Source organism: Solanum verrucosum, unplaced genomic scaffold (assembly GCF_900185275.1).
Source record: "Solanum verrucosum unplaced genomic scaffold, falcon-dt-bn FXZP01000034.1, whole genome shotgun sequence".
Lineage (NCBI taxonomy): Eukaryota > Viridiplantae > Streptophyta > Magnoliopsida > Solanales > Solanaceae > Solanum > Solanum verrucosum.
The window spans coordinates 628,144-772,322 of NW_026019959.1; the positions used below are offsets into that span (position 1 = coordinate 628,144).

Here is a 144,179-nt window from a genome sequence, read left to right on the forward strand (position 1 = left end):
AAATAGCGAAGCTAAACTTTTAAGCTTTATTTATCAAAATCGCAACCTTAACTGTATAACAATAAATCGTTATCTCAAACTTAAGTAAACAAATATGAGAGAGAATCAATTAAAAGACGTGAAGAATTGTAGTATCCATTTCTCAAAAGTACACTTTAGATAAACAATGATAACAAATCCTCAAGATACATTAGCAACCAAAATCAAAATTTTAATTTTAAAACGGCCATTTTAAGTATTAATAATTAAATTCTACGCTTAATATTTACACATATTTAATATTTCTTTTTAATACAAACACATTATATATATATATATAAATTATTAAATTCGACTGAACCATGCCTAAATTTTTAACTATACATGTAATGGCTAAAGAAGACAAATTACCTTTATATTGTAAGCCATAAAGTTGGTTGCGTTGTAGTGTTTCGTGACTCACCATGCTACCTTTTTCCTTATTATTTTCACATCGATATTGTTATATACCATAGCCTTTTTTTTTTATCGTTATTTTTTCATTTCCTACGCATGCTTCACCTATGAAAAGAGAAAAAAAGAAAAGAAAAGTAATGTAACAAAAAACTGTTTGGCGTTTCTTTTTCTTTTAGAATTCCAAGTTATACATTTGTCACAAAATAGCGGCTAGCTATTTTAAGAGCAAGTTATTATTTTGTTTCAATTTGTTTATTTTACTCCTTTTTAATTCATTGAAAAAATATTTCTATTTTTTTTGACAACTCCTTAATTTTAACTTTACGAGTTGCATATCTAAAATTATAAAATTAAAGATATTTTGATACATGCCACATAACTTTAATTTAAGACCACGTGATTCAAAAATCTTAGTATTTACTTTGTCAAACTCAATATCAAGTCAAAATCAGATAAATAAATTAAACGGAAGGGAGTGTTAGATATTTGTAGCTTAATTATATAAAGGAAATGATTTTCTTGGTGCTCTACAAGTTTGGAAAAGAATAAAAATGTGATTTGACAAACGAAAAGAGGGAGAAAATTAAACTAGAGAAATTTCTTCATAAAGACAATCATCTTTCTTTTATTTTATTTCTTTGTTATTCCCTTCTTTTATATTTGTAGCTTATTTCGAATTATAAGATTAAAAAAAAAAAGGAGAAAAAGTGGAACTATTTTCTTCTACCTACATTTTTTAGCTCCTTCTTTAATTAGTAGAGTAGTTATTAATTCAAATAGAAAGACTTCACAATTAGAATTACTCAATATTGTATATTTTAAAAAGACATTTTTTATCTTTATCATTATTAGAAAGGAGATAAGATAGAGAATGCCCACATCCAATAATAGACTTGACACAAACTTGGCTTCTGTTAGGCAGCAAGTCATGGTAGAGCTTGTTTTATTTTATTTGTCCTGTTTGGTTAATAATTAAAAAATCAACTGCTCCTCGGTTTTTGGGCTTGAGTTTTTTTTTACTAGAGTTGATTTCTCAGATGATTAAATACTTTTATAACGAAGACTTTTACATTTTCTGTGTAATATATTTTTTGTAATACAAGAAATACCCTTCCTAAAAACAAAACATGAGAAAGTAATAGGAAAAAAAAGAGAAGAAGATGACTTTTAGGGGCCTAATAAGGTATTATTGCAAGAAGAGGAACAACTTATTTTAAGCTAAGGATCAAGATTGATATTTGGAATATGAATTTTGTTGGAATAATCAAAAGCAAAAGGACATCCAAATAAAATAGTACTATCATATTAGTTGATCACTTTTTATTTTGTATGATGCTTAAGAAATCATAAATAAGAAGATAATTTATTAATTTACCCCTAAAAAACTTTTACGAATTTTACAAATAAATATGAACACTTTAAAAAAAATTACTAGTAATAATATAGAAATAATTAAATTAATGTTTTCTGGATTTAGTAAAATGAACCATTAATATAAAACATCTATTTTCAATATGATGATCAACAAATATGAAACGAATGAAGTAAGAGCCAAATAATCTCTAATATTTTGTTGTCATTTCAGATGTAAAAAGAGTAGTAAAATTTTTGGGGCTTTTGGGTTTTTTCAATTATTGATTATTCCAACAAATGAGAGTAGTGACAACTTGAAATAAGTATACGTTATCACCTTAGTCAAATTTGCTGGCAAAAAGGATACCATAAAATAAATAGCATTTATAGTACCCTGATTTTGACAAACGATAGACGTGTACTAAACTATTGGTTTCGAAAAGTAAGTCAATTATTTGATTTTGTTAACCATAGAATTTGATGATTTAAACAAAAAATGGAGCAATTTTACATGATTAGTGGTCTTGCCTGAATCAAATGTTTACATCTAACTACACAACTAACCTTAAGAATCAACTGTATATTCAAGACGTCATATACATTAATTGATTTTGTATAAAAATCTGCTATCATATCAATTGTATACGGAAAAATGAAGTATTAATAAAATCTAGAGTATATGATCATCAGAAGTCAAAATTCATTTCCAATTTTGGTTTTGAAAGAAGAAACTTCTGTTACCTTTTGAGAGGCCTACGCCCCATAAGAACTGTCTACTTGAGATTGTCCCTTATTCGTAAGTCTTACCACAAAAATAGAAGTAGCAATAGGAAATAATGAGACCATCAAATGAAGAAAGGGTTCCTTGACAGGTGATATTCCCCAATCAAGAGAAGAAAAATCTTTATGAGACAAGTTAAATAAAAGGTACTTTAAATCATTCCCAAAATCAGATTCTCCAGAACAATTTCTAACCTACATTAAATCAAAGTGTCTTTTCAACATCGTAGAAAAAATTGGTTAATGTAATATTCCTTGGTTTAGAGCGGACTTTCATGTCCAAAAGAAATGCCTACTTTAAGAGAACCTTCCATAGTGCATGGAAACACACTGAATAATAATACAGGAATGCAACAAACGAACATTTAAGTTATTATATGATCTAGTAACAATAACTATGAAGCTTATTTAAGATAAAATACAATAAGGTAAAATTGTTGCAACGTATTTAATCAAGATGGATAACTTTTGGAAATTCATATTTCAATAGTTTCCAAATAGATATGAAAGGTGAATACAATATCAGGAAAACCAAAAGCATTAATTGTAGCAATGATCCAACCTTACAAGGTGTAGTTGTTTCATGTAGAAAACATACATTAGTAACATATATTTCTTGAGCGCAAATTGACTCGCGGAAATTTCTAAGTCCCAAACTTTAGGTCTATAATTATGCTGCTTTTGTTTCTGCTGCTCCTTCCTTTGGTCCTACCTTCACCTCACCAGAGCAACACCCACCACCGTGGTGGTGGTGGTGGTGATGCTGGTGGTGCTTCTTGCCCTTCAATTCCTTCCTCATATCATAAGCATCTTCCCCATCTGCATAGTATTTGGCTTCCATATCATGAATCTTATATCCTAATGTCTCTGTATAGAGCTTAAATGCAGCCCTGTTGCTCTTCCTAACATGCAGAGACACATACTCTGCTCCAAACACCTTTTACCAAAAGCAAAAATTGGATCTTATTGTTAGAATCATTCCAACTGAGGAACATCATTGCGTCAGGACAAACAATATGCATGCTAAATAAGATTATACTGTTTTGTTTTAACTTTAAGCACATTATTGAATCAACAAGGAATAACAGTGACAGAATGAACATAGGAGCAGAGTAAAAGTTCCAAAAACTCATCAAAAATATTGACGAACGCATGTAGGATACTCCAAAAATAGTGTATTTTTGAGGAATCCGACATGGGTGCGACATCATTTTTGGAGAGTCCAAGCAACGTAGCCAATAACTGTAACTCACCGAGTCAAAAATCCAGTAATATGTACCTAATTAGGTTGATACTATAGTCACATACTATCAGAAACTTGTGCTTTCCAAAAGATCTACATTAGTGGTAAACCAAAGCATGACCTTCCACTACTACATTTTCAAAAATTCTATTTTCTTTTTGTTTGCACCAGAGGGTGGGTCGACAAGGCTCCTTGATAAAGAGAAGCTAATTGGTGACATAATGTGGTAACAGTTACCAAAAGGGGTACGTAAATTGAGGGATCCAAAATATTGATTTTATAGACTACTATTCCCACGGCTGGTACAGATCCAGCATTAAAGACCTAAAAGCTCAAAGACTCAATATGAAGGGAACACAAATTTTCTTGAATAATCCACAAATTTTCAGTGAATGTGCCTCGTTACTATGTTTTTCCTTTAACATATTATACTAAATTGAAACTTCCACATTTGTACGGGCTTCTCACCTCCAATGTGTTATTATTAGTCTAAAATTAATCAAAGATCATAGGACATATTTTTTTATCTACTGGCATAAAAAAGTAAGTGGTACACCAAACTTCAAGACGAATGACCTAATTCATAATTTGTGATTGTAATTATCAAGACTAATAATCTCAAACCAATGAAAAGTATGCACCGAAACCCTTGTTTCACCACATCACAATCCTCATTATCCGAGGTTGGGGTAAATGCATGGGGCTCAAATATTGACCAACCAAAGCCTGTACATTAATGAGACAAGCTTGACCTCAATTACGGTTTGAATATTAGATAAGCAAAACAAGTTCGCTTACTTTTGGTTTTCTTATCCAATCGTTTACGCTATCATGATATTGGCGCAACTGCACAATCATTTCCTTGAGCTACAGGTATTACTTAGATCTCTTCCACTATCCCTTTTATCTCTCAATCTCCCTCAGCTTTTTGTTTCCCTCAGAAGAGGGAGCTCACCTGCTCAACAGCTAAGGTTGCTTCATCGTAGAATCTTCACAATTTAATTCTAAAAAAAAGTATATTTTCACAAAGTTTATACTTTTAGTTTGATAACCGTGGTGTCGGGGCCAACTACCTCGACTAATTCACTAGATAAATTGAAACTTTTGTCTCACCCGTTAACAGGGTTCTATTATATCGATTGCTTCTTCTCTCTCATTCTCAACACTCTCCTCCAGTTTCTTCCTCTGTTATTGTTTGGTTTTAGTGCTCCCATTTTTCATTCAAAGTAAGCTTCTCGTTTCTTTCTATCAGTGTTACATTGGCGATTATGTTTTGAGACTTGTGCTATTTTCATTTTGGTATACTACTTTGGTTACCTTTTGATTTTTAGATTCTTCTATATACCTTGCTAAATTAAAGCATCTGATTTTGTTTGGGTATAATGTTGGTTTCGATTTTGGGAACATTTGTTTTCAGTTATTTTGCACCGTTTTGTCTTTATTTTTAGTTTGTCTTTCAACAAGTATGTGCAAAAATGTCTTCATCTAATCAATGTGAGAAGATAGCTGATGATGACGCGGGTTTTGAGACCCTGTTTCTCCTGCTAAACATCCCCAACAGAAAAGCACGCAAAGGATCCGCTCGTAGACAAAGCAAGTTGTTGAGGCTACCATGAGTAACGAGAAGTTGATAATTGTTGTGGCCGACAGGGACAAAGTGAGTTCTGGTATCAAATCAAAAAAGAGAAAGGTCGATGACAATAGTTGAAACAGTTCGGGTGTTTAGCATAAAAAGAAGAGGATTCCTGCTCAAAGCATAGTAGAGTAAAGCCGAATAGAAGGTATTCCTTGTGGTTTCCTATATTGGAGTCCTTGTATAAATTATGTATATATATGCTTTACAATCTTTTCAACTCTCTAGTTTCATTAGCTTTCATACTGAGGTTGGTGACATCTATCTAGAACCACACTAGGATTGGTTGCCATGCCAATGAGAAAATTGTCAGGCTTGATTGATACACAACTACAGATGTTGTGGGATACAGTGCTAGCGATCCTTTCACCGAAGAACTCTTCAAAGAGGACACTGGCTTTCTATCTTTGAAGGGTTTACCCACAGAACAGAGGGTTAGGGCCCTCTTGGCCACCCACGACCTTGGCTTTTTAGAGAATCCCGCTCCTGTGTCGTAGGACTTGTAGCTCGGCAGTCCACCGGGTGGGTTTGTTTATCCTTCCAGAGAGTGTCCAGAAATAGCTCATTCCAAGGAAGTGAAACCACTGGGCTACAATAACTTGTTGTGTTAAGGGTGTCCAAAATATGTTATTTAATCATTTTACTTGTATATACGGTATTTTTTTCCGACGAAGGGTGTCCAATTGAACACCCTGACCACCATGTGGCTATGCCACTGGCGGGGTAGTTATTTTGATTACTTCTTTCACTTGCATCCATTCATGATCCAGAATCATCCTTTCAAGGAAATTTTTCTCTTCTGCCTAGATGAAATTTTCTCATCATAATTTCTATTCAAGCCAAACTCTTTAGAGTAAACTAGTCAAGTCCATGCTTGAGCTGAAAACTGTTGTATTTCAATCCAGAGTTTGAACAGCACATAAGGCAATGAGTTGGAATATCTACAACTCAACCATGACACTGATGGTGCGCAACCCAGACACCCAAACAATAAAAAAGTTAACTTGTCACCAAAAACTTCATTCACCATCAAATATAATCAGCCAATTCTGACTAACAAGTTAACAACATATATCCATTTTTACAGAACTGTCTAATTTCCAAAACTAAATTACTTATCAAAACTCCCTCCTACCAATCTAATATCCAGAATCAAATCAACTTATCATTCTTTCAACAAATGAATCTAATTTCCAGATTTAATCACTGGTTGAAACATATTTCTTTTAGGAAACGAAATATCCAGAGCTAAAGCACTTGATCAATTATTTTCAATAATCCATACCTGTTCCATGGCATTCTGAGCAGCGGTCATGAGCTTAGTAGCCAAACCAAGTTTCCGGTGAGTCCTGACTACGGCAAGGGAAGTGATGTGTCCATGGCACTCAGTGGTTTCCTCTTCCATTTTAGCTAACACATATCCCACAATCTTACCATTGTAATCTTCAGCAACGTACAGAAGCTGAGGCCACGAAAGTATGTGGTAAAAGTAATACTTCATCTGGTAATTCTCAGGAAGGCATAGCAAATTGCATGCTTGCATCGCAAGCAAATCATCTATTGTCGCCTTTCGTATGCACACCATTTTTCAATCTCAATCTCACGCGATAATTAGGGTTTGCACTGATTTTCAAGAGGGGAGCTGTGTTCGTCAGAAATTGATAGGCAATCATTAATTTGGGCTTTTTATTTGGGCCTCATAGAATGGCCCAATCCAGTCAAATGGGGGAAGAATTTGACAAATAGCCATTTGGACCGCGTTTCAACGCTATATTCAACATTTAAATTTGAACTGATAAAAATTTGAACCTCTTGTGTATTTTCAGGGACTTTCGCAAATAGTCATTATAATAAATTTAAGGGAAAAGGGACTGATATACCTCTTAACTTTGTCATTTGGAGCTGATATGCCCCTCGTTATGAAAGTGGCTCATATATACCCTTACCGTTATACAAACGACTCACAGATGCCTCTACCGTTACATAATGAGCTCACATATACCCTTCATTTAACGGAAGTAAAAAAAATAGTTTTAAATTTATATTTCTTACTTTTAATTTTCTCAAAAATTATTTAGGGGTATATATGATTCTTCTAGCAAAGTTCAAGGTATATTTTAATCTTTTTCATACATAAATTATTTTTTGACTTCTTTGATTATAATTATTTGAGTTTCTTATTCATATTTTATTTTTTTTCTTTCATTCCTTAGTGTAAAGAAAAAAATTTAAAACTATTTTTTTGTGGCTATATTATAATTTAAAACTATTTTTTTTGTCTATATTATAATTTAATTTTTGTATTTGAAGAAACAAATTTGGTCATCTATAATAAGTTTTACAAGAATATTAGTGAAACATAAATAAATTTGACCATCACAATAATAAATCTAAATTAGTCATTGAAACAAAAAAAAGTAAAATAAAAATATGTTTGAGTAGGATTAAATATACTCATATGGGATTATATTTTTTTTAAAAAAATAATAAAAAATTCAACGAAAATTAATTTTTTTCATTTCCATTAGAGGAAAAAGGTATATGTGAGCCATTTGTATATAAGTAGTGGTATATATGTGCCACTTTCATAACGAGGGGTATATCAGCTCTAAATGACAATGTTGAGGTGTATATCAGACCCTTTTCCCTAAATTTAATTATGCAGCTATAATTTGCATATTTACAGGTTGTAGCTACAGTTTAATTAAGCTGCCTCGTTTGTAAAATTCGCAATTTTGTATAATTTACAGGTTTGTATAATTTGCGAGTATATTTGTATAATTCAGTTATTTTTGTATAAACTCAAAATAACTAATTTATACAATTACAAACATCTAAAGTGTAAACAGTTATACGAATTATATTATACAAAAATTACATTATAGAAAAGTTATACAAATTCTGAATTATACAAATGTGCGAATTATACAAAACTAAAAAGCTGAGCCGTGTAATTATAGCTAAAAATAGATCGCGAATTGTAATAAAGGTAAACTATAGCTATATTAAGTAATTAACTAGTATATGTTTGTTCATACACTTAATTTTCCCTTATAAAGGCTAATTGTGTTGGAATTTCACATGTCAAAGTTTGAATATTGCAACAAACACTAAAGTTATCCCCGTATTTAGGGAAGATATTTTTATTTTCACATTAAAATTATTTTTAATTATATTTGAAACGGTAGCTAAATATTATGAGTAATTTTCCCATTACTTCGATTACGGGAGTCACAACTTCAGCTCCATTTAATTCGACAACTCCTGGATTGAGTTGCCATGCTAATGACTCATCATTTATGCTCAAATTTCTAGAATATTAAAGGAACTATTTGAAGTAATCATATACTCATGTCAAATCTATTTGAAACAGGTACATCTAAATAAAAAGAAAAGTCCATGTAAAGCACATACACACAGGAAAAGAGAAAGAGGTGTCAGATGCCAAAAACAGCACGATAATGTTAATGTGGCTTCAAACAACACCTATTTAAAGTGCTACAGACCTAACAACAAATACTCAGGTCGTGTATGAGAATCCTTTTCACTTCCTAAACTTCCAAACTCTGATATACTTATCATTATGAGTAGTGACAACTTTCTCCATCCCAACAGCTAAACATGTGATTTGTGGCTTGGAAGTTCTTGGCATAAGATCAATTCGATCATCTTCAGACAGCCTTTTCACTTTCCGTCTCTCAATTTGCACAGTTCCAAATCTCTCTGTTGAACGATGTAACGCAGTGGTACTATCATCCATTATGCATCTTGAAATTACTTCACCAGTTACCTGGTCCACAGTTCTTAACACACCGTCGATTCCACCAACTACCAATGTTGAAGTGTCGTTCATAAGGTGATGCATAGAATAAATAACATTTGGAGAAACTCTTGTTTCCCATAGAGTTCTCGTCGTGTTCCTGTATCAAGCATTTTCAGGATTGAAATAACCAGAAACTAGAAAAATATTAAACTACAGAGGAAAACAATTTCACGACTCGGAGCATATAGCAGCAAGCTGTAGCTAAGCAAATCCTATTCATCATCTAAACGTACGATGAAAAGAGTCCACATTCACATTTGAAGATTAGAAAGACGAAATAAATCTCACATTAATCCCTCACAAGCTTTTCTTTTTGAAGTTTATGCATCTAAATTCTTCACCTAAGAAACAGCCATCAGAATGAAGGATTTTTGGTTCATCGCTGCAATATCAGTCAAGAATGAAACTACTCTACCCACTGGATCAGATTATTTGACACAGATAATTGGTTCGCATTTTTTTAGTTACCTTCACAAGGTCCAAAGTTATCTCTCCTTCAGCCTTGACGTTAGAGACTAATTAAAATTTCCCCTCTCTGTACTTTCAAGGGAGGCCAATTTTTTAGTCAATATCGATACCCTTGAAACAATTCTGTATCCCAGTCATCCCTCCTTTCCTAAAAGTACTTTATATTTCAAAGAAACATATACTAGGCCCTACTTACCATACATACTTCAGAACAAAAAATCAAAGCAGCATGCAACCTTGGCTTCAAGCCAATTTGTTTTATCTTTCACTATGCTGATTGCTCGAGTTCGCTGCAGTCTTTTGGAATGCTAACATTATGAATTTATGACTGATGGAACCTTTCAAGTTTCAACAACTTAGCCCTCCATTATCAATAGTAATATTTCAAGAGATCATTATCAACTTTAAACTTGATCTCAAGAACCACATGTAAATCCAAGTCCAGTATTCATTTTATTCGATTCCATTTTCAGACCACAATCAGCCAGAGAGAAATAGTAAAGCTCCTTTTTTCTTCTTTCCCTTTCTTTCTTTCCATTCTTCTCTCTCCACTTTTTTTCTTCTTTTCCCCTTTTCTTTAACTAATTAGCAATTGCCCCCAATATTGTAACATCTCGCACCTAGAAACGACTATAAAGAGTTTAAAAATATGAAAATATTGATTTTTGGAAAGAATAAGGAAATCTGGAAATTGTCTAAGTTAAGAAAGTGAGTTTTGGCCATTTTCAAACGGCCATAACTCCTAGCTCAGGAGGAGTTAGGAGCAGCTCTTAATATGGTTGGAAATCCCTTGGAGAGATCTTTCCAACGCCGCTGAGATTGCATGATTTCGACATCGTATGGGTGAGATATGCCTTTCGGAAGTTGGGCTGTTGGATTGAGGAAAGTCCCAATCCGAATTTAGGGAAGGGCAAAGTAGTCTTTTCTCTAATTAATTTCCTAATTTGATTTTAGGGATTTATTGGGGTGAAAACAGAACCTAAATCAGTTTTGGTAAATTAAAGAACGCTTAGGGCTTGGAGAAGAGAGAAATGAAGAAAGAACGAGAGAAAAAGGCAAGAATTCATCAAGATCATCCAAGCTTGCGAGTGGAATTCTTCGGGGGTGATCCCTATTAAGGTATGTGAGGTCTTTTCGTGTTGGGTTAGTTCACCCACACACCAACTTGTTTCAATCCAATTGTTTTGAGTTGTTTACATGTTGAAGAAGTAAGGTTCTTGAAGAACAAATTGTAAAATTCTTGATGGTTGAGTTGTTGATGCTTGGGGTGAGTTGATTCATGTTTCCGAGTTAGATTGGTGGTATATTGAGGGTAAAATTGATCCTAAGTGTTTGGGGAAGGAACTGTAATGACCCTCTTGGTCATTTCTGTGTCTTGCCTTTTGTGTGTCGTTTAGAGCGTTCCTATAGCGACCCCAAGTCACTTATGACTTGCTGGGACTGACAATTCGATTACCTGGTCATTCGTTTGGTTATAGTGTTTGGAGCTTATGAACCTTTGAATCACTAAATTTGGACTTGAAATGAGAGAGTTATGAGGATTTTATGTTTGGGAAATATTGCTGATATATAGCAGATTTTCTGCAATTTTTTTCCCAAAATTAAAACCTCCGACGGGGTGCTCCGAACAACGTGCGCGCAAACGAGATATGCAACCATACCAAATTCGATATTTCGGACTCAATGACACAGTCAAAATTTCCATACAAGGTCATCTCGATAAAAAGAGGGTCCCACACGCAAATGTCATTTTAAGTCAAAAACCACAAAAGAGCTCAGAAAAATATCGAAACACAAAAGAAAGGTCCATCTAGACCAAACTTGACATTCCGGAGCTAACCGCACTGACGAAATTCTCATCCGAGCGCGTTTACTCAAAATGTTGACCAAAGTCAAACTTAGGCCAAATTTCAAAGGCAAAAACGCCTAATGGCACCGACTCACACTGAAAACCTCAGGAGTCATGCCGACCAAGCTACTAGCCTAAAGTGACCCTTCCGGAGCTGATGGAATCGTCAGAATTGGATTCCGAAGTCATCTTCTTGAACTTTTGATCGAAAATGATCGTTCAAGGTTCATAAGCTCCAAAACACTAAAACTCACACTATAACCAAACGAACGACCAAGTGACCAAACTATCAGTCGCTACAGGAACGTTCTAAACGACACACAGAAGGCAAGACACAGAAATGACCAGGAGGGTCATTACAATATCCACTACTAAAAAGGACCTTCGTCCGCGAAAGAAAGGATCAAGAAAATGACATCGGAATCCAATTCTGACGATTCCATCAGCTCCGGAAGGGTCATTTTAGGCTAGTAGCTTAGTCGGCATGACTCCCGAGGTTTTCAGTGTGAGTCGATGCCATTAGGCGTTTTAACCTTTGAAATTTGGCCTAAGTTTGACTTTGGTCAACATTCTGAGTAAACGCGCTCGGATGAGAATTTCGTCAGTGCGGTTAGCTCCGGAATGTCAAGTTTGGTCTTGATGGACCTTTCTTTTGTGTCTTGAGGTTTTCGATATTTTTCTAACCTCTTTAGTGGTTTTTGACTTAAAATGACATTTGCGTGTGGGACCTACTTTTTATCGAGATGACCTCGTATGGAAATTTTGACTGTGCCATTGAGTCCGGAATATCGAATTTGGTATGGTTGCATATCTCGTTTGCGCGCACGGGGTTCCGAACGAGTTCGGAGCACCACGTCGGAGGTTTTAATTTTGGGAAAAACATTGCAGAAAATTTGCTATATAATGCAGATATATCAGCAATATTTCCCAAACATAAAACCCTCATAACTCTCTCATTTCAAGTTCAAATTCAGTGATTCAAAGGTTCATTTTGTGGGGTTTTTCGCAAGGAGCGTGTTGGTGAGCTCGGAAACTGATTTGGGGTCCCCGTTTGAGGTAAATTTCGTAAAATACCTGCTGCCACGACCCCCTTTTGTGAGCTCGATTTTGGAATTTTTTGAAACTTGTTTTCTCAACCATTTTAGGTCCGATTTCAGTGATTCTTGAGGCTATCTTCAGTGGTTTTTCGAGAACATCGTGGTATTGTCGGAATTCACTGTAGACCTCCCGTTTCTGGTAAATTTACTAATTCAGCTGCTGTCCCAATTCTAGTTCTTGAGAAAATTTGGGTTTTGGTTGCATGTTGATATTGTGTTCTTCCCGAGCCCGGAATTGTGTCCCATTTTGGGACATGAGCTCGGGGAACTAATTAGGACCTACTTTTGTGGTTAATTCCAGAATATCTAGCGCGGGTCCCACTTTCCCCGTTTTGACCCCGAAATTGGTCCATCTCCGTTTCTTGCGATTTTAGTGTCTAAACGACCGTAATAACGTTGTGACTCTATTTTTGATAGCGGGGCAGCGTTTCGAGGTCGTTCGGATAGGGAAAGCTCCGGAGAAGCGATTTTGGAGCGCGTGTGATCGGCCTAGAGGTAGGCTACGGTTTCCCTCTCTTAGATTGAGCTTGAAAGTGTGAATATATGTTGATTAGTTGGAATTTGGGTTGGGTAGTTATTGAATCACGTATAGGTGTTTAAAAATCATGTTTTCGGCCTATTTCGAGAATTATCGGGTAATTGTGAGCATGTTTTGTGTTATTAATTGACCCTCCTCGCTATGTGAAGTGCTTGCATGCTTAATTACTGTTTATTTGAAGCATGTTGAGCCTTAATTTAGGTTTGACTAGGGCTTGCCTTAGAAATACATGATTCCGATCCGATAGGCCTTAGTTTTACCCCGACGTCGCTCAGGTGGCTTAGATCCTTGTAGACTGGTGTAGCAGACTTCAGTCTGATAGTTTGGGCCTTAGCTAGGCGATACACTTGCTCCGACAATAGTTATCCTTATTTCCCCAATGTTACGGCTTCACAAGTAACGTCGGCGACACTAGTTCTGCTTTGCGATTTGAATTTGATTTTCAATTCGTTTCCAAGGTCTTACATTGATTGGCTAAGTGTGGACGGCGTTCCACGGACAATTATGAGCATGGATCGATTAGAACTCTTTCAGCAGCTACATTGGCCTTATATGGAGCATCCGGTTTAAGGTCCGGCGTCTATTACCCAGATACTTATATGGAGCATCCGGTTTAAGGTCCGGCCTCTATTGCCCAGATACTTATATAGAGCATCCGGTTAGAGTTCCGGCCTCAGATACTTGATACTTATGATTGGTTACTTGGGTACTTCTGGCGAGTATCCGGTTCGAGGTCCGGCCTCCGTACTGTCAGATTCTACTAATTGGGGTTGAAGTTCTGGTTCGATGTTCTCCGTTCTTGGATTCTTATATGCAATTCTCTTTAGTTATAGTTATTCTGTGTACTCGTCGGGCTTATGGGGGTCCGTTCGGGTTTTTATTTAACTTGCGCACGAGTGTACCTTCTGAGCTTATGGGGTCCAGTTAGGTGTAGTTAGCTTATAGATTACTTTAGTTAGTTCTTTCTACTCTCGTGTGCATTCCATTGTTAGTTAGATTTCCGTTCTTGACCTCGGTTTGTGTTATTCCTTCTTTTCATATTGCCTTTACTTTTCAAGTTCAATCGGCCTATGATTCCTACTGGGTACCTATTGTTTTGGTACTCATGCTACGCTCTACATTTGTTTCGTGATGCAGGTCCAAGCACTAGTGGCCAGCGTTGATCCAGTTTGGAGTAGTCTGATCCGGAGACGGGGGTGAGCACACGGCGTTTTGTACTATTTCAGTCTCCATCTGTGTATAAAGACTTGTCTTTTACCTTTCGAGACAGTCCAATTTCTGTGGTCCACTTTTGGGACTTGTACTCGTTTTGTTAGTAGCTCTGTACTAGTGACTTCCAGGTTCTGGGAGGAATCTTTATTTGTATATATGTTTTTTTTTTTTAGAATGGTAAAGTTCTATTCATCAGCAATGAGGGTATGCTGGCAACCAAACAAAAATAAAAAATTAAATTCAAAGGCCAAGTAGTCATGATTACAAAGAGCCTAGGAAATCTACTACCTGATCTACTTCATATATACCCTCTTCTTTACACCAAAAATATAGAGTATTAATGCAGTTTTCTTTAACTTTCTGCATTGGGTTAGTAATATTCTTAAAGCACCTATTGTTTCTTTCCTTCCAAATTGACCACCATATGCAAGATGGAACTAGATTCCACCATTTTTTCTGTGTTTTACTCCCCCCTCTTCTCATCCAACAGTTTAGTAGGTCAGCAGTATGCTCAGGCACCACCCAAGGATCTTGAATAATGCTTTGAAACATATACCATATCTGGGAAGTCACTCTACAGTGAAGGAACAAATGATTGTTTGTTTCCTCCTTCTCATGGCAAAAGAAGCACCTAGAAACAATCTGAAATCCTCTTTTTTTCAGTCTCTCCTGACTCAGACATGCTCTTCTGCACACTAACCATGTGAAACACTTTATCTTGGTTGGGGTGTTGGATTTCCAAATTTGTTTCCAAGGTCCAAAAATGCCCCCCGGGTGTGTTGCCAGGTCTCTTTTGTACATTCTTCCAACAGAAAATTCCCCATCCCTATCATGTTTCCATCTGATTGCACAGGATTAGTGTTGAGTCCCGGAAAATCTTCCAACCTTTGCAGTAAATTGGCTACTCTATCCACCTCCCAGTCATTTAAGAGCCTCCTAAGGGTTATATTCCACCCTTGCTGAGACCACATCTCAACAATAGATTCTCCAGGGTTGTCGCAAAAAGAGTACAAATCTGCAAAGTCCTCCATGAGGGAGTTCTGTCCTATCCACTTGTCTTTCCAAAAAAGGATCCTAGTCCCCTCACCCACCTTGTAGCATATGTTCCTTGCTAGTTCTGGCCACAAATTTCTGATAGACCTCCAAACTGAGACCCCATAGGTGCTGGTCACAGTGTTGGATGTCCATGAATCAGTTTGTCCATACTTGCTAACAATAACATCCTTCCACAGAGCCTGCCCCTCTTTACCAAACCTCCATAGCCATTTTGACAGTAAGCACCTATTTTGCAGACCTAGATTCTTAATGCCAAGACCTCCTGATTTCTTGCTTAGTTGGGCAGTTTGCCATTTGACCAAGTGAATGCCCTTTCCTTCCTTGTTGCCCAACCAAAGAAAATCTCTCCTTAGTTTATCTAATCTATCTTCCACCTTTGCAGGTAAGGGGAAGAGAGACATAACATAAGTAGGGAGAGCATCTAAGACAGAATTGATCATTGTTATTCTTCCTCCCAGAGATAGGTATTGTGTCTTCCAGGTGGCTAATTTTTTCTCAGTCTTCTCCACAATTCCATCCCATATTTCTAATTCTTTGTGGTTGTTACCCAACGGCATCCCTAGATATGTAGTTGGGAGATTTTCTATCTTACAACTCAAAATATTTGCTAAACACTGGACGTTAGCTACTTCCTTGACTTGAAACATGCTGCTTTTTCTCCAGTTCACAGAAAGCCCTGACACTGCCTCAAAGATTACTAATATTATTCTGATGAAACACACCTGCTCAGCCTTGGCGTCACAGAAGATCACAGTATCATCTGCATACAGTAATTGACAAATTTGTAGATCTTCCCCAGCTTGGTTGCCCACTTTGAATTTATTTGTATATATGTTTTGGTTTGCTTCCACATGTTTATGTTGTTATCTTAAATTTTGCCTACTCTTGTTTAGTTTATGCCCTCAGACCCATTACTTGTTCCGGGTTACGGGTTGGCCTACCTATTGGTGGGTTATAGTAGGTGTCATCATGATTCGAGTAATCGGGTTGTGACAGGAACTATGGAAGTTAGGGAGGTTTAGAGAGGAAGAACGAAAGAGAAAAGTTGGAAGTCGCTGGGCAAAAGTGCTGGGGCGCCGCGCCTGCCAGAGCGCCACAAAAACTTCTCTGATGTTTGGCCTCTGGCGTGTCGCGCCAACCAGACTTCTCTGAAGTTTGAGGGCTGGCACCCCGCGCCTCTCAGAGCGCCAGGGACGTTAGTTCTCCCTATTCGTTCCCCACCTTTTCGTACTTGTTCGTAAGCGATGTACCTATGTTTTCTAGTTGTTTCCAACACTATAAGGTACATCTAAACATCATGAAATCATCTGTAAACATAAGATCATGAACTCCAATTTCAAGGAAGTTAAGATCAAAGTCAAGATCCCTAGAATTTCTTTCTCTGATAGGGCAAAAGCAGATGCAAGAGAATGCAAGAGAACCCTCTACTATAGGAGCTGTCCCTTCTTTCTTCTTAGACCTACTTCCTCCATCTTTTCTTTCCTCCAAGATGGAAAACAGCATTGCTTTTCGAATGGGGCATAAGGCGTATGATATCACATCCTCATTGGCGACAGGAGAATGGTACGAATGGGTGGAGACCACTAGACTCTCAGTGAGGAATATGGTCCTTAGCAAGGATGCCCTTTTATGGCTTTGCAAGAGATTCTCTGAAGCCTCTATTAACAGGGGAAAGAGTTTTAAATCGTGGAGATGTCGGGATGTCTCAACCTACATTCAATAAATATGGAAGATTTATGTCAGTCATATCTGTCAATGGTCATAGCAGAACTATCATAATCATTCCAGAAAACACTTTTAATGAGGGATGGGGGAAAATTGCAGGAAAAATTGAAAGCTTCATTAATTTAATTTCCCGTACAAAGGCAGTGAACACCGCAGCTGGGGGCTTTATAAGCAAACCTTTCACTGGAATGGAAATTACAAAGGAGCTGTTACAAACAACAAATGGATCCAACAAATCCAAGCTAAAGCTCCGATGAAGAATTGCCTTCAGGAGGAGAATACTTTGCTCCGCAGATGCTTGGTAGGAAGGTTTTCTGGTGGAGATGAAGCCCCTACTCGAAACGACTTGAGGAGATAGGCAAACCAAACCTGGAAGGGAGTCCTCAACCTTCAGGTGTACGATTTGAATGGGTTCCTATTTCTGTTTGAGTTCCAGACAAGAAGAGACGCCGAACAAATCCTCATGGGGGAATGGAGGAGACAAGGGCAGTGCCTAAACCTTGAGTGGTGGTCGCCGACCACATGTGCGCTGCCGGAAACCTTCAGGTTTGAATGGTTTTGGATCAGAGTGCTGGGTCTTCCATTGCATTTATGGAACTCAAAGATGATGAAAAAGATCGGGGATGCATGTGGTGGATGGCTTGAGAATGAAGAAGAAACCGAGCTGAAAAACCACCTAAGATGGGCAAGGATTAGAGTTAGGGGACCAAAAGAAAAGATCCCGACATCTATTGAAGTGGCTGACGGTGACCTCATCTACACCCTTCTGATATGGTGCGAGCTACCAGCACTATACCGAAAAAAGCAAGAGGTTTCACCGCCTAGAGAGGTGGAGATTGAACCAGGATTCAAATCGTCAAACATCTTGGCCCAACGGTCAGAAGCTTTACACAAAAATGGGAGACTGGCAGATGGAGCAGGAACATCGAAACTCGATGTATATGAGAAAGGGGGAAATTCAGCTGACAGAAATCACGTGGCTGGACACGTGAAATTTTTGAATTCACAGGACCACTGGGTGTGCCCTAGAAATTACATACATAGAGAGAATATAAGTGGGGCCCATGATTTAATTTCTGATGGCCTCTCAAATGGGCTCACTAAAGGAAAGCCCAAGGATATTCCTTTGAAGCCCAAAGACATCCCTTCTGCAGCCATTAAATCAGGCCCTGAAATTCTCAACTTTACAGAGCCTTTTATTGAAGCGATTATGGAAAAGAATCTCCCAGAGAATCGAAACTTTGTGAATTTCGATGGAGCTAGAGAAATTGAGTTCAGCATTGGAGGGATCCCTTTAGCGAGGCGAGGGAGGGGAAAGAAGAATGGCAAGAAACAGAAACAAAAATTTAAAGAGGAAGATAATTTGGCTATACAGAAGACTGATGAAAGCAAAAAACAGAGAACAAAGGAGGAGATAGATTTCTCTGATGCAATGGTCGTCATGTATGCAGATTCAGAACCGGTACCAATCCAAATTGATAGCAGCAATCAAGAAAGGGATGCTGCAGCTACAACCAATGAATGGGTCCAAGCTAACATGATCAGTTTGAGCCAGCACTTTGGAATTGACCTCAAAGGATGCCAAAAAGAAGCATACGCCTTGTTGATGAAACTTGACCAGAGAACAGGGAAGGAAAAGATGTCAGGAGAGGGTCAAAAGAGCAACAATACAATCAACTCAATCCCAAAAGAAATTAGAAATTTAATTTTTGATGTGAATTTCAAAGATGGAGAACCGAGATCTAATGGGAGGACTCTATCTCTGAAACAAAAATGAGAGTAAAAATCCTCTCTTGGAATGTAAGGGGTTTAAACGGGGAGAATAAAAGGGAGCTTGTGAGAAAGCTACTGAAGCAATGGGGGGCTGATATAATAGTTTTGGTTGAGACTAAATTGAATGGACAAATTGACAACATTCTACAAAGCATCTGGAATAATAGATGGGCAGGGGTACTAATGAAAGAGGCCCAGGGTAGTAGTGGTGGAATCATGATTTTATGGGACAAGAGAGTTTGGAGGGGGGAATTGCTTTTGGTTGGGAGTCAATGCTTAACGGGGAAATTCTCTGGAATACATGATGACTTCAATTGGTGTATTACTGCAGTCTATGCAGACTGTGATACAGTGATCAGAAGAGTGCTCTGGCAAGAACTTCTACAGATGAAAACTAGCATTAATGGACCATGGGTTGTCTGTGGCGACTTCAATGTCACCAGGTTTGCTTCAGAGAGAACAAACTGCAACAGGCAAAATGGTGCCATGACAGAATTCTCATCTTGCATTGAAGATCTAGAGATGGTAGATCCTCCTTTATTTGGAGGATCTTTCACTTGGAGAAGGGGGGAGGATCATAATTGCGCCTCCAATTTTCTCCACTGTGCAGAATGGGGAGAAAATTTCACTCAGATAAATCAATGTAGTCTTCCAAAGATTGCTTCTGACCACAACCCAATCATGCTGTCTTGTGGTGATGAAGGGTGGAGAAAATCATATTTTAAATTTGAAACATGGTGGCTAAAAGTTGAAGGTTTCAAAGAAAAAGTTAAGAGAGTGGTGGGAATCCTTCAATGTGAATGGAAGACCAGGATATATTCTGGCCAAAAAATTAAAGATGTTGAAAGCAAAGCTTAAAGAATGGAGCAAAACCAATAAGGGAAATTGGAAGCAAAGGAAGGAAGATATCCTGAGCCAAATCTCAAGCTGGGAAGCAATTCAGGAACAAAGGCCACTCACTGACGACGAGTTGATACAGAAGACTCACTTGGGTATGGAATTTGAAGAAGTGGCAAAGCAGGAAGAGATAGCTTAGAAACAGAGATCTAGAATCCAATGGCTAAAAAAAGGGGACAAAAATACTAAATTTTTTCACAGGATTGCAACCTCTCATAAAAGGTTCAACTCAATGGAACAGCTGGAGGTGGAGGGTGAAATCACTAAGGATCAAATCAGGATTAAAGAAGCAGCGCAGGAATTCTATAAAAACCTCTACAAAGAGACTGAAGGGTGGAGACCTGATCAAAGAATATTAGATGTTTCAAGAATTACTGAAGAGGAGCAGGTGTGGCTGTGCAAAGATCCTTTGAGGAGGAGTAAATTTTGGGAAGCTTAAACATGTGTGCAAAAGAGAAAGCACCTGGCCCTGACGGATTCCCAATGATGTTTTTCCAAACTTTTTGGACCCTATTGAAGGAAGATATCATCAAAACTATTCAGTTTTTTCACTCCAATCAAGTTTTTGAAAAGAGTTTTAATGCAACTTTTATTGCTTTAATTCCAAAGAAAGCGGGAGCCTCCAATTTGAAGGATTTTAGACCAATCAGCTTAGTAGGGGGTGTCTACAAACTCATTGCTAGGATGTTGGCTGAAAGATTGAAACAAGTGTTGGATAAATTGATCAACAAACATCAGATGGCTTTTGTGAAGGGGAGACAAATCATGGATGCTGCACTCATAGTTAGTGAATGCATTGACTCCAGAATAAAGGAAGGAAGCCTGGTTTAATGTGCAAACTGGATATCTAAAAGGCTTTTGACCATGTAAATTGGTCTTTTCTCTTATCCTTAGCCAGATGGGCATTGGGGACAAATGGCTGAAGTGGATTGAGACATGCATCAAAACTGTCAAGTTCTCTGTGCTTGTGAATGGAGAATCTGTGGGTTATTTTGAATCAGAAAGGGGACTGAGACAGGGTGATCCTCTCTCCCCTTTCCTGTTCATCCTAGCAATGGAGGGATTTAATGCTATGATGAGGATCGCTACACAAAATAGATGGATCAAAGGCTTCAAAGTGGGAGGCAGAGGGGGGAAGAAAGAGAAATTGGTCATATGCTCTACGCAGATGATACCATCATCCTTTGTGATCCTGTAGAAGAACAGATAAGCTACATTAGAGTGATATTGGTACTTTTTGAAGCAGTCTCTGGATTGCAAGTGAATTGGGGAAAAAGTAGTCTCTTCCCTGTGAATGAGGTACCTCAGATAAAAGAGATGGCAGGCATACTAGGGTGTAGTGTTGGGAAGCTGCCTACAACCTATCTAGGCATGCCATTGGGTAACAATCACAAAGCCTTGGAAATATGGGATAGTATTTTGGAGAAAACTGAAAAGAAGCTTTTTGGATGGAAGGCTCAATATCTTTCACTTGGAGGACGATTGATCCTAATAAACTCTGTTCTTGATTCTCTGCCCACTTATGTGATGTCTCTATTCCCAATCCCAGGAAAAGTAGTGGAAAATCTGGATAAGCTAAGGAGAAAATTCTTATGGCAAGGCAACAAGGATGGAAAAGGCTATAGCTTAGTAAACTGGGAAACTGATCTACTTAGCAAAGACAGAGGGGGGCTGTGAATTAAGAACTTGAAACTACAGAATGAGAGCCTATTGAAGAAGTGGTTGTGGAGGTACACTGAAGAGAGAAATGCCCTCTGGAAAAAGGTGATCATAGCTAATTATGGTGAGTTAAACACTTGGTGTACAGAGATCACAACAGAACCTTATGGTGTGGGTGCATGGAGATCAATTAGAAACTTATGGTCACAAATGGAGACAAATTTATATATCAGGTGGGAAGTGGCACTAAAACAAAATTTTGGAAGGATGTTTGGATAGACCAATCCCCTCTTAGAGATCTTTTTCCAGATCTCTTTCAAATTTGTGGAAATCCTGATGCCAATGTTGGTGATTGCTGGACTGAACAGGGCTGGGATCTAGTTTTTAGAAGACTTCTCAATGATTGGGAGGTGGAAAGGGTGGCTGAGATATTAGGGATGCTAGGCGGAGTGACCATCAACGCAAATGCCACAGACGGGATGTTGTGGAAGCACAGCAAAGATGACCTTTTCTCAGTCAACAGTGCTTACAGAAGAGGTCTCCAGGTGATGGCAGGGAGACCAAAACACCTCTAGAACTATTTTTGGAAGGGGGATATTCCTACAAAAGTGAAATACTTCACTTGGCTAGTGATAAAGAGAGCTTGTTTAACACAAGAAGTACTTCAGAAGAAGGGTAGACAGCTGGTCCCTAGGTGTTTTTTTATGCAATTTGACAAGTGAAACTAACAGCCACCTCTTCTTGCACTGTAATTACACTGCTCAAATCTGGAATTTGTTCCTTAGCATCTCAAATCTGAATTGGACAATGCCAGAACGTACATCAAACGTGTTGAAGAGCTGGGTAAGGAGAGGAGGTACCAAGAGCCAGAAGAGATGGTGGAGGTTAATACCATCATGTATATGGTGGTCAGTTTGGAAGGAAAGGAACAGTAGATGTTTCGACAATAGATCCAATTCCATACACAAGGTCAAATGGAATTGTATAGTATCTCTACTTTTTTGGTGTACACAGTTGTGTATAGTAGATATAGATCAAATTGTAGATTTGATAGGAAGTTTGTAATTGACACTTTTTGGTGGTGGCCAGCATGTCCTTAATGCTTTAGAATACAACCTTACCAGTTTCAAAAAAAAAGAAGATCAAAGTCAAAGAAGTTAAGAGTCAAGTCTAGAAGTTAAGAAGCAAGTCAAAGCAAAGTTTCTTAAAGTTTTCAAGAGTTTTTATTAAACGTTTAAACTTCGTTTTAAGGCTCAAGTTTCAAGTAAAGTAAAGAGTAAATTGTTGAGTTCATAAGTTATTAGGGGACTAAGTATTCCCAAAGAGTTTATAAATGTTTTCACATTTGAGCAAGAAAGGGAACATCGATTCCAAGAAAGCTTTTAAGCTAAGTTTTGAGTAATTACCTCAATTCAAAGAAAGAGTTTTGTTTTTACAAACATATGAGCTAAGTATATTTTGGGAGTAGTATTAAACACCGATATGGGGATGCGAGTTCATATTAACTCAAGTCTCCATAAACCATGTAGCCATCATGGGTATCATACTTTTTAGATGACTCCTTAAGATGCTTTTAGCATAGACTAGTGGATCCACTAAGTTAAGCGTTCTATATGACGGCAAAGTATAGGACAGTTCTGGCAGCGTGGGCAAGACGTTGTATCACCACTTAGGCTCATAGTGGTGATTGTCGGTTAGAGAATCTCCCACAAAAGTTATATTACTTTTATATTTAAGTAAAATTGAGTTTGTTATTGATTTATCTTTAACAAACTAAGTTGTTTACACTGTTTTACAAGCTTTATACATATTGCATGTGTCTTATTGCTTTATATTGACTTCAGTTGTTCACGAGTTACACAGAGCCAAGGTAAGTGTTCTTTTGTACTCCTTTCAAGCTTAAGTTGTTGTTTAGCTTTCCAACTCGCATACTCGTACATTCAATGGACTGATGCCAGTTGGCCTGCATCTTATTATGATGCAGACACAGGTAACCAGGATCAGCATCCAGCACGCCGTTTATCCAGTTGAGTACTCCAGAGTCAGTGGTGAGCCTCCTTGCATTTCGGAGGACTCTGTTATTTCGCTTTCCTAGTTTTGTTTTATTAGGATGTTGTGGGGTCTATCCCAACATTCATCTCAGTATTATAGAGGCTTCATAGACAGTCAGACAGTTAGTATTGAGTCTCTCATCTATGTATTTGCAGATACTTTGTTTTGAGACATAAGTTGTCATTTTGGCTAAGATGTTATCATTTAAACTATTGCATTGAGTTTATTCTGTTGAGTTAAGTCTTCCGCTGAGTTAAGTAAGCCAGGCCAAGGGTCCGCTTGGGGCCAAGGATGGTCTCCGAGTGGCGGCCACGTCCAGGATGTAGGCTCGGGGCGTGACAAATATCCTATATTTGAAATCTCTGAAGTTCTTGTACTAGTTGCTAAAGTGGCATTTACAATAAGTCAAATCTCACAGAAACTATATTTAAAATTTTAAATAGTGAAGGATGAACTCTGGGGGAATCTTATACGAAGAGATTGAGCAACTTTTTGCTAGTGGGATATGAAATTAGTCGAGGTGCGCGAAAGCTGACCCGAACACCACAGTCATCAAAAAAAGAAGATAGAGCAACTTGTCATACTCATAAGCAGACTAGAAAGATTTACGAATATGAGACATCCCTAATTTACAATTAACTGCAACAACATATAAAGGGATTGATAAAGCTACAGTCTAAGGATTAAAAACACCAGTTATTGCACAGAAGCATGGAACAAGATCAGAAAGGGCGGGTTCCGTAGAAAAACACATGTAAGAATGTTGGTTCACGTTTTAGTTAGTTCTGCAAACCTGAGGTCCCAACAAGACACATTTCCAGCAGTTGATCCAGCAAATACCATATAGGAGTTAGGGTTGAAACACAAAGTCTTGACCCCTGTCAGAAGAGATTCAAAAACAGAAAAAGAAAACAAACAAGAAATCAGATAACAAAGAGAAAATCAACATTCTAAAAGAAAGATGAAAAATAATTTAATTTAGCTAGAGGTGGAACATAAAGTCTTGATCCCTGTGGCAGGAGATTTGAGAAGCATAGAAAGAAAAATAAATCAGTATTCCGATTACAAAGAGAATCAAGATTCTAAAAGAAATACATCCAAGATAATCTACTTAGTAAAGCATGTAAAGGCATTTGTGCACTTCCTAGCACAGATTGACGCTACGAAGCCTTCACTAGATACTGATTCGACATCAGTTTGAATAACCTAAACCAGAAAATAATTTCTACAACTAAAAAAAATAAAGAAGACTTTCTACAAAGTATAAAATATAGATTCTAGGGTTCTCATGCTGTGTCATTAACATAATACTGTCAGATTTTCCCCCAAAAAAAACATTTAGAAAAAACTAAAAGTGCCAAATGCAGCATAAAGTAACCATATGTTCCCTAGACAGCCTCCTAGTTTATGTTACATTTCTCTTCTCTCTTCCAGCAAAGCTAAAAAGGAGACTAGATAAATGCGAAGGATACCCTTTGAACTAGAAGTAAAGAAAACACTTCTTATGAGAAGAAATCTGTATAGCAGGCTCAGTATGAAAATCTACGGCTACACATCTCAACTAATTATACGGCATATCTGCCACCTCCCTCAAACAACAAATACCATGTAACTCTATTCACAAAAGTTAGGATAGATGGGAAGAAATCACCTAGTGTTTTTGGTTGTGTTAAACATCATGGTTTTCAACCCACCTCATTGACCACTAGGCCACACCCTTGGGTGTTGTTATTTAAATTATGGGGATCTGTCCAAGGTAAAATGCCATAGCTTGTTCTTGTTGTTGTTGTTATTATTATTATCCATGGTGTCCGGGCTAGCTTGCGTGCACCTCGACTAATTTCACGGGGTACCTGTTATGTCTCACCACTCACCAGCACAGGTACTGTACACTAAGGCTTAGACAAATGGAAAGAAATTACCAAATGTGTTTGTCTTTGCTGGGAAGTGACTTGTGACCTCATGGTTCTTAATCCTTCATTGACCACTAGGCCACAACCTTGGGTGCAGAAGCTTGTTATTCAAATTATGGGGATCTGCCCAAGGATAATGACTTGAGGAAGCCAATTATGTGTTCATGGGTATTCCAGAAAGAAAAATCAGTGGCAAGGGATGTAGAGGCATTGTTCTATAAGTTATGAGTGTATTGTGGATCTGACAAAATATATTTAACAAACCTGCAGAGTAGGTTGATCCCAGTAGAACAACTCGCTGATCAGAAGAAAGATCTGATAGTGAAAGGGTGCCGAGGGAGGAACCACTAACAAGCAATTGGTCATCAGAAAAAGCTAAGCAAGAAACAGGCCCCTGATGCATCCTGCAAGAAATAGAGCTAAACAAGTTAGTTATATATTAGTCTTGAATATTATTTTAGGATCAAAAGCTTGAAGAAAGGAAAAAACCACTGCAAAAGATATGGTTGGACAGGAGGAAGGAGAAGGCACCAACTCTGCATGTCTGTTAGGGAGAGAGGAAGAAATCACAATTTGTTGGCACTGGCCATTAATACCCTTAGAGTGGTTCGGAGAGTGGAAAAAGAGGATTCGTTTTTTTGTGTGGTTTGGGGGAGGGAGGTGTGTGTGTGTGTGCTGGCAGAGGGATTAGCAGAGAGAAGCATAAATTCTGTGTTAGCTATTAAAGCGATTATGATTTAGATTATCGTCACAAAACAGCTTATTGTCTATGTGCACGTGAGCAAAAGAGCAATGATTAAAAACTTCTTATTGTCTATGTGCACGATTGTGAAAGAGAGGCAATGATCCAGGAGAAAATCATTTGAACCTTTTCTCAACTAGTGCACAAAGCATGCAAAGTAAGTCGTGAAACAGAATCATACTTTATTATTTGGGTACACTTTCTGCTGTATAGGTCAAATACACGAACCTTTCCATCCTCACATCCAATCACAGCTTCAGGATCTACATAACTGGAAAGAAGCAAGGAAATTACTATCAGCAAACTACAAAAGAAGCATCCTAAGCTCTAAGATAGACCACATAAGCAGCACAGATTTTCAAACATGGAGCTATGACAGTTAACAAAACAGAGAGCATCAAGTAATTCAAAACTTTACACATGCTTACTGGTCTTCTCACAAGCCTAATCTCAATATCAAGGGGTCTGAGGTGGTGTCCCTTTAGCACCATTTAATCAAATGAAGTCCCAAAAAAAGTTTAAACTACTTTCTTCATTTAACAAATGTTTGATTCTTCTTCATATGGACAACATAGAGATCTTCGCCAAAACTAGAACAGTTAAGATACTGTAAGCCAATTAACTTATCAAAAAGATACTGTAAGTCAATTCTTAAAGGATGTGATTACGACATTGAAATTGCCTCTTCCCTCATTGCTGATGGAACTTTTACGAAAGAAAAAAAGATGAATAACAAAGAGGTTACACACCGCATACAGAGGGCCTTAGTAAATAAGTTCTCACGTGAGGAAAATACATTTCTTGCCTCTGTACGATTCCAGATGCATATACGGGTGCCAACTAAACCAACAACCTGTACAAAAACATTTCCAATATCATATACAGAAAGTGTATGTTAGACCTGATTAATGAGGCCAAAAAAGATACTTCATCCTGTCATTGGTGTAAAATGAGCAAATGCAGCAATGAGTTTTTTTTTGGTTTGAAACTGGTAACTTTAGTCTATATATCCACAGGTATACTACAACAAAAGTGTAGCTCCCGTTCAAAAGTGTTACAACTTATAGAGAAAGACTGTCTTAATCTAAACTGCTGCCTATAATGTCCTAGTTAAAATGTAGCAATGAGTTTAATGCCCACTTGTTTATGTACTTTATTGTGCAAAAGAGGAAACTTCAACCAGGACAAACCTGTACCACCCCTGAAGATAAATGAGCTCTTTCTTATAAAACTTAATGGCTTTGGGGCCAATAAAGGTAAAACTTCATGAAAATGTGCAGTGTGTCCAGTTGTTGCACAGTAATTTTGATTGAGAAAACTGCTAGAGGATACCAAACCAAATGCATACAATTTTAGTTTGAAAACAATAGTTCCTCCCTTCCTCGGCATTGCAGTGGTAAAATGATTGTTTCCAGTGATAGTGTCAATTGACCTCACAGTATTAGCTCGCACTTCTTAGTCTTACATCTCATGTTGTTGTCTAATGAGGACATACTGTTCGACTCCTTCACACTCTTCATCCTCTTATTGTGAGTATCTTTAAGAGCGAAAAGCTTAGAGAAAAAAAAAAGCGACGAGATCCATAGGGTTTGAAACGAAAAGCATGCAGTGAAGCTAACAGTTCTTTAAAGTGAAGAAGTGCACAACTTTACAATAAATTAAATAAGGTATATAAAATTAGTAATTCATGATCAAAGTTTAATTAATATAGCTAATCTTACCATACAAGATACAATAAAATGTAAAGTATATTGAACTCACCTTGCCCTCGTCAAAATCAAAATCAATTAAGGGGGCTTTATCGACAAGGAAATATTCATCCAAACATTTGCAGCTTTCTGCCGACCAGAGACGCATGACCTGGATCAAAGAAGTGTAAAATGTAACTTTAAAACCGTGTCCTTTTTGCTGTAAGCAAGGCATGCAGAGACATGTGGCCAATGGCAAAAGACTAGTCATGCTCATGAATATCAATATTTTCCCGGAGAAAATATACAAGTAATGAATAACAAGATACACGATAGCGATTGATGTGGTAGTACTTCAGAGAAACAATGACACTTGTCAAAGATATCCAATTCACAATAAACTCGAGAAAGAGAAATACCTACAACATATTTCAGAGAATTAAAAAGGAAAGATGATCAAGGATGTATAACTGTTACACTTTATCCAAATTTATTCTACAAAACCAACAGACAACAGCCATCTTCACTTATTAGGCACAAGAATGTCTCTCCACCTAGCACCCGCGGAGCTCCCAGGCTGTTCAGCCACACATTGTGCACTGGATTTATCATAAAGCTTTCTTGCCATGATGATTGATAGACAACAAAAGCCCAAAGAAAATCTATGGGACTATGCCACCCAAACATAACAAATATGGGGAATCTAACAAATGCAGATGAAACAAGCATTATGCATGATACAGATTAATTTCAACTGCAGAATTTAAGTATCTTAGAAGGAAAAGGAGAAATCATGGAAGATATATTAGGAGGAGGATTTGATGAAATGAAGAGAGGCAGTTCTAATGAAATCATACTTTCGCATGTATTATTACAGTAAATCTCATGTATAAGTATGAGTGCAGAACTTATCATAATTAAGCATTTTGGTCAATCAAACCAGAAGCATGGCATCATCATTATGCTTCCCACGTCAACAAGTTCTGATCATTGAAAAAGGTTCAAAAGTTATCTCATACAACTTACTGGGAGAAAATGGATAACATACATGATTTTCCTAGTAGGTAATGTAATAAAATTTTGCACTTTCCAGCTAAAGGAAAGAAACCAGTAAAGTATTTTTAACTCTTATAATTCTTAATAGTAAAAAGCGACCCTACCTTGTCACCCACACCGGTAAGGACTTTTCCCATCTTCATTCTGCACTGATTTACCCTAGTAGCAATTGAAGTTAGAGAAAAGATCATATAAAATGCACAATATGTAGGTTTAATGCCAAATTAGGAACACTTATTATTATGGTGAAATTTTCAAAATCTTTGCTAACCTTATGTGGATCAGAAGGAAATTGAAGTTCATTTGGTATTTCTGGGAAGTGTGACAGAATGATTAGACCAAAAAAAAAAGGAGAGAGAAAAGGAACTAGCTGAATAGACTCTTATTAGTTCTCCCTCATCTTTCCATATCCTTCAATAATTTTATCTTGTATATTAGGGGAAAATTCATCCCATATATTTGAGATACGAATATCACTTTAATATTGAAAGAAAATAGGTAAGTGCACTAGAAGTGTTGAACTGCTTATATTAAAATATTTCTATTAGGGTGATTACAAGGAAACATTTTCTTCTATCTGAAGATTCGGCTTATATCTAGGAAGTCAATCTAATATGGCAATGGGAGTCAGGACAGTGAACTCAGTCAAAACGGAGAGGATGTAATGTGTGTGATGAGATTTACAGTGACTGAGATTGACTTCTAAGTCGCTAACAAATATTAGCAGCCAAATGCTATGCCATATGATACTGAATCTAAAGAATGATAAACTGATTGATTCCATGATAACAAAAGCAAAACTGTGGAAGTAGATTTTTAATGCAAGATTTTCACGTTAAAGAATTTTTATGATTTATATGTAAAGCTAAAGAAGCTGCTTATAAAGACTAGGGGGAAGAGTAACACATTATCCTCAAGCTGAAGTTTCATTAGATGTTCTTCATTTTAGCTCTCAACTTAAAGCTTACAGGTCAAAACTTCTAGCTATGTCTTTGTACCAAGTGAGGACCATTGCAGTCTGAATATTTTTTTAAAAAGGTATGTGATGGTTCGAGTAAATTTTTTTTAATAAGGTGCGTAACTGTTCCAGTCTGATATTTAACACCAAAATATCCCTAATAAGCACTAAATCCATGAGATATTCAAATAGTTGATCATAGTATAAATCATGAATCACCATTATTTAAGTTTGCAATGGAAAAGAAGAAAAACTATTCGAAATGGATATCTTAATGCTTACCCTACTGAATGACCTTTCCACTGAATAACATTAGCAGGGGCCCTTTGTAATGCCAATCTGTGTTGTTCCATAGCCAGCTGCTCCGCTTGTTCACTCAATGATCTCTGAGAGAAAGATGCGTCAATGAGGCCATTAGGATCACTATGCTGCTGCTTGAAGTATTCTGTTTGATGCAACTTCAATTTGTTGACAGCTTTACTCCTTCACAGGACAAAACAAGGGCAAAATAAGCAAGTCAGTCAGTAATTAGCTTAAGCAAATAGCAGAACAAATTAAATGCAACTGTTATCATCAGATAACAAAATTTGACGTCGTACCAAGAAGTAGAAACGGCGGAGCAGCGAATGAGCTGGACTAAGTCGAGAAAGGAGAAGATGATGCAGAGAACGTCGTGGCTGAGAGCTTCTGCTGTTGTCTTCTTCTTTTTGTTCTTCACGGTTACCGTGCCCGCCGTGGACGGCTGCCGGAGTTTGGGCGCCGCCGCACTGGGGTCCATGTTCCTTATAGCCGGTTGTGTGGGCAGAGACGGAAGAGGTGAGGCTTTTGTATTTTCATTTATTTTACAAGTAATTTCATTCCCTAGCCTATTTTCACAATACTATTTAAGATGTAGCCACCCTTTAAAACTTTTGTATTCCAAGTCTCCTAAATTTTAAAGGGCGTTATTAGAAATTTTTTGAAAATATTAGTAAGAATGAAGATTCGTAGTTTAAATTTTAAGAATGTTATTTATAGTTTCGAACATATATATTTGAAACTTTATAAATTCGTAGGCAAATTTTTATGACTTCAATTGCATATGCATAAAGTTGATTTTGAAGTGGTTAAGCTCATATATTTGTGAATGCCACAATTATTTCAAGATTCCAAAATTGGTTATTTGTGTACTTGTCCCCTTTTTAAGTTGAAATATAAGGGTGGTTTATATATAAATAATAAAGACTAATTCTCAAACATGTTTCTTCAAACATGTTTTTGCTTCAAAATTGGTTAAAATGAAGTCCAAGGTTGATATTCAACATTCTAATTTGAATCCTAACCATTGAGATTTGGCTCAAAAAGTAATGTTAGACTCATTTTATTATTCCATCTTCTCATTATATTAGTAGAGTGTATCTTTTGTAGTTCATCTTTCAGTTTAATAGTTTATAGTTCAACACTGACTATGCTAGTTGCCCTGATATTGCTAAACATTTGATGTTTTCTTGTGCTATATTAAGCGTGACAATATTCAGAACTTGACATTTGATTGCCATTTCTACTAATGCAAGACCTTGTACAATTAATGCTTGAATCGCCACGAATTTCAACTTGTTCAAACGTTTTATATTATTGCTTCTGTACCTGCAGTTTGCCTAACACGTTTGATTCACAAAATAACAGGTTCCAAAATAAAAAGAGACGGAGAAATATGTCAAAAGATTGATCAAGTGATCACATTATGTTGTGTTAAACTATATCTAAGAAAGCTCGTAAAATGATTCTACATTACACAAATAAAGGATGTGCTAGATTAATGATCTCCAGGGGGTAACGTTCCAGAAAGGAAGTGAGAAATAAGGGATAAGGCTCTAGCAGGCTGATAACTTGGGACTTCATGTCCCGCGCCTCTTACTGTTGCAAATGTTAGACCTCCTTTATATGTCTCAACATATCCTCCAACCTGCAACATATAATTATCCAAACAAAATTATTCATTTCATTAAGTTAAAAACATTGGTGAGCAATAGTCGTTTGACGAGCATATTTTGTTTTTTTACCTCTCCTCCATTCAACCAAGAACGCCACGGTTGGTCTACTGTAAGGTTCATTGCTTGTATAGATCTCTTTGAAGAAGTTACAGGCACCCTTCCATCTGTATCACCACCGCAAGTACAATTTTTTGTTAGTAACACATTTTGTGATAAGATGATCAGAAAGTAAAAAAAGTACTAGTGTAATAATTAAGGAACAAAATTACCTAAAAATCCACACTCGAACACCATTTTCCAAAGACTCTCTGAGGAGAGGAACTATAGTAACTGGGCTGTCTTTCCAATTGTAAAAGAGCGAATTGCTGAAATAGAAAAGAATTATAAGCATTGAAGCCTAATGAAAATTGGAAATTGAACATGTTTGTATTTTTGTATGGGATTAATGTGTTGGAGTGATAATAACCTGCAAGATTCCCACTCATATTTGATGTTAGAAACATTGGCATGGAGTGCATCTTGAACATCCCGCCTGTTCAGGTAAGCATAAATGTAATCCGCCGAGCAGGGGTCAATCTGCAATGGCTGCATAAACAATTAACTTAATATCACTGTTTCTGCATTATTTTATACATGATAGAATGAAGATATTTGTCACACTTACTGGCGGTATTTTTGGGTATTTCGTGAGATTTCCATTCTTACAAAGGGGAAAATAGATGTTGTAGATGTCAAGATGGTTGATATTGTTGTCTGAAATTGCAATTGCACTGTTGCACTTGCTCTCGTTGTAGTTTTGGACGAAACAACTATTCTGGATGTCATGATAAGTTTCATCTGAAATCAGTGCATGAGATGCAAAGTATTCATACATTCCTATTATGTCTGTATCATCATTGATCACTGCATTCCCAATCTGCAATTTATAGTTACAACAATTTAATTTTGTCAATATAATTTAACATGTTGTAACAGACGGGTTAAATTAGAGATATCACTTACAATTATTCCTTTAAGATTGATAAGAGTCTTGTTCGCTAGCTTGTTATGCTTAAGAATTTCATGTGCCAATTGAGGTACATAATGTCCAGCATAACTCTCACCAGAAATGTAAAAATCTCTGTTCTTGTACTCGGGAAATCTCTCGAGCCAATTGAGTAAAAACACAACATTATCATTAGCAGTTCTACTATCTCCAGTTGTATTGAGATCACTGCTTATATTTGTATATGAAAATCCTACTCCAGCAGGTGACTCCAAGAACAACACATTGGCAGCTAATTCAATAGGAGAACTAATTAATACAATAATTTCACAAATAATTACCAATTATTAACTTAAATTTCATACAAAAAGGGAATGATTTTGTTTAATTACCATGGTTCCACGCATAACTATTCCTGTGTAATGTTTTTCCATCACTGTTAACTCTAAATGGTCCAAGTTCCTCCATTGCCCCATATGCCATAGAAGAACAACCAGGACCTGCAGAAAGAAAAATATGTTATATCAAAACTATATAGTATGACATAATTAAATATAGAGAAATGTTGTATGTATATACCTCCATTAAGCCAAAGAAGCAACGGCAATGCCTCGGAATTCTCAGCTTCAGTGAAGTAATAATATAAAGCACGACCAGCAGATTGATTGACAGTAACATAACCACCATATTGTTGAAACTTCACTGGTGGTTGTCCAGGCAATTTATTGATCCAATCTTTTGCTTTTGATCCCTCTTGTGGAAGAATAACTTTGTCTAATTCTACATTTTCAACGTCTGCCGCCTTAAAATAACTCTTGTTAAAGGCTGAATTCTTTTGCTTGGCCTTGTAAAATTTGCTAAGAACATCACCTTGCTTTTTTCCAAGGCTTGAAGCAACAAAACTGGAAAAAAACAGGGTAAAAACAAGGAAGAAGAAAGTAAATTTTCCCATTGTTCTATGTTTTTTAGAATTGAAAAGCAGAGTTAGAAAATGGTATTTATCATGTAATTGTATCATTATGATCAAGATTTGATTCTCATGCTATTTTGGAAGAGAAATCGAATTGGAGCGGTTAGTGATATTATGATATAACTTTCTTTAATTATGCATCATGCCAAATATTAGTTATTGATGTCTTTTACTTAAAATAATAAAATAATTATTATTAATTTAAATATAAAAAAAATGGTAATTACTTGTATGAAATTAAGGAATGGTCTAATATGCATAATTTTATACCAAATATAGTTTCAATGTAACATGAGTTATAGTTTTTCTTTTTCATAATTATGAAAACTTCAGAGTTTGTGAAAAACTATTCAAACTTTCTCAATTCTTACTATCTTATCAAATAAGCAAATCACAATTTATAAATAAGGTATCAATAATCAAAATATCTGAAGATGCACGTAAAGTATTATATATTTTCATGTTTCTTTTACAAATAAATATTTGTGATTATATTTTAGGAAAAAGTGACAAATATACACCTGAACTATCGAAAATGATATACGTATATCCTTTGTAATACTACCTTTGTAATACTATTGAGACACCAGAGTTCTTGTCATTCAAGAAGTGAAGCACTTGTATTTTTCACACTAACAGACGGACACGTGTCATCATCCTATGCATCTACTCGATTATTCACTTAATTTGAACCCACAAAGAAAGACCATTCGGATTTAAAAAACCCGCCCAAATTCTTCTTCATTTCTCCTATATACCCAAATCTAGGGGTGGGCATTCGATACTCGGTTCGGGTTTCTCAAATTTCGGATTTGGTGATTCGGTAATTGGTAGTTAAAAGTAGATACCAAATATCAAAATTTTAAATTTCGGTTTGGTACGGTATTTGGTAATACCATATTGAAGTTATAGTCAATTGTATTGCACAATTAATACTATTTCTCAAATCATTTCTAATTTTTTTTATGTGGAGGCACGATATAATGGAAGATCAACAAGTAAGAAGACATCAAGAAAAGCAAATTGATACAACTAAAAGACATATATCTCGATTATTCATGCTTATTCTTTAACTTTCTCTTAGGACTTGTACTAATGAGTAATGGATATGTTGATATATGACCTTCATTAAGTAAATAATTTGGTATTCGAGAAATACCGAATACCAAATGGTACTAATGTCTCATACCAAACTCAAACCCGAATACCATAATTCTAAAATTTTACTCCCGAATAACATACCAAATACCAAATTATCAAATAACCAAAAATTTCGATTTGATTCGATAATTCAATTTTCGATATTTTATGCCCAGCCCTGCCCAAATCAAAACACCCACAACTTGTGAGGATATGAAATAGCTGCATAATTGAAATCTCTTTTCTTCACATAAACATTACAAGAGATAAACTTCCATATATAACCAAGCAGTACAGAAAGTAAAGAGACACTTGAGCCACAAAATTGAGGACTGAGAAACAAATATATATGTATATAAATCTTTCTTTTTTACTTCTTTTACAGAAAATATAATTTGTAATTAATTTACAATTAACAAAACTATTCTGATGTGCTCTCTAGAAGGTTATACATGCAGCTATGAACATTCAAGGGCTCCCTCTACTACCCCCACCCTCCCCCTTCAACCAAAATTCTAGATAAAAAGAAAAGATTATGTATCCCTACAACAGACAGCTCTTTTTAATGGATTAGCTTGTTGTAGGTAGATCACCAATTATCCTGCTTGCTATCTTATGGATCAATGTTTTAAATGGTGGGGTGTGAGACGAGACGTTTTATGTAATACGGAGCGATACGTAAGCATCGAGACACGGGGCATAAGTCTAATGGATCTAGGGGCATAGTTTCATGTATATTTAATTTTATAATTACTAAGAAAATAAGCAAAAGTGAAACTTTCAATTATCGAACAAATAAATTTTAATAAAATAACCTATAATATATAGAAAAAAATATTATGATTTTTATTTGAAAAAGGTATTAATAACCAATAATGAAGAAAAAAAGTATTACAATTACTATTTGAGAAAATATGATTTCAAGCCATAAAAAAAAAAAAGGTTCAAAAAAAAAATAATTAAAAAAAATAACGCCCGCCTAGGGCATATACGTCCAGGACTTGTTTTTTTTAGTTTGGAGCTTACACCTCAAATTTTAAAACTTACGCACTATGATATACGTCTTTAATTTACGCTCCGAAGCGTTTTTGGCACACATCGCTTCGTAACTCACCCGGGACTATCGCCCAAAAAACGTTTTTAAAAAACATTGTTATGAATCAATCATCAAGTCATGGCTTCTGAACAAAACAAATATATTTCCTAGAGAGGAAACTCTTTAACACCTGATTAAATTCGAATTGGGAAGATGTAGATGGCCGATCCTCTTGCTTCTCTACAAGCACACATCCAACTACAAGATAGCACCAAAAACTAGAGAATTAGAATAAGCAAAAACACCAAACCCGCAGATACTGTTCACAAACTAAAATCTGGAACTACAAGACTCCAAATCACCCTCTCTCAGTTCCCAATCAAATATTAAGTTGAAAAGAACAAGTTGTCCAAAAATAAGCTCAATCGGACAAGAAACGAAGTGGGAATCACGATTTGAAATTGGCTAGGGCTTGTGCGAAAATCTGCACTTTCTCACTTTTCTCTCTATATGGCTGCTCTCAAACTCTTGTGATTATTCTCTAAATAAGACCTAAAAGAAAGTCTTACATATGCACCATAATATTGGGCTTATGGACAAAAGTGGGCTAGTCAAATTTGGGCTAAATTTATCCACAAAGGAAAAGAAGGAAGACCCAAAACCTTGGACTTTTATTTATCCACATAGAAAGGGAAAAAGACCCAAAATCCAACAAAACGAACAAGAATTTGGGTTTTAATTTGGGTATATTATCAAGGTGTTAGTGAGCGGGTGAGTTAGATAATTGTTTGATGGGATTTTTTAATCCAGGTGGTCTTTTTTTGGATTAAAATTAAGTGAGTAATCGAATGGATGCACAAAATAATAACACGTATCCGTCCGTTAATGTGAAGAATACAAGTATTTCACATTTTGGACGGTAAGAACTCTGATGTCTCGATAGTATAATAAAGGATATACGTATACTATTTTCAATAATTCAGAGATATGTCTATCTGTTTTCTTTATATTTTGTTACAAAATACTCTATATGTATGTCTTTAGTCCATGCCTCTTTGTTTTCATGTATCTTAGACCAGTGGTTTTTATGTTAGATACCATTATCTAATTTTATCATTATTTTGTATCATGAAGCTCTTGATAGTTATTTTTTTTTATACAAAAAGGCTCAAATATTTTTATCAAATTTTGAGAAAAAAATGTTCACTTATGATTTCTGATAAAAGTTTTGTTCAGCCATGTTATTTTCGTTTGAGAAAAAGTTCATTCATGTTATTATTTGTTAACTGAAATGACATAGATGAGCCAAACTTTTAACGTATGATATAGATGAACCTTTTCACAAAGTTCGATAGGATATTTGAGCCTTTTTATTTTTAAAAAAGTGATTTAATCAATGACATGATTGAATCGTAATTGACCATGAGTAAAAAAATATTTTGCAAAACCGAAACTTTTTTCAATTAATTAACAATGGCACGAATGAGTTTTTTTTCCAAACGAAAATGACATAGATAAGTCAAACTTTAAGCAGATGACATAGATGAACTTTTTCCGAAATTCAATCATTTGAGTCTATTTCCTTTTTTTTAATTAAACTAAATTGACTCAAATTGTATTTCATGATTCAGGGATTTCAGATAACAATAAAAACAAATACAATTGAACTTGAAAATGTAAATTTTGATTTTTGTCAACTTGTTTAGTTTTGCTAATTTCGTCTTAATTACTCTGCCGAATTCTCGAGGATTCAAATGAATGAAGGAACAGGGAAGGTCGGTGGTGACAGTGATGGCGGCGAATGGTGGTGGTATTAATGGTGACAAGAGATAAACGGAAAATGAAGACAGAAAAAACATTAAAAAGAAATGTTTTTTATTTTTTCGGAAAAGGCTTATTTGTGTTTAATGAATATTTTTTAATAAAATTGAAGTGTCTAATTGAAATAAACCTTAGATAAAGTATCAAATTAAAAAAAAATGTGGCTAATTTGCTGGACCCGTTATGTGTTTAGCCTTTACATTTTTCAACATAAATGAAACAAATAGATATCGTCAATTATTTTTACCATTCTAAACAACTATAGGAGAAAAATATACTAGAGGGGATCCTTTCCTCAATTTTATAATTTAATTATGATATGTCAATCAGGTAATTATAATTCAAAATCTGTTCTAATATATTGGTAATGGAAATGAATATCTCAATGATAATGTGTGGATTTGCTAACTAGTACTCCTTACTATAGAAAGTACAAATGGTTTAAGAATTTTTTGTTAATTTATCAGATGATTATTATACTCTTTTTAGTGATAGCATATTAAGTAATTATGTTAATCAAAGTTTTTTAATAGATTGAAATAATTGAATTCTTTTAAGTCCTATCTCCATTGACAATTGAGAGAAAATCTATTTGGTATGACCTATAGAAATAGGAATAACATTTTTAATATTTATTTTTTTTACTTTCATTTGATAGTCAAAATTATTTTATATAAATAACTATTTTAAGTTTTAAAATATCATAGTATATTACCCTATCAAATATTATTATATATTCCAAATTCATACATTTTAAGGGTGTATTGTGAATGGAGCTTCTGTGAATGGTATAGTTATAACTTATATATGATTTAGATTTCCAAAGAGTCCCAAGAAATTGTAATGATGAATTTCTTTTTAGAAACAATATTAAAATTACTAAGAAATGTAAAATTTAACTAACAGAAAGAAAGAAATATAAACTACTTATTTTTTAATAAAAATATTTTAGAACTTTAATTGAAACTACTCAAATCATCAAATTAATAAATATAGTTTTTACATTAAGATCCAAGACAATGTATTGAAAACACATAATTAATGTTTTATAACTTGAAATAATTCTTATTATTATAAATAATCAATACTATATTAAAATATGAAGTTCCTCATAAATGTTAATTGAACTTTTTGCCTTTTCCTTTGCAATACTCAAATATAAAAAGTACACAACTCTTGAAGCATCACACTATTTGTGGCAAAATTATCAAATTGTTAATCTCTTGATAAATGATTTTCAGTTTTCTTTCATCATAATTTCTAGGTTAATTTCTTAATTAATTGTTACTAAACAATTGTTTTGTGCCTTGTGTTGAAAAGTTAAATGAAATGAAGGTGTTATGAATTGGTTACTTATTAAATAAACAGTGACAATTAAAATATAACGAATGAACGCCCAAATTAGTTTCTTTAAGGCCAACACTGCAGATTGATTGAACAAATTAGCCTATAACTGAATTAGTGAAGCTATGGTGTGAACGAATTGTGGTACAATCACTCCCTTCATGTTTCTTCTCTCGATTCTATTTTTCTTGTTCTTCTCTCTTCTCTACCTAATTTCTCTTTTTTCTGTTTCTTACAGATTCTGCTGATGGGACTTCATATCTTAATTTAGACTCATTTGTATTATTTTCTAATTGTTATTTTGTGCACCATTGTGACTTGTGGTTATTAATAAATATAGGAAATTATCCCAAATTAATTGTGAGCAGTTCATTACAAAAGGCAATTATCAAGAAAATGTGTGATTATGAGATTTCATTTGATTGTAATATATTTTGGAAGCCAAATCAATTTGGATATGTTAGTGGAAATACAATATTACTTTGCTTTAGTTATGCATTATGCCAAATATAGTTGTGATTTCTTGAACTTAGTAATTTTACTATTTTAACTGTAAAAAGTTGGCAGTTATAATTAAGATAAGGATTAGTTTAATAGGTATGATTTTTACCAAATATAATTTTAGTGTAACAGAATTTGAATTTGTCAGGGGCTATAATTAAAAAATTGTTATAACAAAGTAGTAATAGTAATATTGAATATCTCATATTCTCATTGATATTAGAAATTCCTCCATCCATTCCCGTCGCTTTGAGTTTTTTTCTAATCTTCTTCTAGTTAATTATGATGACATGAAATTGGCAAAATAAATCAATGAAGCTTAATAATAAGGGTGGAAGGCAATTTTAGTTATCTCTCGTCAAATAATTACAAATAAGCAGATATACCACGGAAGTCAATCCCTCACAAAGCAAGAAACAATGAATATATTGGGTGATCATTTGAATCTGAGTTTGCCAAATGATCGTATATTTGTATGTCAAGTAAATACATTGTTATGAACCAAGTTCAGCCTAATGTGGATATCAAGGTCACACAACTAGTTATTGGGCCGAAAACGAGCAATAGGGCCAGGTTAATTTGAGATCCGGGTTGAGTAGTGGACATGAAACGGTTCCATCAAAAAGAGTAGTGATATGTGATTTAGGGAGGATGCAAATTGTTGAGAAAAATGTTTAGTCCTCTCATCCCCTTTCTCTGAGTTTTGCTTCTCATCCTTTTCTTCTACTCGTGTTCTTCAATTTCCCTTTTAGTTCTTAATTCCTTTGTAATTCCAATTACGAATTAGTGAAATATATCTATAGGTTATTTTGAGTTTGAATTGTGTTGGTCTAGTTATTGGGTTTGTTACAGACATATTGTGACAGATCATCACGAGTACTTATGATGGATGGGCTTGCCATGGCTAGGAGTTTAGAACAAATTGTATCATAAATTTGGAACAAATTCCGGCCAATCAGCAGGAGTTTATGATGGGTGGACTTGCTACGAGTGTTGTCATATCTTTTCGACTTCATTACAAATCATGTAATGTAGGAACAAATTTTTCACAATTTTTGGGGAAATGGAAGGAGGAAGAGAAGAGAGGAGCACAAGTTCTAGCTGATGTCAATTAAACTTTTTCAACATGTTCAAAAAGTTCAACACACGCCTTTAAGAAAATACTTTGAAAATGTACCTAGCATTTGCAAGTAAATTACAAATAACTAATTCTCTATTAAAGCAAGTGTGAAAGAACTTTTTTGCTCTTTGCTTTCCTTCTACTTGGTTTTACTTATTCATTTGATTCTTCTGCTATTATATATTGTTGCATCTCCATATTCTATTAATATATATGTTTTGTAGTTCTACTTTCAATTTGATATGCCCTGATTTTGCTAAACATGAAATTGACACCATTGATTAACATTTCTAATTAATGCTTTATATATTGCTTTTGTCGCTGCGATTTGCCTAACACATTTGATTCACAGGTTCCAAAAGAAAAGCGAAAAATAAAGAGAGAAAGATAGATATGTCATAAGATATATAGATCATAGCATTATAAATTAAACTTTGTCTAAGAAAGCTCTCATAAAATGATTCTTCAATACATAAATAAAGGATGTGCTAGATTAACGATGTCCATAATTCTTCATTACATAAATAAATAAAGAATGTGCTAGATTAATGATTTCCAGGGAGTAGTGTGCCCGAAAGGAAGTGAGAAATAAGGGAAAGGGCTCTAGCAGGTTGGTAGCTTGGAACTTCATGTCCCGCGCCTCTTACTGTTGCAAATGTTAGACCTCCTTTATATGTCTCAACATATCCTCCAATCTGCAACATAAATATCCAAACAAAATTGTTAATTTCATTTCATTGAGAAATCAATGAAATATAGAATCAAGTTTTATGGTGAGAAGCAATAGTTGTTTAATTTGATGATCAATGTTTGTATTTTTACGATTTTACCTCTCCTCCAGATAACCAAGAGCGCCATGGTTGATCAACTATAAGGTTCATTGCTTTTATGGATTTCTTCGTAGATGTTACAGGAACTGCTCCATCAATATCACCACTGTATATACAAATATATAAGATGATCAAAATGAAAAAAAAGTACTAGTATAATGGGGAATAAAATTACCTGAAAATCCAAACTTGAACACCGTTTTCCAAAGACTCTGTGAGGAGAGGAATTATAGTTGCCGGGCTGTCTTTCCAGTTGTAAAAGAGTGGATCACTGAAATAGAAAAAGAATTATGAGCATTGAATAAAAATTTTGAGGATTTGTGTGCATTTAACTGTTTGTATTTGCTGATGGGATTAAGGTGTTGGAGTTGCTAATAACCTGCAAGATTCCCAATCATATTTGATGTTCGTAACATTGGCATGGAGTGCATCTTGAACATCCCGCCTGTTCAGATAAGCATGAACGTACTGGTCGGAGCAGGCCTCAAACACTAATGGCTGCATCAAAATAGCTCATTAACTCAAATCTATGTTTCTTTTATACGGGATAGAATGTGGATATTGGTAATAATAAAGGAAAATGCAGAGTTGTCCCACTTACTGATGGTACTTTTGGGTATTTCGTGAGATTTCCATCCTTGCAAAGAGGGGAATAAATGTTGTAAATATTGATATGATTCAAATTGTTGTTTGAAACTGCTACTGCCTCATTACAGTTGCTCTTATTGTAGTGATTGTCAAAGCAATATTTCTTGATGTCAAGGAACGTTTCATCTGAAATGAGCGCATGAGATGCATAGTATTCGTACATTCCTATGATGTCTGTGTCATCATTAATCACTGCATTCCCAATCTGGAATTTGTAGATACAACAAGTTAACATTGTTAGTGTAATTTAACATGTTGTAACAGACCGGTTAAAATTAGAGATTACTTACAATTATTCCTTTGAGATTGATAAGAGTCTTGTTTGATAGCTTGTTATGCTGAAGAATTGTATGTGCCAATTGAGGAACATAATGTCCAGCATAACTCTCACCAGAAATGTAAAAATCTCTGTTCTTGTACTCGGGAAATCTCTCGAGCCAATTGAGTAAAAACACAACATTATCACTAACAGTTCTACTATCTCCAGTTTTATTGAGGTCGCTGCTTGTATTTGTATATGAAAATCCTACTCCAGCAGGACACTCCAAAAACAACACATTGGCAACTATAATTCAATAGGAGAAAATTAGTATTCTGAGTTGAGAATTGTTCATTCAAACATTAATAGGAAATTATGTTACACAAAAAAGAGAACTTTCTTTTTACCAAGATTCCACGCATAATGATTCCTATGTAACGTTTGCCCATCACTATTAGCTCTAAATGGACCAACCTCCTCCATGGCCCCATATGCGATAGATGAACATCCAGGACCTGAAGTATTGTTTCATAATCAGAACTAATTTTTGAAGTGTTTCTGTATATTTTTCAGATCTCTTATGTGGTAAAATGAAGATCTGTCATAAAAAAACCATAAAATTTTACAAAGATTAGGGTGGACTAATTGTAGTATTCATTTTCCCCTTTTTGATCAAACACAAGAAAATAACAAAAGGTTTATATCAAAACTATATAGATCCAGAAGAAAATCCCTTTTTCTGATCTTTATGTGTTAAAAATGAAGATCTAAAAACCATAAAATTTTAGAAATAGTCAGGTGGAGTAATGTAGTGTCCTTTCCCCTTTTTTTTTGATCAAACACAAAAAAATAACTTTCAAACAGGATGCTAAATAAATATAGACAATTGCTGCTTGTATATACCTCCATTAAGCCAGAGAAGCAAAGGCAATGCGTTAGAATTCTCAGCTTCAGTGAAGTAATAATACAAAGCACGACCAGCAGATTGATTGACAGTAACATAACCACCATATTGTTGAAACTTTACTGGTGGTTGTCCAGGCAATTTGTTGATCCAATCTTTTTCTTTTAATCCCTCCTGTGGATGAATAACTTTGTCCAATTCTACATTTTCAACGGCTGCCGCCTTATAGTAATTCTTGCCAAAGGCTGAATCCTGCTTTGCCTTGTAAAATTTTCCAAGCACTTCACTTTGCTTTTTTCCAAGGCTTGAAGCAATAAAGTTGGAGAAAAAGAGGGCAAAAAGAAGGAAGTAGGAAGTGAATTTTCCCATTGTTGTGTGTGTGTTGTGTTGAAAAGTTAAGTGAGATGAATGGTATTTATCATGAAACTGTGGAATAGATTTCTTGAATTTAATAATTTTACTATTATAATTATCAGAATTTGGCACTATTTTATATTGGTATGTCAATCAAATTCAAAAGTGTTATAATAAAATAATAATATGAATGAATATTTCAATGATATTATGAGAATCTTATATTTTTTATTCCTTATAAAGAGGTTAAAGATTTTCTTGTTAAGATGAATTATTTTGCTTTTTTTTTAAGTGATACCATTGTCGATTGAAAGACAGCTATAAATAGTTCTATGCCTTTTGCCATCCATTGTCGATTGAAAGACAGCTATAGAAATACAAATAACGCATTACTTGAAAATGTCAATGGCATTTACAAATTAATTGAAAATGACTAATTCACTGAATATGGTAGTTGCACTTATGCTAAACATTTGATATAGTCTTGACAATAATCATAACTGGGCAGTTTACCTAACATGTTTGATTCACAGACGAACATGTTTCAAAAGAAAAGCAAAAAATAAAAAGAGAAAGACAGAGAGGGATGACATAAATTAATCAATCGTGTTTATATTAATCTTTGTCTAAGAAAGCTCGTAAAATGATTCTTAATTACACAAATAAAGGATGTGCTAGTTTAATGATCTCCAGGGGGTAACGTTCCAGAAAGGAAGTGAGAAATAAGGGATAAGGCTCTAGCAGGCTCATAACTTGGAACTTCATGTCCCGCGCCTCTTACTGTTGCAAATGTTAGACCTCCTTTATATGCCTCAACATATCCTCCAACCTGCAACATATATATCCAACAAACATTGAGAAATATTGAATCAAAAGTCGTTTGACGAGCATATTTTGTTTTTTTTTACCTCTCCTCCATTCAACCAAGAGCGCCAAGGTTGATCAACTGTAAGGTTCATTGCTTGTATAGATCTCTTTGAAGAAGTAACAGGGACCCTTCCGTCTGTATCACCACTGCATTTAATTTCCAAGTACAAATATATGTTAAACATTCTGTGATAAGAAAGAAAAAAATAGTATAATGAGGAAAAAATTACCTAAAAATCCACACACGAACACCATTTTCCAAAGACTCTTTGAGGAGAGGAATTATAGTGACCGGGCTATCTTTCCAATCGTAAAAGAGTGAATCGCTGAAATAGAAAAGAATTATAAGCAGTGAAGCATAATGAAAATTGTAAATCAAACAAGTAGTAAAGCATTTGTATGAATTTAAGTATTTGTATATGGGATAATAACCTGCAAGATGTCCAATCATATTTGAGGTTGCTAACATTGGCATGGAGTGCATCTTGAACATCGCGCCTGTTCATGTAAGCATAAATATACTTGTCGGAGCAGGGGTCAATCTGCAATGGCTGCATCAAAATTAACTTAAAATCAATATTTCTACATTATCTTATACGAGAAAGAATGTAGATATTTTTAAAAGTATGAGCAAAAATGAAGAGTTATCCCACTTACTGTCGGTGTTTTTGGATATTTAGTTAGATTTCCATTCTTGCAAAGGGGATAATAAATGTTGTAAATGTCAAGATTGTTCAAATTTTTGTTTGTAATCTCAGCTGCCTCATCGCACTTGCTCTGATTGTAGTTATCATCATAACAACTATTCAGGATGTCATGGTACGTTTCATCTGAAATTAATGCGTGAGATGCAAAGTATTCATACATTCCAATTGTGTCTGTGTCATCATTAATCACAGCATTACCAATCTGCAATTGGTCACATGGAACTTGTTAGTACAATTTAACTTATGTACACTGACAGTTGTAACTCGATAGATATCACTTACAATTATTCCTTTAAGATTGATAAGAGTCTTTTTCTCAAGCTTATTAAGCTGAAGAATTGCATGTGCCAATTGAGGTACGTAATGCCCCGCGTAACTCTCACCAGAAATGTAAAAATCTCTGTTCTTGTACTCGGGAAATCTCTCGAGCCAATTGAGTAAAAACACAACATTATCATTAGCAGTTCTACTATCTCCAGTTGTATTGAGATCACTGCTTGTATTTGTATATGAAAATCCTACTCCAGCAGGTGACTCCAAAAACAACACATTGGCAGCTAATTCAATAGGAGAATTAATTAGTACTCTATACCCAGAGTTGAGAATTTCTCAAATTATTTCTAAACGTTTAATGAAAATTTGTACAAAAAGAAATAAAAAGAGAATTTCAGTTACCATGGTTCCACGCATAACGATTCCTGTGTAATGTTTTTCCATCACTATTAACTCTAAATGGTCCAAGTTCCTCCATTGCACCATATGCAATTGAAGAACAACCAGGACCTGCAGAAAGAAAAATATGTTGTATCAAAACTATATAGTATGACACAATTAAATATAGACACAAATGTTGTACCTCCATTAAGCCAAAGAAGCAAAGGCAATGCGTTGGAATTCTCAGCTTCAGTGAAGTAATAATACAAAGCACGACCAGCAGATTGATTGACAGTAACATAACCACCATATTGTTGAAACTTCACTGGTGGTTGTCCAGGCAATTTGTTGATCCAATCTTTTGCTTTTAATCCCTCCTGTGGAAGAATAACTTTGTCTAATTCTACATTTTCAACGCCTGTCGCCTTATAATAACTCTTGTAAAACGCTGAATTCTTTTGCTTGGCCTTGTAAAACTTGCCAAGGACATCACCTTGCTTCTTACCAAGGGTTGAAGCAACAAAATTTGACAAAAACAGGGTGAAAAGAAGGAAGAAGAAACTAATTTTTCCCATGGTTGTGTGTCTTTTAATTTACTATTGAAAAGTAGAGTTAAGGGAAAGGGTATTTATCATGGAATTGTGTGATTATGATCCAAGATTTGATTCCCATACCATTTCAAAGCCAAATCAAATTGGAGTTGTTAGTGGGATTATGATATAACTTTCTTTAATTATGCATCAGGCCAAATATAGTTGTTGATTTCTTCAACTGAATAATTTTACTATTTTAACTATAAGGAATTGACAATTACTTGTATGAAATTAAAGAATAGTGTAATATGCATAATTTTTTACCAAATATAGTTCTAATGTAGCCTGATTGGAAAAGAATGGTTAGAAAAAATCTGATGGAGCATCAGCACTCACAAACGTATGATATTAGTATATACCCGATTTGTATTTTTTCTCATAATTATGAAAATTTCACGGTTTGTGAAAAATTATTAAAACTTTTTCAATTCTTATAATTTTGTCAATAAGTAAATCATAATTCATAAATAAGGTATCAATAATTGAAATATCTTAAGACGATCATAAAATATCATATATTTTTATGTTCCTTTTTATAAATAATTGTTTGTAATTATATTTTATTACAAAATCTTCTAGAGGTATGTCTTTAGTCCATGCCTCTTTGTTTCAATGGTAATTATGCTAGATGTCAAATAGCTAGTGAATAGAGATTATCTAATTTTATCATTGTTTTGTATCATGAAGATCTTGATAGTTATTTTTTTTATTAAATTGACTCATATAGACTTTCATAATTCGGGCATTTCTGATAACAATAGAAACGAATACAATTGAACTTGAAAATGCAAATTGTGATTCTTGTCGACGTGTTGTTTAGTTTTGCTAATTTTGTCTTAATTATTTTGCGGGAAATCTCTGGTATTCAATGAATGAAGGAAAAGAGAAGGTTTGTGGTGATAGTGATGACAGACAAATGGTGATGATATTAATGGTGGCGAGAGATAAAAGGAGAAAGAAGACAATTTTTTTTTAAAGAAATACTTCTTTTTGGCTTTTCATGCTCTTAGGGAAAGGGTGTTGCACACATTTTACCACATTAGTTATTTGTGTTTAACGAATACACTTTTAATAATGTTAAAGTGTCTAATGGGAACAAACCTTAGTTAAAATATCAAAGTAAAAAGAATTGTTGCTAATTTGTTGGACCTTTATGTGCTTGGCCTTTACATTTCAACTGAATTGAATTGAATTGTCAATTTTTTTCCCACTAAATTTGTTTTGTAGAGATCCTTTCCTTGATTTTATAGTTTAATTTTTGTATGTCAATCAGGTAATTATAATTCAAATACTTTTTTCTAATAAAGTAGTAATACAAATGAATATCTCAATGATAGTATATGGATTTGCTACCTAATACTCTTTACTATAGAAAGTACAAATGATTTAAGAATTTCTTGTTAATTTATCAAATGATTATTATACTTTTTATTTTTTTAATGATAACATACTAAGCAATTATGTTAATCAGACTTTTGAGAGAAAATGTATCTGTCGTTACCTATAGAAATAGGAAAATATCATAGTATATTACCCTATCAAATATTATTACATATTCTAAAATCTTTTTAAGGGTGTATTGTGAATGGAGCTTCCGTGAATGGTATAGTTATATATGATTTAAATTCCCAAATTTTTGAGTCCCAAGAATTTTAATGGTGAATTTTTATTTTATTTTTTCTTAGACAATATTAAGATTATTAAAAATATATAAAATTTAATTAAAAGAAAGAACTATAAACTATTTATTTTTTAATAAAAATATTTCAGGACTTTAAACTAAATTGTTCAAATAATCATATTAATAAATATGGTTTTTTATATTAAGATCCAAGATACTGTATTGAAAACACATAATTAATGTCTTATTAAGAAATAATTCTTATTATTATAAATAATTTATCTATACTATATTAAAAGCATGAAAATTCTTAATAATGTTATTTGAACTTTTTGGCCTTCCTTAAAAGATTCTGCTTTAAACAAAATTATTTTTTCACAATTACCCACCTACTTATACACGTTGGAATATTCTAATCCACAAACAGTTACAAACGGAAGAAGATGGCTCTTTTTATATCTTTATATCTTCTTTGAAATTTTTACTGATTTTTTTAGAAGAGTTCTAGTTCTTGAGTTTATCTTTCCAATTTCATAGAAAATGGTGTCAATTTTTTTTAGAAAGCTTTTGTTTTCAAATTTCTCTGAAAGGATATTGAAATGCTAATAACCGGAATGATATGTGAAAAACAGATTATTCCCAATATCAAATTGTCACAAAATATCGATTGAGTTTATATATCTGTATCTTACCCAAAAGCTAGAGAAAGTGTGATTCGAGTGGATGAACATAAGTGTGTCTTTATACGAATGAATATTTCAATGATAGTATATGGATTTACTACCGAATACTCTTTACTATAGAAATTACAAATAGTTTAAGACTTTCTTGTTAATTTATCAAATGATTATTATACTCTTTTTATTTTTTTAGTGATAACATACTAAGTAATTATGTTAATCAGACTTTTGAGAGAAAATCTATTTGGCATGACCTATAGAAATAGGAATAACACTTTCAATGTTTATTTTTTAATTTTCACTTGATAGTCAAAATTAATTTATATGACTATTTTAAGTTTTAAAATATCATAGTATATTACCCTCTCAAATATTATACATATTCCAAAATCCTACATTTTAAGGGTGTATTGTGAATAGAGCTTCCGTGAATAGTATAGTTATATGTGATTTAAATTTCCAAATCTTTGAGTCCCAAAAATTTTAATAGTGAATTTTATTTTTATTCTTTCTTAGACAATATTAAGATTATTAAAAAATACAAAATTTAATTAAAAGAAAGAAATATAAACTACTTAAATTTAACACATAATTAATGTCTTATTAACTTGAAATAATTCTTATTATTATAAATATTAAAAGCATGAAGATCCTTAATAATGTTGTTTGAACTTTTTGTCGTTCATTAAAAGACACCGCTTTAAATAAAATTATTTTTTCACCATTTTCATTCAATCATTATAACATCATTTAGTGAAATTAAACATTTACTTAAATGGAAGATTTATTCCAAAAAGGGGCCAAAAAAAAGTCCACAAAAATAGTAACCCCAGGCGACTCCTACTCATTTTTCACCATTCTTGAGGCTAAAGGTAAGCTTTTCACTCTCCAAATTAATTTTCGATCTGTAGAACGTAATAGAATGGGTGAATATTGATGGGAGAGGGTTTTGTTATAGATTCTATGGTGGAAACAACCCTAATTTGGATAATTGGGATCATGGATTTGATCTAGGGTTCATAAAATTATTAGTAATTCGTGTAATTAGTGATTGTTTATTGATTCCCGTATTATATTGATTGTTTGTAGACCAAGAACAAGCGAAAAGAATCCGAAAAGGGAAGGATCAAGTTTCTTAGGGTTTCAAGCTTGTTTCGAGGTAGGTGATGGTTGTGATTCTATGATTGTGTGATGTATGTTTGTTCTTGCTTCATTATGATACATGTATGTATATGAATGTCGCATTATTGATCATACTTGTTGTAAATGAGATAGATGAATGATGGTTACCATGAAATCATGACTTAATTGTATGATCTTGAGAATATACTTGTGATTGTGATTGTGGTGTGTTTAATGGATCGGTTGCCACGTTTCGGCATAACTAACTTGGATCGTTTTCCTCGTTCTGGCATAATTATGAGATCAGTTGCCACGTTCCGGCATAATTATTGGATCGGGTACCACGTTTCGGTATGCTAACTGTTTGGGTTTGGGTTGCATGAGAGGACCAATGACTTGTCATAATTGTGTATCATGAGAAAATGTGTGAAGTTGTTCATTGTTTTGTATATGTTGTTGATATTGTATATGTTCGATATGTCCATGAGTTTATAATATTGTATTGACTTGCTTATGTTACCCTTATTGGGATAGTCGTGTGGTCCTACCAGTACACTGTAGTTGTGTACTGATACTGCACTTGCTCTTATTTTGTTGAGTATAGGGTATCTTCAAGTGGCTACTGACAAACCTCGCTTAGTAGATCAATGATCGTCTTTCGAATTCAAGGGTGATCCAATTCTTCCGGGCTGTCATGAGTTCTCCTTTCGTCTATGTCCACATTTCGGACTTAGACAGTTCTATTAGTTATTAGTACATTAGTTGGGGTTGTATCTCTTCTTGTTTAAACTTGGTTCATTGTTAGATGTTTTGGTACATTGACTTTCAGGTTGTAGGCATTACTTCCGCATTGTTAGTTTATTACTGTTAGACTTCTGTTAGAATTTATGGGAACTCTATTTCTTTCCTTAGTATTTTCCTACTTTCGTATACTTAAAATGCCCTAGTTTTGGTTTAGTTTCTTGGTTTGACTTGTAGTAGTGGTTCTCCCATCGGAGAGTTAATGTGGGTGCCAATCACGACGGTCTGGGTCGTGACAAAATTGATATCAGAGCCTAGGTTTGTTGATCTCGATGTACCAAAACAAGTCTAGTAGAGTCTCGCGGAACGGTACAGTGACACATTTACTTTTCTCTGAGTGGCTATAGAACTTTAGGAAATCTCTATATTTTCTCTTGTCTCCTTTTGTGCTATAACTTGATTCCAATTGGTATCTACATCATTCACTCTTCTGTCCACATATGGTTAATAATAGATACAACGGCGCCAGGGTCGTAGCTCCTGTCAATGCTCTAACTGAGAAATCTGCAGCGAGAGGTCGCGATCGAGGCAGGGGTAGATGAAGAGCTAGAGGTAGAGGTCGTGACAGAGTAGCGCCTGCTGGGAATGAAGCTCCTGTTGAGAATGCTCATGTGAATGAGAACCCTCATGCGCATCATGAAGAGATTGAAGAGGAGAATGTTAAAATTGAGAATGTTAAGGATGTGGGACAAGAGGAAGAGGTGCAGGCTGAGACTACCAATGTTCCCCCCATATACCAGTGTTAGCTCAACAAATCATGTCAATCTTGAAGGGGTTGGTTGGTCCTGGAGTCCTTCCTTCTGCTCAAGCAACTCAAGCTCCTACTAATCCTTATGTTGCTAGCACTGCACCCAAGGTGGGTGGGACTGGAGGTAATGATGTTTTCTTCCGTCCTTTGTTGGGTTCTGTTATGACTGGTAACGAGCATGAAATGTTGACTAAGTTTTTCAAGCTAAAGCCTCCTGTGTTTCTTGGTTCTGAGAATGAGGATGCTTATGAGTTCATCTTAGATTGCTATGAGAGACTTCATAAGTTGGGAATTGTCCATCAGCATGGGGTTGAGTTTGTGTCCTTTCAACTTCAAGATGAGGCTAAGCAGTGGTGGAGAGTTTATATGGAATGCAAATCGTCTACTTTACCTCCACTTACTTGAACCCAATTTCATGCTCTGTTTTTAGAAAAGTATGTACCTAGGACTTTGAGGGATCGCAAGAAAGATAAGTTCATGGCTTTAGAGCAAGGTGGTATGACTGTGGCTGCTTATGAGGCCAATTGGTGACTACTGATGAAGAGAGAATCCGGTTATTTATTAGGGGACTAAATTCTGAGTTGCAAGTATTATCTGTTCATATGACTTCTGCAAGGAGGAGCTTCAATGAAGTAACAGACTATGCTAAGAAAGTGGAGGAGGTGAGGCGAGACGGTCAAACTAAGTCATGGGCAAAAAGGGCCAAGAACTCGGGTAACTTTTAAGGTTCTTATTCCAAGGGGTCCGGAAGGCCAACGCTTGCAGCCAAACCAATTCAGTCCGCTATGCCCGCCTCTACAGGTAGTTACTCAGAAACTCCATCTCATAATTTCAGGATAGCCAGGGAGTCGCGCCTTCGACAGGCGGCAGACCATCTTTTGATCGTACTTGTTACAACTGTAGAGAACCTGGGCATATGAGGAGAGATTGTCCCCAACCACATGTGTTTGAGTTTGCGTTGCAGCAGACTAGAGCAGTAGTACCCGCGGGAAATGGTAATAATAGTGGAGGGCGTCCACAAGGTTGGCGATGAGGTAATCAACGAGGTTGTGAAGGTACAAGAAATGGTAATGCAGGCAGGGGTAACGTGCAACCAGACAGTGAAGTGGTTCGTCAAGATGATATGGCTCAGTGTTATGCCTTTCCGGGAAAGAATGAGGCAGAGGCGTCTAACACGATGATCACATGTACTATTCTTGTCTGTGACCGGATGATTAATGTGTTATTTGATCCGGGTTCTACTTATTCTTATGTATCTGTGCGATTTGCCTCAATGTTTGATATGATTTGTGATATACTTGATGCCTTTATCTATGTTTCTACCCCAGTTGGAGAGTCAGTCATAGTTACCCATGTCTATCGTGTTTGTCCTATTTTATTTATGGGTTTTCAGACTTGGGCTGATTTGGTGATTTTGGATATGACTGACTTTAACATAATCTTAGGCATGACTTGGTTGTCCCCCTATTATGTTGTGCTTAATTGTAATACTAAGTCTATAACTCTAGAAATTTTGAGAAGGGAAAAATTAGAGTGGGAAGAGGTGTACAAGCTTAAGCGAACTAAGATCATATCCTTCATTCGGGCTAAGAAATTAATAAGGCAGGGTTGTTTGGCTTATTTAGCTCATATTAGGGATGTTGAGATTGAGGCTCCATCCATTGGGTCTATACCTATGGTGTTTGAATTTATAGAAGTGTTTCTTAATGATTTGCCTGGTATACCTCCGGATAGAGATATAGATTTTTGCATTGATTAGAGCCTGGTACGGGTCCCATTTCTATCCCTCCATATCGCATGGCTCCGACGAAATTAAGAGAGTTTAAGGCGCAAATCCAAGAACTTCTTGATAAAGGATTTATTCAACCTAGTGCTTCCCCATGAGGTGCTCCAGTTTTGTTTGTTAATAAAAATGATGGTAGTATGAGAATGTGTATAGATTATCGGCAATTGAATAGGGTCATTTTTCGAAATAAGCATCACATGCCTCAAATAGATGATTTTTTTGACCAATTGCAAGGTGCATCAGTTTTCTCTAAGATTGATATAAGATCCAGTTACCATCAATTGAAAATTAGGCCTTAGGATGTGCCCAAGACGGCGTTTAGAACTCGCTATGGGCACTATGAGTTTTTGGTTATGTCGTTTGGTTTGACAAATGCGGATGCAGCTTTCATGAGTTTGATGAATGGGGTGTTCAAACCGTTCCTTTATTCGTTTGTTATAGTGTTTATTGATGATATTTTGGTTTATTCGAAAAGTGAGAAAGAGCATGCCGACCATCTTCGTAGTGTTTTGGGTGTTCTTGGAAAGCAAAAGTTATATGCTAAATTTTTCAAGTGTGAATTTTGGTTGAAATCGGTTACATTTTTTTGGAATATAGTTTCAAAAGAAAGGGTAATGGTAGATCCTCAAAAGATTGATGCGGTTAAGAATTGGATTAGGCATAGCTCTGTGACGGAAGTTAGGAGTTTTGTGGGTCTCGCTAGCTGCTATCGTCGATTTGTGAAAAAATTTGCTTCCATTGCCACTCACTTGACTAACTTGATCAAAAAATAGATATCATTTGAATGGACTGAAAAATGTGAGGAGAGCTTTCAAAATCTCAAGACTCTCTTGACCATCACACCTATCCTAGCATTACCAGTAGAAGGTAAAGATTTTATTGTTTACTCTAATGCTTCACATTCTGGTTTGGGTGTTGTGTTGATGCAAGATAAGAATATTATAGATTATGCCTCGCGTCAATTGAAGGTGCATGAAAAGAATTATCCAACACATGATTTAGAGTTGGCAGCAATAGTGTTTGCTCTTAAGATATGGCGGCATTACCTCTATGGTGTTAAGTGTGAAGTGTTTACTGATCATCGTAGTTTGCAGCATGTGTTCACTCAAAATAATCTGAATTTGAGATAGCGAAGGTTGATGAAGTTACTTAAAGATTATGATGTGACCATTCAATACCATCCGGGCAAGGCTAATGAGGTGACAGACGCTTTGAGTCGAAAAGCGATGAGTATGGGTAGTTTAGCTTGCTTGAGTGTATCCAAGCGACCTTTGGCTAAGAAAACTCAGACCTTAGAGTCTAAGTTCATGCAGTTGGGCATCTCAGAAAGAGGTGGGGTGTTAGCTAGCGTTGAAGTGAGGGTCACATTCATTGAGGAGATCAAGGCCAAATAATTTGAGGATGAGAATTTGGAGGAGCTTAGAAAGAAGACTGTGAATGGTAAGGCACAAGAGACCACTCTTGATGCGGATGGTGTGCTCAATTTTAAGGGATGAAAATGTGTTTCTAAAGTAGATGACTTGATTGAGAAATTATTGGCAAAGTCTCATGGTTCGCGATATTTTATTCATCCGGGTGTGACCAAGATGTATAAAGATCTTGAGCGAATTTATTGGTGGCCGGGCATGAAGAAAGACATAGCAGAGTTTGTGACAAAGTGTCAAAATTGTCAACAAGTGAAATATGAACACCAAAAGCATGTAGGTTTTCTTCAAAGAATGTCAATTTCGGAATGAAAGTGGGAAATGATAGTCATAGATTTTGTGGTTGGTCTTCCCAAGACTTTGGGGAAGTTTGATTCTATTTGGGTAGTGGTTGATAGATTGACTAAGTCAGCCCATTTTATTCTGATAAGAATAGATTATAATGATGAGCAATTGGCTAAGGCCTATGTGAAAGAGATAGTGAGGTTGCATAGGGTGCCTCTCTCTATCATCTCAGACCGTGATACCTAATTCACATCCAAGTTTTAGAGAAAATTGCATGATGAATTGGGGACACAACTCACTTTTAGTACAACCTTCCATCCACAGACAGACGGGCAGTCAGAAAGGACTATTCAAGTATTAGAAAACATGCTGAGGGCATGCGTGCTTGATTTTGGAGGGCATTGGGATAAATTCATATATTTGTGTGAGTTCTTCTATAATAATAGTTATCAGTCTAGCATTAATATGACACCATTTGAGGCACTCTATGGAAGGGGATGTAGATCATCCATATGATGGTTTGAGGCTAGAGATGTGAAACCTTTGGGGGTAGATTTAGTAAAGGATGCTCAAGATTAGGTGAAGAGCATTCAAGCTAAGCTTTTAGCAGCCCAGAGTAGGCAAAAGAAATATGCGGATCATAAGGTAAGAGACATGGCGTTTCAAACTAGTGAGAATGTTCTTCTTAAGGTATCACCCATAAAATGGGTGATAAGATTTGGTAAGAAAGGTAAGATAAGTCTGAGGTACATTGGTCCATTTGAGACTCTTGAATGTATGGGACCGATAGCGTATAGATTGGCTTTACATCCTAATTTATCGGGAGTTCATTCAGTATTTCATGTGTCCATGTTGAAGAGATATCATGGTGACGGGGATTATATCATAAAGTGTGACTCAATTGTGTTAGACAAAGACCTCCAATACGATGAGGAACCAATTGCAATGCTTAATCGTGATGTGCGCAAGTTGAGGACCAAGGAGATTAAGTCCGTGAAAGTTCAATGGAAGCATCGTCCAGTTGAGGAAACTACTTGGGAAATCGAGAGGGACCTACGATACAAGTATCCCCAATTGTTCGTCAATTCAGGTACTACTTCATTCCTTCCTTAGCCTATTTTCCTAACTTTTGTTACTCGGGGACGAGTGATGAGTAAATTGGTATCTATTGTAACGACCTGTTTTCGTCGTTATAAAAATGCCAATGGGGGAAAATTTGGGGCAGAAAGACTTTTTCGTAGTATTTGGATTTTCCCAACCTAGTCCAGATTTGGACGAAATTGAAGTCTTTAAGGTGCAGGAAATCTGGTAATAATCAGGTGAATGATTTATGATTTTAATTACATGAATAGTTAGATAACTCGTTAAAAAACCCGTATGACTTTACGGAACTGAATTCGGGTGAGCGGAACTCTCGGAATTGATCTTAGCATTCGGGTATATTCTGAGCGTCGTTGGTTAGAGGCGTGTGGTGAAATAGGGATTTTGGGGTTCTTTAAATAGCTCATTGTTTCGTGCAAGCCACTTTGGCGCTACTTTTGGTCGCTCTGGCGGTGCCGCTGTAGCGGGGTGGTGGCCGTTGTGGCAGACTCGACGTGACTTAAGGTCGTTAATAAACCTCTAAACGACCTTATTATGCACTTTTTGACTTTTAGAGTTAAGGAACGAACCTCAGGCAACTCCTACTCGTTTTTCACCATTCTTAAGGCTAAAGGTAAGCATTTTACTCCCGAATCCATTTTTCGATCCGTAGAACGTAATAAAATGGGTGAATATTGATGGGGAAGGGTTTTTTTATAGATTCTATGGTGGAAACAACTCTTACTTGGATAATTGAGATCATGCGTTTGATCTATGGTTCATAAAATTGTTAGTAATTTGGGTAATTAGTGATTGTTTATTGATTTCCATATTATATTGATTGTTTGTAGACCAAGAACAAGCGGAACGAATCTGGAAAGGGAATGATCAAGTTTCTTAGGGTTTCAAGCTAGTTTCGAGGTAGGTGATAGTTGTGATTCTATGATTGTGTGATGTATGTTTGTTCTTGCTTCATTATGATACATTTATGTATATGAATGTCGCATTATTGATCACACTTGTTGTAAATGGGATAGATGAATGATGGTTACCATGAAATCATAACTTAATTGTATGATCTTGAGGATATACTTGTGATTGTGGTGTGTTGAACGGCCATACATTGTCACGTTCCGGCATAACTAACTTGGATCGATTGCCACGTTTCGGAATAATTATGGGATCGGTTGTCACGTTCCGGCATAATTATTAGATCGAGTACCACGTTTCGGTATGCTAACTGTTTGGGTTTGAATTCCATGAGATGACCAATGACTTGTCATAATTGTGTATCTTGAGAAAATGTGAAGTTGTTCATTGTTCGTATATGTTGATGATATTGTATATGTTCGATATGTGTATTGTTGACACCCAATTTTGACCGACCTTTAACCTTTTTTGGGAATGCTATTCGATTAAATACTAATTTTAAAATATATTTCGAGTTTAAAACTTTAGTCGATTTTGTCTAAAAATTATATATTTTAGTATGCTTGCTTTATAAAATTATCGTAAATATTAATAAAATATTTTAAAAATTATTAGTAAAACTCAAAATAATTCAAATGTTTTTAAAATTTAAGTGACTTTAATTATAATAGTTGTAGTATTTTAATTGGATAGCATTTCTTTAATTTTCCTCAAAATCATTTAAATTGTAGCCTATTTTATTCTAATTCATTCCAATTCTAGCCTATTCAATTTCAATTTTATTTCAATTATAGCCAATTTTTATTTCAATTTTGGTCATTTCAATTCAACTCTCAAGACCCTTTCATTTAGTCTCATCCGTCCGTTCATCTTGATCAAATCTCAAGATTCAATCTCAACCTTTTATTTCATCTAATCTATGGTCCAGATTAAGTCTACCGACTCTTGCTAATTTCCTTATTTGTCCGATTACAGTAAATTATTAATTTGTGAATATTACTTTGGGGGTAATTATATTATGTCCGGAATAATTATGTTTGCTTGCTTGATTGTATCAATTAGTGTTTGTCTTAATTTATTCTTTCCTTGCTTGTTACGTGGTATTATGCTTACCTTAATTAAAAGTGAAACTGATTTCTTGCTTGGTCTATATTTGGTAATTGGTTTGATTGATTTAGGTAATAAATAAATAAAATAACATAAATGTATCTACTGATTGGCTCTATTTTATTAAAGGAAAATAATATTTCAAAATTGGCTCTCGTTAATTAACACCTTTTCCTTTCCTGACTGGCCCTTATTCACTATATAAAGTGCCCTCATTCTTATTGTTCTGAGGTGATTTTTAACATTGGAACAATCAGAAAAACTCATCTAAGAAATATTCTATGTTCATAAAAAGAACTAGTCTCTTACAACATTCAAAGTGCTTTCTTCGCTGTGTTGTTGTTTCGATTGGATTGCTGCTAGTACTTCATTGTTGATAATATAATCTGCTCAACTGGTTAGTTTTCTCCGTTAGTTAATCTTTGTTTTGCATTAGAACTATTTAATTGTGCAATTCTCTATGAGGGTTTAAGGAAAGCATCCGGGTCAGTTTTGTTCTTCCCTCTCTGTGTGACATTATTGTATGTTTACTTGTCCAAATGCTTGTTTGTCTACTTATAGCTAGATGTATAAAATAAATTTGTGTATGATGAATCTGTCCATAATTGGTATTCTTTTACTTATATTATATTGCTTCATATGTTATATTTGTTTGTCTCTTACTTTAGCAGGTTCGAACTTGGGTTCAAGTTTGAAGAGTTACTGGATAAGATCTAATTTTGTTCATAATATTTGTATTATTTTATTTACTATTTTGGGTTTGTAATAAGTTTTATATTAACTCTCTCTATATATAATAATAAATATTTGGGGATCGTCTAAAGGGGGAGGGATCTACGTGCTACTTGTTTATTTTATCGTAACCTATTTGTGCTAGAAAGTATACGATTGTTGATTGTGTGATTGTTCGCCTCTTAATAGCTCTGTTTAAATCTAGCCTAAAAATAAAATCAACCTTTTGTCATTTATCACCTATTTAAGTTTTGTCTAATTATGCTTAAAATCAAACATGTTGAGATAATTTGACTGCTCATTGTAATCTGTTTATCTGATTTGCATATCCACCTTTCAATCCTAACAATGAATAATGTTTGTTTCCTTGCGTTATTTGGCTCACTATCAACCCCATTATATAATAAATAAATAAGCAAATATTTTAACAACTTGTTCGTATCAGATTAGTTTTTTTTTTTTTTTTTACCATTTGTATTTAATTAAATTTTCAGCATGTTAATGGGTTAGAAATTCATGCATATAGGCTTAAATTTCAATATTACCTACAAAGCATGTCTATAGGGTTTTTTTAAAATAATTAGTTACTTGTATATAGAAATCACGCTCTTGAGTAAAATTAGAATTTATGTTGTCCGGATATAATGTTTGTGTGATATAAATGTGTTTTGCCATTTAGATGACTGCCTTCAGGATTTTTAATAATCTAATAATTTTGAACAAATCAGTTGGTTTATTCTGTCAGCATGTTAACTTATTTAGAAGTCAAGTCTTTAGGTTTTGATTAATTTCAGCATGTTCACTTAGATATCATGTCTATAGGCATTTACTAATAATATCAATGTTAATAAGTTTAAATAAAACAGCTTGTTAAAATCATACTCTAAAAACTTTAGCATGTTAAATAACTAAAATAAATACACAACATATTCTCTTCTAAGTGTTAAATAGTTTCTGCATTTGTAATTAGGTTCTGCCACCTTAAAAATTGATTCATAAACTATTTCCAACATGTCTTAAAACTAAAATTTGTTGTACATATTTGTTGCACGGTTAAATCAACCCTTCAATTAATAAACTTTTTGTACACTATCCTGCCACTTAGAATTAATTATTTTTCGCATATTTTCCTAAAATCTGCTACATGTTGCCTGATTCTTTCTGCAATATTACTATTTCTGCTACCTAACATAAATTTAACGAATCTGCTACATTATGTTTTAATCTTAAAATCTGTCCTTGATAAAATCTGCTACTGTTTTAAATAGTAATTTTCTGCATTTGATATGTGTTTATCCTAATTAAAATCGGGTAGTAATTATTTTCTATATTTAAACACCGACTGTTAACACCCAATTTTGGACCTCCACAATATAAATTAATCATCGAGCTTCTTAAATTTCAAACGATTTGAAATAATTGATTTTATAAAATTCAAAATATCTATCAAGTTATTTTAAATAGTTTTGTTTTTTTTATATATAATTTTTAAATAATAATATGTCTTTTATATAACTTTGTATACAATTAGTATATTTTATGAATATTCAAAACTCGTCTCAAAAAGAGTTTAATTTTACTTAATTAGTTGGTTAATTGATTTAGTTAGTTAATACCTATATTTTTTAGTTATTAATCTATAATTAAGTTAATTATTTTATTTCTTTAAAATTAAGAAGCTCGTTAATTAATCAATATTAATTTATCTTGTTTGAGTGCTAGCCGAATTCACTGATTAATTTCAATTCGGCTAAGTTTTTAAACTCAATGAGCTGTAATTTTAATTCTTGGTAATTCCAATTGGTAGTCATCTCGTCACTTTGACTTCAACCCACCAGAAAAGCCCAAATTCATTTCCAAAAGAACCCAACAATACATACAATACAACAACAGCCCATTCCCTTCAATACACCAATTCCCAGTCCACAATAACATACAACAACACCAAAACAAAAGACCCAATGCTTTCAAATAACCATACCAACAACATACGCACACAACAATACCCATTGATCCCTGTACGTCAATGTCTTCTTCTCCAGCGTGAAGCGGTGCCCATAAAATTGAAACCCAAATCGAGTCCAGCAACAATTCAGCCCAGCTTGCGCGTCCCGCTTTCACTCTTTTAAATTTGATTTGGAATGTTGCTTTCTGTTTATATGAGGGCTCGGTGAATATATAGATTGTTTGATTAGGTGGCCTAATTGCAAATTTTTTTCATATTACTTGGTGCCTATGACTATTAAATAGTAGTCATTGTTCTTCATTGTTTTTTTTTCTATTCTTTGGCTTCTAGTTTAGAGTTTAACTATGGCTTTATTTGTTTACTGCTTGTACTCTTCAATTAATTATCAATTTGTTAATGAAATACTCCCTCCGTCCCTATTTAGTTGTCCACTTTAGAAATAGCACACATATTAAGGCAACAATAATTAGCATAGTGAAGTTACAATTTTGCCCTTATTAATTATGATTCCAAAATAAATTTATTCAAAATAATTAATCAATGTTGGGGGAAGTTTAAATAAGGGTATAATAGAATTTTTTTTTTCTTTTCTTGATTTGTCAAAATGGACAAGTAAATAGGGACATCTAAAAGAGAAAATATGGACAAGTAAATAGGGACGGAGGGAGTAGTAAGTTAGTAGCAGTAACTTGAATACGAAGAGTTGGGTCACTATAGCATGGTTTTAGTTTTCTTTTAGTTTTTTCTTTCCATTTATTAGTAATTGTTGAAATCATTATTAGTTGTCAGTACTTCATTTATTATTTTCATTCCATTTCTCTCAAGGCTAAGGAAGTGTACATGTACCATTTTATTCTTGAGTTGATACCCATCTTGATTTTAAATGTTACTGTCTAAGATATCTTCATTTGAGTTTCTAACTTTTGTTTTCATTTTCTTTTGCCTCATGTGAAATTTGTCTGAGTTTGCCATGAACTCCGCTCGTTTGCATTTCGAATTGGGCCATAAAGGCCCGATGTTCCTCCCTTCTCGAGTCAGCCCTCAATTATCAACAATGGAGCCGACGAATAGGTCCCCGAAAGTTGATATACAGGTGTTCAAAAGTGCAAGAAGGGTTGTATACACGATGTATACATCAATATACGTGAGATATACATCAATATACAGTGATATACATTCACTGTATACGTTGTATAAATGCAGAGAAATGGGCCCAAAAAGCCCTAAAATTTCATTTTTGTATTTTGTTATTTTTGGGTCTAAGCCCTTCTATTGTAATTATTATTATTATTTGTTAGTTATTAGGACAAGTACAAAGGGACAAGAATTGGGCCAAAGGCCCAAAGGAAAAAACAAATTTCAAAGATTAGTTTAGGATAGGTATATTGGGCCTTTGGTCCCAAAACAAAAAATTGGGCCCAAGTGTTGGTCTAGGCGGATAGAAAATCAGACTTGGACCCAAAACTCATTTTATTTATTTTATCTATTTCGTATTTGTTTCATTGTTTATTTGTTAGTTAATTTGAGGTTTTTCCTTAACTCAAATCCCCAAAAGATGAACCACTCATAATTTTAAAATCAAACAAGTATAATTTATTTAACTTTAGAATATCTAGTACATAAGTAATGTCCTTTTATCCCCTTTCCCTTTTAAAGTAATTTCAAGTCTTAAGTTGTTGTTTCTTTAAAACAAAGTATGCTTTTTATTTTAAAATTGTTTAGCCAAATAGTTAATTATCGGATAACCGCGTGTTAGCGGGCATTTCGGGTGCTTTCAAACCCTTCCCGAGATGCTAATATGAACCCCGAACCCCTTTGAATATTTTCATTAGATTTCTGTTTTAATCTTTTGAAAAAATTAGTTTTCTTAATTTTACTTAAAAATTAAGTGGCGACTCTTGAAACCAATCTAAATTATATTTTTAAATAAAACACCGACTGCCACTTAAAATAAATTTCACATAATAGTCTAATCTGCTACTACATTAACATGTTATTTTCTGCATAATCTGTCACTTTAAATTTGCTATCCTAATAAAATGTTGTCCGAATATTTAGTTTTCTGCATTATGAATAATTGTCTTGCCACTTTAATCAACTAATAAATAATTTCTCCATTCTTTATTAATAAAATAAATCAATTTACAACTAAAATATGTCTTATGTCATAACTATATGCCCTTTCATTAATTAACTGTTATATTGTTGTGTTGCTTGCTGCCTGTTTTATATGCGCGCACACTCGCATGCTACCTTTCACATTACTTGTGTTTGCCAGCATATTTAATAAAATCTAGAGGGCAATATGAGACCCTATGTGCTAAATGCTCGTCCAAATTGTTTGACTTGGTGTCTAGGTGGGCCTATTAGGAATCTTTATTTTATTCTTAGTCTAAAACCTCCTAATAGTAGTCCAATGCCTCTTGGACCTTAAGCGGGGACGCTAAACACCTTTTAGAAATGAAAAGCATGTGGTGGTGGGGTAGGGGTAGTTTAGGCCCTACGGATATGATGACATCGACTCAGGCTTAAAGCGACAAACCTTGATTTTGTCTGTCCCTACAGGGAAGCCTATCAAAAAAATAAAGAAAAGTCGAGTGATGATCTGTAAAGTCCTTTAGAGTCTCCCTTTCCTTTTGTCCCTTTATTTGTTTATAATTATAATTGTTTGGGGTAGCTTAAATAAAATATAAAAATTGCTTGTTTATCTACTTGTGTAATTTATGTCTCCTCACTCCTCTCTTTATTAATTGTTTAATGTTTATTTGTTATTATGTTATCACTTAGTCTTGCATGCTTAACTAACTAATTAAAATAACTAAAGTGCCCTTAATTGTTAAATATTATGTTATCACTTAGTCTTGCATGTTTAACTAATTAATTAAAATAACTAAAGTAATATTAATTGTTAAATATTATGTTATCACTTAGTAAGCATGTTTAAGTTAAATAACCTAAATAAATGACGTAACCATACTTGCTACTTGTAACCCCCACATAATCGCATGAGATACGGCCGGGACCCACATTTGTGGACCTCGAGGGATGCCTAACACCTTCCCCTCGTGGTAACTTTAACCCTTACCCGATCTCTGGTTTGTTGACCTTAGTTAGAATAGTTAGGTTAGATAGGTTCCCTAACGTGCCTTAATTCGTTAGGTGGCGACTCTTCAATTCAGCCCAAAAACCCAAAAGAGTTGTTAGGTCGTGCACCAAAACCTGTTTGCGCAAAAACGGGGCACGACATGCATGTGTTTATAATGTTGTATTGACTTGCTTATGTTGCACTTAGTGGGATAGCCGCGTGATCCCTACCAGTACATTGTGGTTGTGTACTAATACTGCACTTGCTCTTATTTTGTTGAGTACAGGGTATCTTCAAGCGGCTACTAACAGACATTGCTTAGGAGATCAGTGATCGTCATTCAAATTCAAGGGTGAGCCAATTCTTCCGATCTGCCATGAGTTCTCCTTTCGTCTATGTCCACATTTCGGACTTAGACCGTTCTATTAGTTATTAGTACACTAGTTGGGGTTGTATCCCTTCTTGTTTAGACTTGGTTCATTGTTAGATGTTTTGGTACATTGACTTTCAGATTCTAGGCATTACTTCCGCATTGTTAGTTTATTATTGTTAGACTTTTGTTAGAGTTCATGGAAACTCTATTTCTTTCCTTAGTATTTTCGTGCTTTCGTATACTTAAAATGCCTTAGTTTTGATTTAGTTGAAGATCCAAACACTAACTAAAGAAACCAAAAAAGTTGCCTTCTTCAATGTTCTGCTTTATCATAATCTCAATTGTTAAAAAAATGTTACTATTAAATATTATTCTCATATTTGGTGGTAAATAAAATTCCTTTAGGACCAGAGAAGTGGATAAGTACATTTATAAAAGAATTATAGCGATGGGTGGAAAATGAAATTTTCTTAAGATTTGGCAGCCTTTTTTCTTTTGAGATTTGTGGTTTTTTCGAGAATAGTTTTTAAAAATATAATTTATAGAAATTTTTCTATAAAAATAATTATTATTTTATTTCTGAATCAAATATTAATAATTAGTAATAATAATATTGTGTGAATCAAAATGTTCTAAAACAGTAAAAATACTACATCAAAACAACAAATTGGCAATCACTGAAAGTACAATAAGGATTAGTATAATATGCATGATTTCATACCAAATTTAGTTCTAATGGAACATAATTCTACAATTTAATTTTGATATTCAATCAAGTAAGTATAATTCAAAAATTGTTCTAATAAAGTAGTAATATGAATGAATTGATAAGGCACTAGTAACCATATGTTCATAGTACCCGACTATAAATAAAAGGGTTATCTTTTATTTCTAAAAATACTATATATCTTAAAAGTATGAACAACATAACTTGAATATTAAATTATTATAATACCGTCAACTGAAATAATGACCACCAAATATGTAACTTATTTTCTTTGCATTGGAATGTTTTGAGTAATGTATATTATTTTATGTGTTGTAGAATTAGGGAGTTGTGTTCCTGCAAGGAAGTGCTTAGCCAGTGTAAAAGCTCTAGCAGGCTCATAACTTGGCACTTGATGTCCTGCTCCTCTCACTGTTGCAAATGTCAAATTTCCTCTATATACTTGTGCGTATCCACCAACCTATTTAAACGATACATGAAAAAATTTAATTCTCAAAATTCGAAAAAAGTTAGTACTGACCAGGAATAATAAAGATGGTCTTCTCAATGCAAATTTAGAGTCTTGTAACATTGTGGACATTTTATTTGTTGAATTAAGTACTCTCCAAGTTTGTCAATTAAATAATATATTCAATATTACAAATTTCATATTTAAAGAAAATTTACGTGTAAATATCTTATAAATGACTTGATAGAGTTAAAAATTCTTTATAATGACGATTTATATAACCAACTAGTACACGCACCTCATAATCCTTGTGGAACCAGGGATACCATGGCGTTTCAACGCGAAGCTTCATCTTCTTAATAGATTTTTTAGTAGAAGTTACTGGTACTATTCCATCAGTGTCCCCGCTGTCAAATCGAAAAAACAAATTAAAACCATTAAATTGAATAATAAAATTACAATAAATAACAAAAACACGGTTTGAAGAGTTCAAAATCGTTCACCTGAATATCCATACTCTTATTCCATTAGCCATAACTTTTTTGATAACAGGAATTATTGATAATGGACTATCTTTCCAACTTTCTATGACTTCACTGCAATTTAATTAGCGTACACATTAGTTATACATGAACTATACACTTGTATACGACTAAATAAAAAAATTATACATCGAAAATACCTGCATGGTTGCCAATTATGCTTAATTTTGGTGACATTGGCATGAAGAGCCTTTTGAACATCAGGACGATTCATATAAGCAATTAAATAATTATCACTACATGGATCGATCTCTTGCTGCATTCCATAATTAATCTAAATACATACATTATGAATTTTTAAGTTTCAAAAATTCAATCTAATTGACCACGAGTTTTCGAAAAATCCAGAACTTACTGAATTTTTGTTGAACGTATAATAAGTTGTACTGAGGTCATCGGATTTAGGGCATAACGGGGCATATATGTTGTAAAGATCGATGGGATCGGTATCTGCTATAGCTATATCAATGGCGTTATCGCATTGGTGTGGTTGAGGAAGGGACTTGTCTGAGAAATTACAGTATCTGTCGATTTGCTCGAAAATTTCATCTGGTATCAAGCCATGACTTGCATGGTACTCATACATTCCTTTTTCGTCTGTCTCAAAATTTATCACTGCATTCCCAATCTGCCAAAAAAAAAAGAAGAACAAAAACATTTTTAGTTGAGCTGTGTGAGGGATTCATTCAGACTCCCTTGGTTAGAAAGGGGCGTAATTAGGGGGCGCAATGGGTTCATTCAGACTCCCTTGGTAAGAAAGGGGCGTAATTAGGGGCGCAATGGGTTCATTCAAACTCCCTTGGTTAGAAATATACATAATATATATATATGTTAACTTGTTTGTGTGTGTTTAGGTCAAATCGTAAAGTTTTTATTTATAATAATAACAATACCAATCCACACAAAATATTATTTTCTCGAAGTACTATTCGTTCATGTTTAATATATGGTTGACTACCATAATATTTATTTTATCAAAAAAAAATATCTGTACTACATATTTTGAGTACGGAGGAATATAATCTTTTAAGTAAGGAAGCAATAATCATTGGTCCACACAAACATTTATGTGGATTAAAAACGGGACAACTATTTAATTTTTAAAATAGCACAATTTAAAACTAGGGGTGTACATGGCCGGGTTGGATCAAGTTTTTCAAATATTAAACCAAACCATTTGTGTCAAATTTTTAAATTTATAAACCAAACAAACCAATAAAACTCAGGTTTTTCAACATCGGGTTTTTTTGGATTTTTTTAGGTTTTTCGCTTTTTCGGGTTTTTTCGATAAATTATTCATACAAACATATAATTTACTAGTACTTCAAATATTTCTTTAGTCCTATCAAAATACAACTATCTAAGATGTTTCTTAAAAATATAACACAATAAGATATGATTAATGACACTAAAATATCTACCAAAAAAAATTAATAATGAAATCGCGTAAAACAAATATTGCAAATTAACAAGTCATAATGAAAATGATAATAATATAAAAGTACTAAATCATGCTAAAATTAAGTTTAATAAGTATTAGTTACATGACTAAATATTAAAGGAAATTAAAATTAGATTATGTATTTTAATTGTCTAAACCAATGTAAAACTAAAGGACAAATATTTAATATTATTGTCATTCTTAGTGTTGAATTGATTTTCTTTTTGCTTTAATATTAATTTGATTTTGATTTAAGCTTTATTATAATTACCAACATCTGTGGACTATAATCTTTATTGGCCCATTCATAATTCTAAGTTTCAAAGTTGAATTAATATATTAAAAGATAAAAACTATGAAAAAGTATAAGAAATATGTAAAAATTATATCAAAGTAAATATTTTTATATATAAAATAAAATTTTAAAATTATATATATATAATGTCGGGTTGGTTTGGTCTCGGTTTTTTTTTTTTAGTTAAAACCAAACCAACTCAAATATAGTCGGGTTTTTTTTTCAAAACCAAACCAAGTCAAACCAAACCACTAGTCGGGTTTTTTTTCGGATTGACTCGATTTTCGGTTCGATTTTGTACACCCCTATTTAAAACCATAGTGTGGATTGTGATTAATGAAATGGATAAAAATCATAAAATTAAAGCCAGAAATTCTTCGTCAAAGAAAGTGGTCTAACGACTTACAAAATGGATGTAAATTATGGTAAATTTTAATAGGCAGATTTAGTGAAATAGTGGAGGTGCTATAACAAATTGACACGGACATCACCATTATAAAGGAGGAAATAGCATTAAAATACAATTATAAAATGGAGAAGGGTTGGGTGAGAAAAATAAAGTATATAATTACTTTACCATGATCCCCTTTAGGTTAATAAGATTCTTCTTGGCACGTTTGTTATGCTGGAGAATTATTTCTGCCAATTGAGGTACGAAATGCCCGGCATAGCTCTCACCAGCAATGTAAAAATCTCTATTTTTGTACTCCGGAAATCTTTGCATCCAATTCAATAAGAATATAATATTGTCAATAGCCGTATCTCTATCTCCATTTGATTTGACTTCAGAACTTATATTTGAATATGAAAACCCAACGCCAGCGGGAGACTCCAAAAATAATAAATTTGCCGCTATAAATAGAAAATACATAATTCAAATTAAGTTAAGGTCAATTTTATCAATTCCAATAAGCAAAACAAAGTATAAAACAGAAGAACTAATTAATTAATTAATTAATCAATAATTACCTTGATTCCATGAGTAGTTATTCCTATACAATGTCTTTCCATCTTTATGGATTCTAAATGGTCCAATTTCCTCCATGGCTCCATAAGCAAGTGAAGAGCAACCAGGACCTACCATACACAATTCAAGACATTTATCGTAAAACTACAAGTTTATCATTAGAGGCGAATCTAAAACTCAATATTGTGCATAAATTTAAATGTTACATACATAGTTTGAGTCGAATATAATAAGTTCAGTTGAATTCATAGAACCTGCCCTAGATTCATCTCGATATGATGATATGTAGTTCAATAATAACTATGATCAACAAATTAAAGTAAATTTGTGTACCTCCATTAAGCCATAAGAGAAGGGGAAATGACTTGGAATTTTCATGAGCTTCAACAAAATAATAAAACAAGGCACGACCTGCAGATTTGTTGACTGTGACATATCCACCATATTGTTTGAATTTGACAAGTGGTTGACCTGGCAATTTCTTGATTTGATCTTTATTTTTCAACCCTTTTTGAGAAAGAACAAATTTATCCAATTCTAAATAATCAATGGTTGAACTAAAATTGCTACTACTACAATTATTATCAATGGTTGAATCTTTTTTCAATAATTTGTTTAAGTAAAGTTTACCAACACCATGACTATGCCTCTTTATTTCATGACTTGAAGCTACCACAATTTGTGAAAGAAAGAGGGTTAGAAGGAGGAAGAAAATGATTTTTTTCATTTCTTTTGAATTTTGGAATGAAAATAGAAAAATGAATTGATGATTCTGTGTGATAAATACCATTTGGTACTCATTTTGTTCCATATTAGTTGATTATTATATTAAAAGAGTTATCTCATATTAGTTGTCTACCTTACTAAATTAAGAAAACATTAATTAACTTTCTTACATATTACTCTGACAGGTAATTCTTTTTTAAAGTGCTCATATTTTTTTTTGTAAAATTTCCAAAAAAAATAAAAATAAAGGGGTGAATTAGTAAAAATTATCTCCCAATTTATGATTCTTAAGCACCGTGCAAAATGGAAAATAATTGACTAATATGGAAAAGTGATGAAATATGTGGATAAGATATTTAATTAATTAAAAAGAAATAATGTGTACCATATCCATATACGCGTTCAATCATTGAAGATCTGCGATCTAGTATTTATTACACTACAACTATATTTTTAACGGAAAATAAACTCCCAATTATATTGGTGATGGGGGATCTAGTTTCCAAGTTTATTACTCCGTCCCTTTTTAGTTGTCCACTTTAGAAATGACACACAGATTAAGGCAACAATGATTAGCACAGTGAAGTTACAATTTTACCCTTATGACAACTTTTCACTTCAAAATTACAACCACTTATTTGAATTAAAGTGAAATAAATTGGAGGGAAACAACATACACTTTTACAATTTTCAAGAAGTGTAAATAAGGGTATAATAGGAAAAAATTTGTTGTCCTTTCTTGATTTGTCAAAATGGACAACTAAATAGGGACAACTAAAAAAGGAAATATGGACAAGTAAATAGGGACGGAGGGAGTATGAACTAGGGATGTAAAATATTTCTTTTTTTATAAATTTAGTCATAAGAAAAATATAAAATATAAATCATATACCGATAGCTATACATCTTGGTCCTAATAAATCGAAAGAAAATACAAACTAAAATTATAAATCAAATGTCTAAGAATAAAAATAAAACGTTAATGAACAATCCTTTTTAACTGAATGGAAAGTATTATGTAACGTGCCCTTCCTATTTAAATGTTGCTCATTAATAATACTCTCTCCATTTCATATTACTTGAATATATAAGGCACACTTATTAAGAAAATTATTCAAAAGCATATTTTAAACCATATTTCCACTATTGTGCTTTGTAAAATCATAAATGTAACTTTATAAGCAGTGCAATTTGTCTCCTAAAAAATATCAAATTTCATTAAAGAAAATTGTAAATATTGAACAATGAAAAAATGCCCGAAAAAATTTAAATAATATGGAATAGAGAAAACAATATTATTAGTTATTAAAATTATGATACTCTAGTATTAGTGACAGTAAATAGAAGTAAATGCTATTCAATATTTGAGGCAATTGCTATAGTTAGTTAATTTCGTTTCAATTATGATACAAATAATAATTAGTAACCATATTTGGGTGGGGTGGGTGGGTGGAGTCTTTAAAATTTAGTACGTGAAAAAGAGGGGAATTTTTTGAAATGACATAAATAGATTTGTTATCTAAGGAAGGTACGCACATCATCATTTATCTACTTAATTAATTGTTTAATGTCATTATTAATTATATTTTTAGGTATTTCATTAATTAGCACATACTACTCTTTTAATTTTTTAATTTTTTTTAAAAAAAATACTTTTTATAGTTGTTTTCTATTCTCACACACTACTCATTTGTTTTCATCCAAATTCTTTTCCGACATAACAAAATAGAAAAAGACATTACTACACGTTTTACTTTAGTAAAAAATTATCAAATTCAATTCTTTATTTGAGGCAACAATTATTAATGGCACATTTTTCTAGGGAAAAAAGAGGTTAGGGTTCGACGATCCTGACTATTAAAATAAATGTCTATATGTATGTATTGTTATAAAACCATTGAATTGTGGATGTTTCTTTTCATCAACAACATAACGTAATGAACCTATTTAATGTAAAAGTTGTGCTAACGTATTTGATTGAAGGATGTAAAAGGGTGTTTTCTAAATCCTATAAAAGGGTAGTCTTTTCACCCTAATGAAATACATATTTAAAAAGTTCAAAGAATACTTCTACTTAATATTTCTATTTGTCTTACCTCCTTGTTTAGTATTATAGTATTTTGCTCTCATTTTACAACACGTAATCAGCACGAATCTCTAACCAATTAAGACCTAATTCGGAATTATCTTTTTCCCTAAAAAGTTAATCAATTTTCTTTTCGAGTCAGGTATACATTTATATGTTTATAACATATCTAATAGGACTTACATAAGTCTTTGATCAACGATTTAATTACTGCATATATAACTTGCTTTAGGTATTTGTATGATACTTTACTAGGCATAATAATCAATACGTTTCAGGTTTATATTTTTATGTTGTTTATATGCTAGTAACTTATAACTCTAAATTAAATACTAGGATATATGATAACATGCTAGTTAGAATAATCGTAAGTATTTTAATTTCTTGTCATAAATTTATGATAAATATTGGTGTGTCATAAAGAATAATAGTATTATATTAAATATGACTTAAAATCTTACGGTAGCTTTGGCGTTAATAACTATTGAACTAGTAATAAATATAGTAAAATAATTAGAATATATACCGTTTCATACTTTATGAGTTTACATGCTTTTGTAACATCCCATATTCATGCATATGATATATTTTATACTAATTCTTAATCATTTGAAATATTAATTTATCTTTCATTATAAAGAAATCAAAATCATGTTATTAACTCAACTATTTTATGATAGTTTTCATCATGTCGAATTTATCAAAGCTTGAATTTGTGGCACTTGACATTTCTGGAAAGAACTATTTGTCATGGGTACTTGATGCTGAAATTCACCTTACCGCTAAGGGTCTTGGTGATTGTATAATCGAAGGAAATAAGGCATCAAGTCAGGATAAAGCGAAAGCTATGATTTTCCTTCGTCATCATCTTGATGAAAGCCTGAAGGTTGAATACTTAACAGTGAAAGATCCACTTGAATTGTGGATAGGTTTGAAAGGGAGGTATGACCACCTCAAGGCAACGGTATTGCCAAGGGCTCGTTATGAGTGGATGCACTTACGGTTTCAAGATCATAAAACCGTAATTGAGTATAACTCTGTTGTATTTAGAATCACTTCCCAATTAAAATTATGTGGGGAAGTTATAAAAGATGAGGACATGTTGGAAAAGACACTAACTACTTTCCATGCCTCTAATATGATATTACAGCAGCAATACCGTGAAAAGGGCTTTAAAAAATACTCTGAATTAATCTCATGCCTTCTGGTGGCTGAGCAGCATAATGACCTTTTAATGAAAAATCATGAAGTCCGTCCCACTGGAAGTGCTCCATTACCGGAGGCCCACGGGGTAGAAGCACACGGCCAGTCTGAAATAAGACAAAATAATCGGGGCCATGATAATGTGCGTGGACGTGGCAAAGGCAAAAGACGATATAATAATCGTCAAGGTGGTGGTCATAACAAAAGGGAGAACAATATGGGTTCTCAAAATAATCCTTCAAAAGGCAAGGGCGATCACTGTCATCGTTGTGGCCTTAAAGGTCACTGGAAAAATGAATGTCGGGCACCTGAGCATTTTGTTAGGCTGTATCAAAATTCCTTTAAAAGGAAAGGGAATAAAGGTGGTGCTTCCTCTTATAATGCCCGAGTGGAGTCACATTTGACTCTCAAAGATGATGCTCAGGCAGGGTCTTCTCAAAAATATGATGAGAATGTTGAGGCGAATTTAGCATTGAAAGATGATGCTTTTGATGGGCTCGATGATATTACTCATCTAGAAGCTGAGGACTTCTTCGGGGATCGCAACTGAAGATTGATAATTAAACTGGAAAATGAATAATGTTTTTTTTTTTATGTATTTTTAATGTCTTCATTAAAGTTTATGTACTTAAGATTTTTTTTTGTTAAATTTCGTACTTATTATTATGTATTTTTATTTTTATGAAGATAAATAAATTTTTCCAGTCTTCAGTTGGATTCAATATGAGTAATGGAGATATGTGCCTTCTGGACAGTGCCACAACTCATACGATACTAAGAGAAAAGAAATATTTCTCTCATTTGGTAATGAAAAAGGCATATGTTAATACAATATCCGGTAGTACAAAATTGATTGAGGGTTCTGGAAGAGAAACCTTATTACTACCTGGAGGAACATTATTGGTAATTGATAATGCATTGTATTGTAGTAAGTCTCAAAGAAACTTGTTAAGTTTCAAGGTTATTCGCCAAAATGGCTATCATGTTGAGACTGCGAATGAAGGAAAGGTTGAATATCTTTATATTACTACAATAAATGCAGAGAAGAAAATTGTGCATGAAAAATTGTCTGCACTTTCTTCTGGGTTGTACCATACAAATATTGGTACAGTTGAATCACATGCCGTGGTAAACAAAAGGTTTACTGGTTCTAATGATTTTATCATTTGGCATGACCGGTTAGGCCATCCCGGTTATAATATGATGCGCAGAATAATTGAAAATTCACATGGACATACTTTGAAGAACCAAAATGTTCTCAAATCAAAGGAATTTTCTTGTGCTGCTTGTTCACAAGGAAAGTTGGTTATCAAACCATCAGTGGCTAAGGTTGGGATGGAATCCCCTGCATTTCTGGAACGGATACAGGGTGACATATGTGGACCTATTCACCCTGTTTGTGGACCATTTAAATATTATATGGTCTTGATAGATGCATCTACAAGATGGTCTCATGTATGCTTATTATCAACTCGCAATATGGCTTTTGCGAGGTTGTTGGCTCAAATAATAAGGTTAAAAGCACAATTTCCAGATTATGCAATAAAAACAATTCGTCTTGATAATGCTGGTGAATTTACATCTCAGGCATTTAATGATTATTGTTTGTCCACGGGAATAACAATTGAACATCCTGTTGCACATGTTCATACTCAAAATGGTTTAGCAGAGTCATTGATTAAACGTCTTCAATTAATAGCTAGACCATTGTTGATGAGAATAAAGTTGCCCGTTTCTGTTTGGGGGCATGCTATTTTGCATGCAGCGGCACTTGTGCGCATAAGGCCAACCAGTTATCATGATATCTCCCCATTACAATTGATTTTTGGTCAGGAGCCAAACATTTCCCATCTTAGAATATTTGGTTGTGCGGTATATGTTCCAATTGCTCCACCACAGCGCACAAAGATGGGTCCCCAAAGAAGGTTGGGGATATATGTTGGGTATGAATCTCGTTCTATTATAAAATATTTGGAACCTAGAACTGGAGATTTATTTACGGCAAGGTTTGTTGATTGTCATTTTGATGAATCAGTATACCCAACATTGGGGGGAGAACAAAAGCAGTTGGGAAATGAGATAGATTGGAATTCACTTTCACTGTCTCATTTAGACCCTCGAACAAATCAATGTGAGCTAGAAGTTCAAAAGATAATTTATTTGCAGAATATTGCAAATCAACTGCCGGATGCATTTACTAACCTTCCACGGGTTACTAAATCATATATCCCAGCTGCTAATGCTCAAGTTCGAGTTGATATCCCGATAGGACAAAATGTTAAGGCAAATGAGTCTGGACCACGCTTAAAGCGTGGTAGACCAATTGGTTCCAAGGATAAAAATCCTCGGAAAAGGAAAGGAATAAATGATCAAGATAATCATAATATGGAGGCAATTGCGCATGAAGAGCTCCGAGACATAATAAATGATGACACCAAAGAGGAGGTCCATGTACCAGAAAATAATGAGAATGAGGAAATCTCTATAAGTTATGTCTCGACGAGAAAAATGTGGAATCGAAATAATATTGTGGTGGATAATATTTTTGCCTATAATGTTGCAGTTGAAATAATGCAACAAGATGAGGATTTGGAGCCAAGATCTGTCAATGAATGTAGACAGAGAAATGACTGGCCAAAATGGAAGGAAGCAATTCAAACAGAATTGGCTTCACTTGAAAAACGTGAAGTTTTTGGACCAATAGTCCGAACACCTGAAGGTGTCAAGCCAGTGGGGTACAAATGGGTTTTTGTGCGAAAATACAATGAAAATGGTAAAGTCGTAAGATATAAAGCACGACTTGTGGCACAAGGATTTTCGCAAAGACCTGGCATTGATTATGAGGAGACATATTCTCCTGTGGTAGATGCAATTACCTTCGGGTATCTAATAAATATGACAGTTCATGAAAAGCTTGAAATGCATCTAATGGACATTGTCACAGCCTATTTATATGGCTCACTAGACCACAATATTTTTATGAAAATCCCTGAAGAACTCAAAGTGCCTGAAGCATATGAAAATTCAAAAGAAAGTTGTTCAATAAAGCTTCAGAAATCCTTATATGGATTGAAACAATCAGGGCGAATGTGGTATAATCGTCTTAGCGAATATTTGCTAAAAGAAGGGTATAAGAATGACCCTATTTGTCCTTGTATTTTTATACGAAGGTCAAAATCTGAATTTGTAATAATATCTGTTTATGTTGATGACTTGAACATCATTGGAACTCCTACAGAGCTTTCAAAAGCCGTTGAGTGTTTGAAAAAAGAATTTGAAATGAAAGATCTTGGAAAGACAAAATTTTGTCTTGGCCTTCAGATTGAACATTTGAAAAATGGAATATTTATCCATCAATCAACATATACTGAAAAGGTTTTGAAGCGATTATACATGGATAAATCACACCCATTGAGTACCCCGATGGTTGTGAGATCTCTCGATATAAATAAAGATCCATTCCGACCTCAAGAAAAGGATGAAGAGATTCTTGGTGATGAAACACCATATCTTAGTGCTATTGGGGCACTAATGTACCTGGCCAACAATACCCGGCCAGATATTTGTTTCGCAGTAAGTTTATTGGCGAGATTCAGCTCATGTCCAACAAGAAGACATTGGAAAGGTGTTAAGCATATATTCAGATATCTTCAAGGAACAATTGATATGGGATTGTTGTATTCTAATGCATCCAAGTCAGAATTGATCGGTTATGCAGATGCTGGCTATTTGTCTGATCCACATAAAGCTCGATCTCAGACAGGCTATTTATTCACATATGGAGGTACGGCTATATCATGGCGTTCGATGAAGCAAACAATAGTTGCTACTTCTTCAAATCATGCAGAGATAATAGCCATTCATGAAGCCAGTCGAGAGTGTGTATGGTTGAGATCAATGACTCAACACATTTTGCAATTATGCGGTCTTTCTGTGCAAACAAAGACTCCAACAATATTGTATGAAGATAATGCTGCTTGCATAGCTCAATTAAAGGGAGGATATATCAAAGGAGACCGAACAAAGCATATTTCACCTAAGTTCTTTTTCACACATGATCTTCAACAAAATGGTGAGATAAATGTTCAACAGATTCGTTCGAGTGATAATCTTGCAGATTTATTCACTAAGGCATTGCCAACGTCAACATTTGAGAAGTTAAGATATAAGATTGGAATGCGTCGTCTCCGAGATATCAAATAAAGTTTTCATCAGGGGGAGTAAAATACGAGTTGTACTCTTTTTTCCTTAGCCAAGGTTTTGTCCCATTGGGTTTTCCTGGTAAGGTTTTTAATGAGGCAACACTCAAGGCGTATTACAAGATGTGTGTACTCTTTTTCCTTCACTAGGCTTTTTCCCACTGGGTTTTCCCTAGTAAGGTTTTAACGAGGCACATTATCTATAAACATCCAAGGGGGAGTGTTATAAAACCATTGAATTGTGGATGTTTCTTTTCATCAACAACATAACGTAATGAACCTATTTAATGTAAAAGTTGTGCTAACGTATTTAATTGAAGGATGTAAAAGGGTGTTTTCTAAATCCTATAAAAGGGTAGTCTTTTCACCCTAATGAAATACATATTTAAAAAGTTCAAAGAATACTTCTACTTAATATTTCTATTTGTCTTACCTCCTTGTTTAGTATTATAGTATTTTGCTCTCATTTTACAACATGTATATATATATATATATAAAATATGGAGAATAAGAAATGAACAAAATTTATTTTGGTATGACAATTGGAGTACTCTTAGCATTCAATGCCCCCCACACCTCAAAGCTTCCTTCTTAATACTATTATGTCCTTACTTGATGTATGACTAGCTTTTTTTATTGGAAAAAGGACAAATATATCCTCAAACTATCATAAATGGTATTTAAACACCCTACATTATACTCGCACAGTCGCACAGACACATGTGTCTAGTGTATATCAATTATTCACTTTATCTATGTGTCACAAGTTGTATATACATTGTATGTATGCATTTTTCACTATATATACACACACTTCAGTGCATATTGTGTACAAATTATGAGAGAATAGTGCATATGTATATGTGTTATACACAATGTAGATATATTTTTCATCCAATATAGATATACACACGTTATAAATAGAGCAACTTTCACATATAGCAAACACAAAAATCATATTTGTATGTTATAGCTATAGTTTGCATAATTGCGCTCCATAGCAAACTTTATGTTTGCTATGACTATTTCACTATACATATATACAAAAGAAGCTGGCTATTTCACTATACATATATACAAAAGAAGCAACTGTATAATTTGATTTGGTATACATATACAAAAGAATCAATTGTATAAATTGTGTTTGTATAAAGCGAGAAAGAGAGAAAGACAAAAGAAAACTCGGCAGGGGAAGATCGTATTTGTATTATCATAAGTGTATAAGACGAAAATCTATGCATTTGTATATGTATATACAATTTTCTCTCGTTTTATACAAACACAAACGCAATATATACATTTGTGTTGGTATAAAATGAGAGAGGCGAACGAGATCTAGAAAAGAGGGTAACGAAAATATATGTATATATACAATTTTCTCTCGCTTTATACAAACACAAATGCATTTTATACATTTGTGTTTGTATAAAAGTGAGAGAGGCGAGAGAGACTGCCCAGCGAGAACGAGAGTGGTGAGCGAAATTCACCAGGGAGAGAGGCGAAATAGCAATAGTTTGCTATGGGGTACAATTAAATCAAACTATGATTATAGCATTTAATTTGAATTAATAGTTTATTATTATATACAATTTTCCCTTATAAATACTTTTGTCCACACCCATTGCAATCCTTCATGCCCATATTTTTGTATAATTTGTGTATAATAAATATAGGAAAATGGGTAACTATACTCCTCAATTTTGTGATTTAGAATGGATATATCCCTTGTTAAAAATGTGATGCATATATTCTTGTTGTTTAACAAATGACCCATATTTTACTTGTTTGATTGGACTACAAAGTTCAATTCCCCGTCAAAGACCAGGGATTGCTCAAAGAGAAGTCACACATTGAGGAGTAAAACACTTCGTAACAAAGGTAACTCTATAATCAGGGATACTCGAATTCGAGACGTCTAGTTAAGGATAAAGGAGTATTTATCACTCCACCACATTCGTCTGTGAAGGCTACACTCATTACAAGCATGAAGGAAGAATAAATTACGATAGTTTTTGACCGCAACAATATATAATTTTAACCTTTGCAATCTGAGAGTGAGTGTTAAAGTTGTATAATTTCATCGTACATGCATTATCCATAATCTCAAATCAATAAGCATTTTAGGTTACTGTTAGACTTTTGCTTCTAAATCCTCTTTCCTTCTTTGTGCAACAAGTCTTAAATGGTTTCTTTAGTGGAATTCTTTTGTAGTACGAAATCATTAAAAGGAGAATTGTTCTTCTTCTAAATGGCATAAAATATGAAGACTATCACATATGATTGTTTTTTTGGGCCTATATTTGTTAAATATGAAATGAATGAAAAAAATTGAGACATTGACACATGTATATAAGTATTAATAACTATTTTCATGATTATGACAAAAGATTAGGCTTAACAACTATTATCCAAAAAATAATGATTAGCCAAATACTACCAAACAGACTAAAAAATAGAAAAATATGAATATTCAACTCCTAATCCACATTCACCAATTATTCAATCTCACAAGTTCAGCCAATTTCATGTTAATAACATGTATATCCCCATGTATATTTGTGTATACTCACGTATACTACTGTTACATTTGTAGTAATAGACAACATCTACAACATGTATGTATTTCACGTATATTATGTATATCAGTGTATATCACACACACTTTCATGGATATTCAGGTAGATGTATGAATATACAAAGGAATATACACACAGAGATACACAAACACACACAAATATAAAACAACCTTAACCACCAAAATTAAAACCAAACCACATCACATAATCTTCACCATTCATTTTATTTATTATAATAGTAATACTTTTCAAAAAGAAAAAGAAGAAAGAATATCGCATTTGGTTTACACCTAATCCATAATTAATTGCATGAAATAAATAAGAATCTTAAGAGGAATTAATAATTGACTAGAAAATTACTAGTCTTATTTATAATAATTACGTATGTCATTTAGACTCAGGTAGATCAGTTCCATCAAGAAAATGCATGATAAGTGAAAGGGCTCTAGCTGGTTCATAACCTGGAACTTGATGTCCTGCTCCTCTTACTGTAGCAAATGTCATATCTCCTTTATATACTTGTGTGTATCCACCCAACTATAAATTTAAGTACAACAAAACAAATACAAGAACTTTAAAATAAGATTGAATTATTATTATTATTGTACTATTAAGTGATCAAATGGAAATTAATTTAGAGTCTAGTAATATTATTACCTCTCCATTTAGGAACCAAGGATGCCATGGAGTTTTGACAGGAAGATTCATTATTTTAATAGATTTCTTGGTTGAGGTAACAGGGACCCTTCCATCAGTATCACCACTGCATTTTCAGAAATAATATAACAAAGTTCAAAAGCTATGTTTCAATTAATAAGCTTTTTTTATCAGAGAAAAAAAAGACTGGTTTTATTTAAGCAAATTGGTATGAAAATTCCCTAATTATATTCAAAAACAAAGAAAGTTACAACAACCATCTAAATTGCCATATCCAATCAAATCCACATAGAGTGTATGCAGACCTTAACATTATATACATTGAAGGTAGTGAGGCTGTTTTTGAAAGACTTTTGACTCAAGTGCAACAGTCGAAAAACATAGTGACTAAAAAGAAAAGCAATGCAAATTCTACAAGAAAGGAACAAGAACAATAAAATAGTGCGATAATTGAAACACAATAAACAACATATGATGGTGATAGATATCAAAAGCAAGAACTATAATATATAATAATTGTTATCTAAACAACAAACAATGATAGATAACAATAGCAGACCCTTCTATCTAAGTTTGTGTCCTTGATAATCATGAAAATAAATAAATACATAAGTCGAACAAAAATAAGATTGTAAGTGAAGGATAATTAAGTGGTCACCTGAATATCCACACTCGAATATCATTTGCCATAAACTCTGTGAGAAGAGGAATAATCGTTGATGGACTGTCTGTCCAATTTGTTAGGACGTCACTGAAATTATTTTTTTAACATAAGTTCAATTTAATTAACTCCTAAAAAAGGCTAATTAAATTAGTTAATTACTAATAGGAATTATATAAAAGTACTATAAAATGGCTAATTAAAACTATTAGAAAATATACCTGCAAGACTGCCAAGTAGAATATTTAATATTGGTGACATTAGCATGGAGAGCCTTTTGAACATCAGGCCTATTCATATAGGCAGTTGTGTAATAATCACTACATGGATCGATCACTAACTGCATTGTATAACATATGGTATATATATATTATCACGAACAAATAATATATTCAATAAAATTTTATAAGTGAAGTTTGGAGACTTACGGAAGGTCTTTTGGGCATGGAAGTGAGATTAGTATTGTGGCAAAGTGGAGCATATATGGCATAGATATCAATGTGGCCATGAATATCATAAGCTGCTATAGTTTCAGCCATTTTGCACTCATCTGATTCTTCACTTTCTGGGATTGTAAATTTACATTGCTTTTGAATTACAGCTTCAACTTCATCAGAAATTAAAGCATGACTTGCAAAATATTCATACATTCCTCTTGTATCCGTCTCGTCATTAATCACAGCATTACCAATCTGCACCCATAATCAAGGTGTGTATATATATATATGATTAATTAAAATATATTGAGTAATTAGGACTAATAATGATCATTAATCACTGCAACCAACTTGCAAAATGTTTCTTGGCTAATTTTATATTTTTAGATAGAAAAATATGTGAAAATTGACCGGATATCATAAGTTTCTTTAATTTTTTAAAATATTAATAGGATGAGAAGTCAAGAAGCAGGCACCTCATGGTCACGTTTCTGCTTTTAGCGAAGGTATTTATGTAAAAAAAAAATCGTCTTTTAAATTTTTAAAAATTATGTTAAAAAATCATATAAACATGATAACTAACGAGTAAATGATATTTTAAAGAGAATATTAAAAGTTGAAGGAGTATATCGTACTCTTGAAAACTTCAAGGAGACTATTATAATATACTTATCTTTTTGACGAAAATTATATATGACGGCTCATCCACTCTGACCCGTATTTTTTGTCGGGAAGATGTACTCTTCAATTCATTTGATTAAAAAAAAACTTTTGGAAATTGAAATTCGTGATCTACAATAAAAATTTAAATATTTATGTGGTCGTTATAAATTATTTTATTAAAAGTAAAAAAAAAATTAAGTTAAATTATTTATAATTACAAAAATGTTACATTATATTTTTTTTAATTAGAATAGACTAATAAAAAAATATGTCACATAAATTGAGATTAAGGATATATAACTTATTTCCGAAAAAGAAAAGAAAAAAAAGAGGGTATATAACTTATAAGACATACAATACTTTACGAATTCAACTACATGTGCATAATTAATTGCAACATGTTAGGATAATAATAACAGTAATATGGATGAATTCTGAATTTACTGGTATTGAATTATATTTTTAAAAATATAAATTCGTATTATCTCTTATTTAATGTTACTTTGGTGAACTTTTATATATAAATTACATTTTATTAAAAAAATTATTGAATTCAGATAAATCATGGTTGAAATTTTGCATCCACCCTTGCAGTAGAATAAGAATAAAATGTGTCATGATCAGGGGTGGACCTACCCTTATCCGAGGGGTGTCAAGTGATACTTTTTCGTCGAAAAATTATATTTTATATAGAGGTCAGATTTTGATTATTTTTTTTAAATGGTTCTTTCATCATGTATTATTCATATCGAAAATGAGTACATTGGTAATGGGAGATGGAGGGTTAGTATCCCACTCCATCGAACCAGACATAGAAAAAGATGCTCTAGCAAGACAATGAGCAACCTGATTCGTTGATTTCTTAACAGCTTAAAAAGGTCAAATTTTGGTTTAATAAACATGTATATACAAGTATTGACACCTTTTAACACAAATTAAAGGTTTAATCTAGTGATTAATGTGTTATGAAAATGTCTTGCGGTAGTGTGTTCTCTAGTCTTACTAAACTCATAATTTTATTTTTTTATTACAACCGTTAATACTCCTTAATGACAATTCTAAATTCGCTATTGAGCATGATGATTGAGTGAAGATTTAATCACAACCGTTGTTTTATTTTCTACAAGTAGCTTCTGAAAATAGGACCCATAAGATTTAGAACAAAGTGATAAGTAACTGCAACATACTATTAGTATCTAAACATTTTGGAAAAGATATATTGGTGTCATTCATACTTCACTATCACACTCTATAAAACTAATACTCTATATTTGATATATCCATCTGTCTTTGACAGCTGCTTTTTTTTCTTTAATAGATATTAAATGTGAAGACGTTGTCTACTAGTTGTCTACTAGTTTTTTAGGCTTTATATGATATTTTGTAAGAGAACTTTAATTTTATACCTCATGGATTTAAAAGAAGTAATTTTTACTCTATCTATTTTGTAAGCAATCGAGAGATCTTAATTAATCTCTAGTTTGCACTATAGTGCTTATTATTCAAACACCTAAGGGTGTGGCTTAAACAGTAGTCAATAAAGTAGTTGAGAATTATGATGTCTCGAGTTCAATTCTCAATGGGGACAAAGAAAACTAGTTGATTCTTTTTATTTGTCTTAGTCGTGATGAACATAATTATTATCCTTTCATAAAGGTAATAATCTTTCAACATATCTCATAAAATTAATCGAGGTACGTAAAAAACTAACTCGACATCATGATTATTAAAGAAATAACATATATAGATCTTATTTGTTTCCTTAGTACACAAACATCATGTGCAGCTAAGCAGTTTACAGCTGTATGTAATTTTGTTGGTATTACTCAAATTCTTGGATATAAAATTTCTGCTAAAAATATATTCTTAGGTCGAAAATATTGTTTTTTTAAGAGACTAGGCAACATAAAAGAGTTGTCATGTCACTGTCTTCACGAGCTTCTTGAGCAATTGAGCTAACTTTATATAAGTTTTAGTAACTTTATATATATGTGTGTGTGTGTATGTGGACAGTTGTCCCTTTTCCCCACCTTAATTGACCAAAATTTATTGATGTAACACCATTTGACAAAGAATTTTACCGAAAAAAAATGATATTTTGGAAATTTATGACTTAAAATAATTGTAAAATATTTGTGTAGTTATACATAATCTTATCTAAAGTTATTTTTTATACATAATTATTTTTTTAGATAAAGTAAAAAAAATGTACCACATAAATTCAGACTAAGAGAGTAGGTTTATCACTTTGATTAGATATTAAAAAAAGTTGATGTGGTCAGATTATATTTAACAGCAAAAATTAGCTTAATCCTAAGTCGAGAAAAAACAGTGAATTTTGTATATCAATCTACTATACATATACATATTTATATATGGACCCAAAGTCCAAACAGAGCTTAATAATTTTTTATTATAATAATATATACGCACACTTTTTAAAAATAAAATTAAAAAAAATGGATATTTATGGATAAAATAATTGTAGAGCCGGTTTGGCATTTGAAATAATTGGAGGAGGATTAACCATGTGCTCTAAAATGAACCATACATGCTCTTTTGATTCTTTTCATATGTTAATTATTGCTTCATGCTTAGTGTAACAAAACAACAAATGTTTTAAAAAAATTATAATCTTATAGTCTTGTAAGCTAAGTCTCCAACAATATTCCACACAAAGGCCAAAAAAAACCATATAGACAAAAGACAACTATATGGAAATATGAGATAAGAAGAGGTCACTTACCAAGATTCCTTTAAGATTAATGATATTCTTGTTAGCCTTCTTGTTGTGATATAAAATTGTATGTGCCAATTGAGGTACGTAATGTCCAGCGTAACTCTCTCCAGCTATATAAAAATCTCTATCTTTATATTCTGGAAACCTTTCAAGCCAATTTATTATAAATCGATAATTATCATTAGCTGTTTTCCTATCTCCTCCAGTCTTAACATCACTTGATGTATTAGAATATGAAAATCCTACTCCTGCTGGAGACTCCACGAACAACACATTGGCAGCTAATAATATTTAGCAACAAAAAAAAAATTAAAAAAAATTAGTACTAGTTTAGAGTACTAAAATTATTTAGTTATGTGAAAAAAAATGAATTTTACCATGGTTCCATGCGAAATTATTTATGTGAAGTGTTTTTCCATCACTATTTACTCTAAATGGTCCCAGTTCTTGAAAGGCTCCATATGCCAGAGAAGAACAACCTGGACCTGTCCCCCAAGAAACAATGATAAATCGATTAATTACCAATAATTACATATTAAAATGCAACAAAATAGTTGAGATAACTACCTCCATTAAGCCATAGAAGAAGAGGCAATGACTTGTTAAAACGTTGAGCTTCAACAAAGTAATAATAAAAAGCTCGTCCAGCAGATTCATCAATCGTAACATATCCACCATATTGCTCAAATTTTACTAGAGGCTGGCCAGGAAGTTTCTGAATCCTGTCATTTGCCTTCTTCAAATCCTCTTGATAATTAGAAATTACATTTTTTTTATTAGATGCAATATGAAGATCATCAAAATTTGATGCATCAAAATGACTTTTGTCAATGTTGGAATTTTTCTTCAACTTGTAAAATTGGCCAAGGGTATCACTTTGTGTTTTGGTAGCTCCTCCATTGATAATTTGAGAGATGATGATTGAAAGAAAGAGAGTGACCAATAAAAGAGAAGAAGTAGTTGTGGACTTCATCAAAACTAATATTTGTTTGTTTCTCTTTGAGAAACTTTATTGAATAGTGTAAAAGATAAAAGGGTTTTTATATCATTTTATATGTATGGGATTTTCAAACAACTAAGAATGGATCACGTATAATAATCCAAAAAAACAACTATCTATAGTACTTTAAATTGGGAAAACCAACTCAGCACATGGATGCTTATCCAATAAAAAAATTGAATAGAGTGAAATGATAGAAAAAAGAGTTTAAGTTATATTGAGTACTTAAAAGATATTTATATATAAATTTATAATTTTTAAAATAAAATATTTTAAATATGATCTAAAGATTTTAATCTTTTATATAAATTTAACTCAAAAAAATGGAAAGGAACGTGTGAAGTGTGATAGCGAGTGGAACTATTTGCATAATGTAATTTCTATTCTATAAAATTGATTACATGTAAGCTTTTATGATAATCAATAAATGATAATGTAGTAAAAATATGAGTCCTTCTCTTAAGAAAAAATTTAAGAAATAACAAATATAATAGATATAACAAGGCTCTATATCTATAGTTTCGATAATTGTGTTTTATAGCTATAGTTTCGTTTGCTATGGAGGTTGCGGTTGTATATTTTTGCATGTTTGTATATTTCGCTTGTGATATATAACTAGGGTAAGTATATACAAATTTGCATTTATACATTTAGGAATTTTTCAGAACTACGTTTGTATATTTCGCTTGCCAATATACAAACAAAGTAATTTATTATGAATTATTCATAAATCGTATACAAATAAGGATAAATTACCTATATGCGGGATACATAAATCGTAACTCTCAAAACCAATATTTATCCCTTCCTTATTTCACTCCACAAATCTCTCCTCATTTTTAGTCACAGGATCTTGGTAGTTATTTTCTCATTCACGTTTGAAATTCAAAATTAGTCTTTTTTCTGTAGGTTAAGATATTTTTAGACAAAAAAAATTAAAAAGGATATTTATGAGTCTTTTACCTATTTTTAAAAATACACCAAAATTTATAATAAAATAAGTGAACTTCAAATTTTCAACACTAAAACGTAAATTATAATAATAGTAGTAGTTATTATTTGGTAATAATTAATATAATATTTGTAAATTTTTCATAATTTGAGTTGGTTATGGACTCTAACAACTAATCATTCACTGAAACTAATTAGGATTCTTGTATTATTATTTAATCTTCCCATTGTCTCATAATAATATTAGTTTCAATTTGACCAAAACTTCATACAGTCTAATATTTTCCTCTTTTTTCTGGTGTTTTTCATATCAAATTTCTTTAATGGATTGTGTTTGTTCAAGTATCTAATTGAAACTTAATTCTTATTTATTGTGATACATTTATAGATACACTATATTTCAACTTACATACGTCCTTCTTTCACAACTTTATTGTATCAGATACATTATTATCAACTACAAAATGATACATTATGTGAGTTATACAGTAATGTATCGATCTCAAATCTAACATCTTATGGCCAACATGCAATTACTTATTTAATGTATCTAGTATAAATATAATATTTATCAATTTAGACGAGATACATAAATAGTAATGTATCATGCACTAATTTTTTAGATATGATACGTAAATTTGAATTTATACTAAATGTATCAATTACATAGCAACTACCACACAATAATGTATTGATCTCAAATCTAACATCTTATAGGCAATAATTATTTATTTAATGTATCTAGTATAAATACAATACATATCAATTTAAACGAGATACATAAATAGTAAAATGCTAAGTAGCAAAGATATTCATTAAGTAGCAAAGATATTCATGATGTAACAAAGGACTTTTTTCTTGTACTGTGCAGAAGGAGGAGGAATTTGTGTTCAATGACGTGCCAACACCATCTATATTACGAGGCTTCAGTGCTCCCATCGGCTTGAGTCTGATCTCACTGATAGCGATCTACTTTTCCTTCTTCCTCATGATTCTGATGAGTTTAACCGGTGCGTATGTTCTATTCAATCCTCCATATATGAATATAGCCAAACAAAATCACCAAGTATCCATTTTTATAATTAAACAATAGTTCGAAAAATTAGTGAAAAGAACAGCCTTTGCGAAAAATGAGTATGAGTTAAGTCAAAATTACCATCAGAGTGAGCTTCACAGCCTCTATCATGAATAAACTTTTCGACAATTTTGATTCAAAATTAAAAGGACTTTCAATAAATTAGGAGAAGAATTTTAAATCTCAAAATTTTCAACAATTTTGAATCAACATTGAAAGGATCTTCGTTGAACTGGGAGAAGAAAGAATCTTGAATCTCAAATTTTTTTGATAATCTTGAATCAAAATTGAAAGGATCTTCATGAACTTGAAGATTCAAAAGTATATCGTTTGTCCAACAAGGCAACAACAATTCCATCACTTTTGTATCCTTCATAACTCACCTCGCTTACCCAAAATTCGCTTACCCAAAATTTCGAAAAAAGTTTTTGAATCAAATCTGAAAGGTTTTTTCGTTGAACGCGGGAGCAATTTGAAATTTTAAATTTTTTCGGTCTATTAGGATTTGTCTAATTTTAAATTTCTTCGATTGAGAGTAAGAAGAAACATAAGCGTAATTTATGGGATTTAATTAATTTTCAGATTTTATTCCCTTTTTAGCGCAACAGAAAGATTTTTTTTGTATTAGAATTAATGTATCCGTAAGATACAAATTTTAAGGGATTATTGTAATTAGAAAAAAAAAAAAAAAGATAAGATGTAATTTACTCTTTACACTATGAGATTTATGTAAGTTATACTACAAATTAGGGTAATCGTCTACAAAAATCTGGATTTAATTTATACAATCAGGACCGAAGTATACAAATTCTAAATTTATACAAATCAAGCGAATAACAAAATTGGGTGAAACTATAATTGTGAATTAGAATTTCGCTAAAAGTAGCTATAACATTTAATATGATTTAAATGCTTGTTATTCTGCACAATTTTTCCTTCTTTTAATACTGTAAAAAATAAGGGGTTATTTGGCTGGTGAGATCAATATTGATTTCAGACATAATAAGATAATTTTATCTCGTATTTTTTTTTGTTTCCCACCCGTTGTTTGTAGCCCACATTAGAGCTACGACCAAATCCGAATCGCGCACTGCAGAGCTCATTCTAGGGAGGCGCTCCTAACAAGATTTTCTTCATACCCAGGACTTGAACTCGAAACCTCTTGTTAAGGGTGAAACACTCCTACCAGTGCACCACAACCAGGTAAGAAATAACAATCTCTGATTCACTAAACTGTTGGGATTAAATAGAGAAGGTGAGATAACTAATCTCATTGAGTATTCTAACTCATATAATATACTTGTTTATTTCCGCATAGTGGCTCAAAGGGAAGCTAATGAAGTCTTTGTTTTAGGCCCAAAAAATTTTGAGCCCCAATTTTTATAATTAATAGTAAAACATTTATGACTTTTTTTCGCTAAATAATATTTTTTTTAAAAACAAATAAAAGTTATTAAAAAAAACTATACTCATAATGTTAAATAATATTTTTAAAATTTTGAATTATACTATTCATATTTTTATATTAATAATTAAAATTTTATAGAACATAATCCAACAAATTGTATTACAAACAAATGACTAACATCATATTAATTTGAACAAATCCTAATTTATATAAATATCAACAACAATATCACTATATAATATTAAAAAAATTATGTTTTTTTTAAGAATAATGAGTTGTGAAAAAAGATACTCTGAAATGAGGACGAAATTGACGCATGCAAGGTTCAAATGGACCTAATGGAAGGTTCAACTTCATCTTCTAAGCCTGAAGGCTCCTCCTCTGCTAAGAAAAAGAAAAAGGTCGATATTGACCAGATTAAGAAGAAGAATGAAGAACTTTTGAAGGAAATGGAGGCAATTAAGGAGTGGATGATGGCTGCAGATGAAGTCTTTGTTCAAGTTCAAAATGATATCGATGAAGTGGTAAGCATATCCCAGAAGAAGGGTCATTGCGATGGTTTGGTTAAAGTGAGACCAGCTAATTCCCTAGCCAAATCATATATCAAATATCAACTCAAAGATGAAGGATTGGATTATGATAAATACAAGTTATACTAGGTAGTCATTCGGTTTAAATTGTAGTTAAAGTTTTCAATTTTTGAAAGTTTAGTCGCTTTTAAATCTAACAATGAAGTTTACACAAAAAAAAGTCGTAACCAAAAGTACCATAAATGTGTGTAAAATGTATGGGACAAAGGAAACATTAAAAAAAGAACAAGAATTTTTTTAAATAATGTGCATATTCATTTGCTCAAAAAAACAATTTTTTCGATATTTACCGCGGGGTTAGCCAACTTTCATATATACACCATTTATTTAGCCTTATTTTGGCCACCATTTTTGAGTTGTTATAATTGTATTCGATTATGATTTACTATTATAGCTTTCATCTATTTGGTTTTTTTTATTTCTTCTTTTATTATCTTTCAAATAAAGAATAAACGATAATAAAACTAAAGCAGATAAAAGAATAAGGCGAAACAAGATAGCAAAACAATGTTATATTAGATTATGTTTTGATTGTTGGATCTCCAATTTTTTTAAGGGAAAATTATATGAAATAACAAACTATTAATTCAAATTAAATGTTATAGCCATAGTTTATTTTAATTGTAATTCGCAGCAAACATCCCTTTTTTTTGTCATTTGATTCGGTATACAATTAGCCATTTTATACATTTTGGTATAAAATGTATAAAATGCGTTTGTGTTTGTATAAAGCGAGAGAAAAATGTATATACAAATACATATATTTTCGTCCTATACACTTATAATTATACAAATACAGATCTTATTAAACAAATTACAATGTATAAATTAATTTATACAAAACTGAACAATTTGTATAAAATTGGATATTTGTAGCGAATTATACAAATCAAAAGCTCCATAGCAAACATAAAATTTGTTATGAAGCGCAATTATACAAATTATAGTTATAACATACAAATATAATTTTTATGTTTGCTATATGTGAAAATTGATTTTTTTTAAATACTCCAACTTTGATTTGAGCTTCCAAATTTGGATCAATAGTACAAAAACATCTTTAAACATGATTCTACCACGATAACAAATGTGTCGATTAAAAAAAAACAAGCATTGTTATTATAATTTTAACAATTCTTCTAAGCTATTTAAAATTTATCTTAAAAGATTATAACTCAATTAGTGTAACCTTTTCAATATTTTATTTTAGAGAAAAAGGACAAATATACCCCTAAACTATCGTAAATGGTATGCAGATAACCTTCGTCATACTTTTGGGACATTGGTGCCCCTGCCTTCCAAAAACTAGATCATATATGCCCGTCACTTTAAAGGAAGACTAAATAGGGACACATGACGCAATCTTATACGTCGATTCAATATTTAATAAATGTTGGATTTGTGGATAAGATTATGACATGTATATGTCCGTTAGTATAAAGGGTATATATATTCTAGTTTTTAGACGATAGGATCATCAATTCCCAAAAATATGACGGAAGATATCTGCATACCATTTACGATAGTTCGGAAGTATATTTTTCATTTTTCTCTTTACTTAATATATATCACTTTCACTTAAATTCTTTTAGTATGAAAATGTAATCGCTAGAGTCCCTTGGTGAAAATCTCCAAAGACGAATGAAGTTTAAACACGTTCATCATGAGAGGAAAGATGTACCTTGAAAATACTTTCTTAATGAATATTTGAAGAGATTCAAATACTTCTACGTAATTAAAGCAAACAGATAAAAAGAACACATTACTTGTCTCTTTTCATATGCCTTTTTTGACAATAATAAATGACAATATTTTTTATTTATTATATCCTCAATTTATTTAGAGAGTCAATGTTTTTGAAAGAGGTAGAACCTGTTTAATGATTAAATTGATTTTGAAATTTTATCAATTAATATGGGTAAAATAGTAAACTCACTATATCAATTATTATTTTTTAATAGATGTGCTAAGTCAAAATTGAACAAGTAAATAGGACAGAGGGAGTATATTTGAAAGGAGGAAAAATTCAACAAAAAAGAGAAGAAGAAAACTCGATAATAAAACCTAATGAATGTAGACACTATAAGAGTAGAACTAAAATCCAAAAATAAAAATAAAAATAAAAATGATCTGTTCATTGTCTGGATAATTTTTTGTCTTCCTCTACCAAGTAAGAAATCAACAATTGGTCCTTCAAATTATTTGTGTAACACAAACAAAAAATGAGCTCCAGAATATTGTTTCTTTAGTTCAATTAAAAGCCTATTTCCCAATAGAAAATTATTTTATTTTGAAATTTTCTTCTTTTATCGCAAGTGTTTTTTGAAAAAATATTTTAGACAATAGAAATTTATATTTGACGAGAAAAAGGTTATAACTTGTGCTGGATAAATATATTTAAAAGTTTTTCGTAAATGTCAGATTACTAAAAGGGAGTCATGACTAATTAATTTGGTAAAAGATAGAATCTTTGGAAAACTATTTTTTCATCTATACGATGCGTGAAAGGATCCCCTTCATTACTATTTTGTCCAAACTCTTTAATAAAATAGTAAATATAGGTTACCTATATCAAATAAACATTAAGGGTTAGTATCATTTTTCTTCAGAAAATAATATTTTTATATTAAATAATATTAAATCCAAATTATTTAATATTAAACCTTAGTAAGGCTTACATTAAAATAATGAATGTAGTTAATGTACTTTTACCTTATGCGGAAATATCAATCAATCCAACCTTCAAAAAAAAGAAGTTAATCGATTTTCGATTCAAGGAAAAAATATATATGGTGTAATTAAATTAAGACGGTGGAGCACTTCTTAGCATAAAAGTGTTATGGCTTAGGGATCGTTTGGTATATAGAAATGGAATAAGTAATAATATTCTACGAATTGAGATATTTCATGCGATACCATCGTCTATATGGGACTGTACTTGTACCATACATGATTAGCTAATACCTTAAAATCAAACATGCAATAAAATTAATCTTAAATTTTATCTTCAGAATATTATCCATATTCCAGATCCAATTGAACTAAAACAGCTTAAGTCATTTTGATACGTTGAATAAAGTACACAAAAATATTCTATGATTTAAAATATCTCATAAAATTACACAAGTTTTTTTCAAAATAAAAGTAGATCTACCATTTAGTACTCACAAAATAAAAATAAAAACATGTAGAGTAGACCACACACCAATAATAGTAGTCATCATCTTTTTACTCAAATAAGAGGCCATTATTTATCTACTTTCTACATGGAATAGTAGTCCCACCATTTCTGAAAATTCCTCCCCAAAATATCGCTATCCAAATTCCATAAAGTCGTAATCTAGGACCACTAGCCCATGATAGGGTAAAGAGATTGGCCCATGTATTGTAGAGGCCCAAATTCAAATATTAGTTCACCACAAAACATAAATGTAATAATAGAAGTCATCGTCTCTTTATTCAAATAAATGGTCATCGCCAATAATAGAAGTCATTGTCCCTTTATTCAAATAAATAGACAATAGTGGGATAGTTGTCCCACTATTTATGAAAATTCCACTATCCAAATTTTAGAAAGTTCTAAGTTGGGACCACTAGCCCAGGATACGATAAAGATAATTGGCCCATGTATTACATTGGCCCAAATTCAATTACTAGTTCACCACAAATCATGACAAAATATCATCATTTTGAGTTTTAATGGAATAAGCACTAATTTTAAGAAATACATATTCCCTTTGTTGCAATTTATGTGACACTTTTCATTTTCGAGAATCAAACGGTTCAAGTTTGACCGATAATTTACGCATGAAATTTTTAATTTTTTCTTAAATGAAATTTATCTATTTATAAACTACGTAAAAAGCTAGTCACAATTATTGACAATTCAAAATATTTAAAAGATGTATGAACATTTTAAAATTAAAGATAAACTTGTTTGAATCTCGAAATTTGAAAAGTGCCACATAAATTAGAATGGAAGAAGTAATAAATAAAGTATATGTTTTATTAAGGGATAACAAATAGGAAGATTGAATCACATTTAAATAGGTTAAGATTTGATCAAGACCTGACCCGCTTGAAATTCGATTGAATCAAAACAAATTAAATTAACATGGGTTAAATAATAAGATAGAAACTTAATCCGATCAAGCTTAATTTATTTAATAAGAATAAATATATAATTTGGTTTATGCCGCATTAAAAAACCTAATTACTTCAACTAGTTCTTTTTAGGGAAAATTGTATATAATAGCAAATTATTAATTCATATTAAATGTTATAACCACAGTTTGGTTTAATTGTAACCCGTTGCAAACTGTTGTCATTCGCCTCTCCTCCTGAAATTCTCGCTTGCCACTCTTCCTCTCTCGCTCGCCAGCCTCTCCTTAGCCTCTCTCACTTTATACAAACACAAATGTATAAATTGTGTATTAGTTTGTATAAAGCGAGAGAAAATTGTATATACACATGCAAATACATATATCTTAGTCTTATACACTTATAATTATCAGGGGTGGCTCAAACTCGTTGGTGGCCTAAGGCCAAAATCAAACTAGAGGCCTTGAAAAAAATTTATAAATGGTTTTATTTTTTAAAAAAAATTCTAGATTTTTGAGATGCAAAGTTGTTAATAATTTTTGTATAGTCAATCTCTTCTAATAATTCTTTTTCAATCGATAAAATAGCCAAACCACTTAATCTTTCTTGAGACATTGTCGATCTTAAATAAGATTTTATTATTTTTAATTTTGAAAAACTTCTTTTTGCTGAGGCGACTGTTACGGGAATTGTTAACATTATTCTATAAGTAATGTAAGCATTTGGAAAAGAATCAAGTCTTTTTATTTGATTGAATATCTCAATTAGAGTATTGTCTTTTACTTTTATGATTTCCCTTAACACTTTTAATTCAAAAAATAAGTCTAAACCGTCAATATCATAGTGAGTATTATGTTTTAAGGAACATTCAAAATTAAGACAATATTTTTTTAAATTCTCATCATCTAATGATCTCAATTTTTTTCCCACTAAATAGAAAACCAAAAATATTTTCGTATACTTCAAATTGTTCAAATCTATTTTGAAGTGAAAAGATGGTTTGGTCTACTATGTATAAGAAGTAATCAACTCTAAATGATTCTTCAAGGGATCTTGTGATTTCATTATCAAAATTCTCATCAAATTGTTTTTTTCTATAAATTACACGTTTCTTACGAAATGCAGGTTCTTTATTCATCTCTAATGCAATTTCCTTAGCCGAAATCATAGCACTTGTAAATCCTTCTTCTCTATATGTTTTTAAAAAAGAAACTAAACCTCTTAATTGATCAATAGCGACATCAATATGCATATCTTTTGATTGTAAACTTTTGCTAATTGAATTTACGGCAAATAATACATCATACCAAATAGTCATACCCAATAAAAATTCGCAATTTTCAAGCTCAAAAATTGCTAAACAATTAGCTTCACTTTTAATTTTGGATCATCACTAACTTCTTCTAATTTAAATAAAGCATCTCTTATTTGTGGAGTTTGAAACCTTATTTCTTTAACACTTTCAATACGATTTTTCCATCGTGTTTGTGACAATTATTTAAGAGTTAAACTAGGTACACTATCTTTTAAAATTTTCCACCGTTTAGTAGACGAAGAAAATAGTGAATATATACGTTGTACCACTCCAAAGAATGATATAGCTTTCGTACAAGAATTAGCCATATTACAAAGTACCAAATTTAGATTATGACAACCACATGGTGTATAAAATGATCTAGGAATTATATCAAGAAGTCTTTTTTGCACTCCTTGGTGTTTTCCCTTCATATTAGACCTGTTATCATATCTTTGTCCTCTTAAATTATCAATATCAAGTCCAATACATTTTATTTCATCTAAAATAACTTCAAAAAGGCCTTTTCCACTTGTATCATCCACTTTTAAGAATCCTAAGAAATATTCGGTTGCATTTATTGGAGTTGTCGAAATATCTACACTCCGTATTATAAAAGGCATTTGGTCTTGATGACTTGTATCTGGCGTGCAATCAAGTATGATAGAGAAATACTTTGTTTTTATAACTTTTTCAATAATCTTGTTCTTAATTTCACTTGCCAATAAATTTATTAATTCATTTTGTATATTATGTCCAGATAATGATTATGAATTTCATCATGTTTGATTGGTCGAATATGTACTTGCATAATTGGATCAAATTCTGCAATCATTCCAATAAGACTCAAGAAGTTTCCGTTATTTTCTTGATAGATTTTTTCATTTCCCCCCTTAAACGCCAAATTATTTCTTCCAAGAGTTTTTATGACAGAAATAATTCTTGACAATATATTTTTCCAATGTTCTCTATCTCTATTAATTTGGTCTTGAATGTTTTTATCGATTGTTTTATTATTACGCAATCTAAATTCTAAATCAATCCATGAACTCATATTAATAATATGTTGGTTAGTTGTTTCATGAGTTCTAAGCTTAGTAGTAAGATTTTTCCAATCTCTACTACCTTCATTAGCTAACTTATTATTCTTTGCATTAAAGGTCGTATTAAATAACTTACAACAAAAACAAAATACCTTATTCAAATCTTTGGAATAAACTAACTATCTTCTTTCATGTCTTTCTCCATTTGCCAACTTTTGAAAATAATATGTAGTAGAAAAGTGCCTTAAAAATTATCCTTTGAAAAACATGTGTCGGTAATTCTAATTGGTCCCTTTTCTAGTAATAAATCTCTTAACTTTGTATCAATAATATTCCATTAACTAGGATCATAGATATTTTTAGGAGTGTGATTATTTAATTCATTTATAAGTTCTTGATTTTCTTGGGAATCTACATCCGACTTTTCACTAATTTCCTCTCCTTCTTCTTTTTGGTTTATATCATTATCTAATTCAACTTCAACTAAGTTAGTAACTTGTTCTTCTAAAAAGCATTCCCTTATCTTTTTTTATTTAATTTTAACATTGTTTTCCAAAAATTTATCAAGAGCACTTTTTTGAGATTTTATCAAGTTATCGACTTTTTTTTTTTTAAAAGTTTTGAATGACCGGATTCATATTTTCTAGTTGACATATTAAAATCTAACAAATATTTTAAACACTATTTACAATATCAAATAAAAAATATAATAACATAAGACACAAAATAAAAATAATATTAAAAATTAGAATGATACTATCGAATTCAAAAGCTATGAAGACTTGATTTCTGAAAATGAATCGGATTGCTGCAATATATTTTTCTTCAAATTTAAAATATAAATTATCAATAGAACAAACAAGTTCTTAAGCTTTGATAAAGAGAGATGTAAAATTAGAAAAGAGAAAGTGAGAAGAAAAAGAAGAGAGAGGATTAACTATATAAAAACAAAATTAAAAAAAAATAAGGTAAAAAAAAAAGATAACTTCTACATTAAAAAAAAGTACACAACTTTTTATTGAAAAGTTGAAAAGTCATACTCATAGCTATCAGACTATCACATCAGTCTTCATTAAGCCTTTGCATTTTTTTTATTTTTAGCCATTTGCATTTATTGTCTTAGTTTTTTTTTTTTTTTTTTTTTTAATTTAACCTAATTAACTAAAAAATGGGGCCTCCTAAAATTGGGGGCCTAAGGCCAATGACTTTTTAAAAAACTAATCAGCCGCCCCTGATAATTATACAATACAAATCTTCTCATGTCGGCTTTCTTTTGTCTTTCTCGCTTTATACAAACACAGATTATACAAAATATAATGTATAATTTGTGTTTGTATAAAGCGAGAGAGATATTTGATATACAAACGTTTTATTTCGATTCAATTGTATACAAATTCGCCAACGATTTATACAAACGAGAGGCTGCCAGCGATTTTATACAAATCGGATGCCCCCAGCGATTTATACAATCTGATGCTCCATGGCAAACATAAAGTTTGCTATGGAGCGCAATTATGCAAATTATAATTATAGCATACAAATATGATTTTTATGTTTACGTCAATCATATCCAAACCTATGAAATACATATTACTACCCCTGCTCACAATTTTTTTAATCTGACAATAATTTGTCTCCTAATTTTTTTTTTATCATTTTGTAGATAGATTAATATGGCCATTACTCTTTAATTTTATATAAAAGCCAAAATTCATGTAACTATATTCTTTTATTTTTTTATTATATAAGAGGGAATTTGCACAAATAACCTCTACTTTGTAAACATACCTGCTTGGCATAGGAGTATTTTTGGTATATCATAATAAATTTTTTGGGGGTTATTCTTTGAAGAAGAAAAAGAGATAGAAAATCATTTAATCAACATTAGTTAAAAATACCAATATTAATACTATTTATTAAATATAGGTTTTTCAATTAATATAGTGATTTACTATCATACAAATATATAAATTTATTTTATATAAAAAATTAAAAATAATATAATTAATATTAAAAAATTAATTGGAAGGAAAAATTCTAGAAGACAATATGATCAAGAATATAACTTTGCTTTTTCCATTTATGCAAATAATGTACCAATTGAGAACTACACGGATTGTAGTTTTGACCCGACAACTGCCAAGTAACCCAAATTGACCCGGCTAAAAAATTTCCCAATTTTTATGGACCCAACTCATTTAAGTTTGGACCGATTCAGCGGCTTACACATTTATGGGTCAAATTTGTTGTCTCTAATTTTATCATAATACATATATATCAATAGGTATAGTTTTTTTTATATATAATATAGCAAGGCACAACTTTCACATATAGCAAATACAAAAATTATATTTGTATGTTATTTTTATAGTTTGCATAATTGCGCTCCATAGCAAACTTTATATTTGTTATGGCTATTTCGCTATACATATATACAAAAGAAGCAATTATATACAAAAGAATCAATTGTATAATCTGTGTTTGTATAAAGCGAGAAAGAGAGAAAAACAAAAGAAAACTGGACAGGGGAAGATCGTATTTGTATAATCATAAGTGTATAGGACGAAAATATATGCATTTGTATTTGTATATACAATTTTCTCTCGCTTTATACAAATACAAACGCAATGTATACATTTGTGTTTGTTTAAAGTGAGAGAGGCGATTGAGAGTGGCGAGCGAGATCTGGAAGAGGGAACGAAAATAAATGTATATATACTTTTCTCTCGCTTTATACAAACACAAACACATTTTATACATTTGTGTTTGTATAAAAGCGAGAGAGGCGAGCGAGACTGCCCAGCGAGAACGAGAGTGGCAAGCGAGATTCACCAGGGAGAGAGGCGAAATAGCAACAATTTGATATGGGATATAATTAAATCAAACTATGTTTATAGCATTTAATTTGAATTAATAGTTTGTTATTATATACAATTTTCCCTATAGCAACAAAATATGTACTCTATTTGTTATTTAGAATTACATTATAGTTAAAAATAATTACAATGTGCATTTAAACTTTTATTTTAATAGCCATTTTCTAGTTACATAGTACTTTTCCCAATTAGCCGTGTAATACAACATATTTTAAGATCCTGTACTATCAAATTTTTCTTCACCTATTTCAGTTATTGTTAGGATTATCAAATAGGACCTTATCAAGAGATATACGTTTACGACAGATCAGATTTCATTAAAAAGGATAATATTCGATATCTTAATCTATTTTTCAAAGTATGGGCTGATGAATCTTTTGATTTGGATATCACTTAAGGCGGAGGTGAAATTGCAGGCGATGTGGCTCAATTGGAAGTAGAGAGGCAAACCTATTATTTCGTGGCGCATAGGATATGAAATAATACTTTATAAGCCTATCATTAACTATCTATCATGTGTCAACAAAAATGAAATTTATTTTGTAATTTTTTTTTTCGCAATAATATTCATTAATTTAGACTCATTTCTTTTTATCTCTTTATCTGATTCTTTTTTTCCCATAGCCATTGTTTACTCAAACACAAATCACCATTGTAGCTCAAAGATGTAAGCTTTAACGAATTATTCTCTTTAATTTCTGATTGCTTTGTTTGTCTAGTTTGTTTGATTTTTAATTGGAGCTTCCAATTTCTATTTTTTTAAATTGGAATTAGTCATGAAAGAGGTAAAACTGAACTTGAATAGCAATTGTTTTGACAAGGATGATTCAAAGTTGAATAAGGAAGTGCGATACTTTCATAATTTGTTGCTTTCTTTGAAAACTTCATTATCCGATAATAATTCGGATAGAAAATTTTGATTTTGTTCATACTATGAATCTGAATAGTATAAATATTTTTATTGAAGGGATAGTGTGGTTAATGAACTATCTAAGTTTATCATTTCAAAGTTGGTGAAGAAAATGAATGATGAATGAACTATTAGTTGCAAATGTAAAGAAAATGAAGGAGGTACAAGAAATTATTGATTACAATGATAGTGAAATTAGGGGGATGGAAGCTCAATCTGACCTAGTTGGAAGAACGATGTTCAAATAATGCAATTTTTCCTCTTTTGACTTTTTGATTTATCACATGTCCAAATATATTTCCAAAAATCAATTAATTAAATGACACGCGTGAGACAATCACTTATGATTGACTGAGTAAATAGTTCAGTTGGACACAAGTATACCTTTAAAATACATTATTAAATAAGGCAAAAGGTAATAGGATCCATCCAAAATTTAAAATGTTATAACAATTTTTCGTCAAAACTCAAATATATTTCAGATCATTTTCCCTTTATTTTATATTTCATTTAAAAAATAATCATATACTTTTAATTCCAGAGAGTTCACAAAAGTGAATTAACCAATCCACCAAATAAATATCATGTGTCACAAAAGTGGATTAACCAATCCACCTTCTGAATATCCTGCATAAAGAAAGATCATTTTCAAATATAACTTGAGTTAAACTTTGGTTGTAAAATAATAATAATAATAATAATAATAATAATAATAATAATAAGATGAAAGGAAATGATTATTAAAAATTGGAGTTGTTGTTTTTTTAAGTGATTTGAAGTGAAAAAAGTTAAAATACTTGTTTATTATTTTAATTTTTTTGAAAATTCTGGAAATCAACTTTTCAGAAAAAAATAAAAAAAAATCATACTCAAATGCCTCCAAAATGTTTTGAACTACTACTATTAGGGGTATTCATGAGTCGGGTTAGATGATTATTGATCAAATTAACATTAAATCAACTTAATCGATTTTAAAATTATCAAAACAAAATCATAATCATCCCAAATAATATCGATTTAAAAAATCTAAAATCAAACCAAATCTAAATAAAATAGATTTAGTTAATCATTTAATTCAATTTTTCAATTTAAATTGATTTTTATTCAACCCGTGAACATCCCTAACTACTATCTAATGTCATACCTATTTTTAGTTCATATTTTCAGAAAATGTATACTATAATGTATTCTAATATTATATAGTAGACATGTTTATCTATTTGCTTACCAAGTTTCCAATACATATACATATACGTAGAAAAGAAGAAAACCATTTGTTCCTTCACACAGTATTAGACGTGTGTGATGACAACTTTGACCAAATGGTCCCCATCTTCTGTGGTTACAACGCCGCTGATTTTGCAAATGCCATTTTTCACTCACTTCTTAAAATATGAAATAATTCGTAAGAAATACTTCTCCTGTTTTAAAATATTATTTGTCATATTTTATTTTCAGAGAATATATAATATTTAAATATTAAATAAATCTAATCCCATTTAATTTTAAAAATATATTAATTAATTGACTCTTAATAGACAGAACATGATAACTATGAAACGGAAGGAGTACTACTTTTCTTTTTCATTTGAATGAGATATTCGTAAACCATTGACTTTTGGAATAATTGCTAAGCACTTCATCATGGCAAAGTTGACCTCGCGTAACACTTATCTTGTCACTAAACAAATCTCTAAGGTAAAAGAACAAATTTTTTAAAAGGGATATATTATTATTAATTGAGTTATTACTCTTATGCAATATGGTACTTCATAACAAATAGTATTTATTTATTTTTTGGTTTTTAATTTTTTTTTATCATTATTATTATATAAGAAAAATCGTGGAATTCATAATTTCTTATATAACTAATAAAATATGTGTTTACTATGTTTTTTTTTCCTTCGATATTCAAAATTTACTGACTGTACTTTGCGCGACCACTATACTATTCAAATAGAAAAACACTGAAACGAGTATAGACTTTTTTTTATCTTGTTAATAACGTAAAATGCAGGTGCAAGGCAACATACCAAGTGCAAAAACAGCTTGTCAATTCAGCCCATGTTTTTGAGTTTTTCAGAACCCCACCAGCTATATAAATAAACCAAATTATTGACTAAAACACAACCAAATCAAATCAATCCCCCCCTTTTACTTTCCAAAAAAAGAAAAAAAAAAAAGTCCCTTTCATTGTTGTTGTTTGATATGGTACTCTTGGTTGAAAAAATTAGCCATTTTCTGAAAAATATGGAGAATCATCATCTTCATAATCATCACAATTCAGAAGCCTTATTGGCTTCTTCTTTGCAAGGTTTTCGATCCGAAATATCGAAAATCTTGAACGAAGTCTTGCCAATTTCAGAACCAGGGACAGAATTGGAATTTCAGTTTTTGTCCCTGATTTGGATTCAGAAATGTGTTGATGTAATTCCATTGACTCATAGGGCTTTTGCAAAGCTTGTGGTTGAAATAGACCATCCAATGGCCAAATGGGGAAAATCACAAATTGAGGAGTATTTGGATTATAGCTTGAATTTGCTTGAGCTTTTGAATTCTGTGACTTCTGGTGTTTCTCATTTGAGTCATGCTAAGCTTAGCATCTCTCATGGATTGAGCTTAATTGGAAAAATTCTGATCCATTGGTGGCTTTAGAACATTTAAATGAGATTCAGCCGTATGATCTTGGCAAGGAATTGAAAGTTGAAAGGAAGATGATAACAGAGAATGAAGAAAGTCCTTGCAGTGGAAAAGATTTGATCGTTCGTCGATCTTTGTGGATCCTGATGAGCGTTTCTTCGTGGATTTTCGGGGTTTTGTTATCTGGAATATGCAGTAGTGATAAACCCTATCTGGAACTGAGGAAATCAGCTGGATTGTTTGATGATTCTTTGATCAGAGGCTGGGATACTATATTAGCAAGTGAAATTGCAGAAAATTGCGGTGTTTCGAGAGAGGTGAAGGAGATAAATGAAGTGATAACTGGTTTGAAAGAAGCAGTGGCTAATGGTAGTGTTGATGAATTTGCCATTGAACTGAAGAGAAGATTGGAGGATTTAGAAGAATTGATGCAGAAAATTGGAAAGAAAACAAATGATCTGTTCTCAGAAGTTTTAGCTGAACGAGGCAAATTCCTGGATTGCCTTAAGCACACTAGAAAGTAGAAATAGCAAGTGAATTCTTTTGTAAATTTGGATATGTATAAACTGGTTGTGAAAAGATTTATCATTGTAAAAGTATCGAAAGTTGTATGTATAAACTTTGATGTTTGGTCTTATATCATCTTTATTTAACTATCTGATATTCGAAACTCACTGACCTGACTAAAGGATTCAGATTCAGGATGTATAAGGCTCTTCATCCTTAGTGAAAGGCTAAACATTGAAAACACAAAGCAATGAGAGGGAGGTGTGAATGGCTCTAGGCACCATAATCAGTAAAAATGGAGAGCTGAACTCATCTATTCTCCATCTTAAAATACACTGTCCAAAGATATTGTCCAAAATCAAAATTAAACCAGCATGTTCATCTTACTTAAGCCATCTAAGGGATCATTAAGTCCCTGACAAAATCACTGGTCTAGATGAACCTGTTTCAAACATGAAAACTGGTTCAATATCATTTGACCTGACATGTGCCTAACAAGTTACAAAAGAGGGGACGAGTCCCGAAAGACAATGGTCACTTTGAGCCAACTTGATTCTCTGAATTGCTTGAAGGAGATTCCTGCTCAGTTCTCTTTCTCTTTCGACAAATAGTTGGAAGCCTAAGTAACACAGTATGCAAAGGACAGTCAGAATCAATTGCACATAAAGAAAGTTTATATAAATGCCAAGAAATTTGCTAAAAGGACACCTGCAAAACTTTAGTTACTATGTTTTTAAGTTGGAGCTTTTAGGTGGTGACAGCACACATGACATATTTAGCCAGCAAAACATGTACATAAGAAGCAAGAAAAATAACTCCAAGAAGATAATAATAATAATAATACCCCAGTTGCAAAGTTGTGTTGGAATCTTCATCATCTACTCCATCTTCACATGCAGTGTCCGAATCCAGACTCTCCTTACTCTCTTTTAAAATTGAATACTTCTTTTCCAATGGACGATCATATTCAAGAAAAGGTGGCGGTAAACTAGCACTTAAAGGAAATAACCCTCGGAGCTCTTCTACCTGTAGCTCATGAGATGGCAAAAGCAATTGTGTCAGAAAGGAACCGCCCTGAAACATAAAAGAGGGGAGTTATTGGGTGTAAGCGATAGAAACAAAAGAGAAGGCGTCTCTTGCCTGTCTACGTAAGGTCTCACACTCCAGCGCAGACCTCTCCTCCTTGATAGAAATCACCCAAGAAGAAAAGTCAGCAAAACATGAGTCAAGAAAGCTCAAACTGTACTTCTAATCTTTCTTTCATTGGCGAAAAAAGATAGTCAGTATATATACATTATACATTTTAACTGTATGATGTAGTTTACCTGTTTCCTAGAATAATCTAGTTGCTGTATCAGCAATTCCTCCTACAATGTAGAGTACTATACTTCAGATTTCCAAGATTCAACAAATAGACACATTCCAGAAAATCGGGGAGGGGGGAAAGATACATTTTGGTAAAAAACCAAAAGCTGTCAACGTCTTACTGCACTAATAAGTGAATTATGAAAGCAAACTTCACACCTTTCTCTCCTTTATGGCTAATAGTCCTTCATTTAGTTGATGTTCAAGAAGCCGTAGTTCATTCAAACCCATACCATTAAGGTCCTTGCCTAACAACCGCCTGAAATAAGAGTCAATCACATATATGAATCTAAACCATGTTCAAGGTCTAAATATCCTTGAATAATGATTCACATAATTAACAGAGCCATACAGTTGTTTTGTCTTGAGCTTTGCGAGTTCGTCTTTAAGACTGTCCACCTCTCTCTGTTCCTGCTTCAGCACATGTGTCTGCTGCTGCAACTGTGGCTGCTCGTTGTCCTTGTTCAAGGAAAAAGCAACAGAGAAATTCAGAAACCTCTACGCCCATAGCCAAAGATGGGTGACTGTTTTAGATGCGATTAAGTATTCAGACACACCCCAACCCTCCACACCATGGTAGAAACAAATACATGCATCTATTTGTGCATGTCAGTGTGTATAATACACAAGATAGTAAAACTTTCAAGGGCAAAAACAATCATTTTTATCAAAAAAAAATCACTCCATACAGATCAGACATCAAGATAAAGTTATATCCTGGACAAAATGAGTTACCACACGTGCCACCTGTTGAATAATGCAAAAACTGCAGAAATTTTGAAATCATTTAGCAAGCTACATCTCTCAGTATATTAATTTAAATGAAGCTTTTTTATGAAATTTGATCTTTTCAAGAAGAGAGGAAGGCTGTGGTGAGACTGTTGGCCAACTCATCAAATCATTTGTAATTCATTGTCACTGTGAATACAGAAAATTCAAGTGATTGCACATTTTCTCCTTTCTATCTGCAGCAAAGACTACCTGAGTTCAAACAAATGCAATACACTTGTCATTAATGACTCTTAACGATGGTAAGACGTCGCTCAAAAGGAAAAAGAAAAAGAATCCAATTACGATCAGTTATGACAAATAATTAACAATGAAAAGTGTTCCAGACTGAAGATGGATATTCGAATTTTTAACTCCTTTACCTACTTTAACTTTTCCTTTATTGCATCTTGTCCTTCAATAGAGAAAAAATTCCATATATGTATCATATAGAGATGAAAGCCAGACAACTGAAGTTCATATGTTGTGAGTTCTTCAAGGAAAACATGCTGAACTACCTGATTCCCAGTAACCAGTTCATATATTTGCATTAAAAGCAAAAAGTAGAAAACACAAATGTCGTACTTTCTAGATAGTGATTCGTAATGTGTTTATATTTTTATCAGAAAGGTGGAACTTTTGTTGATGTATTCCAGCAAGAATTAACCGCTGATCCAACCAAATATATTTGATGAGTTACAATCTAGACTTTTAATCTCATTAAATAACGCAGTCACCAGAAAGAAACCAAAACAAAGTCTGCGGACATCTTTTCAATTTAGAACAATATATCTTCATTTATTACTCTGAGAGACAACTAACCGAGAAAATATGGGACATGCTATTGTCCACCAAGTGACCTGAGAAGAGTTCACATAGTATCGAGTATCGACAGCGGTAGGGAAAAGTTTTAGAGTGCTGCAAAATTGCTCACAGTTCATTCTTTGAGCACTGGGGGAAAGGAGGCAGAAAACCTCCTGGATAATTATTAATGAAGTGAGGAAAAATAAGAGATTATAACATCAAAAATCCTACCAAGGATACCCATGTTCCTCTGAACACAAAGAAAGAAAAACCATTGAGGAAAATACAGAAAATTATGTAGCCTTAGAATATGAACAATAAATCTGAAAAACCCTTGCACTTGGAGAAATGTTTCTTCATACAAAAATGCAACCAAAATGTGCTTTTTTAAAGCATTTTCTACTAGAGGTTGCAGAAAAGCCAGCCACGTTTATCTTCCCCCTAGAAAAGAACTCTCAGATATAATACAATTGATCAAAAATCATGATCACACCAAACCAAAAAAGAACTAAAAGTGAGAAAGCTCTTATTGGCTATAGTTCTTGTTAATGTGCTTGTATAAGAAGAAATACACCTCTGTGGATAAAATTAAGAGCAACAGAACTCAATATATTCATTCCAAGGACAGTGCATTATACATATTTGTTATAGCAAGTCATAATCATACAAAACAGGTGAAGATCTTCTACCTCTGACTTCTTTTCTACGGCAGAATTGTCTGTTGAGGCTACACATCTGTTGTATCTCGAAAGCGTCTGTTTCATGCTGCATTTTAACAAAAATTAGTGCACCAAATTACAGATAAGTAACCACAATTAATCAAAGTCACATCTTCCGTAATAAAGTAAAGCTTTAATAACTATCTAGCCCCTTTCCGTGGGTTCATTCGTTTAAAGTGTTACATGTACCCAAGAAAATCACAAAAGTCGCATATTCAACTTCTCGCCACCCCATAAAAAAATCCAACAAATAATAGCACAAAACACTTATACAACCGAGCTACTGTTTCAAAAATAATTGGGACAACTAATTTGAGGTTCAATGAGTACAAAGCGCAGATAGCATCTTATACTCAGGCAAGGAACAGATTGGAAGGAAAAGCCTCTGGCTCTCTGAGATGTGATGATCTCTTTCCATCTGCATGGGTGCATAAGCAACGCAACTGAGACTATTGAATGTTCCTGCTATTTACTTACTGACAAACCAGGCATTAATAAATGCATTTCTGGCCTAATATGCCTCGTTTCCTACAATAATCCAATATGCATGTGAAAACTAAAATTCAATGCCTTGTATCCCTTTCCCTGAAGGAAAGCACACCATAAGTTAGTCCCAAGATTTACTACAATCAACTCTTCCTATTGAGCTTTGCAAACAATAGCCAGTACCAAATCAAATAAAGAAAGATGGTAATGTGGTTGACAGTCAACGTATAAATAGTTTACCCTCAATGAATGCTCTATACAACTTATAATGATTACTATAGCCAACCAGTTTGGGGATTAGGTGCACTTGATCGACTGTGTTACAATCACAATCACATGGAACATAGATAATCCCAGAGTCTAATAGATACAACATCAAAGCTAAATTTCAGGATGACTTTCTTTCCCTTTTCTTTGGTATAAAAGCACCTTCTTGAAATACTGAAACATTAGATTTGGCATAAAATGTATGGAAAGGAGAGGGACCAATTAATCAGAACAAAGTATGAAACATTGAAGTAGATAAGAAACTTCCAGTTCATTATTCTAGTTCAATTGCCTCAAAATAAAACAAATAAAGAAATAGTAAAAGATAGCATCATCTGAAATCTGTAATTAGAGAGAGTTTTATTAGATTTCTTCCTAGGATACACGGATATGAGCCTGTTAACAACAATATTGAGGAATTAATCAACTACCTTATAAGTAATTAAAAGAAAAACAGAGTATGCAAAATTGCATGTCCCTACGTATATGATAATCTTGTCCTCTCCCAAGCAGCATTGCACTCAAGACGATCAGAAACCAAACAAAAACTCAGGAATGGGAAGAAGGAAGAAGAAATTCATCAAGTAATTGGTAATAAAAAGCATTATCAGCATTTTTACAAGAATTTTTTTTATTTTTTTTTTGATAACTGTGGTGTCTGAGGAAGACGGTAATTGGTATCTCTATCCATCAAGGCTAGGACTGATGGAAAGAAATAACCTAGTGTTTTATCTCTGTTGGAATTTGAACCTAAGACCTCATATGCTCAACCCACTTCATTTACCACCCGGCCACACCATTGGGTGCTACAAGAAACAATTTTCTTGCAGCATAATTGGAAATTTTGCAACAGATACACAATGGGGAATACTTCACCAACCAAAAATCAAATATGTGAACTAAAAATACTTGAACAGTTTCATGGAAGTATATATCTAAACAACTTAAAGTTACACATCCCTTAAAAATCCAAACTTTTTTCTCAATGGAAGCATGCATACACACAAAAATGAAAACTCATCTTTCTAGTACAGTATTCTAACAGAATAATATAAATCTGGACTGTAACCAAACAGAATCGAGAACTAATTGCTACTACGATACAAACAAGAAACAGTAACACCCACATGCAAACCATAAACAGATCCCTAAAATCAAATCTGATTAGATACATGCAACAACTAAAAATCCCCAAATTGAAATTTATAAAAGAAGTCAAAAACATACCTAGTACTTGAAAACTCAAAAAGCTTTCCAGTACTTGAGAAAATAATAACAGCAACTTCAGAATCACAAAGAACAGAAAGCTCCCCGGCTTTCTTCAACAAGCCAGCACGCCTCTTAGAGAATGTTACTTGTCTATTATTTACATTCTCAATCAATTTTATGTCAATTTTCCCTCTACCCATCTTTTCTTTCCCCTTAAATTATATGAAAAAACACCAAAAGACAAGTCTTGATGAATTTTTTTCCTCCCCTCTTTAATTTCTTCCTTCTGTATCTGTTTTTTTGGGAATAAGAAGAAATTAGGAAGAGGGGTTTTTGGTTATGCTAAAAGAAGAGAAAAAGAGGAAAAGAAAATTGCTATAAAGAGAAAGAGAAGATAGAGAGACGTGAAGTCCCCAAATGGCGAAACTCTGGAAACGGCAAATTTGCATGGCCAATTCTATGCATGACTCTGTTTCTCTCTCCTCTTTTCTCTCTCTTCTTCCTACATTTGGCTCTACTTTCTCGGCCTCCAAACTTTCCTTTTTCTCATTAAAAATAGGTTTTTTCTAGTAATAGTATACTCTTTTCCTTTATTTTACTTGTACTAAAAATAGATTTTTCTAATATTTGTCCATTTTAATATATAGGGAAAGTATTGTTTTTATTAATTAAGTAATTATTTCTCAAATCAATTAAAGTATTAAAACACTTTGGTAAAGTAAACACTCAAATAATGATTTCTGAAGATGAATACAGAATACAAGTTGAACGAGTAAAAAAAACTGATTGGAGTACTTATCGTCTCAACATCAAGAAGAATTAGTTTTATCCCTTACTATTCTGATATTATATATCTAAGAAGAACTAAAAAGATTGAAAGATCAAAAAGTAAATAATACTGTAATATAGTTAAAATACTCTTATTATTAATAAATAAATTTTTAGTTTTCATATTAAAATTTTTACTCATTTATTTTAGTTTTTTTTTTTATATATTTCCAATAAAGGACTTTTATTTATTTATTTTCCCAAAAGGGAGTATTCATCAATATGTGAGCTTTGGAAAATATTGTTAGATAGGATCTTAGGAAAGATTTTTGTGTGGAAAAGAAAAAGGGGAAATATATTAGTTGGTTAACTTACTATTTTTATGGTGTTAGAATTCTACTAATCTCGTCAATCTCTTAATAGAAGTTGTTCAACTGATTTTAAATTATTCATATATAATCATTTTTATTTTTTTTCCTTTAAAACAAGGGTATTATTTCTTTTGTGCTATTGCAATTTTAATATGTAATTTTATTATTATTTTGGAAGTTCTTAAAAAAGTTTCAAATTATTGATATGTTTCATCTTTCATTTTATTCTTTCTATAAATAGAGTGTGATATTCGTATTGGAGTCGACCATTTTGAGTTTATGTTGTGTAGGATCCTATTTGAAAGAAAACACTTTTTATTAAGAATTTTTTCATATTTAAAAACTCGAACTTTAAATCTCTTAAATTAAGAGTAAAGTATCCCGTGATTTCCATGGTTATTTTTTCTATTTTGTTGATTTTTGTAACTTTGGTAATTTTTCCATATGTGTCAGAATTATAGGCAAACTTTAAGAAAAAAAGTTCACAATTTCATTGAAATTTGTTTATACTTTGACTTGACTAATCTTATGGTGTTAGAATTCTTCCTTTTTTAATCCGATACTTTTGGTAGTTGTTAAAAAGGGTTTACATAAGTTGCTATATTTTATTTTCTTCCATTTTTGTTTTTTGCTATATTTAGATTATTATTTTTGGAATCTCTCTATAATATGTTAAGTATTTCTTTATTTATGGAATATGCAATTTTATTATTTCTTAAAAACGTTCGTTTATAATTTTTGAAACATTTTTTATTTAGGACGCGTTAGAAAATCCTTATAAGAATTAAGTTTGAGTATAATTATAGTTATTTATATTAATTACACAATTTGACTTATTTGTTTGATCTAATAATTAGTTAATCAATGTTGAATCAAGGACTGCAATTGATTTTTCTGAACCTACTCTTGTTTTGTTATGAGAATATTTGTGCAAGGATGGCTTGTTAAAAATATATAATTTCATATTTTTGAAGGAAAACAAATCATTTATAATACTGAAAAAAAACTTTTGTGTTACATATGTATCTTTCATTATTTTCAATCAAAGATAATAAATCTTAATTTGTAGTTGAAATTTTTATTAATTTAGAAAAAATATATATTTTTAATTCTATACAATATTAGTTACCCAATTATAATTATTTGACATATTTTAAACAGGAAAAACATGTATTTTCAAATACCTATAACTAGTACTCCTAATATTTAGTGCTATCAATATGTGTTGTGGTGTAGTAGTGAGACTGCTCCACCTTTAGCCGAAATTTCGGATTATTCTAGTCCTGGTATGGGAGAAATCCTGTTGGAAGCGCCACACTCAAATGGCCCTCTGCAGTACCTAATTCGAATTTAGTAGGAGCTTCAATATGGACTCCAAACACTGAGTAGGAAACCAAAAATAAAAAATAAAAAACGTAGTGCTTCATAAATGCACGTAGCTTTGTTACGCTTGTTCATATAAGAAATGCTTATTTAATTATTTGATAATTGTATTTAGTTTAAAAAAATTGGCACATTGTCGTTATATAATTATTACTTGTACATTAAATAATTGTTACATTGAGAATTAGCATGTTATAATATTATGGCAATCAAACAAGCCCTTGAAGTTATTAAGTTCCGTTATGAAGTTCGAGTTCTACACACACCCAAAAAAAATCCTAGAATTTCGTTTTTTTTCTTTCTCATAAAATTATTTGTGAATAAGGTTATTTACTTTCTCCGGTATTGTAATAATATTTTTAGTTTGGACACATCTCTTAAAAATTCATTCGCTCTTAATAGATAAAAAGGTATTTTCACTAAATTATCATAAATTAAATCATACATATTTAATTAATATGATTTCTTGGTCATATAAAAACCAACTTATTCAAATAAGCATAAATTTGAAGAAAAAGAAAGATTAATACCTTATTAATTATGAAAAAAGATGTTATTTTACACTAAATATAAAAACTAAAAGGTTCATATTTTATATAACACAAACCAGAGAAAGTAATAATTATGAAAAGTCAAATCAATCCATTTGATAACAGATTAATATACTTTTTAAGAGAAATTTTATCAAGTTAAGAATACCTTTAAAATGCAATTAAAGGTAGTACGAGATTTAAACGGATTAACTTTCACAATAGTAGCTTAAGTCAATCAATTTGAAGGCTAAATTGTTAGGGAACTGGAATTGGAATTGAGGAATTTATTTAATTTGGGATTGAAGTGGTAAGCAAAAGTCATTTTATTTCTTCCAAGAGAAATAAAAAGAAATAGAATTTGATTTTCTAAACCAAATTTTTGGTAAAGTGGTTTGTCCCTATACTACTATATCTGCTCTTAATTACTTATTCATTTTTTATTTAGCACATCTATTATTTTAAATGGAGTAATTAACATATTGAATTTACCATTTCATTTCTATTAATTGATAGAGTTTCAAAATCAATTTACTCATTAAAGAGGTTTTACGGTTTTTTTTTCAAAAATATTAATTCTCTAAATAAATTGAGGGTGCAATAGGTTAAAAAAATTTAATTTTTTTTTATTTGTCAAAATAAACGAGTAAAAAAGGACAAATAATTAGAAACAAATGTCGTAGAGTATTATTTTTTGTGATCAGACTTCTCTTTCTTGTTTTAAGAGATTGTCATAAATACTTCTACTTTTGGATTTTGCTATTATTGTTCCTAAAACGTTTCACTTTCTATTACGCCTTTCGTAAACTTAATTGAATTTAAAGTTTATTGATTCGAGATTTTAATTGTTTAAAATTATTGAGTATTAAATTAATACTTCTTTTGTCCTATAATACTACATGTTTTCTATTAACTTTTCATACCTCTTGAGAGATTATAAATAAAAAAGTAATTTTACTATATCATTCTTTAAATATAATAAATAGGGAAAAGGGTCAAAAATGCCCTTAAATTATGTGAAAGAAACAAAAATATCTTCCGTTTATAGTTTGGCTCAATGCCCTTACCGTCAATACTTTGGTTCAAAAATGCTCTTAAAATATGTGAAAGCAACAAAAATGTCCTCCGTTTGTAGTTTGATCCAAAAATGCTCTTGTCGTCAACTTTAGTCCAAAAATGTCTTTATTGTTATTTAATGGGTCAAAAATGCTCATTTTTCAAATAAATATATTATTATTTTCTTTTTAACACATTCTTTTTTTAATAATGTTTTTTAAATTAACAAATGTTTATCTTACTTCAACTTAGAAAAAAAATAATTTCTTATTTTATTATCATATTTTTTATTGTTATATAAATATAAATTAATGATGGACTTACTATGATCTTATATATATGACATATATTATCTGTCGAAAGAGTACATGAAGTTATTATATTTTAATTGATAAAATGAGATTAAGAATAAAGAAAATATTTTATACGTTTTTATTTGTTAAAGTGATTTTAGAAGAAAGAAAACAAGAATAGTGTTCTCTAATAATATTTTAATTAGGAAGAAGATGTGTTTAAAAAGAAAAAATAATATATTTATTCGAAAAAGGGCATTTTTGACCCATTTTGTAACTATAGAGGCATTTCTGGACCAAAGTATTGACTGCAAGGACATTTTTGAACCAAAGTATTGACGGTAAGGGCATTTTTGAGTCAAACTATAAACGAAGGTCATTTTTGTTCCTTTCACATAGTTTGAGGGCATTTTTGACCCTTTTTCCTAATAAATATAATGTCTTAAAAAATTTAATAGAAAAATGACTATAATTAGTAATAAGGGTAAATTAGAAACTAATGAGTCGTTTGGTAGAGTGTACTAGAAAAAAAAATGCATGTATTAGGAAAAAAACTTATCCGCACCGGGTGTATACACCAAACTAATGCAATTTTCATTATTGTGTGATTTAATGAAGTAAAACACATGATAATTAATTAAGATTTAGTAAAATGAACTATAAATTTAAACACATGACATGCATGTATTGGATTAGTGTATACACCCGGTACAGATAAGTTTTACCCATGTATTAGCCTTGTGTATTACTAGTATCTTGTTTGGTACTCTTTTTTAATCTATGTATATACTTTATCGTGTTTTAAGGTGTGCATTACTAATACCATAGATTTCTACTATTAGCAATGCAATGGTTTTAATGCATGTATCTTGTTTGGTTTAATCTATGTATATACTTTATCGTGTTTTAAGGTGTGCATTACTAATACCATAGATGTCTAGTATTAGCAATGCAATGGTCTTAATGCATGCATTAACTCAATTAAAGACTCAATTATCCCTCAAAACCTTTTTTACATCTTTTCCACCATAACAATGGAGGTATATTAGTAAATAATTTTTTTAATGCAGTACATACTATTTTTTATGCATCAAACCAAACAATGCATAAAACTAATTTATATATAATTAACGCAAGAATAACTAATACATGCATTAATACACTCTATTTAACATTATTTTATACACTCTACCAAACAACCGTATAACATTATATATTGATTTCATAAGGTGAACAAGTATTGTTAGACATCCCAATATTGTTGGTATAAGAGAGTAATTATACCTATTCAATGAATTTCTTTGAAAAAGTTGATTCTAAGACAAACATAAAATTTGAATTAAAATTACTGAACTCGTATCTCAAAACTAGCTCCGCCCCAGCTATCAACTACTTATTGGAAGGAAATTTCGAAAGATTGAAACCAAACAAAAAAATAAATTAAACCATATATCTAAGACAAAACTACGAGAAGAGGAAACAATGCTACTTCCTTTTCCTACTTTCATTAAGAAAATCATCTTCCTTATTCATTTTCCCAAATAAACTATTTCTAAAATTTCTGACCAATCGAACATGAAAATATCGATCGAACACACCCTTACTCTATCTATCAACACTTGTAGGACGTAATAGCAATTGCTCAGATTCACTCATCTTCCACATTGCCTTTTTCGTCTCAAGAGAAAAAAGTTTAAGATCTTCATTATCATACAGGAAAAAAAGTCAATTTCCTTTCATCCAGTAACAGAGAGAGTATAAATTATCGCAATCAACAAAACAAAACAATAACCCCATATTGTAAGTAAACAATACAAAACAAAGCAATGTAACAGAATGATGGTACAAATAACAGCATTGAAAACCAGTCAACCAGAATGACTTGCAAGTAGGGCCTAAACCAAAATAAGGTAAAAAAAACTGAAACAAATATTCCAGTTCTATGCTACACACATGACACAACATTATGAAACAAAATTGTTTAACAACTATAGGATGTCTACTATTAGATTCACAACATAACCACCTAGCACAAGCTAAGGAGTAACTTATTCTGGCTTCCATCTAGAGCTGAAAATTCTGGACTTCACTGCAAAAAATATTTGCCCCCTCCTGTTCTCCGTCACCTGTTCCCACCCTAAAAAAGGAAAGGTAAGAAAAGACTAAACATCACGGGGGGTCAATGATTTCTCCCCATCAGTCTCGACCTTGGTGGGCATTGGGCAGAGTTACCAAATACATGTGCCCGAGGAAGTAACAGTTCCTGGTGAAACTGCAGAAATAGTACACAAAGGGAAAAACAAAAGACAAACAAAATCCTCCCCTGCCATCTCCCACCCCAAAACAGTCTCTTTTTCTGAAGTATGAATCCCCAATAAAAAGAAGATACACTACAAGCCTAGATAATAAAAGTACATCCTTCAGTAAGCATACATGGTTTGTGCCGACTTGAAGAATCAATCCTTCCCAAGGCTTAGCGATTCCAATCGTAAATCATCAGTCAAAGGATCAGTGGATCTGTTGCTCAGCTCCACTGATTCATCAACTTTTTTACAGATGTATATAAAATGAGAATCCGGATCTTCCATAGTATAATCTTCCGGAAGTAGGCCCTTCTCGGTTAGGGGAATAGGTTCCAAGCATGGCTTCACATTAGAAGGGGGATCACCAGGCTTTTGAAATCCCGGTCTAGCTGCAAAATGAGAGTAAGATGGTAGAAATAAGTAACAAGATCGGACTTGGACAATAATTAAGAAACTTTTATTATTAAGCAGAGCTGTCTCTTTTTTAAAAAAGAAATAATCAGTTTAGCTAACAAGTCTCGGAAGAGATCAATAATCATTTCAAGTTTACGCAGCCAAGTATTAGGACTTAGGAGTATATAGTAGAAAGAATCCAGGATATTCATTCTTGATAGAAGGTTAATTATATAATGTATAGTCTTATATATCGGGGTGCATGGGGTTGGATCCTTATAAAAGATTTTTTGGTCTTTCGGGTTTGCTTTGTGCAAGTGTGCAGAGCAGTGGCTATCATGGCTATGGTAAGATACTAAGATCTAGTTCAATCAAAGTAGAATACACACGGTTGCAGTTCATTAGTGTAAACATTTTAAACCATTTATGGTCATAGTAGAACCAATGTGACTACAGTAGAAATCCTGAAACCAGGCTTCCGTTCCTTTGGATTTGAACCACTGTAGTCATAGCAGACCTAATACAATCACATGAGAAGTCGAGAATCGTGTTTTTTAGTCTTTTGAGTTTGTTTAACCTCTTGCATACAAATTTTGTGGGTCCAATTTTTTATAGTTACTTGGAGGCATATTTTCAATGAAAACTCATTGGGGATACTAATAAGAAGAGAAAAGATTTCTATACAGTCAAACGTAAAAATCATTCCTAATTTATGGCATATTTTGTGAATTCCAAGGGAACTCATCAGAATTATGTCTTATTACTCCAAAATTGGACATAAGTAATATATGGGCTGATATGTCACGGCTAAAAGCGTGACCAAGACTGGATCAGGATAGATCTAATAAAAGACTGCCATATTTAATGGTTCTCAATAGATAATTAGATTCTGAGAGCATCATATAGAAATAAGTCAAGATATCAAGGTTCAGAAAAGTAAAAGACCTAAGGCAAGCAACGTTGAATATAGTTTAGTTTTCCATAACCAGCATGATTTGAGATGAATAATGATATTTCAAAGTATTAGGACCGCTTTAAGAAAGACTTTGTAGAATTCCATAGACGGACAAGCCTGTAGTGTGTATATGCATATAATATGCTTCAATGAAATGCTTGAAATTCCTTTCAGGAGTACCATGACAAACTAGAATTTTGTTGTAAGCTATTATGATTTATGAGTATAAGTATGATTCCTTTGTTTGAACATATTCTAATTGTTCATTGCAAGTTTAAAAGCATGTTTTGACTCGTGATGCATATTATCAAAAGATGTAAGAAAATACATAAAATCGTCCTTTCACTTGGCACTAAACTTTCTTTAGCACTATACTTTACGGATAATTCTTTACCCCCTACTTCCAGTACCAGAGTTTCTATCCTTATACAAAAGGATGAGGCAGCACATAGATAGATTGGAAGTATAGTCCCTTGATCATAAGAGAACTTTAAAACTGTTTGAATAAAGAGTACAAGAGAATAGAAATGGAGAAACTTAATAGTTTTTGAGATAGACATGAGCTTGACTTATCCTTTTGACTAAAATGTGTGTTCAGAAAGATATAACTGAAGTACTATGTTATCCTTATACTTGAATTTGTCAGAACGCATGTTTTGGAACTTGTAGCTTGTCCCTAAAAATTATGGATATGGTTATCACTTGCTGAGACAGTCGACTCATTAGTTTTCCTTTTTTGTTAAGAAATGGTAATTATTGAGCATCTGAGAGTGAACAACTGTGCTTAATGCAATTTTAACTCCCTTAAAATTTGTACCAGTTTTATGCAGAGTCCAGGAAAACTTGATATCTTTCCTTCCCTCTAAAAATTCAAACAAACATATACCACCAAACGTATATGTTCTTTAAACTTGCCATGACATCCTTTCACTATTCTGCTGTCATATCACAAATTATGACAAAACACTTGCACGAGTTAATAAATCCATTTAACATCTTTCCTTTTAATCTCCACAAACCCCTGACATGTGATAAATTTCTAAACTTGGTGATTCATATTATACGAGATGTGTACTCCCTGAATCAAAAGTTACCACATTACATGAACTCAGGTTTGCAATACCCCGAATTGCAAATTCAATGTAGTACATGAACTCGTGTTGCACTTGCATGTTTGAACATGTCAAGGATCCCCCGTCATGAACTCACGAGCTACGATGAAAGTCCAGAGAGCTCAGTTCAGATTTTTTTTCTTACATTCCCTCCACCCTTCCTTTTCCACCCTTTCTGTATGCTATTAGCCTATTATTGAGTTGAATAGCAAGACTCAGAGACACGCTATGTAGAAACAGGAAAACCAAAAGTAACCTTAAAACCATGCCTTAACATCAGTATAGTAGTTTTAAGTCCAGCTAGCGGGCTTAAGCTTGGGCATAAGTCTAAGCAATGTTTTGCACTGATGCCAGGATCTAATGTTTAAGTCTGAATGCAGTCCCATTAACTGTTAGAAAAGCTCAGGCAAAAAGATGGCTAGCAAAATTGGTCAACGTGCCTTAAATAGATTTCATTGGTCATATGTGATCCCTATATAAAAAATACTAAAAAGATATAGCTGCTCAACAAGGTGCAGTTTAACATGGCTTCTTCGCTACTGTATTTGCTTTACATACTTAACTTTTGATATGTATGTCTGCCTATGTGTTCAGGTTTAAATTTTAAAACTAGTATCCATGCAAAGGTTCTCAAATAAGCCTTTCTATTGACTTTAGCATAGCCCAAATACAATTCACAAATCTCTAACAAATGATACCACATGCAAACCATATAGTAGTTTAATAATCTAGCACACTAGACCGAGCAATTATGGCATGACTTGCAACAAAAACTTACGTATAATGTATAACTCAATTTTCCAGTTAAACACTGATCGATTCAGATGAGGCATCCTTGCTCTAGGATCACCATATGTTATCTACACAGAGCAAAAAACAACAATTATTTGATGTTTCAAAATATAGTATAGAAGTTACAAGTAGGAATTTTGGCCCTCTTGTTACCAACATATAAACACCTCCATTTTTGAGAAGCCTACACATGAAAAGACAATTGCCATAAGTTCTTACTCGTCAAAAGGAAGAATATTTTTGAGACAGCAAAGGAGGAAAGGAAGTGAATATAACGAATAACTATAAAAAAAACACAATAAAACACCATAAGATTTCCAACCTGCTCACTTCTCCCAGCATTTGTGCAGCACACATTGGAGCATTGGTACCACACTGAAAGAGTATAGAACAGTTAGCACGTCAACATATTAGACAAAGTTGGAGAGAGAGAGCAAGATGAAACTAACCATTAATGAATCAAGGGTTCCTGTTACAGTAATGACCAGATGATATCCCACAAAAGATCAGATTGCGGAGAAAAAAAGATGGTAAGTGAATGGAAAATAACCAAAAATAGCACATGAGGAAGGGCAATAGCATTACCCTTATCAATGATGGCGTCAAATGATTCATCAGGAAAGAAGCTCATATCTCTGACATCCATTTGCAAGTCTGGTATTCACATTAGGAGAACTTTATAACACAGATTTATCTCACCAGAATTGGAAAAAGGTTTCTAAATCAGAATTAGGAATCTCTTCAGGTACCATACATTTCATCTGCGGAACGTCCTCATACTTCCTTTTCATCATATCAATAGCTACTGTTGATATATCAACATTCACTATTTCTTCATATCCATCCTTAACCATATCCTCCGACATCACTGAACCAAAAAAAAAAGATTTTATAATCTCAGTAAAAAACATTAAATCTATAACATTGAACATCATATCCAGACTTCCAGAGAAAGCATGATTGTAATCAGTCAAAGGTGATTATTGTAACTTTTCACAGTTTATAAAACAATTAGGCATTCAACAGAGAGCTTTGGCTTCGAGCAAATTGAGGTAAATTTCTTCAAGTTTCACATATCCAGGTCGCATACAACATTAAAATCAATAAAAATGAAAACTTTAGGCTCAAAAAGGCAAGAAAACCCTGCCACAAGCCTCCTTTCCAAATAGTGGTCCTCCTATCTGAAACTAAAAACTAAAAAACAACAATCTCTTCAAGAATTTCTTGAAGCATCAGAAAACCAGGCGCAAAACAAAGCTCATCACGTAAAACCCTTCACAAAAGATCAATGCAAACAAACTGATAACGTGAAAGAAAATTCAAATCCTATGCTCATATTAAACAAGGAAATATCAAGGTTGAAATGAATTTCATCAAAAAACACATAACAATGTATCAACAAAGCAATAAATCAAAGATTTCAAATTTACAACAACAACATACCCCGTGTAGTCCGACAAAGTAAGGTCTGAGGAGGCAGAGTGTACAAAGACCTTACCCCTAACTTAGAGGTAGAGAGATTGTTTCCTATAGACCTCAACTCAAGAAAAACAGATCAAAGAATCAAATATCCGGCTACAACACAAAGCAACTTAAAAACAAAAAAATTAAGCCAATATTTAAGCTCACACTAAACAAGAAAATCTAAACATCAGAGTCAAATTAAAACGATTTTCTCAATCCGGTAACAGAATAAACAAAATCTTAAGCTCAAACCAGACAAACCCAATAAAAGATTGGACTCAGTAGAGCTAAATTCCTTCAAGAATCACAAAAAGTTCAAATTTTTCAGCTCAATTTCAAGTAAAATAACTAAACATCAACAGAAATGAATCAAAACCCACAAAAAGTTCACATTTTTAGCTCAATTATAACGATTACCAGCATTGCCACAGCCAACCATGAGTACCCTTGAAGAGGTAGAAACACAATGGCGAACAAAAGGGCGAAGAGCAGAGTAACGTTGATACCAATCAAAAGAACCTGCTTCTTGAACATACCGGGAATCCCAGTAAAGGGCATCACCGTAATTGTATGTATTGCAAGATGACACGTCACGCAACATCGTATTTATTTTTTCAAATTTTGAGTGGTTTCCGGTGAAAAGAACGGCGGCGAACGCCGTGGACAGCGGTTCAAAGTGTTGCTTTTTCGATGGAAATTTGGGGCCTTGTGTCACAAATGTGTGGAGGTGGAAGAGGGACAAGAAGTGAAGTTTACGCGTGGCTTTGTGGTAGTTGACTTCGCAAGTTTTTACAGTTATATTCCCTCCATTCGCTTTTATTCGTCACAATATTAATATTAATGAAAAAATATAAGTACATAATAATTACTTGTACTTAATACTTTTTAAATACTTTTTTCTTTTATTTGATATTTTAACTTTTTACATGATATATTTAAGCTTATTCTTTTTACATTATAAGTATTTTTTGTTTAAAATTATACTTAGTTATTTTTTAATATTTTAAATATATGTTAAATCAAAATCAGATAAATTAATAATAATAAATAAATAAATATATATATATATATATATATATATATAAAGTGTATATTTTATCATAATATTTATATAATTAGTGTATGATTTAGTGAGCTTGAGACATAAATAGTTAATGTTAAGAATAAAATAAGAAAGAAATTAATGTTCATTTAATATACTAATAATAAAAAAGTGAAAGTAAAAAATATTTTAAATATATTAAATGAATAAAAGTGAATGAAAAGAGTAGTAAACTAAAATTATTTTTTGCTTATAATATTTTGAGTTGATGTAGGCACGCCTGTCATGAGTTTTATTGTATTTGGAAGAACTATTTATATAATTAAACTATATTTAAATATATTTTTCACTTTAGAGATTTTCTAGGAAAAAATTACTTGAAATGTAGATAGAATTAATTTTCCAAACTTGACTATAATTTTGATCAATTTTTTTTGAGAAAAAAGAAGGTGAAAACTACGTAGGTTGAGAAGGACCCAAAGTTATTTTACCAAATTTCTCCAAAACATAAATGTTTTTTTGAGTAATAATAGAAATTATTCTCTTGATATTATAGGATGTGGCAAGAGTTAAATGACTAAATTATTTAATCAATTTTTTGACGAATAATAATGAGATATTATGAATCTAGGAAATATTTATATTTTTTAATTAAATTTTAAGAAAAGAAAGTAAAGTACAATGCTTGAAAATAATATAATATTAAAATACTTTATTGAATATGATATTAAAATATTTTGTTTTGGACGTATGAGTGAGGTTGTAGACAGTGAAGTTTTATTGATAAATTCATACTAAATTTGGATTAAATCTTAAATTTATGATACGTTGACTAAGTCAAATTACTGGTTAATAAAGGGATTAATATTTAAGTCAAAATTATATGACTTAAATCAAGTCCAAATAACATTTGGGTCAGTCCATTAAATTGACAAGATGAGCCCAACTCATGTTCTTCAGGCCCAGGGGTCAAAGTTGCTTGGACCAAAATACCCCTAAATCCCTAGCTCAAACCTATATAAAGAGGTCTTCATAAGACCAGAAGGGATATATACATGCATACACACAAAAAAACATATTTGCTCTTCATTTGTGATCTGCAAGTCTTCTGCATACAAAGAAGTCTTCGCTCCAAGTGTTGAGCCGCAAGTATTCTGCCAAATCAAGAACATCTGTGAAGAGAAGAATCAGGGGATTACATATCTCTTTAAGAGATTTTATAAAGATTGTAACCTTCGCATTAATTCAAATACAAATATTATTGTTTGCTTGCTATTTTTCCTTTCCTGTTTACTGTATTTCAAGATTGAAACTTTAGACGCTTACAAAGGTCTCCCTAATAAAAAGTTTTGTAACTTCAAATAATATTTGAGCTTATTGAAAAAATAAAACTATTAAATATTTCTATGATAAAATGAATTTTATTCATAAAAGATGAAAGCTTTTAATTCATTTTAATAAAAAGACATTTATATGAAAGAAAAATATTTTTTCTAGATATAAAGGTAACAAAATTCTAAAAGAATAAAAGGTGGTTAGAACTTTTTTTTTTTTTTTTGCTTGAGGAAGACATTTCTCATCACAGCAAAACATAAGTCACACAAACATGATGTGATTACTTTAACCTTGGGCTGATTTTTAGTATATAAATTAAGAACCATATTTACACCAAAATAGCAATACTTTTTTTTTTTCATTCTTATAGCAATATTTATTTTTTCAAAAGTAGAATTTAAATTAAAAAAAAAAAGATTTCCAAATCAGCCACGCTTATCACTATATCCATAATTTCTCCAATTATTTTACCTTCCTTATTTATTCAAATTTGTTATATATTATCTTCCAATAGAGGTTTTCTACCAAAACAAAACTCCCCTTTTCTGATAAGAACAACTATCGAAAAATGAATATCAATAATTTTTCAATTCTAATCCAACACAACGGACGACTCATCAGGTAATTGTATAAAATAATTTGTATGGTGTTTTATTACGTGGTTATATATGATTTATCACAAATATCTATTTTGTACTTTTTGAGAGTTATTCGTTTGGTTTAGTTTGTCTATTTTGGTGAAATTGAATTCATCTAATTTGATTTATGTTCTGGATCCTCGAAATTTTGGTTTAATTACAATAACTACATATGATTTGGTTGTAAACTGAAATGTCAATTTTTTTTATATTAAAGTTTAGGTTTCATATGATTTGGTTCGAAAGTATGTTACATTTTTGTCCGTATTATAGTTATTAAGTTGGTGTATATAATATAATAATTAGAAAAAAGGTTCATATGTTGATTGGTGGTATCCTAATAAAATATAAAATTGAAAATTTTGAATTGGTATGTGATATGGTACATATGATAGTATATTTGTTGCTACGAACTGACACCAAACTAATAGCCTGATGTATGTATCAATTTGAAAAATTGAATTGGTATGTGATCTGGTACATATGATGGTATATCTGTTGCTACGAACTGACAGCAAGCTAATAGCCTGATGTATGTGTTGGTGTATTTTTTGGTCCAATCTATATTGGTGTATTAGACATATGTTGTTAATGAGTATTTTTGTTATTTGCCACCAATATTTTTTTGAATTTTGACTAACAAATATTTGTAATGTCGCAGGAAAGTATCTGAATTTCAAGATTGAAGGAGTGATATGATGTGGACACCAATTACTAAGACTTGATTAATACTACTGCTTCTCAATTAGGTGTGGACACAATCTTTTTTGAGTTGGAGCTCAAATATGTTGCGACTGATCCGTTCCCACCATTGAAGATTCATAGTTTTGAAAAATACACCAAAAAATCAACTTTTAGATACACCAAAGTGTTTTATGTATATTTAAGTATATATTGGTGAATAAGACTTTGTGGTAATTATATTAATAATATCTTCATATATTTACAGATCGTGCTAAACGTTTATGACACATGTAGTTGTGAAAAATTTCAACATGATGAAATTCCTTATAGTCATGCAATTGTTGCTATCGGATACAATAACAAACATGGTGAAAATTATTGTTCAGCCTATTACAATAATAAAGATTTTCAAAATATTTAAGCAATATCTATTGATAAATCGATTTCAACATGATGAAATTCCTTATAGTCATGCAATTGTTGCTATCGGATACAATAACAAACATGGTGAAAACTATTGTTCAACCTATTACAGTAATAAAAAATTTCAAAATATTTATGCAATATCTATTGATATATAGTAGTATATTTAAAAGGTATAAAATAGTAATAATTATTGGTATAAAATAGTATATTTATATATAGTAGTAAAATAATTATTGGTAAATTGATGGTTATATAATTGATATATTTAAAAGGTATAAAATAGTAATAATTATTGGTAAAATGATGGTTATATAATTGGTATGTATGTATGTTTATATATTACATGGTTGCATATTTGGTGAAACTACGATGCAGTTATAATTGTGAAAACACTATGCATACTTGATGAAACCTACATGTTTTTTACCTAGATGAAAATAATGGTAAAAATGTGAGAGAAGGCTTCCATTAATAATATGATTTGATTGAATAAAAAATTAAGAGAGAGAAAATCAATATATAGAAAAACAAAGTAACATAAAAGAGTAAAATTGTTGTTGAAAAAGTCAAAAAATATAAACAATAATTATCAATCCCATAAAATTAGCACATAACCTCCCCTAAAAAAGGTAATAGATACGGATACCAAATATATTTTTAACAAATAAAAAATTAAATATTTTGTTATATTTGTAATTAAAAACTTAGTTTTGTAAATAAAAAAATGTATATGTATATATTGTTAACTAAAGTCTTAAATAGTATATTCTTTTAATTTTTTTTAATATTTATGATTTAAAATATGTGATTATAAATTATTTTTCATCTTTCTGTGTAGTTTTTTTGTTTTTGCACGATGAAGTTATTTGATTACTACTTATATTGGCAAAAGGTTGGTGTAGCTACATAGTTCTATGTACATGGCTAGTTGAACGTTTTTTTTAATCTAGAAAGAGTAATATACTATATATAGAAAATAAATAAACATTATTTTTTATAAAATATATTAAATTTTTAATATTTTTAGCTCTAAGTTTTAACACTAATACTAACATATAATCATAAAATAATTAAATTACGTACAAAAATAATTAATCAATCATCACTTCAATTTACGGTGTAAAAAAATTATTTGATTCTTCCACATACAATTTCACATAAAATCTGGCAGAGAAAGTACTACTAGTTTTTCTTTAAGTAACACACATCACCCTTACTTGTTCAATGCCGACACGTGTATACCACCCTCATGGTACGTGTCACACCCAAATTTCATCTACCGCCATTGCTAAGAGCGAGCTTAACTACATCAAAACTTAATTCCTCTCATCCCTCGGTAATTTACTTCGTACCAAAAAAATGCAGAGGCAAGTAGAAAGGAAAAAGGAGCAGCAACAAGAAGAAGATCACGAAAAGGAGAAGAAGAATGAAAAAAATGGAACTCCACTAATGGCGTTGAACCACGTGTCCAGACTTTGTAAAAATGTGGAAAAATCAGTGGAGTTTTACACTAAAGTGCTTGGATTCGTGTTAATTGAGAGGCCGCAAGCTTTCGTTTTTGATGGAGCATGGTTGTTTAATTATGGAGTTGGGGTTCATCTGGTTCGTGCTAAGGATAACGAAGATGATAAATTGCCTAATCATACTGATAATCTCGACCCAATGGATAACCATATTTCTTTTCAGGTTTCATTTCTATTTTTTTATTCTGTATTTCAAACCCATAAACTATTTAAGTCGATCTCTGCTGAACAATATTTCTAAATTGGTGCAGAGCGAAGATATGGAGGGAATGGTGCAAAGGTTGGAGCAATTCAAGATAAAATACTTAAAGAGAACAGTAGGAGAAGAAGAGGGAGCAGCCATCGATCAACTCTTTTTTAAGGATCCGGATGGATTTATGATCGAGATCTGCAATTGTGAGAATGTGAAGCTCGTACCTCAACGTTCAATTGGTCGAATCAAGTTCCCTTCTGATCGTCATAATCCTCCTGTTGAATTGGGAAATGATGATTTCAAAACTTAAAAAGAGTGCGAGCGAGTGGGTTTTGGCGCTAGTTTATTTTCTTCCTGTATTCTGTTATTTGCAATTTGAATTTAGCTTCTAATTCTACATCATTCAAGCTTCGAGCATGTCCTCATAAATCTGTTTTTAAATTTTAAAATACCAACTCAATAATCGTATAACCAGAGGTAAGGTTGAACCATAGAAAAAAACACACTGCTAGTAGTGACTTAAAAAAATAGCTACTCCTTCAACGTATGTGACACATTTATTTGATTCAAATTTGTATTTTTGAACGTAAATTTCTTTCATATTTTTTTTTTTGGTTTGTTAATAATTATTGTGACTTATATTATTTAGAAATATATAAATTTCATTTTAAGAACATGGAAGATCTTATGCACAAATTTTTCGTCTGTCTCGCTCTTGAAATATGAAATGTGTCACATAAATTGGGACTGAGAAAAGTTTTTATTTTAAAAAATAAAATAAAATTTTAAATAAGAAGTAGGGAGGCTTTTTTTAAAAAAAACTTTTTAAAAGTTATTTTAAATTTATTTTAAGTTATTTTTAATTTTGTCAAATATTCCTAAAACCTAAAAGTTAAAAATGATTTAAAAGTTTGATCATTTGAGTCCATCTAAGTCGGGCTCTGAGGAGAACATTTTATAACCAAAAGTCATATAAGCTATGATTTAAAAGTTTTGATCATTTAAGTCCATCTAAGTCGGCTCTGAGGAGAACATTTTATTACCAAAAGTCATATAAGCTATACATAGGAGTGGCAAACGAGTCGAATTGAATTTGAGTCGATTGAAAATGAGTTAAATAAAAATGAATAAAGCACTCGATTCAATTCATATTTTAAATGAATAAAAATGAGTTACTAATGAATAATATGGGTAAATATGAATATCCATATTATAATAAAAATCTTTTTAAAAGCTTTAAAAACAAAAAAAAAAAATTAAAAAGTTTTTTTTTACCACCACCCCTAATCACTTTTTTTCTTTTTGTGAATGAGCATTTTTTATCTATATTATTCATTTAACTATTCACTTTTAAATGGATAAATATGAGTATTGTTCATTTTTATTCATTTTTAAATGAGCTGGATACCCAATCCATTTAAAATAGGTAAATATGAACAGATACTCATATAAATTACTCAATTCTGCCACCTCTAGCTATTTACATAGCTTGTCAACTTGCAACTTTCATAGAAATGGTTTATTAACTATACAATGTATTTTTTACTCGTATATGAGTTATATACACTCATTATATATTATACGTTCAAAAGGTTGAATATAGCTTAAATATTTTTTATACGATTAAATATTTTTTAAGTATACAGTGATTATTAAATTTCAACTAATCAAAATTACTTTTAAACCATTCTAAATTTTAGATTGAAACTTTCTTGATGTTTTGAGGTGGTGGGAGGGAAAAGAAATAGAAAAGAAGCAGCAGAAGCAACATGGAGGACGAATAAGTCGCTGGAGTCGCTACGTTCAATTTTTTGGTAAAAAAGGTCGAATGGTCATTTTTATAATAATAAAGGATTTATTTTTTTTAAAATGGTTATTTCTCATATATAAAATTTAACTTGATAGAATTTTTTTTAATTCGTCTAATTTTAAATAATATATTACCTACACGTGCTTATCGTTTCAAGCAAATTTTAGATGATATGAGGGTGATAGATGTAAGTTGTAACTAATCTACAAATAAGTGAAGTTTAAATTAAAAAGAATAAAGTATACAATTATGGATATTATAGTACGTGATTCATATTATGATGCGTGAAATGACTTATAAGGGTGATATATACAAGTTTAACCTTTATTTGTTATCGTGTATGAAGTCTTGATTTTTTGTATACCCTCATGATTTAGATCGACCTGTTGAGGTTCAATGTGGCATTACAATCTTTATCCTGAAATGTCTGATTTAATGGAACACTTCGAAGATTATCAAATATTATGATATTAATTGTGTTCATTGATCGATCTTTATTTTTCTTCAAGGTAAGAATATGATGATGAACTCAAGTTACAATAAGAAGATATTGAGATGTGAATATGGTAAATGATTTAGGATAATATATTACTGCAATCTACTCTAAGCTTCATTAATCGAAATAATGTATATTCATAACATTTATATAACAATCAAACTCTACGTTGATCATATAGTCTACTTATTATGTATGAAAGTTACATTAGAATTGACACAGAGTAGGAGATGTTGAAAATTAAAATGAAAAAAAAAAAAGTATAATTATCCAAGTAAAATACAGCTCAAAATTAATATTACAAATCTTTAGTTCAAACCATAATTTGGTGTACAATAATATACTGTTGGTACACAACACAAAATTTTCATTTTTTTAAAACTTAATATACAATAGTATACTTTACATATAATATTATACAATCACAAGATGTATTTGTACGCCACATACAATAGCATACAATCTTATACAGTACTGTTATATAAAATATCTATTCCGGCATTTTTCAATCGACTTATCAAAACACTTATTTTCCACCTTACTTCATAATGAAATTAAACCCTATTATTGCTAACAATAAATTCTTATTACTAATTGTTCATCTCACTTCATAATGAAGCGTCAATATATCTATATATGTATAATTATAACAATGTTTTATAGAGTTTTTATTAAACATAAATATCTATTTACTAAAATTATCTTACTTATTCACCTTATATATAATCAGATAATAAATCATGTTGGAGAAAACAAAATTCATTACAATTTCTTTTTCTAAACCATCTAAAGTAAGAGTTTGGCCTCTTTTTGTCCTAGAAAATAAAATATGAGCACCAATGTTGATGACATGACATACATAGCCTAAAGATATTTGTAATCATTTAAAATTTATTAAATATAAATTTATAAAATGATTCGGAATATATTAAATTCATAAATATATTAGCCCAAATAAATTATAGATTAATATAATTGGGCTAATTATTCAAGTCCAATAAATATGAATTTGATTAAAGTCAAAATTAATTGATTTGGGCTATAGATAAGTCCAATTTACTAAGTCCTGTTTTATTTAAAAAGATATGTAAAAGGGAAATGACTGAGTTTTCAAAAAATCGATTAAACTTATGATTTAAGCAAATCGAATTTTCAAAAGAACAGAGTCGCCACTTAATTTTTAGTAAAAAAAATCAAGAAAAATACAAGGTTTTCAAAAGATTTAAACAGATAAAATCAATTGAAAATAAAATGGTTCGAAGTTCAATGTACATTCCGAGAAGGTGTTAGGCCCTCGGAATGCCCGCTAACTCGGGGTTGACCGGCGATTTGACTAAAATAATTTTGACTAATTTTAAAGTTTTAACTAAGTAAAAGAACTCATTTATTTAAAACTTATTTACTTACTACTATTATTATTATTATTATTTTATTTTATTTTTATCATTATTAATATTTATTTATTTATTGCTATTTTTTATTTATTTAAGGGGAGATGAGTTAAAGGGGGATTTTTAAGTGACAAGACTAATAGAAATAAAGGTAAGTATAAAATACAAATATATCTTTTGATTTGGATATGATGAAAATGAAATGACTATCTACGGGAATTTAATTAAATTAAAACCATAAAATAAGCAAAGTTAGTCAAATAAATACGATATAAATAATAAGAGAGGGAAAGGAAATAATCAAATTTGGGCCTCTGGCCCAAATTTCCCACATCTTGGACTTTGCTGAAATTGTCCAAGGCCTTTGGGCCTGTTTTGCCTTTGGAAAAATCTGTGTATACCCTTTACGTATATCACTGTATACGAGCCATATTTAGGCTCGTTTTCATGTATATCCGGTCGTATTCCAAATGTACACACTCCTTTTAGACCCCTGCAACATGTATTTCTGGTTTTGGACCGGCATTTCCCCTTTCCTGCACCTGTATATTGTATTTTGCCATGTATACCAGCGTATACTGCTGTATACAGCAGGTACGCAGCCTGTTTTCGACCTTTTCAGAGCTCAAAAATTCAAAATCCCGCTTTGTTTACCCTCCGAAACCCTGTATTTCGATTTCTTGCTGACCGACTTGGGGAACATGAATATCGGGCCATAATGGCCCAATAGGAAAATGCAAGGAGAAGAGATATAATCCGTAAGGATTCGAGAGGTTTCACATGCAATAAAAAAATAAAGACGAAGGATTAGTTTATTCACAACAAAAGGATGAGCCTTTATCTATACTACTAAGCAAACCAATTATCCAAAATATTGATCATGTCTATTATTAACTCAAACCCGCCAAATTTAAACAAAATGGGGATTCAAACAAAATGTTAGGAAATAAACTCATGTGGAGAGGGAATAAAATGACGGCTTAAGCTAAGGACAAACATAATCACCTCTTGCACATTTAGAGTTAAGAGAGAACATGAAACAATCAAAGAAAATAAAATAAAATAAAATAAAACAATATTTGCAATAAAATGAGTTGACATGAGCATCACGTTTCAGGCAAAAATATTGCATGCTTATTTTTCTAATAATGAACAAATACATGACTAGTGAAGATTGAAAGAAATGCTAAAATTCTCAACAATATTTAATAAATCAAAATTAAACCATAAAGATTTGTATCCATGTATGATCGCTCTTTATGTATACCCAATGACTAAATTAACATTATTGTTATATCTAAAATCTAAATAGCATCATGAATCTATTAATAATAAGCCAACACGTTCCAACTAATAACTAAGCATTTCAACTTGGTAAAATAGATAAGTGATCATAGATTTGCAAGGATTGAAATAACTATAATCAATGGACCACAATTTATTATATATATATATATATATATATATATATATATATATATATATTTTAAACGGGCCAAACACATGAACACAAACACTTAGAAAATATTAACATCCTCACCCACAAAAGGACTAGTGTATTTACAACATGCTTCATATCATAGAACATTCAGTGAGGCCACAAGCTAGCTATATAAGATTCATACTTCTTGATATATAAATAAAAGAACCAACCGGGAGATGAAGTTGATATTTATTCACTTTTTAAAAAAAATAAAAAAATAATAATAATGATAGTAATAAAACACTATGATAAACAATCAGAGACCATTTCAAAGTCAAGAACATAAGAAATTAATCAGGCCTATATTTACACATACTAAATCCCAACAACGAAGAAATTCAAAACTAGATAAGGGTCGCAAAACAGAACCAAATATAGAATGTGGATTCTGGAACGGAATAAGGAGGAATGAGGAATTTTACCTTTCTCCGGGCACCGAACCGAGACAGAACGAGCAGAAAATGAGCAACTCCTCCACCAACAACTTAGAAAATTCCAACAAGCAGCGGTAGAGTCGTGTTCGGAATAAGAGGCTGGCAATGAGGTGCTCCTTGAAATACTTGTTGATTTTAGTGTCTATTCTAGACTCAAAGAAACTTATCTATTGCACTTATCTTATCTCTTTTTCTTGACTCAAAAATTTTCGACCCTTTTTCCAATTTTTTCTCGAAAAAATCCCCCCTCAAAGTGAATGGAGAAAGGGCTACTTATGGACAAGGATTAGGGTTTGGAATGGGGGGAAAAAGGGTGAAAATTCGGATTCAAAAGCCTATTTCAAAATTTTGAATTCAAAATTCTTTCACCATTCCGGCTAAACACTTTTTCCTGCAAAAATCGCCCCATTCCGGAAGAGGAAAGGGGTAGGACGCGTGCTCTGTCCAGTTGTTGCGTGTGTCGACGCGTCTGGGCTTCTGCTGTACGTTTCTGGTCGTTTTGCACGCGCTTGCTGGAGAAGAAGAACAGTGTAGGGGTTGCTTTTGGTATTGTGTTGTTGTTGTTTGTTGAATGTGTTGGGCTGGGAATTGGAATGAGAATGTGGGCTGTTGCTAAGGTAAAAAAAATAAAAATGATGGGCTGCTGATATTGGATAAGGCCCAAGTTTAGTCTCAAGTGGGTTTAAGGTGAGGTAAGAAAAAATGTTAGATTGGAATTGCAAATTTGGCCCAGAGTTAAATAAGACGAATAATATTGATTAATTATTGAGTTTCTTAATCTTAACGAAATAAAATAATTAACTTAATTATAAATTAACTATTTCAAAAATATAAGCTATCTTATAACTAAACTAGTTAACCAAATCTTTAAGTAAAACTAAATATTTTTGAGACAATTTTCGAATGTTCCTAAAATATATCAATTATATATATAGACATGTAAAATATAAGTATTGTCTAAAAGTTATAATAAGTGACATAATTTATTTAAAATAACTCGCAAACTATTTTTGAAATTTATAAAACTAATTATTTTAGATCGTCTAAAATGGAAGAAGCTCGATGATTAATATATATTGTGGAGGTCCAAAATTGGGTGTCAACAACTGTCCCTCATTTTACTTGGATTGATGCAAGAAATTCGAGGAAAATGAAATTGACTAATCCGATTTTGACCGACCACATCTTCGTCTTTAGGAAGGGATTTGGTACGGATTTTAAGAATTATGGCCGAACCTCGAAAATGGATTTTCTACATATCTCAGGCTAATGAGAATTCAGGCCACTTGTAGTTCGATACGCTTGATTTGACGTATGATTTTGAAAGAATTCAAAAGTTATTCCGATATCAAATTATGAAGAGATCAGAATGCTCGAGAATAAGATGTAAGAGCGAATGATGGAATACAGCTGAGTTTTCGACATCGATTCTGCCTACATATCCCTCAACTCAAGGAATCAGGCTTCTTGTAGTTCGACTCAATCGGTTGAAAAGGAAATCCATTATGCTAAGATAACCTTCGGTTCTGGAAGAGTGACGAATAAGTCGAGTATGAAAAAGAGGCTTGCAACCTCTTAGTCATGAGTGTGGCGCGCTTCACACCCATAATTAAGAACTTACAGGGACATAATTTCTAAAGCTATTGGTGCATTGTCACTCAGATTGGAAAATTGCTTCCGGTGAACCCAAAATTTCCGAATGCAAAATAGGAACTGACCAATCTAAGAAAAACCCACATGCCTTCTGATAGGGGTGTGGTTTGATTGTGGTGAAAGTTGTGCCTCTGCTCGCGTCCTAAGAGTTTGACACTCCTCTTTGGACTATGTCTCAGTTCGCTGCTAAGAAAAAGTTCCACGTTGTGCTGCATCCTAATTGATGTCGTCCGCACCTGTGGTTTGTTTTGAGAATTCATCCTCTTGGATGTTCTCGACAAAGACTGAGATAAAATTCATTAGCATAAAAATGTCATTCAAATGGAGGGGTAGTGTCTTTTACCGTGTTGACACTGAATTGTTCTACTTGAACATTTGACGTCAACTCTATCGGGTTTGATGTGAAGCAAATAAAGCTTATGTCTCATATTTGCAATATAAACTTCAATGTACTCTTCATTTGATGTCAAAGTAATAAAAATAGACTGATGTAATATGTTGATAGTTCTTTTGATGTCGTTGTTGCAAAGGAAAATGATGCCTCCGATATCAATCTTCTTTTGATAGGCGAATCTTAGTGAATTTTTTTCCCGCGATGTATGAATCTTTTTCGCGATGCATGAATCTTCTCTTGCAATGTATGAATCCTTTTCCCGCGATGCATGAATCTTCTCTTGCTATGCCTGGCTTTTCCGCGATGCATGACTTATCTCTCTCGTTATGCATGACTTCTCCGAAATGCATGGGTTCTTTCTCTTGCAATGCATGATTTCTTTCTCTTGTAATACATGAATCTCTTTCTTCTCTTGTAATACATGAATCTCTTTTCTTCTCTTGTAATACATAAATCTCTTTTCTTGCTATGCATGACTTCTCCGCGATGCATGATTTCTTTCCCTTGCTATGCATGACTTCTCTGCGATGCATGACTTCTTTCTCTTGCAATGCATGACTTTTTCCTCTTGCAATGCATGATTTCTTCTCTTGCAATGCATGATTTCTTTCTCTTGCAATGCATGACTTCTTCCTTTTGCAATGCATGATTTCTTTCTCTTGCAATGCATGACTTCTTCCTCTTGCAATGCATGATTTCTTTCTCTTGCAATGCATGACTTCTCTGGATGCAAGCTCTTTCTCTTGCAATGCATAACTTTTCCGCGATGCATGACTTCTTTCTCTTGCTATGCATGACTTTTTTTCTTTCGCGATGCATGATTTCTTTTGATGATGCCTCCCTGATACCAAATGAAGATAATGCTTCACCGAGCAACGTATATGATCTTCTGGGTATCTTTTGGGACGGCAGTGTCGTCTCAATCGACAATATAAACAAAATGACCCTCGGAGTAGTGGTATCATCTCTTTGACAGTATGATATAAATGACTCTCCGGGTAGTGATATCGTCTCAATCGACAATATAAATAAAAATGGCTTCGGAAGTGTATCATCTCATTTGACAATACGATATAAATGACTCTCCGGGTAGTGGTATCGTCTCATTCGACAATACAATATAAATAACCTTCAAGGTAAGAATATTATCATATCTGATAATATAACGCAGATAAACGTCTTCCAGGTTCTCTAGTTGCTGGGAAATAATAATATTGCTCTCTTCGTGGTTTTCTCTGAACATAGTTGCACGTTCATTATGGACTTCTCCTTGTTGGGAATTGAAAGAAATAATGTAATTATATTCCAAATCTTCGATATAAGCGCATAAAATATTTCCTGCATCCATAGAAAAATTGTCAATTTTAGGAGCTCTTTGCCCCTTTGACTTTCCATACTCATTGAATGGTGGGATATGCTGATCTTGAGGCAAACCTATAGACCTGCATCCACAGAAAATTGTTAGTTTTTTACAAAATGAACTGATCTGTGTCGATTTCTTCGGTTGTTTGCTCCTTGTCTTACTATCTCCGGTTGATTTCTCCAATCTCCCGCTTCTTGATAGATAGACAAAAATTTTTTATGCAAAAATAATTAAAACATGAAGGAAAAGCTTTAAGGAAAATAGATTTTCAAAAGTAATGTTTGGAAAAAGTCACTGCCAAGTGTCATGTCACGTCAAGCTTAATGAACCCTTTGGAGTTGATGTTTCGAGATCTATCTGATTACTTGTTGGGAATTATTCAAAGTTGCTCTGAACTGCCGATAAACCCTGTGGAAATTTTGAGGCCATCCTCAAAATTTCTGTCCCAGTTAACTGTTTTGGCTTATCTTTAACCGTTGGTGAGCAATCACAGAATTTTTGAGATCTTCTCAAAAATTCTGTCCCAGTTGCAAATCTCAAAGTAACTTTAGTCTCGACTTTGTTGGAGAGATCTTATTCTTGAGAATTTTTGAGTCCCTCTCAAAAATTCTGTCCCAGTTTCTATCGTAAAGAGAATAGAAATCTTACGGGAGATATGACCGAGCCCTTGTGGCGCCTACGTATCCCGTTGAGGCAGGAATCAGGTCAAACATAGTTCCCCCTCTCGAGGATTAACAAAATAAGAAATTTACAAAGAAAGTGACCGAGGCCGACATAGGCCGCCTACGTATCTCATTCTTGAGAATTCAGGTCGAACGTAGTTCAAAACAAAGAAATATTTAAAGGGATAAAGGGTGACCGAGGCCGACATAGGCCGCCTACGTATCTCATTCTTGAGAATTCAGGTCAGACGTAGTTCATTACAAAGAAATAAATTCTAAACAAAGCATTACAAGAAATAGAACGATTACAAGGAAATGATAGAAAATACAAACTAAACTTCACACATAATATCTCTTGACAGCATCTGAGTTGATTGTTTCGGCCATTCGGTGCCATCCATCTCCGACAGGACAAGGCACCTCCAGATAACACTTTGCGAACCATGTAGGGTCCTTGCCAATTTGGTGCAAATTTCCCTTTGTACTCATCCTGATGAGGGAAAATGCGTTTGAGGACCAACTGACCAACCTCAAACATTCTGGCTCTTACTTTCTTGTGGAAAGCACGAATCATTCTCTGTCGATATAGTTGTCCATGACAAACAGCAACCATTCTCTTCTCATCAATAATGTTAACTGATCAATCCGCTTGCGAACCCATTCAGCATCATTCAATCAGCTTCTTGGATGATTCTAAGGAGGTATTTCGACTTCGGCAGGTATAACTGCTTCTGTTCCATATACTAGCAAATATGGAGTAGCTCCAACTGATGTTCTGACAGTCGTTCGGTAACCCAACAAAGCATATGGCAACATCTCGTGCCAACCTCTGCGATTATCAATCATTTTCCTCAAAATCTTCTTTATGTTCTTGTTGGCGGCTTCTACAGCTCCATTCATTTGGGGACGATAGGCGGTTGAGTTTCGGTGAGTAATCTTGAATTGTTCACATATCTCTCTCATCAAGTGACTGTTGAGATTCGCTCCATTATCAGTAATGATGGATTCTGGTACTCCAAACCTACATATCAGGTTGTTGCGAACAAAATCAGCTACAACTTTCTTGGTTACCGATTTGTACGAAGCTGCTTCTACCCACTTGGTGAAGTAGTCAATGGCAACCAAAATGAATCTGTGTCCGTTAGAGGCGGCTGGCTCTATTGGACCAATGACATCCATGCCCCAAGCTACAAAAGGCCAAGGTGAACTCATAGCATTAAGTTCGTGAGGCGGCACTCGAATCAAATCACCATGCACTTGACATTTATGACATTTCTGCACAAATTGCAACAATCATGTTCCATAGTCATCCAAAAATAGCCGGCTCGAAGGATCTTCCTCGCCAAAGTGAGTCCATTCATATGAGTACCACAAACTCCGGCATGTATCTGTTCCAGAAGCTTCGCAGCTTCACTAGCATCAACGCATCTGAGAAGACCTAAATCTGGAGTCCTCCTATAAAGGATTTCCCCACTTGCAAAGAAATTGAGGGCCATGCGGCGTATCGACTTCTTTGGTTGAACGTTGCATTCTCAGGATAAGTCCCGTCCTCTAAATACTTCTTGATGTCAAAATACCAAGGCAAACCATCTGGTTCTGCTTCAACATGTGAACAATGAACAGCTGCTCTTTTACCTCTATATCCACTGGATCAATATAACTTGTATCTGGATGTTTAATCATTGAGGCAATGGTGGCAAGAGCATCGGCCAACTCATTTTGTGTTCTGGGAGTGTGTCTGAACTCAATCTTGCGAAATCTCTTGCACAACTTCGTATATACTGCACATATGGTGTGATCTTTGGATTCTTCACCGCCCATTCTCCTTGAACCTGATGAATCAACAAATCTGAATCTCCAATAACCAGCAACTCGTGAACATTCATATCAATTGCCATCTTCAGACCGAGGATGCAAGCTTCATACTCAGCCATGTTGTTCGTGCATTCAAATCGGAGTTTAGCCGCCATAGGTAGTGCTGACCAGTTTCTGACACTAAGACCGCTCCGATTCCTTTCCCTTGATGATTCGCCGCTCCATCAAAGAATACTCTCCATCCAGGGTAGCTCAGAAATATCTTCACCCACAAATGAAACTTCCTCGTCAGGGAAATAGTCTTGAGCGGTTCATACTCCTCATCAACTGGATTCTCTGCAAGATGATCAGCTAAGGCTTGTGCCTTTATCGCCTTCTGAGTCACGTACACGATGTCAAATTCACTCAAAAGCATTTGCCATTTAGCCAACTTCCCGGTCGGCATTGCTTTTGGAAAATATACTTCAACGGGTCCATCCTGGAAATAAGGTATGTGGTATAAGAAGACAAATAATGTCTTAATTTCTGAGCAATCCAGTCAAAGCCAACATGTTCTTCCAAAAGAGTGTAACGAGCCTCATATGGAGTGAACTTTTTGCTCAAGTAATAAATGGCTCGCTCTTTCTTCCCAGTTTCGTCATGTTGACCAAGCACGCATCCCAATGCATTATCTGAGATAGACAAATATAACAATAACGGACTCCCTTCTCGCGGAGGGACCAACACCGGTGGATTGGACAAATAGTTCTTGATAGCATCAAAAGCAGTTTGACATTCTCCGGTCCACTTGGTCGAGGCATCTTTTTTCAATAACTTAAAGATGGGCTCACACACCACAGTGGATTGAGCTATGAACCGACTGATGTAGTTCAACCTTCCCAAAAACTCATCACCTCTTTCTTGGTCTTCGGAGGAGGTAATTCTTGGATCGCCTTGATCTTGGAAGGGTCAAGCTCAATGCCTCTCCTACTGACTATAAATCCCAACAACTTGCCAGCTGGCACTCCAAAGCACATTTGGCGGGATTTAACTTCAAATTGTATCGACGCAGCGATCAAAGAATTTCCTCAAGTGAGTAAGTGATCCGAACTCTCACGGGACTTGATTATGACATCATCTACATACACCTCGATCTCCTTGTGAATCATATCGTGAAAGATGGTTGTCATGGCCCTCATGTAAGTAGCACCGGCATTCTTGAGACCAAAAGGCATCACCCGATAATGATATACACCCCAAGGCGTGATGAAAGCTGTCTTTTCTGCATCTTCTTCGTCCATCAGGATCTGGTGGTAACCGCATAACAATCCACAAATGACTGCATCTCATGCTTAGCACAGTTATCAATGAGAATGTGAATATTTGGTAATGGAAAATTATCTTTGGGCTAGCTTTGTTGAGATCTCTGTAATCGACACAAATTCTTATTTTTCCGTCTTTCTTGGCAACCGGAACAACATTAGCTAACCAAGTCGGATACTGCGTCACTTCCACTACTTGGGACTCGATCTGCTTTGTAATCTCCTCTTTGATCTTCAAACTCAACTCAGGCTTGAACTTCGAGTCTTTTGTTTTACTGGACTGAAATCTGGATTGATCGGCAACTTGTGGGACACCATATTCGTGCTCAGCCCGGCATATCTTTATAAGACCAGGCAAATACATCAATGTACTCCCCGAGCAAACGAATCAGGTCTCTTCTTTGAGCTTCAGTCAGATGGACACTGATTCTTACTTCTTTAACACATTCCTCATCTCCGAGATTCACAGTTTCGTTTCTTCCAAATTTGGCTTGTGTTGATTCTCGAATTGTCGAAACTCTTCACAACATGTTCGGAACCTCATTTTCTTCTTCTATTCCTCACACTCATCATCACCTGCCTCATTTTGTTCACTCGGTTCATGACATGACATGACATTGGCAGGTTTTAAATTATATTACTGAAATCATAAACAAACAAAGTTAGGAAAGTAAAATATAAACAGATAAGTAAACAAATTTGATAAAAGAGGCTTTCATTTAATTGAAAGACAAGCAAAACTTTGGCCATGGCCGAGGGCCATTTTGCCTTTTGAAACATCACAAGGGAATTTAAAAACTTCAAACAAATAAATTGCATAAAGGTGGGTCTCGGGCCTCTTCCGGACTACCACCGATTTTAAAAAAACAAAGACACATGTCTTTTCTACCCAGATGAGCGGAAATCAGGAGTGGTGTGGAGGTCCAGTTTGCAATGCTCCTCAGGCTCTGCATCACGGATGCCTGATGTCCCAGCCTCTTCCTCAATGACCGCATCAATCTCCTCAAAAAGGCCACAGATTCCTTCCCCGAGACCATCATCATTGACATATCCTCGCACCGGGAATGACTGGTACAGATGAGGAATTGGCCTGGCCAATGCTTGATCAACATTCTTGTTCTTCATCTCTGCTTCGTCATCTGTTGGGACATATCCCAAACCAAACTTTGCTCCTTTGGCGGGAATTTGGATAGGCTCGACGATTCCTTGGAAATGCTTCCCCAATCCAAAACCTGGTTCGAAACCATTCTGGAGCATAACAGTAGCAATCATCTTGTACACGGCAGGCATAGGAGGCTGTGGAGCCAAGTCATCACCGGTGGCATTTACCAGCTCCACCGTGTAGAAATCACAACCTCGAGAGACATCATCAACGATCGGTGCATACCCATTGGAATGACTCCCTTCACCATAAATGACAATTCCTTGTCCTTCCAAACAAACTTCATTAGTTGGTGAAGGGTAGAAGACACAGCCCCAGCCATATGAATAAACGGTCTTCCAGAAGCAAGTTGTAACTGGTGTTGATATCCAACACCTGGAACTCCACATTAAATCGCAGGACCCACCTGAATATCCAAGTTTACTGCCACCAATGTGTCTCTTTGCACTCCATCAAAGGCCCTCACATTGACTTGGTTCTGGTGAAGCTTTCCCAAGTCGAATTTCAGCTGCCTCAGAGTCGAAAGTGGGCAAATATTAAGACCGGATCCATCATCGACCAAGACGCGATTAATTACTTGTCTCGACACATACAGGTGACGTGCAGAGCTTTGTTGTGCATCCTCCCTTCAAAGGGCAGCTCTTCTCACAAAAACTGATTCGATGTCCTCGGAATAACTGGTTTATCATGGCTGCTAATTGTCGCTGTTAGTACCCACGGCACATAAGTATCATCCAAAGCCTTCATCAAGCTTGCCTATGCATTGTGAACTCATCAACAAAGGCCCACACAGAAATCTGAGCTGGGTCTTCTCCAAATGCTTCACAATCGAATAATCTTTGGCTGCATTTTTCTCCAGAACTCCTCGGCCTCGGCTTCACTGATCGGCCTTTTTGTTTGGTCCTTCTTCTGCCCCCTTGAGCCAACTCTTCCGGTGTGTAGCACCTGCCGGATCTGGTCATGCCTGAGTAACAGCCGTTTCAATCACAAACTTTGGTCGGTAAGAGTTTCTCGTGGCACCAAGGCAACAACCTTCTCGGGTGTCAGAATCACAAACTCTTTCTTCTCTCTAATGCTCAACGAGCTACAGCCTTTCCAGTTCATCAGGACAATGAAACTATTGCCTTTGTCACGCACCAATCGTCATCTGTCTCTATCATATTGATAGTGACGCCTCCATGATTTGGCAAAGGTTACTATTGACATTGGGCGCGACTGTCTGAAGAGAGACCACTTCTGGTCAATCAGGTCTTGGATCTTATGCTTCAGGTTGATACAGTCTTCGGTATCATGTCCAACACTGTTGGAGTGATACGCGCACCTCTGATCAGGTCTGTAAAACTTTGAGCTAGTGTCAACCGGCTTGGGCCCCACTGGATGAATATATCCTGCCGCAGTTAATCGCTCAAACAGCTTTGTTCGGCTTTCGATAAGCGGAGTGAAATTCTAGCAGGCTTCTTCTCAAATCTAGGACGGGGGGATCGTAATTGCCTTGTTGAGGAGGAGGCATTTGCGATAATTTGGAGCATTCGGACGGGGGGCTTGATATCTGGGATATGAGTTGGTTTGGTAGTTTGGTTGTGGAGCTTGGTAGTTCGAGGGGTATTTTGGTAAAGTGGAGCTGGGGTTTGGTACATTGGGGGAGGCGTTTGGTAATTTGTTGAACGTTGGCACAGTTGGGGCGGCATTTCGGTAGTGATGAGAGGAGTTGGTAACTGAGGGGGAGTTTGGTAGATAGTAGGGGGAGTTTGGTATTAGGAGGGGGGTATTTTGATAGCTGGGAAGAGGGGTATTTTGGTAATCACTGTGCATAACAGCCGGGTACGAACTCTGTGAAGGTCGAGAACGACCTTGGTATGATGATGATTTCCTTGGGGTCTTCTTCCCCTCATAAGAGATAGAGGACACATCCTCTCTTTTCTTCTTCAACAAGCCCGAAGATCCGGGCGAGGCAGCAACATGGGCAATCTTCCCGGTTCTCAATCCATCCTCGATAGTCTCACCTACCTTGACTATCTCAGCAAATTTGCTCCAACGAGCAACATAATTCTGTCATAATATTCGGGTCCTGCACCCGCACAAACACTTCAACAATTTCCTTTTCTGACATAGGAGGTCTAACTCTAGCTGCCTCCTTTCGCCATCTATATGCAAATTCTCTGTAACTCTCGGTCGGCTTCTGCTTCATCTTCTCCAAGAGTAACGATCAGGAACGATCTCCACATTGTAGGCGAATCGTTCAATGAAGTCCTTAGCCAGAGCATTCCAGCTAGACCATGTTTCGTTTCATGAGACGTAAACCATTCTAGAGCCTCTCCGCTCAAAACTTCGGCTAAAAAGCCGCATTAACAAAGCTTCGTCTCTCCCAACTCCCACGAGTTGGTCACAGTAGGCCCTCAGGTGCGCTAAGGGGTTCCCTGTTCCTCCAAAGATGTCGAATTTGGCACCTTGAACCCTTCCGGGAGGTCCAAATTGGATGAATGCATAGGTCTTCGTAACTCAACCCGGAACCTCAGGAATGCAGTTCAACTCCTTCATGGCTTTCTAATTTCCTCCTTCATATCTATCTTGCGGTCTCTTCCTTTGACCTCCACTCTCTCTCCCTCTCCTCATAGTGGTCGAGCTCCGAACCATGGAATCATGCTCGTTGGGACGGGTATTGGAAAATGGTTTTTGCGGTAAGTGGTGGAGCGATAGAGGGACTCTGGCCATTTAATGGGGCGTGATAGTTTGGGGATAAGTCTGGGGGTTGGTGTACAGGTTTTGGTGAGGGAGGGAAGTGTGGGGTATTAGCCGTTTTGGCCATGGGGGGGCAGGCTAGTTTGGTGGTTTGCATTAGGGGGAAGGGAGTGGTGCTTGGAGGTTGGTATTTTGAAGGAGGGGTGGCGTTTGATAAGAAGCTGAGGCGTAATGGGGGGTTTTGAGTAGTAAGGTCGATGACGGAGGGATTATGAGCAGGGCTTGAAGATGGGTTTTGAGCCTGTTCCACGTTAGGAGGGGAATTTGAGCCGGAGGTCTTCCTCTGTTGAGTGTTGACAGCAAAAATCGGAGGAGGCAAATCTTGTCTTTCTGCATCTCGACCCTCATCTCAGCAATTTGTGCCATCAACTGCAGGATCAGTCATTCTGATCAGCAAGGGCGGGCTGAGCCACCACGACATCAGTAAGGCCAGGTTCTTCGTTGTTATCACTCATTGTTGTTTTTCCCTTTTGTGAATTTTGGCTGGGAAAGGAATCTGTAGGCCCTTTTGATCTGGTAAAATAGGGGTGTTCAGCCAGTGTATCAACACAGATCAGTTTCTAACTACCTGTAAAGAAGAACAACTCAAAGACAAATCTGTCAGTATTAGTCGTAGATGAATAATGCAAGATATCACATAGAAAGCAGATAAACACATAAAAGTTGCTTTGTCTGAGGAACACGTTAACCCACGAGTAATGGGGACTGAATTTTTGAACAAGCAGGAATTTGCTCGTTTTATTTTGGGCTAGTGACTCAGGAAGGCTAAATTGCGTTGAGCTAAGGTCTTCTTGTTGCATCTTCTGTCATCTGTTGATCTGAACTCAATGTTTCCTTGTAGAATGAAAGAGGGAAAAGAAAATTTGAAAAGATAGGGGCCGGGCCTTGAAAGGCTGCCTACGTATCTCCCAAGGAGAATTCAGGCCCTACGTAGTTCGAATACAAAGGAAATTTCATTTTCATTCATTCATTTCTGGTGATTACAAGGAAAGTGAAAAACAGATAATAAAGCTCCTAAAGATAGATGGTGCCTTCACCGAAGTTTCTTCCTCTGACTGTTGTATTAGCCACGGGGGGTAAACTCATATGTTCGGGGGCGGTTTCCTCATTCTCTTCTTTCCACCGTCCCTTGAAAGGAGGTCTATAGACAATTTCCTCCCCAGTATCTTCTTCAGTAGCTTCAGGTCTAGCGCCTCTGGGATCACTGTTGGTGGCCTCTTGGCTGAAGAAAAGTGTTTTCCACGTGGCTTCTGAAGCATCACGGTTATCTCTTTGAGGGCATCTCGCTTCTTCCGCACATCAGCTGTCTCTTCATCTATAACAACACATTTTGTCATCTTTGCTGCCAACTCCGCGTCTAGTTAGCCGATTTGTGCTCGTGCGATCGGGTGGCAAACTCCACTTTTATTCTTTTTTCTCTAGTTTCTTGGATCTCTTG

At 33.1% G+C, this 144,179-nt stretch overlaps 11 protein-coding genes across 14 annotated transcripts; 2 read left to right on the forward strand and 9 right to left on the reverse strand.

Annotated features, from left to right (window-relative positions):
* Positions 1-2,960: 2,960 nt before the first annotated feature.
* LOC125814845 (N-terminal acetyltransferase A complex catalytic subunit NAA10) lies at positions 2,961-7,154 on the reverse strand. The gene is made up of 2 exons (XM_049494292.1): positions 6,730-7,154; positions 2,961-3,505 (listed from the first exon to the last, which is right to left on the reverse strand). The coding sequence occupies exons 1-2, from the start codon at positions 7,027-7,029 to the stop codon at positions 3,239-3,241; spliced, it is 567 nt and encodes a 188-aa protein (XP_049350249.1). The 5' UTR covers positions 7,030-7,154; the 3' UTR covers positions 2,961-3,238.
* A 1,651-nt stretch (positions 7,155-8,805) lies between these two features.
* On the reverse strand, positions 8,806-30,771 carry LOC125814840 (F-box/WD-40 repeat-containing protein At3g52030). Its single transcript, XM_049494285.1, has 9 exons — positions 30,550-30,771; positions 30,233-30,433; positions 29,097-29,151; positions 28,010-28,108; positions 26,998-27,101; positions 26,430-26,519; positions 25,771-25,910; positions 24,387-24,471; positions 8,806-9,364 (listed from the first exon to the last, which is right to left on the reverse strand). The coding sequence occupies exons 1-9, from the start codon at positions 30,726-30,728 to the stop codon at positions 8,989-8,991; spliced, it is 1,329 nt and encodes a 442-aa protein (XP_049350242.1). The 5' UTR covers positions 30,729-30,771; the 3' UTR covers positions 8,806-8,988.
* Positions 30,772-31,745: 974 nt separating this feature from the next.
* Positions 31,746-33,926, reverse strand: LOC125814849 (serine carboxypeptidase-like 40). The gene is made up of 8 exons (XM_049494297.1): positions 33,488-33,926; positions 33,301-33,408; positions 32,926-33,200; positions 32,588-32,839; positions 32,390-32,508; positions 32,194-32,288; positions 31,993-32,099; positions 31,746-31,895 (listed from the first exon to the last, which is right to left on the reverse strand). The coding sequence occupies exons 1-8, from the start codon at positions 33,924-33,926 to the stop codon at positions 31,746-31,748; spliced, it is 1,545 nt and encodes a 514-aa protein (XP_049350254.1).
* Positions 33,927-41,374: 7,448 nt separating this feature from the next.
* On the reverse strand, positions 41,375-46,649 carry LOC125814877 (uncharacterized). The gene is made up of 17 exons (XM_049494327.1): positions 46,266-46,649; positions 46,085-46,192; positions 45,692-45,966; positions 45,360-45,611; positions 45,135-45,268; positions 44,933-45,028; positions 44,744-44,849; positions 44,617-44,664; positions 44,134-44,202; positions 43,481-43,907; positions 42,985-43,092; positions 42,609-42,883; positions 42,268-42,523; positions 42,050-42,182; positions 41,846-41,941; positions 41,671-41,776; positions 41,375-41,535 (listed from the first exon to the last, which is right to left on the reverse strand). The coding sequence occupies exons 1-17, from the start codon at positions 46,636-46,638 to the stop codon at positions 41,386-41,388; spliced, it is 3,012 nt and encodes a 1,003-aa protein (XP_049350284.1). The 5' UTR covers positions 46,639-46,649; the 3' UTR covers positions 41,375-41,385.
* Positions 46,650-65,366: 18,717 nt separating this feature from the next.
* On the reverse strand, positions 65,367-66,443 carry LOC125814846 (serine carboxypeptidase-like 40). The gene is made up of 4 exons (XM_049494293.1): positions 66,254-66,443; positions 66,075-66,167; positions 65,870-65,978; positions 65,367-65,583 (listed from the first exon to the last, which is right to left on the reverse strand). Exons 1-4 carry the CDS (start codon positions 66,373-66,375, stop codon positions 65,386-65,388), a joined length of 522 nt encoding a protein of 173 aa, XP_049350250.1. The 5' UTR covers positions 66,376-66,443; the 3' UTR covers positions 65,367-65,385.
* LOC125814878 (serine carboxypeptidase-like 40) lies at positions 66,418-69,543 on the reverse strand. The gene is made up of 4 exons (XM_049494328.1): positions 69,150-69,543; positions 68,819-68,926; positions 68,427-68,701; positions 66,418-66,741 (listed from the first exon to the last, which is right to left on the reverse strand). Exons 1-4 carry the CDS (start codon positions 69,541-69,543, stop codon positions 66,418-66,420), a joined length of 1,101 nt encoding a protein of 366 aa, XP_049350285.1.
* A 2,773-nt stretch (positions 69,544-72,316) lies between these two features.
* LOC125814879 (uncharacterized) lies at positions 72,317-73,381 on the forward strand. Its single transcript, XM_049494329.1, has one exon. It carries the CDS (start codon positions 72,317-72,319, stop codon positions 73,379-73,381), a length of 1,065 nt encoding a protein of 354 aa, XP_049350286.1.
* Positions 73,382-79,806: 6,425 nt separating this feature from the next.
* On the reverse strand, positions 79,807-85,837 carry LOC125814839 (serine carboxypeptidase-like 40). The gene is made up of 8 exons (XM_049494284.1): positions 85,332-85,837; positions 85,142-85,249; positions 84,771-85,045; positions 81,353-81,616; positions 81,146-81,264; positions 80,922-81,014; positions 80,264-80,369; positions 79,807-80,143 (listed from the first exon to the last, which is right to left on the reverse strand). The coding sequence occupies exons 1-8, from the start codon at positions 85,735-85,737 to the stop codon at positions 79,994-79,996; spliced, it is 1,521 nt and encodes a 506-aa protein (XP_049350241.1). The 5' UTR covers positions 85,738-85,837; the 3' UTR covers positions 79,807-79,993.
* A 17,580-nt stretch (positions 85,838-103,417) lies between these two features.
* Positions 103,418-109,102, reverse strand: LOC125814842 (agamous-like MADS-box protein AGL15). Of its 3 annotated transcripts, none has more exons than XM_049494289.1 (8): positions 108,796-109,102; positions 106,786-106,861; positions 104,877-104,983; positions 104,684-104,783; positions 104,485-104,526; positions 104,300-104,341; positions 104,004-104,185; positions 103,418-103,778 (listed from the first exon to the last, which is right to left on the reverse strand). In XM_049494289.1, exons 1-8 carry the CDS (start codon positions 108,975-108,977, stop codon positions 103,694-103,696), a joined length of 816 nt encoding a protein of 271 aa, XP_049350246.1. In that variant the 5' UTR covers positions 108,978-109,102; the 3' UTR covers positions 103,418-103,693. The 3 variants fall into 3 exon arrangements, with proteins under 3 accessions (XP_049350246.1, XP_049350244.1, XP_049350245.1); XM_049494287.1 differs by having other exon boundaries at positions 104,004-104,233; XM_049494288.1 differs by lacking the exon at positions 104,300-104,341 and having other exon boundaries at positions 104,004-104,233.
* A 6,360-nt stretch (positions 109,103-115,462) lies between these two features.
* On the reverse strand, positions 115,463-120,947 carry LOC125814843 (uncharacterized). Of its 2 annotated transcripts, none has more exons than XM_049494291.1 (8): positions 120,615-120,947; positions 119,488-119,601; positions 119,319-119,387; positions 119,183-119,202; positions 119,056-119,108; positions 118,887-118,917; positions 118,720-118,801; positions 115,463-115,870 (listed from the first exon to the last, which is right to left on the reverse strand). In XM_049494291.1, exons 1-8 carry the CDS (start codon positions 120,796-120,798, stop codon positions 115,635-115,637), a joined length of 789 nt encoding a protein of 262 aa, XP_049350248.1. In that variant the 5' UTR covers positions 120,799-120,947; the 3' UTR covers positions 115,463-115,634. The 2 variants fall into 2 exon arrangements, with proteins under 2 accessions (XP_049350248.1, XP_049350247.1); XM_049494290.1 differs by having other exon boundaries at positions 115,630-115,866; positions 118,716-118,801.
* Positions 120,948-125,681: 4,734 nt separating this feature from the next.
* LOC125814880 (glyoxylase I 4) lies at positions 125,682-126,348 on the forward strand. Its single transcript, XM_049494330.1, has 2 exons — positions 125,682-126,008; positions 126,097-126,348. The coding sequence occupies exons 1-2, from the start codon at positions 125,682-125,684 to the stop codon at positions 126,346-126,348; spliced, it is 579 nt and encodes a 192-aa protein (XP_049350287.1).
* The last annotated feature ends 17,831 nt before the right edge of the window (positions 126,349-144,179 follow it).

Excerpts from the sequence above, each read along its gene's own strand:
- LOC125814843 (XM_049494291.1), bottom strand. The coding sequence starts at position 120,798 with ATGTTGCGTGACGTGTCATCTTGCAATACATACAATTACGGTGATGCC. Across the intron at positions 119,602-120,614 it reads GGTTGGCTGTGGCAATGCTG|TGATGTCGGAGGATATGGTT; the intron begins GTAATCGTTATA and ends TTTTTGGTTCAG. Across the intron at positions 115,871-118,719 it reads AATTGAGTTATACATTATAC|CTAGACCGGGATTTCAAAAG; the intron begins GTAAGTTTTTGT and ends CTCATTTTGCAG.
- LOC125814879 (XM_049494329.1), top strand. The coding sequence starts at position 72,317 with ATGTCGAATTTATCAAAGCTTGAATTTGTGGCACTTGACATTTCTGGA.
- LOC125814845 (XM_049494292.1), bottom strand. The coding sequence starts at position 7,029 with ATGGTGTGCATACGAAAGGCGACAATAGATGATTTGCTTGCGATGCAA. Across the intron at positions 3,506-6,729 it reads CTCAGAATGCCATGGAACAG|GTGTTTGGAGCAGAGTATGT; the intron begins GTATGGATTATT and ends TTTTGGTAAAAG.
- LOC125814878 (XM_049494328.1), bottom strand. The coding sequence starts at position 69,543 with ATGAAAAAAATCATTTTCTTCCTCCTTCTAACCCTCTTTCTTTCACAA. Across the intron at positions 68,702-68,818 it reads TAACTACTCATGGAATCAAG|CGGCAAATTTATTATTTTTG; the intron begins GTAATTATTGAT and ends TTCTATTTATAG. Across the intron at positions 66,742-68,426 it reads TTAACCTAAAGGGGATCATG|ATTGGGAATGCAGTGATAAA; the intron begins GTAAAGTAATTA and ends TTTTTTTGGCAG.
- LOC125814880 (XM_049494330.1), top strand. The coding sequence starts at position 125,682 with ATGCAGAGGCAAGTAGAAAGGAAAAAGGAGCAGCAACAAGAAGAAGAT. Across the intron at positions 126,009-126,096 it reads ATAACCATATTTCTTTTCAG|AGCGAAGATATGGAGGGAAT; the intron begins GTTTCATTTCTA and ends AAATTGGTGCAG.
- LOC125814840 (XM_049494285.1), bottom strand. The coding sequence starts at position 30,728 with ATGGACCCCAGTGCGGCGGCGCCCAAACTCCGGCAGCCGTCCACGGCG. Across the intron at positions 25,911-26,429 it reads AAGTGTACCCAAATAATAAA|GATGCATCAGGGGCCTGTTT; the intron begins GTATGATTCTGT and ends TATTTCTTGCAG. Across the intron at positions 24,472-25,770 it reads GGGATCAACCTACTCTGCAG|GGGTCAAGACTTTGTGTTTC; the intron begins GTTTGTTAAATA and ends CTCTTCTGACAG.
- LOC125814842 (XM_049494287.1), bottom strand. The coding sequence starts at position 108,977 with ATGGGTAGAGGGAAAATTGACATAAAATTGATTGAGAATGTAAATAAT. Across the intron at positions 106,862-108,795 it reads TTTGAGTTTTCAAGTACTAG|CATGAAACAGACGCTTTCGA; the intron begins GTATGTTTTTGA and ends GTTAAAATGCAG. Across the intron at positions 104,984-106,785 it reads CCGTAGAAAAGAAGTCAGAG|GACAACGAGCAGCCACAGTT; the intron begins GTAGAAGATCTT and ends TCCTTGAACAAG.
- LOC125814846 (XM_049494293.1), bottom strand. The coding sequence starts at position 66,375 with ATGCAGCAAGAGATCGATCCATGTAGTGATAATTATTTAATTGCTTAT. Across the intron at positions 66,168-66,253 it reads CATAATTGGCAACCATGCAG|TGAAGTCATAGAAAGTTGGA; the intron begins GTATTTTCGATG and ends ATTAAATTGCAG. Across the intron at positions 65,979-66,074 it reads ATAAGAGTATGGATATTCAG|CGGGGACACTGATGGAATAG; the intron begins GTGAACGATTTT and ends TCGATTTGACAG.
- LOC125814849 (XM_049494297.1), bottom strand. The coding sequence starts at position 33,926 with ATGATACAATTACATGATAAATACCATTTTCTAACTCTGCTTTTCAAT. Across the intron at positions 33,409-33,487 it reads GCTTCTTTGGCTTAATGGAG|GTCCTGGTTGTTCTTCTATG; the intron begins GTATATACATAC and ends TTCTTTCTGCAG. Across the intron at positions 33,201-33,300 it reads TAGTTATGCGTGGAACCATG|CTGCCAATGTGTTGTTCTTG; the intron begins GTAATTAAACAA and ends CTATTGAATTAG.
- LOC125814839 (XM_049494284.1), bottom strand. The coding sequence starts at position 85,737 with ATGAAGTCCACAACTACTTCTTCTCTTTTATTGGTCACTCTCTTTCTT. Across the intron at positions 85,250-85,331 it reads TCTTCTATGGCTTAATGGAG|GTCCAGGTTGTTCTTCTCTG; the intron begins GTAGTTATCTCA and ends CTTGGGGGACAG. Across the intron at positions 85,046-85,141 it reads TAATTTCGCATGGAACCATG|CTGCCAATGTGTTGTTCGTG; the intron begins GTAAAATTCATT and ends AAATATTATTAG.
- LOC125814877 (XM_049494327.1), bottom strand. The coding sequence starts at position 46,638 with ATGGGAAAAATTAGTTTCTTCTTCCTTCTTTTCACCCTGTTTTTGTCA. Across the intron at positions 45,612-45,691 it reads TCAATCTTAAAGGAATAATT|ATTGGTAATGCTGTGATTAA; the intron begins GTAAGTGATATC and ends GACCAATTGCAG. Across the intron at positions 41,777-41,845 it reads GTTCAAGTTTGGATTTTCAG|TGGTGATATTGATGGAGCAG; the intron begins GTAATTTTATTC and ends TTGTATATACAG.